The following is a 132323-nucleotide window of genomic DNA, read 5'->3' on the forward strand; positions in this document are numbered from 1 at the left end:
GCTGCAGACAAATTATTAATCGAACCACAATAACGACAAATGAATTCATACTGTAGTGACGTAATTTAGTTTAATAAATATTTGTCGTATCTTTATTATTACAGATAAGGGTTAATTCAGTAAATCCAACCTTTGTTATAACAAACATGACAAAAGGACAAGAGCATACAGTGACGAGTTTACTCGAAAGAACACCGATGGGTAAATTACCAGGTTAGTATAATGGCCATAATTAAGCTTAAAGGCGACTGTAGTTTACCAATGATAAATTGTCGTTAAACGATTCGAACGACACGAATCATGGTAGAAAGCAAAATCCGAGGGACTCGCATGATCTTAATAACCGAAACCGAACTGCTATGTGTTCATCACCGGCCATGTGAATTCACTTACTCGAAATATAACTACCAGAAATAAGATACAATTCGTGCAAATACCGAGCAGATGACTTCACCGTTATTTAAAGATCTAAATAAAGGCAACAGTAGTATAACGCTGGTCAAAACTCGTATTTAAAATCGTTTAAGCATGTCGCTAGAGAATAGTTACTCCAACACATTGTATCGGTCAATCAATCCGTGATGGTAGATTTAATATGAAAGGCATTTTCTTATCATTTTATTCTCCTTTCTTGGCTATATTCTTAAATATTTTTTTTAAAAGGGAGAAAAAGTAAGCTGAAGAAAGGATCAACTCTTTGTTTACCCATTTTTCTTTTTTGCCAATTTGCTTGAAAGCTATAGCGAAATCTTTTGAAACTTGTATGCAATATCCATACAATATCATCTCGAATTCATTGATTTGAATGTACTGTTAAAAGAGATTTCCTTATGGTTACCTTCAAAATTTGTGTTTTCATATTATAATTTAAGTATCTTAAGAAACAGTTTAAACAGTTTCTTGTGTGAGTGTGTGTGTGTGTGTGTGGGGGGGGGGTTGCTTTTTTAAGCCACTTTGAAAAACTAGTATGACAGTAGGCACTTGTAAACATTGCAAAAGACATGAACAATAAAGTTTAAATTAGATAAAAGATTATTTTTGAGTTCGTATACAGTAGTATCTTCAGTATTAATTTTTACTGTTTGAAATTTTGAGATTTGAACACCGGTCAACTGCTATTGCCTCTAATTTACACATTGAATGTGTTTTGTGGATTTATCTTGATTTAATATAGAGAAACTGTTATTAGCACAATGGTTAGCAGTCGTAGATCTTCAACAGGTTAGCATTATCGAAATGTTAAGTTGACTCCTTGTATGTTAAAAGACTTACTGCCTTTATGTAATCATTTTTGTTTTTGGAGGGATTTTCAACTATTGTTAATATTGATGACGTTTGACTATTTGTGTTAGAGGTTTATCGACTTGTAGACATGACATAATACCACATGTAATTTAGTAATATTTTTTTGTAAAGTGGCTTCATGAATACTATCTATTTTTTTCTTTTATATTGGTATAAGAAGATGTGGTATGAGTGCCAATGTGACAAATCTCCATGTTTGCATTAATAAATATTTTCTGTTATTGAATCTATAAATATGTGTATCATTTAGGGAATATTCTTATTGCAGAAATTAAGATGTAATGGACGCTGTAGTATTCCTACTGAGTGACGAGAGTGGCATGATAAGTGGCGAATCTCTTCGTGTCGAAGGAGGATTAGGAGTGTTCTGAGCCAGAGTGATGAGAGTGGCATGATAAGTGGCGAATCTCTTCGTGTCGAAGGAGGATTAGGAGTGTTCTGAACCAGAGTGATGAGAGTGACATGATAAGTGGCGAATCTCTTCGTGTCGAAGGAGGATTAGGAGTGTACTGAACCAGAGTGATGAGAGTGGCATGATAAGTGGCGAATCTCTTCGTGTTGATGGAGGATTAGGAGTGTTCTGAACCAGAGTGATGAGAGTGGCATGATAAGTGGCGAATCTCTTCGTGTCGAAGGAGGATTAGGAGTGTTCTGAACCAGAGTGATGAGAGTGGCATGACATGGGCGAATCTCGTTGTGTCGATGGAGGAGTAGGAGTATACTGAACCTAGGCTTTTCTTCCTGTATTGCCTTAGAATATCTATGAATAAAGATTTAACTTTCAGTTTTACTTAAATTTTAGTAGCTCCATCATTATACCCAAAATTAAGCACATGATCATGTTTTGAAAGGGTTATTCAACTAGTTATCATATGTACCAGACTGGTTATTTAATACGCCAATCACACGTTTCGTCTACATAAGACTCATCAGGTAAGCTCAGATCAAAATAGTTCGAGAGCCAAACAAGTACAAAGTTGAAGAGCATGGATGACCCAAAATTCCCAAAAGTTGTTCCAAATACTGCTAAGGTTATCTATCCTGAGATAAGAAAATCCTTAGTATTTAAATTAATTCATACCGCTTTTTTCAGTGATGGAGACTCTATAAATATCACCAACGAACATACAGCCGGTATCCTAAAGCTACGTGTCAATCATGCCAATGGTCAGAGGGGTAGATTGATCTGATTTTCCATCGGGAAAAATGCATGATACAACATCCACCATCAGTGTGATGGGAAGGAAACCAGAATCAGGACTATTTCCCCTAGTAGCACGTGAAGATAATATTATCCCTTGTAGTAACGTCCGCGACGTCAGATGGAAAATGTGTATTCATGATCATATCCATTCTCCTTCGTTACTCTTGGTATGTGCTATGTGACTTTCTGTATAAAAACGAGGAGATGTGTAACAATTGCCAATGAGGTAACAAACTACCAGATTTCCACGAAAGTGGTGGTTAGCAATTTTAGGCAGCCGTAAGGTCTTCAACAGCAAGAAAACACCCACTCCACATAGTCGGCTATGAATGTAATCCGAACTGGGAAACAGATCATTTAAGCAGTCCAGAGTTCATATTTTAAGAACATCCGGAAAATTTTATGCAATAGATGGCCGTGTAATGTTGCTTTATATATATATAGGGCGATGGATCATGTAATAGGATTACAGGGCGATGGATCATGTAATAGGATTCTGTACACTACAAAATATAATATATAACAAGTCAAAAAGGGTACAACATCACCATTAAATAACTATAAAATGAACAAATATTAGATATTTCGGATAACAGATATCCTTCTTCAATAATAGCACGATGTTAAATGAATCATGTCAATATATTCAAACTGAGAAACTTTTTCAAAATCTTGAATTTATACAATTTAAGCGAACACCAGACGCTGATACAATTATAAAATTTCCAAACACGGCGCAAAGATTACAAAGATATGCCAAATGAAAATAGTTATTATCGATGTGAACTGGCAAAACTCTAAATTTCCAAAGGTTGTGACAGTTTAGATGTTATAACTGCATTGAGGGCAGTCCTCAAACGAAAAAATCAGAAATGTCCTAACCGATCCAAGTTGGTATAATATTTCAAATTTGACAACGGTAGGGCAATTGCAACAGAAACTGCATATTTAAGCCTCCCAAATGAATAGCAGTCTAATAATGATAAGAAAAATAATGTTTTATCTAATGAGGTAAAATTAAAGAACCTTAGTGAGCACGCTCACATACCCCACGTCCCCACATTGTCATTGGAGAAATTAAATAAGTATAAGAAAAAAAAATTGTATAAGAAAAAATACTGAATAATAATTTCCTGTCAATATACACATCTACATAGTATGTCCTTATTATCTACAAAATTTCATGAAATTCTGTTGTGTGTTTTCAGAGGAGTTGAGATGACAAACTGTTGCAGAAGTACATTGAAGCAAATAAGTTCAAAGGGGCATAACTCCTAGAAAAAAATTGAATCGTAATTTCCTGTTGATATGCACATCTACGTAGTATGTCCTTATTATCTGAAACGGTTTCGTGAAATTCTGTTGTGTGGTTTGAGAGGAGTTGCGATGACAAACTGTTGCAGTAGTACATTAAAGTAAATAAGTTCAAAGGGGCGTAACTCCTAGAAAAAAAATGAATCGCAATTTCCCGTCGATATGCACAACTACATAGTACGTCCTTATTATCTGAAACGGTTTCGTGAAATTCTGTTGTGTGGTTTGAGAGGAGTTGCGATGACAAACTGTTGCAGTAGTACATTCAAGTAAATAAGTTCAAAGGGGCGTAACTCCTAGAAAAAAATTGAATCGCAATTTCCCGTCGATATGCACAACTACATAGTATGTCCTTATTATCTGAAAAGGTTTCGTGAAATTCTGTTGTGTGGTTTGAAAGGAGTTGCGATGACAAACTGTTGCAGTAGTACATTAAAGGAAATAAGTTCAAAGGGGCGTAACTCCTAGAAAAAAAATGAATCGCAATTTCCCGTCGATATGCACAACTACATAGTATGTCCTTATTATCTGAAAAGGTTTCGTGAAATTCTGTTGTGTGGTTAGAGAGGAGTTGCGATGACAAGAAACAGGGCTGACGGACTGACGGACGGACGGACGGGTCAAAAACATTATACCCTCCGCAACTTCGTTGCGTGGGGTATAATAATTGAACGTGGCTACGTACTTATAAATCCATCCCGAATGAATAGAGCCCTGCAATTTAAACTGTTATTTTTAAAAAATAATTTCGAACCTGTTTCCAATAACTCCGGCTTTAGTACTGGCTTTACAGTTCGAAATTATTTTTTAAAAATAACAGTTTAAATTGCAGGGCTTGTTAATATATATATAAGGAAATCAATACTGTTGGGGAACTATGGATATGGGATATAAATTGTATCAATTCATGTGTACATGTATTACTCATTGTTCAAATTCGTTGGCATTCAGTAGAGAGTTTCAATATAATTTTTCCAGCCCGAAATAATTAAATTCATTAGAGAGAGTAAAATATTCATAAATGAACGATATCGTGAGTTAGTCTGATCAAGAAGATATGAATGTAACCTATAATAATCGTCTCATTGGCTAGTTATCTTAACTATTTGTCTTTTATGCAATACTTTCCTTTCATAGTTCTTTATTTGTTACCATCAGAATGGAAAATTTTACCTGCTAGGTAACCCTTTTTATCATATTACTAATATTTGCGTTACAATGTATAGAAACTTCTGGTATAATGTTGTTATGAAGCTGGTGTTCGGTGTCAAGATTTTTTTCAAGTTGTTTATGCTAAATGATATCAGTGATATTGACCTTAACAGACTTAACTAATTAATGGGAACCTATGAAACTAAAGTTATAAAAGAGGATGTTATGCAAGTGATTATTGTCTACAAACCTTTAGAATAAATCTGACAGTAAATGTCCTACCTTGCCATAGGCTTTGTCATTTCCTAAGTTGAATTAAATTTGTTAGCTTTTAAAATGAGACGAATCAAAGAGAGGCTTTATAACTTTTCTACCGAATGTTTTCATATTGCTTATATTTGACCTTGACTGTTACATTTATTATGAATGAAATTCGTCTTTTCTACACGAACAACATGCAAATGTGTGAATTTCTGTGTTTTCCTTACCCTTATTTTGCTTTAAACTCACTTAAGGGAGTTCGCTTCTCAGTTTCAAAGCAATTAACTTTTCAAAACACTAGTTTATATTGATAGGGGATTAATAAAGGAATACAAAGAGCTAAAAAAAATATGTCACCGTGCTTGTTTTCGATATATTGGCCATTGAAATTTTGCGGCGGGAAAATGTTCTCTCTTGACATTCTATAGCTTTATCATTGACAAGTTTAAGTCCTCAAAAACTATTAAAAAATAATAAAATTTCTATAAGACTTTATCAGACAGCTTATCATTATACATTTAAAAGTATTATAAAAAGAATTATAAACCAATTCTTCAGAGAACAATTGAAGGTCTTTCCACCTCGATAATAAGAATGAAATTTAACAAACGATGTTAGAAAATGTCATTAAGTGTTGATGAAATGTGGTAAATCAAACTGATATAAAAAATAAGATTAATAGGTTTATGCAGAAGACTTAATTGTTTTATAATGAACCAGAAAGAATTTTTAGCAAAGGTCAAAATCTAGAACGTCAAATTGACCTTTGACCTTGACCTCAATGTTGAGGTCATAGGTCAGTGATCTCAAATCAAAAGACCCCAGGTTAATCACTTGTATGGTTGTGGAGAAATACTGATTTCAAATACAAAAGGGGAGAAAACTCCTATAAGGGTTAACCAAAACTCTTCGACTTAAATAGGTTGAAGTTGCGCCTTTTTGTAAACAGTTATTTGGCAAACACATCATATCATTTACTGTCACAGTTTCATTGGAATAATGATAACAAGCAAAATTTAAAATTTATTACATGACCTTGACCTCAATTTCCTTCAAATGGACAAAGAACTTCATATCAAAAGACTGTAGGCCTCTACGACTTATAACGTATGAATTTATCCAACAAATCGCCTATCTTAAATTTTCAAAGGGAAATAACTCCCATAAGATGTCTTTCGATCACTCAACTCAAAAATAATCAAATCATTCTGAAGAGTAGATGAACAATATGGTAAAAACAGTTTTCTAAAATCTTTTACGGTCTAGAGATATAGCGATAACAAGAAAAGGGGGACGCGGGGAGATAACTCCTATAAGAATAAGTGTTCCGTCACACAGGGTGAGTTTTGAAACCCCCATTACTGTACAACATCATTGGCCAAAAATCCATTCGATATATTGTAAGACAAAAAAGCATCTCAGATGGCAAAGAAAAAAAAATAATCATAAGAAAAACAAAAGGTCTTTCCATGAAAAGTGGAAAGACCTAATAATCAGAAGAAAAACAAAAGGTCTTTCCACGGAAATGGAAAGACCTAAAAATGGGGGTCACCGGGCAAAAATTTGTTAAGGCATTAAAATGGATAAAACCAGAGGATTCCGAAAATCTGACCAAAATTCCAAAACATGCCAAGCTTCCTTAAAACATCAAATATTCGCTTTGGTGGTCTTTTGCCAGTGAGCATTAAATGCCCAGGTTATGTCAAACCTAGTTGTAAAGCTGTCATATTTTTTGTTATTCTACTAATCATGCAGCATTTTGAGAACAAGAACAAATGCTGGAGGTGTATTCCAATATAGTGACATGATTTGTCACAGACTGTAACTGTGTCAGTAGCAGTTATAATTATCATACTTTTTTTATGATATTTGCTCTAAGTCAAAGTTATTTATGTAATTCATGTTATCTAGAAAAATAAAGAGATGTGGTTATGGGACATCTTTCAAAATGATGTGAATTTAAGCAACTTCATGTCACTCTGTAGAATTGAAAAAAGAGCGAACCCTAACTGTATAGTCCACTATTAATGGCCCTAATATGACACAATGTGGAACAATTAAAATGATAAAAACAATAAAAACCTGTTTCTGATAAAACGATAAATGAAATGCAAATATTACAGTCAGCAACTAACAAACACTATAGTACAGGTTCATAAATAACAATTCACATCAAAAGACTTTAAATTAGACAAAAGCAACAGTAGTATGCCGATGTTCAAAATTAATAAATCGATTGAGAGTAAACAAATCTGTGTAACAAACTAAAACCGAGAAAAACACATCAATTTTTTTTCAAAGTTTAAACAACAGAAACACAGAAGTTAAGTGCTGATCTTAGAGTATTATTTGCAATGTCCTTATAAAGTTGCTCATTTCTCGCTTAACATTAACACATGACACGACAGAAAATCAATGGAGAATAACGTATTTTTCTATGGAATATACATCTCTTTAGATATGAGAAGAAAAGGCGAAGAGATTTAACGATTTTTAACAAACTATATGCTGTGTAACTGTATATGTTCAAAGTACACGAAGTGATAACGTTCATATGATGGTCATATGTACAAACGAAGAACATTATGTGTAAAATGAAATATGAAGTAAGTACATGCTGTGTTAATGATAATATGTACAAACAAAGTACATGCTGTGTTAATGGTTATATATATATAAACATACAACATGATATGTTACTGTATAGGTAAAAACAAAGTGTATGCTATGTTAATGATTATGTACAAACAAAGTACATACTGTGTTAATGGTTGTATATGCAAACAAAGTACATGATATGTTACTGTATAGGTACAAACAAAGTGTATGCGAATAATGATTATGTACAGACAAAGTACATGCTGTGTTTATGTTATATATAAAACAAGGAAAATGATGTGTTTATGCTATATGTACAAACATGGAAAATACTGTGTCTATATCATATAGATGTAAGAAGATTTAGTATGAGCGCCTAAAACCATTCAAACGGGAAAACCACCAACGGGCTAATGTATATAAAAACGAAAAACGAGAAACACTTATGAACCACACCAACAAATGTCAACTACTGAACGTCAGGTACCTAATATGTGTACAAACAAAGTACATGGTCATTTGTGAATTTCTGAAATAGAGACTCGAAGAGTACAGTTTTGATTTTCTAACAGAAATTTAGATACTTTATCTCCGTAAAATATTTCACACCGGGTATTCCGATACGAAATCCGTAGAGCGATTTGATTCCCGAGGAGCAATTAATAAAAAGTGTTTAACGGTTGGTAGGTTAAATCTGGAAACGTTTCTCACCGAGCATAATTGCATAATTCATTCGTGGGAATAGGATCCAGAGTTATCTTGAATAAAACAGTTTCGGACAATTGCACCATATTAGGGACGCTTTTCATACGCTTATCTGTTTGACTTGCAAATTGACAGGTTAGATAAAATAAAGTAGATAGTTACATCATATAATGATGTTAAATAATAGTATGATAATAGTTTTGTCCTCATATGACATTTAAATATTCTATATTTAAAAAATGTCGTTCCCCTTAACATTTCAAGTATACAGATAAAATATAATGGAATTCCCAACTATGTTTAGTTGTGATTAGAAATTGTCTGAATAAGATAGTAAAAGATTCAAACATTGTGCAACAGTAGACCAGTTATATGGTATGTATAAAAAAAAGAAGATGTGGTATTATTGCCAATGAGACAACATTAACAACTATGGGTCAACGTATGACCTTCAACAATGAGCAAAGCCCATACCGCATAGTCAGCTATGAAAAGCCCCAATAAGAAAATGTAAAACAATTCAAACGAGAAAACTAACGGCCTTATTTATATAAAAAATGGCTTTGCTCATTGTTGAAGGTCGTACGGTGATCTATAGTTGTTAATGTATGTGTCATTTTGGTCTTATGTGGAGAGTTGTCTCATTGGCAATCATACCACATCTTCTTTTTTATATTAAATCCATAGTAATTCTAGTCGAAATATTTTTGGCCTCGAGCATCACTAGGAAGACATGTATTGTCGAAATGCAAAATAGAGCTCTGGTTCCTTGCCCGGCTTTGTCTAAACTTATGTACCTTTTTGGATTATAGTCCTTCCTCTTTTTTATTAAGCTTTTGATTTTCAAATAAATTTTCCACGAGCATCAATGAAAAGACATTTACTGTCGAAATATGCATCTGATACAGAACAATTGGTACTGTTAATGTTATTGACAGATGTGGAGCAAGGATATACCTAACCCCCTCCTGAATAAATGTTCTGAGATTACTGTCGGCTTGTGATGTGGTTCGTGATGCTTGGTGTTTAGTTTTCTATGTTCTGGTTTGAATAATTTTCTTTCTATTTTTTTGTCGTATTTGAATTTTGTGCAATGATGTTTTCAGTTTTTCTTCGGTTTGTGAGTCTGAATATTAATTTGCTTTCTTCCGCCTTTCTATACGTAATGATTTAATACAAAGTAGATTGAACAATATTAGTTTACACTAATCTAAGTGACCCAAATGTTAGACTTTGGACGTAAGTTATCCTAATTCACAGATTATAATTTTTTTTTACCTTAATGTTGACTTTTATCAGTTTGATAAAATATTGACTTTAAAAGCAGTAGTTTGCATCAAGAAAATATCGCTCATATCAGTTAGATTCTATTCTTTTGATAAAGTTTTTATAGGTGTTGAGTTCTTTTAATATGTTATACCAGTTACATTAAAACTTGTTTGTGACAATTCCTATTTTTTTCTATAACAACTATATAAATAACCAGATAAAAATTTAGAATAAACATACTTATATAATTTAACTCAGGCACTTTTTTACGTCTTATGAATTATGTTTTTGGCTGCCATGATTGTGGAGCATGCGTGTGACTGAAACATATAATTCGCTGTGTTTACCAGTTGAACTTCGATATTTCATCACAATGGAGGTCAAACTTAATGGCAAAAGAGCTCTCGTTACAGGGGCTGGTAAAGGTTTGTGAATACACTACTTAGTTTTGGAATATGATTATATATTATGTATTTTTGGTCCTCAATGCTTTTCAACTTCGCCATCACTTTTGTAGACGAAACGCCCGTCTGGCGCATATACAAAATTTCAATCCTAGTAGAATCCTAGTAGCTATGGTGAGTTTATTTACAGGAACATAAAGACAGGGAAATGTATGTGTATATAAAATATTCGACTGCTTATCATACTGAAATACAACGGGAATCCAAAAAAGTTTATGAAGAGTTCTAAAGGGTTATGAGATATGAACAATTGTTTAATCCCAGGCATAACACATTTGCTGGTTCCTGGGTATGGTAAATATTTTTAGAATTTTACTTGCTTTGAACTAGCTTTTAGTAACTGCGGGTACTCTTAAATGGGATTTTTGTTTTGTGTTTTTTTTTGTTGTTACCTTTTATTTGTTCTTACTGTTGCATCGTTTTTACATTGTGATGAAGGATTTGACGTTTTTACATTGTGGTGAAGGATTTGACGTTTTTAAATTGTTGTGGAGGAATTTACGTTTTTACATTGTGGGGTGGAAGATTTGACGTTTTTATATTGTGGTGGAGGATTAGACGGTTGCATTGTGGTGGAGGATTTGACGCTTGCAAGCATGTTTAGCTCCGGTGCATTATTTGGGTGACTGTTCCGGGTCGGAAACCCACAGTTCTTTGGATGTTAAAAGGTGCTGTCTGTCATATATTTTATCGTTTATAGTTTTGTCATAGGGTAGGACTTTGGTTCTATCGTATGGGTTGTTTTACATTTGTCGTGTCGGGACCTTTTGATGTTGTGAAAGAAAATGTCAAATTGACCATTCCTTAGGTTATTTATCAATTTTATTGATAATACAAGTATTTACTTTTTTTAGGAATCGGTCGAGGAATCGTCAAAAGAATAGCTGAATGTGGTGCTGAAACATTCGCGCTAAGTAGGACACAACAAGACCTTGATAGTCTTAAAGCAGAGGTAAATACATAATCATAAATATTCATTTTAAGTAGGACACAATTAGTATATGACAGTAACTGTTGTTGCCATTTCGTTTGGTATGTTTGAGCTTATGATTTTGCCATTTGTTTTGGGACTTTTCATGTTGAGTTTTTACTCGGAGTTCATTACTTTTAAAAGCAGATGTCTGAAAACAGCGTTGAAAACTTACACACTCAGAAACATTTATTCTAAGTAGGACACACGAAGACCTTGATAGTCTGAATGCAGAGGTGATATTCATAAATATTCACACTAAGTTGTACACTAGAAGACCTTGATAATCTGAATACAGAGGTGATATTCATAAATATTCACACTAAGTTGTACACGAAAAGACCTTGATAGTCTGAATGTAGAGGTAATATTCATAAATATTCACACTAAGTTGTACACGAAAAGACCTTGATAGTCTGAATGTAGAGGTAATATTCATAAATATTCACACTAAGTTATACACTAGAAGACCTTGATAGTCTGAATGTAGAGGTAATATTCATAGATATTCACACTAAGTTATACACTAGAAGACCTTGATAGTCTGAATGTAGAGGTAATATTCATAAATATTCACACTAAGTTGTACATTAGAAGATCTTGATAGTCTGAATGTAGAGGTAATATTCATAAATATTCACACTAAGTTGTACACGAAAAGACCTTGATAGTCTGAATGTAGAGGTAATATTCATAAATATTCACACTAAGTTGTACACGAAAAGACCTTGATAGTCTGAATGTAGAGGTAATATTCATAGATATTCACACTAAGTTATACACTAGAAGACCTTGATAGTCTGAATGTAGAGGTAATATTCATAGATATTCACACTAAGTTATACACTAGAAGACCTTGATAGTCTGAATGTAGAGGTAATATTCATAAATATTCACACTAAGTTGTACATTAGAAGACCTTGATAGTCTGAATGAAGAGGTAATATTCATAAATATTCACACTTAGTTGTACACGAAAAGACCTTGATAGTCTGAATGTAGAGGTAATATTCATAAATATTCACACTAAGTTGTACACGAGAAGACCTTGATAGTCTGAATGTAGAGGTGATATTCATAAATATTCACACTAAGTTGTACACTAGAAGACCTTGATAGTCTGAATGTAGAGGTAATATTCATAGATATTCACACTAAGTTATGCACTAGAAGATTTAGAGGGAGAGTTGTCTCATTGGTTTCCACTCCACATCTTCTTATATCTACTTGATAGTTTGATAGCAAAAACAAATACATTCAGATTAGGTAGGACACAAGATGACCTGCGTATTCTGAAGGCAGAATTAATATGAGGCAGGCATTACCTGTAAATGGGGACGAAGTTTGTATGAATTATTTTTTTGTAACTTAAATATTTGTTAAAAAAAAGAAACGGAAATACCGTAACGTTTCCGATTTTGGTTCTGTTGTTAGGGATTTTAGTTGTGATGTTATTTAAGTTATGACGTCATATGCAATGTTAACAAAGATACGCTATCATTAGGTAACATTTTTTCATATCAAGGAATTATTAAAAATGAAATTGGTAATGCGTTCCTTCCTATTTTATACTAGACTGATACATATATATTTCACTCAAACTTTCATACAAACGAGACCGGAAAAAGGAAATACATTGTATATTTCTGCGCAGATGCGGGAATTCAAAACATGACCTCAAAAAAATTAAACGATTTTGAGTTCATTAGTACAATGAAAATTTCGGGGGAATTTTCCAGATTTTTTTTTTGTTTTTTTAGTTTTTTATTGATTTTCCTTCTGTTATTGGGGACTTCGTCCCCATAATATACATAAAAATGCACACTTAATAGGACACAAGAAGACGTTGATAAAATAAAAAGCAGTTTCATACTCAGAGATAAATAGTTATCAAAGGTACCAGGCTTATAATATTCAAAGATATCTCAGATGTAATACAGATAGTTTGGAATAAAGGCTAATGTTTATAGCTTGAAATAAGGGCTAATGTACAAAAAGCCTTAAATCAGAGATAATACATAACAGTCTCTCATTACAAGAGGGTCACTCTCACGTCAAATTTTAGATGCTAAGTAACCTATCATTATACAACTCGGTGCAAGGAGAACTTAAAATTCAATTATACTGATTTTTGATACTTAGTGCACTTTCATTGTACAAAATGGTGCAGATAGAGATATCATGCGACTCATATCAGCCTCCCGTAAACACACACACACACACCAATCTAGGTTATATTTCATCATTACTGACTTGTCCGAATCTTGGATACAAAGTGACTTAAAGTTGTATCAAGTGGTGTAAGGATAAATCTCATAAAGAGTACATACATTTCAGATCATCAATTAGACGTGTCTCTTTCCAATTACAGGGGGAATGTCAAGTAGCAAATTGCAATGAAAGTAAAAACATAACTAAAATTAGACCACAAAAGATGAAAAATGGCATTTAAAATTAGTAAAAGCACACACCATGAGTTTCACCCTCAATCGATTTCATACTTCAAAACTGTGCTTGGTTCATCAATGCTCTATTGATTACAGGTACCAAATATCAACATAATTAACATAGACTTGCAAGACTGGGATAAAACAAGAGAAGAAGTTAGTAAGATCGGACACATAGACTTACTGGTCAATAATGCTGGTGTTGGCTGTGCATTTCCATTCCTTGACACACCAAAAGAAGAGATAGATAGGTGAAAATATATACAGAAATAATTTTGATTACTTTACAGTCTTCATACAGATATTTGTTCTGTCTGTTTTGTAACAATCATTGAAGACGACTTCATTCATCAGATTGATACAAAGTAGAAAAACATCTAACAAAAAAAAACAGTCCTTACATTTGAAAGGTATTTATACATTCCTAACAAGACACAGTATCCATGTTAAATTTTTGTTTAGCTATATTAAACACATTGTCCTAAATGTTATAAACGTTGTAGTACACACATTATTCGTATATAAGACAAACTGTTGCATATCCCTGAAAACCGAGCAACATGAATCACCACAAACTGGGAGTGATATCAGGTACTCCGTGAGGGACAGCAGAACCTGCTCAATATGTAATCTTTACAAAATAAAACAAAACAAAACAAAACAAACATAAGAAATTATGAATTGAACCTACAAATTTCCCAATCATTGTCATTCTTAAATAAGGGGTAGGATAAGACGCCCCCAACTCCACCTTTATTTTCCCTTACTTCTAAACGAAAATCAATAAATGTTCCCAAAAATATCCCAATTACTACCCCTCTTAGCTCAGTTTCCGCCCCTAACTTCCCCATTACTAAGGCTTCCCTCAAACTGATTCCAGCTTCCCTTATGACCCCATCCTAAAGATACTGATATTTTAAGGTAAAATGTTATAGACTACTTTATCTACAATCCTTTATATTCTGTCATTGATATCGATATTGATTCTCAGTAAACATTCATTTTCGCATTGTTTCAGGTTCTATGATGTCAACGTTAAAGCAGTGTTCAATGTTTCGCAGGTAATTATTATGACCCGCAAACGATAATTTTCATTTCCAGGGCTATCCGTAAGTTTATTTGGCTGTACCGTATCAGATTAAAGTTTGAATTGAAACTTAATGTGCATTATGTTTTGAATACTACCAGGACTCGGTAGGGGATACGTTATTATCATTACATATTATGTTGTTGTCTTATATCTGTGAATTTCATTTACTTACTAAGGAAAGTATTATGTATTATGCTTACTAACGAGATACGGCACACGGCGTATACAACACATTCTGACGTGGACAATCATGACAGCACACGGCGTATACAAAACACTCTGACGTGGACAATCATGACAGCACACGGCATACACTAAACAATACTGTGTGGATGTGGCTAACGCCATACACCAACCAATAATATGTAAACGAAGCACACACCGTACACCAAACAATACTGTGTGGACGTGGTTCACGCTGTACACCAACCAATACTATGTGAACGAAGCACACACCTTACACCAAACAATACTGTGTGTGCGTGTATTACACGACGTACACCAAACAATCATTTGTGGACGTAGATAGAAGATATAATTTTCGTACATTTCATCCACCTTTTTTCATTTATATACATATTTTCTTTTTCTTTCAATGAATAAGAGTTATCATTTAACTTATTTCAAATTATTTTTATTACTTAGTCCATGTTAGTGACAGTTATAAATAATAGCAGGATTTGGGTGTTCGTCAATTAGGCAGCAATCAAACAACAAAAACAACTTATGAGTTGTATGGGTCAACATTAAGACTTTGACAATTGACATATGACTGTATATACACATTATACAAGAAAGTAGTATTTATAACTTGCTGTTGTATTCTATACATAGGCGGCAAATTAGAATAAACAATGTTATAAAAATCAAATGTGTCATGATTGCCAATGAGACAATTACAATAACGGTAAAGCGATTGATCACTGTACGGTCTACAACAATGATGAAAATCCATAACATATAGTCATCAACAAAGGTCAAGCTACTTCCCTGTACAGCCAAAATTTATGATAGATTTACGTTTTAAATTTCTATACTCGACAACATCTTCGAAAAGCACAAAACTCCCGTCCACTTCCTTCAAAAAAAGTCCACCGATTGTATGTCTTGTTTTACATCTTTTACTTGCTCTTACTTGAACGAGTACCAGGATGTCCTACCACAGAGCGGTAACCATGGTAACCTATCGAAAAATCATAAATACCGGAGTCGAAAGTTGGTATTATGAAAACAGTATATAATTTAAGCAAAACAAAATGTGTTTATATCAACGAAAAAATGTATCGACCAATGGCTAAATTATAGGATGGGGGCTAATATCTTATTCCTGTTGAAGGTAATCGCCAAGCGCATGATAGAAAAGGGGGAAGGCGGCTCTATAGTGAATATTTCCAGTATACTATCAAGGACAGCTCAGCCTAATACCAGCGCTTATTCTTCTACAAAAGGTGCCGTCGATAATATGACCAGATGTATGGCTTTAGAACTTGGACCCCATAATGTAAGCTCAATAAATTTAGAACTGCACATTTATTTCATACAGCAAAAAAAATATTGAATAGATCCAATAGAAATTAGGTTTTAGAAGGTTTTACATCGGACAGGGCACATTGAGTTGGGTTTTTTTTTCCTAGGCTAAGGGTAATATATATATTTGAAAACAAGGGTTACATGAAAACAACATGTTTTCAAGGGAGTCAATTTGTTGATTCCTTAGATTTTCTGTAATCTTAGTATTCAATAATCATTCATTCCAGCTAAATAAAGATATACTTTTGTAACCCATTTCTGAATTGAAACGGAAAATTTTCCCATCAATGCGTTAGTGTTTTAGTTGGTTCGATTTACTTTTTAAGCAATGGCCGATATTTGCAGACTAAAATATAGATTATAGTAGAGTAATATGCTTTAAGTAGATTTTATGATATACGAAATATTGAACTCTTTCATCAAAAGGATGAGATCGGGATTCTGTATAATATATATTAACATGCTTTGTATTTCTCTCCCTACTCTTTAATTTTTCGACCCAAATGGTTTGACAAAACAATTATTTTATTAAATAGTAAATAGTAACGAGAGCCTTAGCAAACATTTGATTTGGGCAAACTTTTGTAAGAGAATGGAATCGAAAAGTGAAGCATAAAATTGAGAAAGGAAATGGGGAATGTGTCAAAGCGACATCAACCCGATTATAGAGCAGACAATAGTCGTACGCCACCAATGGGTCTTCAATGTAGCGAAAAACTCCCGCCCCCGGAGTCGTCCTTCAGTTGGCCCGTTAAAAATATGTATACTAGTTCAGTGATAATGGACGTCATACTAAACTCCGAATTATACACAAGAAACTAAAATTAAAAATTATACTAGACTAACAAAGGCCAGAGGCTCCTGACTTGGGACAGGCACAAAATTGCGGCGGGGTTAAACATGTTTATGAGATCTCAACCCTCCCCCTATACCTCTAGCCATTGTAGAAAAGTAAACGCATAACTATACGCACATTAAAATTCAGTTCAAGTGAAGACCGAGTCCGATGTCCGAAGATGTAACAAAAGAAAGCAAACAAAATGACAATAATACATAATTAACAACAGACTACTAGCAGTTTCCTGACATGCAAGCTCCAGACCTCAATTAAACTGATTGAAAAATTTTGTCTTCATCATATGAATATCAGGCCCATTCCCTCCCGTTAGGGGTTTAGTATCATACTATCATATAATGTATGAGAAGAACATAACCCGGGTCATGCCAACACCTGTTTTTTTTTTTTAAATAAATGTGTTTAGGTCCGATGCAGAGACCTTATAAGTGAATCAATATTAAAGCCAAAATATGCAATCTTTAATGACCTGACAACAGTATCGTAACTATACCCCTTCTAAATAAGTCTGTATAAAGGTTTTGTAAGCTTTTGAGGTGAATGCTGACATTTCTGTGCTTTGTAAAGAATATCACCATAAAAGATTGGATGTAAAATACCTGAACGAATAAGATGTCTGCATGTTGAGTTATACTTATGAATTATTTACTTATACCGATGATAAAATTTAGTAAATGTTTTGACTAGTTTGTGATATCGAAAACCCTGGTGTAATAATTTTTCAGTTATACATAAATTTCTCTCGCTAAAATCTAATACGTTGTTACATACACGAGCGAATCGTACAAGTTGAAATATTATATAAACACCATAAGATGGTGACAAGGGAACTATCCGCACCCCCAAAAAAACATACATTGAGAACGAAAACCAGTCTTTCTTTTGGTAAATTGCATTAAGGTATTTCAATTTCAGTTTTAAATTACAAAAAAAAAAACATATCTAATTACTTAAACAAGAATAATAAATTACTTCATACTTTAGTATTGTATTTTCTTGCATTTTTTATTTACGATTCACTGTATTTTTATCACCATAGATACGGGTCAATTCAGTAAACCCAACTGTCGTAATGACAAAGATGACGGAAGGACACGAGCATTCAGTGACAAACTTACTGAAGAGAACACCAATGGGGAGGTTTGCTGGTAGGTAGACTAGAGTTTATACTTTATGGGGAGGTTTGCTGGTAAGTTTACTAGACAGAATACCTCATGGGAAGTTTTGCTGGTTAGTATACTAGACCGATTACCTCATAAGGTTTGCTGGTAATTAAACTAGACCGAATACCTTACGAAAAGGTTTGCTGGTAAGTAGCTAGACCGAATACCTCATGGGAAGGTTTGCTGGTAAGTGTACAAGACTGAATACCTCATGAGAAGGTTAGCTAGTAAGTATAATAGACAGAATACCTCATGAGAAGGTTTGCTGGTAAGTAGACTAGACCTAACACCTCATGGGAAGGTTGCCGGTAAGAAGCTAGACCGAATACCTCATGGGAAGGTTTGCTGGTAAGTGTACAAGACTGAATACCCGATTGGAAGGTTTGCTGGTAAGTAGACAAGACATAATACATCATGAGAAGGTTTGCTAGTAAGTAGACTAGACCGAATACCTGATGAGAAGGTTTGCTGGTAAGTATACTAGACTATAATCTCATGGGAAGGTTTGCTGGTGAGTAGACTAGACCGAATACCTCATGAGAAGGTTTGCTGGTAAGTATAATAGACTGTAATATCATGAGAAGGTTTGCTGGTAAGTATACTAGACTGTAATCTCATGGGAAGGTTTGCTGGTAAGTAGACTAGACCGAATACCTCATGAGAAGGTTTGCTGGTAAGTGTACTAGACCGAATACCTCATGAGAAAGTTTGCCGGTAAGTATACTAGACTATAATCTCATGGAAAGGTTTGCTGGTAAGTAGACTAGACCGAATACCTCATGAGAAGGTTTGCTGGTAAGTATAATAGACTGTAATCTCATGAGAAGGTTTGCTGGTAAGTATACTAGACTGTAATCTCATGGGAGGGTTTGCTGGTAAGTAGACTAGACCGAATCTCTCACGAGAAGGTTTACTGGTAAGTATACTAGACAGAATACCTCATGAGAAGGATGCTGGTAAGTAGCTAGACTAAATATCTCATGTGAAGGTGTGCTGGTAAGTATACTAGAAAGAATACCTCATGAGAAGGTTTGCTGGTAAGTAGATCAGACATAATACCTCATGAGAAGGTTTGCTGGTAAGTATATTAGACAGAATACTACATTAGAAGGTTTGCTGGTAAGTATACTAGACTGTAATCTCATGAGAAGGTTTGCTGGTAAGTAGACTAGACCGAACACCTCATGGGAAGGTTGCTGGTAAGTAGACTAGACCGAATACCTCATGGGAAGGATGCTTGTAAGTAGCTAGACCGAATACCTCATGGGAAGGTTTGTTGGTAAGTAGACTAGACCGAATACCTCATGGGAAGGATGCTGGTAAGTAGCTAGACTATATACCTCATAAGAAGGTTTACTGATAAGTATACTAGACTGTAATCTCATGGGAAGGTTTGCTGGTAAGTTTACTAGACAGAATACCTCATGAGAAGGTTTGCTGGTAAGTAAACTAGACTGTAATCTCATGGGAAGGTTTGCTGGTAAGAAGACTAGACCGAATACCTCATGAGAAGGTTTGCTGGTAAGTATACTAGACTGTAATCTCATGGGAAGGTTTGTTGGTAAGTAGACTAGACCGAATATCTCATGAGAAGGTTTGCTGGTAAGTATACTAGACTATAATCTCATGGGAAGGTTTGCTGGTAAGTAGACTAGACCGAATATCTCATGAGAAGGTTTGCTGGTAAGTATACTAGACTATAATCTCATGGGAAGGTTTGCTGGTAAGTAGACTAGACCGAATATCTCATGAGAAGGTTTGCTGGTAAGTAGACTAGACCAAACACCTCATTGGAAGGTTGCTGGTAAGTAGACTAGACCGAATACCTCATGGGAAGGATGCTGGTAAGTAGCTAGACTAAATACCTCATATGAAGGTTTGCTGGTAAGTATAATAGACTGTCATCTTATGGAAAGGTTTGCTGGTAAGTTGACTAGACAGAATATCTCATGAGAAGGTTTGCTGGTAAGTATACTAGACTGTAATTTCATGGGACGGTTTGCTGGTAAGTAGCTAGACTAAATACCTCATGTGAAGGTTTGCTGGTAGGTAGACTAGACCGAATACCTCATGAGAAGGTTTGCTGGTAAGTAGACAAGACATAATACCTCATGAGAAGGTTTGCTGGTAAGTATAATAGACAGAATACCTCATGAGAAGGTTTGCTGGTAAGTATACTAGACTGTAATCTCATGGGAAGGTTTGCTGGTAAGTAGACTAGACAGAATACCTCATGAGAAGGTTTGCTGATAAGTATACTAGACTGTAATCTCATGGGAAGGTTTGCTGGTAAGTAGACTAGACCGAATATCTCATGAGAAGGTTTGCTGGTAAGTATACTAGACTATAATCTCATGGGAAGGTTTGCTGGTAAGTAGACTAGACAGAATACCTCATGAGAAGGTTTGCTGATAAGTATACTAGACTGTAATCTCATGGGAAGGTTGCTGGTAAGTAGACTAGACCGAATACCTCATGGGAAGGATGCTGGTAAGTAGCTAGACCGAATACCTCATGGGAAGGTTTGTTGGTAAGTAGACTAGACCGAATACCTCATGGGAAGGATGCTGGTAAGTAGCTAGACTATATACCTCATGGGAAGGTTTGCTGGTAAGTATACTAGACTGTAATCTCATGGGAAGGTTTGCTGGTAAGTAGACTAGACCGAATATCTCATGAGAAGGTTTGCTGGTAAGTATACTAGACCGAACACCTCATGGGAAGGTTTGCTGGTAAGTAGACTAGACCGAATACCTAATGGGAAGGTTTGCTGGTAAGTGAATCAGACAGAATACTGAAAACTGTTTAACATAAAGATTCGAAACTATACGTAGCACACATGGTTAGTATGTTTATATCTTCAATAAGGCAGCATAACCGAAACTTTAAATTAACATTTTTTGTAGAGGTTGCCTTTAAGTAATGAATTTTCTCCTTTTTTATTTGTGGTTTAAGACCATCTTTGATAGATAACTTAACTATTTGTGTGGTTCAGTTGGCGACTTTTCGACATATGTTCACATTTAATTTAGTAATATTTTCTGATAATGAAGCTTCTGAAAAATCCCACATAATGTTTGTTTTCTTTTTTATGCACGAAACAAAATATTCTGTAATAAAAAAAACTATGAATTAAGCTAATATTAATATTGTAGACATAAAAGATGTTGTGAATGCCGTAGTATTCCTACTGAGTGACGAAAGTGGCATGATAAGTGGCGAATCTCTTCGTGTCGATGGAGGATTAGGAGTTTACTGAACCTATGCTATTCGTACTGTATTGACTTAGAATAACTATGAATAAAGATATAACTTCAGTTTTACTAATGGTGTTTGTTTTGTTTTGAAGTGGAGATCTTATTTTTAGAATCAAATCAAATATGTGTAGCTCTTAAATGACAAAAACAAAATTTAGGTAAAATGAAAATTCGTAAAATCGTATTTGAGTTATTATACGAACTGTTGACATGAATATCAATTATATGGTCATTTTTATAACAGGTTAAAAAAACAAAAAATCAAATCAATCAATCTTTTTAGGTAATGGGTTACCATCGGGTTTAGTTTGTAACCCGGTTTTGTTTTCTCAAAATCGATTTATGACTTTCGAACAGAGGTATAGTACTGTTGCCTTTATTTACACTAGTCATTTTAGGACCCTTTATAGCTTGCTGTTAGGTGTGAGCCAAGACTCCGTGTTGAAGACCTTACTTTGATCTACATGTATAATGGTTTCCTTTTACAAATTGTGACTTGAATGGAGAGTTGTATCATTGCCACTCATACCCTATCTTTCTATATCTAAGACTTACAAAGGTCAGAAGTCCTGACTTGAAATAATCGGCTTGGTTTGACATCGTTTGTAAGATCTCAACCCTCCCCCTACACCGATAGTCAAAGTGAAATGAACAAACAGACAGTAAAACCAGGTTTAAAAGAAGTCCGAGTCCGATGTTGGAAAAAGTAAGAAGGAAACTAAGAAAAACGCCAATGATACATAGATTAACGAAGAACTACCAGTGAGTTACTAACATGCCAACTCCAGACCTCAATTAAACGGATTGAAAGAATATATCTTCATCATATGAATATCGAGCACAATATCTCCCGTTATAGGGGTTTAGTGTCACACCTTTCTGTGTTATCTTCAACCTCTATTTTTTTCACAAGGAAGATGGACAATTGATCTCATCGAAAAATATCAATGGGATGATGAGACAGAGAACATATATCTGATTTACCTCCCTTTATAAGTTCTAACACTTCTGATGGAGGGTCAAGTAATAGTTTGTGTTTTGTGTACTATTGTTTGGTTTTTTGTGTTTTAGCCATGCATGTGAAAGGTGATCCGACTGATCGACCTTTCAATAGAAGAAACTGTATCATACATTTTAAGAAAAGAAAAGATTTGATTGATTTACAAACAGGAATGTGAAGTCGTGAAGATTGATTGTACCTGTAGAAAGACTTCGAAAATATCGGGATTTCCGTAAATAACCATTCCAGGAGTGACTGAATTTCTTTACTTTTCTAGTTGCACCTTAATAAAGCATATATTCAATTGTGACACAGTATTCCGTGTCTCCGAAGAACGAGTAAGAACAAAAATTACAAGGAGGTAAACCTGCATGGCAGATGACGTGTCTCTAAAACTCCATGCGAGATCGTCAAGACATAGTGTTCTAACAAATAAAAAAGCAGTCCTGTTGGCAGATGTCATCACATAAATTTGGTGACCCTGTATACACCATTCCCCATGGGAAATCGAAAAATTGCCTGAAAGAAATAATCCACAATGCCTTTCAACAAAAAAATGGTAGCATACGCTTTAAATGTATTCCTTTGGGATATCAAAAGGCATATTATGTTAACTTAATAGTGAAAAACAAAAGGTTAAAACATGCTACACAGAAGAACAAGTGATCAATATATTGGAGTTTCTTATCGACAACATATTTGTTGAATTTGGAGGTAGACTCTTTCAACAAATTGTCGGCATTCCTATGGGAACGAACTGTGTGCCTCTCCTTGCCGACCTCTTTTTATTTTCACATGAATCGGGGTTCCTTCAGACACCTGTCAAAAACACGAAGATCAAAGAAACCAGATTATTTAATTTCACTTTCAGATATATTAATGATGTTCTTTCCATAAACAATTCGAACTTTTCTGATTGGGTTCCATTAATATATCCCCCAGAACTAGAAATTAAAGAAACAACAGACACGGCTTCTTCCGCCTCATTTTTAGACTTATATCTCGAATTTGATATACACAGTCATCTCAGTACCAGAATCTATGACAAAAAAGACGATTTTAATTTTCAAATTATAGATTTCCCCCTTGGTTTTGATGTATAGATTCTGCGTACTGACGTTGTTTATCATCTTAACATCGTGTTATATTGTTCTTTCATTTGTCTTTGTTCTATTATTAATATTACTTTTACTGTTTGTCATTAGGTTATAGTTCTATTATAAATTAGAAAATACTTTGAACGAAAAACGACAAAATTATTTTAATTGCGAAGTAGTATTAACCATTTGTAGATTCTTAAAAATTCTAAAGAACTTCTTGACAATTTTAAATCTCGGTCTATTTCTGAAATTAATTTTAACATACTTTTGATTTTTTAACCCTGTATGCCAATATTCCCAATGTGAAATTATAAAATTGTTTTGTATAAACATTGAACGATAAAATGTCTTCCTATGTGACGTATATTTTTTTTCTGACGTCAGACACACTAAGCAATGAATGTGTTTTTAATTTAATAGATGCTTTTGTGCTTTCTTGAAAAATTGTTTGTTTTAAGATTGTAACACAGTGATGACTGCTGTACCCATAGTTTGACTATTTTATTTATTATGTCTGGTTTTTTCACGCATCGTTGTAAGTATAACGGAATTTGATGAGACTGTCGTATAAGTGACAGGTTTAGCGCTATAAAACCAGGTTCAATCCACTATCCTCTACATTTGAAAATGCCTGAACCAAGTCAGGAATATGACAGTTGTTGTCCATTCGTTTGATGTGTTTTGTCATTTGATTTTTCCATTTGATTAACTTTAAAGGACTTTCCGATTGAATTTTCCTCGGAGTTGAGTATTTTTGTGATTTTACTTTTTTTTAAGGACTGAATAAATATACCAGTCAGAAAATAAGCAGGCAATATTGTGGCGGTTTATTTGTGAGTAAAAGACTGTTGACTTATATATTATACTGACCGCAAACAGTAAGAAAGACTAGCATTTATTTTTTTCATGACACATTCCCTATTTGCTGGGATTCTGACTTTTGTTGCCGAACTTCGCTAGGAGATATAAACTGTGTAACTTTCCTCCAAAGGAATCATGTACTTTTTGTATACCCTGATATATGTCAATTTAATCACTCTCTGATCCATCATAACTTGCGTCCCAACTATCACTGTCTGTGGTCACTTCATTACACTGATTTTCACCGTAACTCACCCATACAAATTTCAAACACGTAATTCCAAGATAACCCTGGGCCATAACGACCTTTCCATCGAAGGAATGTAAATAACTTATTCCATCATTATTCGATGATGCAGTAATTTCTGATCCACCAGAGCCCCCAAATGGACCATACTCTCGTCCAAAATTTGTGAAAAATTTTAAGCTGTCAATCATCCACCCACTACGAACATTTATTTTAGTGATAACTTCATTTTCTTCCAGTGAAAATTCATGTTCTGACACAAATATTGATTCTAACTTTGGTTTTTCACCGTAAATTAAAAGTTTCCCACTTCGATACTGTACATAAATTCCTCCTAGTACTGGTCGACCATCCCACCTCCTTATCCACAGCTTGAAGTTTATAGGTCTGTCATTTATATCCTTGCCATCTTCCCAAGCTTCAGAAAACTTTTCAAGAACATGATGCTCCTGACCACCACAAGCAAAACCTTTTCTTCCAGTTTGAAGCGTTTTACGACAGTTTGCAAACTTGCGATCCAATAGATCTGATTTCGTGTTGGATTCAGCAGTTATGGCATTCTGAATCAAATCACAATTTAGAATCGGATAAAGATCGGTAACTGATTTCAAATCTTCGGGGTTGTGTATATCACTGAAACGGATTTCACCAAGCAACTCATGTACGGTTGATGCTTTGAAATCAAAATGACTAACACTTGTAATACTAAGGTACATACCAACTAATTTCAAAATTTCCAGTTCAGGATTTTCTACAGGAACATTATGATCAAAAACAGTCAGAATATCATTGTGTAGCACTGTTTTAAAGTCGTCTTTCGATAACTTCAAAAATGCTCCATTATTAATAAGGTCTTTAAAATCTTTCGAAATAAAACTGCATACTGCGTCCAATAAACGTTTCAAATTAAACAGATTACTGAAAGAAACTAAGGCAATCACATTGTCAGTTTCGATATTATGAGTCATGAACTTTTCACATTCGGTTAGAACAAATTTTATTTGCAGAAAACTTGCTGCCATAAGTAATTCTTGAACAAATCCAACTTCTATTTCAATTCTTCCGGTGTAACCATATTCGATAATTTGATTTAAAGTGTCCTCTTTGAACATACTAGGATCTAAATCATACTCTTCAATGTGAGTGTCACTTTGTTTATTATGATATTTAAAAAGATTTTTGAAATAGTCAGATAATGACGCCAGAACAATCTTATGTGCTGTGATTTGTTTTGTTCCAAATTTTAATGTAACATCACAATACAATCCTTCTTCCCATGCTTCTAGCATGTTCTGTACTGTGCTATCAGAATGGTTGTCGTCAACCACCTCTGTCATCTTGTATAGAAGTCTTGTTCTCTGAAATATAAGCAATTATAAAATTAGGGTATGTTGCATGATGTGTGTATAAATAGGAACAGAACTTTCTTGTTTTAACCCTTCTATACACTTGAATTGGTGGGGTTAGTTCATGCTCTATCTTTCGTTTTCTATGTTGAGTGTTGTTTAGCTATTGTTCATAATTTTTCGTTTTTTTTTATTGAGTTTTATTTCGCCATGGCGTTGCCAGTTTGTTTTTGACTAATGAGTTAGAGTGTCCCTTTGGTATCTTTCGCCTCTACTCTACATCATTTGGTCTCATCATTGCCATTACAATCATACCACATCTTTGAGAGTATTGCATCACAATACATACATGTAGTACACTACCGGTTAAAAAGTCAGTGTACTGGAACAAACAGAACAATAATAGGATCTTAGTGCATTACAGCATACACATTGGTGTTCTCTGAGGCTCTTCATACCCCACATCTTCCTTTTATTTATACTTACCACACTACATTCTATATACCAATATCAAGTCAATATCTTCACACATGACAAAAAAAAGTGTGGAAAACTTAATATTTAAATTTCATTTTTTTAATTAGTCCAAACACCATTACTCTTCACAAAATCATCAAACCGGAACAAAATTCAAACTTAATCTTAACTTCGTCTAAAAACGGGAACAAAATTCAAACTTAATCTTAACTTCGTCTAAAAACGGGGCTAAACAAATATTAATTGTTTATAGTTATACAGAATGATGTAATGTCTACAGTACAGTGCCATTTGATACCCAGGCAAATATGTGATGATAATGGCAAAATAATTGTAGACAAGTTGCTGTCAAAAGAAATGCAACACATGGAACTCTATAGGCGGTTTTGTTTGAAAGATCAGAAAATTTTAATATATAGATGCGTAATTTAACCTCATTTGTAAATGCATAGTGATTTCTATTATATTCTATATTTCTAAGGGCATATATGTTGTTAATTTTTTTTTGTCAAATTTAATTTTCGAAAATATCCAATCATTGCTAATATAAACCTTTGGTTGTAAGTTTTATGAATTTTGGCAAGAATTGTACACATGAGCATGATGAGAGCACTAACAATGCTGATATAAACCTATGATATAAGGTTCATGAATTCTGGCAAGAAGAATACACATGAGCATGATGAGATGAACAATTTCAGAGAGATCCTTACACTTAAACACAAGTTATTTTTTGGAAACTACAAAAATGCTGTTTTTGGCCCCCTTTTTACCCTTATTCCTTCATTTTTGGAAAATTACCCAAGCTCAAATCTAAAGTTCCCTGTGTGACATAGAACCTTGGTGTATAATTTCAGAGAGATTCATACACTAACACAAGTAATGGTCCAGAAACTACAACAATGCATGTTTTTGGTCCCTTTTAGGCTCCTAGTTCCTAAACTGTTGGTACCATAACCCCCAAGATTTATCCAAACCTTCCTTTTGTGGTATTGACTTTAACTTAAGTTATTGTCTGGAAACCAAATGTGTCTTCGGACATGGAATATTCAGAAGATGACGACATCATAGCATTATAATATATAAACCCTAAAACATTTTTGCAGTCGTATAAAAAATATAAAATATAACCAAAAGTCATCATTTAAGGGCAATACAATTTTGACTCCATCAGGCCCAGCCCCACCTCACATGTAGGTGAGTTAGTGCCGCCCTCTTTTATGAAAAGTTCTGGATCCGCCACTGTATCTGATAATATTGGTGTAAACAATAAGTAGGTAGATTTTCACATTTAATTTTTAGGCTTATGACGAAAACAGAACCAACAAGAGGGAAAACACTATCGACCTTATGTTCACATCTCATCCTGGTCATCTTGAGAGATGTAAGACACTTCCTCCAATCGGAAACAGTGACCACGACATCGTACTATTAGACTTAGCAGCAAAAGTAACAAGACCAAAACCAACCAGTAGAACCATCAACCTCTGGAAAAAAACCAATAAGGAGGGAATTAAGAAAAGCCTTACTAATAACTTCAATTTCAAATTTCAAATTTTGAATTTCAAACCACCAACTTCAGTGATATCAACGCAATGTGGAATAAATTCATGAACATCATCATAAATGCAATGACCACATACGTACCAGATAAACTAACCAAGGAGAGATACAGCCACCCTTGAATGAACACATAGTTACGTAAAATTAGAAACAGAAAACAGCGTGCATACACCAAGTCTAAAAGATCTCAAAACACTCAAGATTGGAACAAATTTCTGAAGGCAAAGCTACAGAAAGAATCCAGGATTGCTCATGGAAAATACATGGAAGACATCATCAGCACAGAACATAAGGAGCAACCAAAACGAATTTGGTCCTACATTAAGAGCAGGAAACAAGAATCCACAGGCACTGTTACACTCAAAGACAAAGCCGGACTTCTCCACAGCGATACACAAACTAAAGTTCAATTTTAAACCACCAGTTTCAATCTGTCTACACCAAAGAAGACATACATAACATGCCACATATGGGACCAAGTCCATTCCCGACTACGGACAGCATCAGAGTCAGCAAGGCCAGAGTTTACAAGCTACTTCGTGGACTAAGACCATTCGAAGCCACTGGGCCTGATGAAATTCCAGCCTATACACTCAAAGAAGCAGCTGAATACATATCACCATACCTGACCATACTTTACCAGAAATCTGTGGACACTGGAATTATCCCTGATAACTGGCGGGCTGCCAACATTGTCCCAGTCTTCAAAAAAAGAAGAAAAACACAAAGCCTAAAACTATCGACCAGTCTCATTGATTTCAATCTGCTGCAAACTATTGGAACATATTGTTCACAGCACCATCATGGATCACTTTGACCGCCAGCAGATCCTTTGTGACCATCAACACGGTTTCAGATCCAAAAGATCTTGTGAAACCCAACTCCTGATAACACTAGATGAAATTGGCAAGAATTTAGACCATGGAGAACAGAGAGACATCGTCCTGCTTGATTTCTCCAAAGCTTTTGACAAAGTGCCCCACACAAAGTGACTCCTCCAAAAAATGGACTACTAGGGAATACGTGGAGTAACACTCAAATGGATTCAAGACTTCCTAAGCAAGATAACACAATACGTATTGCATGAAGGGCATAAATCCAACCCCCTAGACGTCATCTCAGGGGTGCCTCATGGAACAGTCATCGGACCCCTATTATTCCTGAATTATATTAATGACCTGCCACAATCAACAACTTCTGAGGCAAGGTTATTTGCAGACGATTGCCTAGTTTATAGAAATATAAAGAACGTAAAGGATAGCGAGACACTACAAGACGACCTCAACAAACTCCAAGAGTTGGAATTACGATGGCAGATGAATTTCCATCCTGAGAAGTGCATCGTGATACGGATAACCAACAAAAGAAACCCACTGATAAGGAACTACCAACTGCATGGTCACACCCTAGATGCACTTGAGCATGAGAAATATCTGGAAGTCAACATAAATCATGACCTACAGTGGAAGACACATATCAACCAGACGGTAGGCAAAGCAAGATTTGTCATATCGAAAACAAAGAGTGATAGTAGAAGGCTCTACCTCAGAGAATCTAGATGTTCTTCTGGAGTTCCTCAATGCACTGTCCTAGGTCCACTCTTGTTTCGGGTATACATTTACGACCTGCCTGATACAGTTTCATCTTCTGCGGTTCGCCTTTTTGCCCATGACAGCTTGTTATATAAGCACATCAGGAGTCAAGCAGATGCAAATAACCTTCAACAAGACCTGACTGCCCTAGAGCAATGGGAACATGTACATGTATGGCAGATGAGCTTTCATCCTTCTAAATGCACAGTCATCAGAATAGGCACCAACCGAAAAAAATCATTTTGGAGACACAGTACCACCTACATAGATACCAACTCGAAGTTGTGGACAGCAGCAAATAACTTGGTGTTACTCTTAGCGAAGACCTAATTTGGAAAAAGCATGCAGAGATAACAGCAGCCAAAGCATCAAGAACTCTAAAATTCTTGCGCAACTTCAGGGACTGTAACAAAACTGTCCAAGAAACAACCTACAGATCCATGGTCCGACCATCATTGAAGTATGAGTCTGCTGTATGGGACCCCTACAAAGTGGAAGACATGAACCGACTCGACAAAGTGCAAAGAAGGGGAGCCCATTATAACCACCATTTGATGAAGATAGTTTTAACTGTAAATACCAGCTTTTTATTTGTACATATTAAACCTGTGTGGAGAGTGGCTCCCTCAGACCTACACCTGGTCAATATTGACAGTCCTCCACGACTCCTGACCATTATTGGAAGATGAAGCATCAAGGACACTAGAGTTCCTGAGAAGGAACCTAGGACGGTGTAAAACAGAAGTCAAAGCTAATGCCTACATCACCTTGGTCAGACTCACCCTTGACTACGCTTCCTCTGTATGGGACCCTTACGAACAAAACCTTGAAAAAGATCTAGAACAAGTACAGAGAAGGGCAGCTAGGTTCGTGTTCAATGAATACCAAGACGTATCCCCAGGTTGTGTCAGCTCTTTAATGGAGAGACTGAGATGGGAGCCTCTTAAAGATCGCCTCACCATGTCCTACAAGATCCACAATAGATTGGTAGATATTGACCCCTCAAACTATTACAAACCCGGAGATTCACGGACCAGAGGAGGCCACCGCATACACCAACAGCGTACTCTGAAAGACCAATTCAGGTACTCCTTCTTCCCAAGATCAACCGGGGAATGGAACACTCTAGATACCGGAAAAAGCAACAAAAGCAGCTACACTAGAAGAGTTCAAGGCCAGCCTTACCATCCTGCCAGAGGCCTTGACAGGAGCTTCTCATACCTAGAACTCTTTAGATCCCAGATGTACATTGTTTTAATTTGTAAATAATATTCCTGTAAATACTAGTTACTGCTGTTTTTATTAATTGAGGAGGGAAGGCCTCATGATTTCACGAGCAAGAGTCATTTTTATATCGTCAAGAAGAGTCCAACTCTGTACTGAAAGAAGAAGAGAACCCATGTCATTGTGATAGCTATCCCTCACTTTGCCCTATGGACCAGGTAAGCTAAAACACAAAAGGGGGACGGTTCAATTGTAGGGAGGTAAGATATTGTTTTACATAGACATTAGACATTAGACATTATTTTATTAAACCAAATATGGGCCCTTGTCGGGCAAGATACAAAAACATCATACAATGATTATATAAACATTAGTGAAATACACAATATTATAAGTAATACATAAATAATAAATTGATGATATGAGCAATGTAGGATATAATTAAGGTAAGAGGCATTGAGTGCAATGAGGTATTGAGTGCATAAGAAGTATTGTATAAATATCTTTTTTAACATTTTTGTTCATTCAAGATAATAACTAGAGCATTTTAATTAGATTAATAAGTCTAAATTTAAGATAATTATTATGAATTGAAATTCTTATACCAGGGGGAGGGGGTAACTAAGGCCGTAACCATAGTAACGGGGCGTGGCATTTAATGACCATAAAAGGGGCATTTTACAATGGTTAAGGTTCATCATAACAAATGGACAAATTATTGAAATATGGCCGTATTTTCACCTCAAAAACTACTCTGTGTACAGACTTACCTCTGCTGTTTGGAAAGTTTTAATGCCTAGCATCCACTAGATATATAAAAGTTAAATGCATTTTGTGTTAAAGAAAGATAAAATCTTTTTTGGTTTTTGCTGGGCATTTTTTTTCCTTTCTGCAGAAGGTGTAAAAATAAACAAACACCTGAATTACTTTGATACTGTCCACTCACTGACTCAGATGAACTCTTTAACTCACCTGTAGTTGTAACGATACCTCTTGTCCATGTCAATTAAGGACAATCAAAACAATACACCTTATCGCTATTCCCGGCTGACCCGTCCGCTTGAACTTTTGACGTCATACAACAATCACTTTTCCATTGTGGCGTCAGACATTTTGTTTTATGACGTCAAAATTTTACGGGAACCTGTGTGATTTCCAGCAATGGCGGACAAATAGCGATAAGGTGTATACAAACCGGTTTTTTACCTGAGGGAGCATCTCATAGTTGTACCACAACTTAGTTAATTTTCAGACCTTTTGCATGAAGGAAAAAAAATGCCCATCAAAATCTAAAAGAGATTTTATCTTTCTGAAACACAAAATGCATTTAACTTTATTATATCTAGTGGATGCCAGGCATTAAAACTTTTCCAACTTCACAGGTAAGTCTGTACTCAGAGTAATTTTTGGCATTTAAATGCAGCCATATTTGTCCGTTTGTTATGATGAACCTTAAATATCAGTGTGATTTGTCTTTCCATGTTATATGAGAGATAACGCAATAGCAAAACTAACAAAACTAGTATTTACTATCCTATAACCATAACTTACCTGTCCTTCACATGATTTCCAAATATTGCGCAATGCCGGATATCTTGCAATAATTTTTATATTGCTAAAATACGGAAACGAATACGTACTTGAAAAATGTAAACTGGTTTATAATCGTTGTGTCTATTTTTTTGATTTTTTTATGTATCAACATTTCTCAATTCAGTGAATAAAGTACTGGTGCTAAAATAATGTAATTTAAGGTACCGTTAGGCATCAGACATTATTCTTCTTTCTACTATAACGGCCTCCAATACAGTTGGAGTACACCTACCTTATTAGGTATTAAACATGTATTAAATGATCTGTTAATATTATATTGTGTTTTATATCAAATATTTTAAAGAGGTGAGACTCTAATAAATTTTTTGTCGTTGTTGTTGTTGTTGTTAAAGGTGCAGGGTTAAACCGTAAATGAATATATTGGTAAAAAAAAATTATACAGTTAAATCCTCGTTAAATCACTGCAACAAAAATAACTACAAATTCCTAATCATCAAGATATGAGAAACGCCGGATTTCTTTAAGCTTTATCAAAAAAACTTCAAGAAAGTTATATTACATTTAAGAACATTTTCCTTTTTAATGATGACAGTTCAAAAAAACAAACTTAGAAAATTTTAGAAAATTTAAAGTAAACTATACAAAATATCTTATCTTGTCATATAAACAAATACAAAACAATACCATAATTCCAGGAATGGTCAGGAATGGTCAGGAATCAGTCGTCTAATAAAGCATAAATTACAGTTGCCTTATTCACCACCATTTGCAAACAGGGAGTATTTGATTTGCATGTGTAACCGGAGGGGTTTTTACGTTGTGTATTTTCCGTGTCAACTTTAACATATTTTACCCCAGACCGTGTAAAGAGTAGGTATAGGAATCCTGAGTCTCTGATCCTTCATATTTGGCTTTGCAAAACTTAACACTAGCAAGTTTTCATAGTTTATTAGCAAACTACATAATTCAACAAATATCAACAATTTGTAAAGATAAAAACATGAAACATGAATATAAAAAGCAAGTTAAAATTCACATAAAAGTGACATAGCTTAATCTGTCATTTTAACCTTTGATGCATTATAATGCTAGACACAATAGCGACATTGTGTCTAGATGCCGTGAAATGCATTACACCTTTCGTGTAGACTGAGTTAGGTCTGTGCAAGACCAGTGAGTCGGTGAAGTCTGTGCTAGACCTTTCGTGTGGACAGTGACTGAGGTCTGTGCAAGACCAACTAGACATTGAAGTCTGTGCCAGACCTTACGTGTAGACAGTGACTGAGGTCTGTGCAAGACCAGTTAGGCAGTGAGGTGTGCAACACCAGTAAGCTCTTACTAAAAAGCTAAAATAAGCGGTTGTTTTATCAACCAAATGGCTTATGAAAACAAGCCCAGTACAATTATTTAAATCATCAGTTATTTAACAAATACTATTCAAATATAAACACTCTATAACTAAATTATAAGTTGCAAATTCAACAAAATATGAGAATAAATTCAATGAATTATAGCACCATAATGTAACTAAATATATAAACATGTTAAACAACAATTTTTATCAATAATTCATATTAACAATAGTAATTAAATGTTAATTTTACAACAGTCCATTTTAAAGGGACATAATACTGTTCCAAAACATAGGGTCGCCGTTACATTCCTCCCTCCTTAAAAAAAACTGAAGCCATGAAGTTTAAAAACAAGGCTGGTATGAATCTCCATTATATACAAACAGTATATTCATCCATATATATTGCACACGGAACACATTCCAATTCCTTTATCAATTGAACACTAGAAATGCTGGCCATATCATCTCCAATATCAGTTATAACACTCGTATATATTATCTCATATCATCACCATCACTGAAAACAAGTGCTGAAAAATTTAATAACAAAATTAAACAAATAGTTAAACTGAATCGTCACCCAGTAAACTGTTGTGTCAAATGCTATGGAAATAATGTAACTGTCTAAAATGTACTAGATATTCTGTATGTGTTTAAGAGATATTTACTATAGAATAAAACAATCATGCAACAACCAGCACTTTATTATAAAAGGCCAAAAGCGATTACGTGAATCAGAGGCTCACATTAGCGATTAAAACACGTCAATCGGGCAGAAACAATTATGTTGGCATCCAAGCTTATATCCACATAAACATGATAATTTTGAAGCAAGTTAGCATAAAATAAAATGATGTAAGCGACAGCCCTTTTCATGGGTCTAAAGGATACAACAATGAGGTACTTTACAATGCTGTTCCTGTCGATTCATACACATTCATCTTGAGCTATGTGTAATTACTGAATGTGTTAAGTAAGACAAATATGATCAAAATATACCATTCTATCTAAACAATCTAAGTTAAGCTTTCTTTAAACCATTTGAATTTTTTCATCTATGCAATTAATTGCTTATACATTCTATAACTATCAATACATACTTTATCTCTGTGCCAATCTAAAATCAGTCTTTGTAAAGTTAAACTGAAATGATTACTCATCATTATTACATACATATACATGGCAATATCTTTTAAAATCAAAATTAACATCAAGCAAGCATAATGACATTTATTTCACAATATTAAAATTTGACAATTTTTCTTAACATATTTAACTGTATCAATAGCATTGCCGCCTAATGAGAAGATCAGATGTTTCACCTCAGGATCCCACCGCTGCCACCAAAATGTAACCGGAGGGGTTTTTACGTTGTGTATTTTCCGTGTCAACTTTAACATATTTTACCCCAGACCGTGTAAAGAGTAGGTATAGGAATCCTGAGTCTCTGATCCTTCATATTTGGCTTTGCAAAACTTAACACTAGCAAGTTTTCATAGTTTATTAGCAAACTACATAATTCAACAAATATCAACAATTTGTAAAGATAAAAACATGAAACATGAATATAAAAAGCAAGTTAAAATTCACATAAAAGTGACATAGCTTAATCTGTCATTTTAACCTTTGATGCATTATAATGCTAGACACAATAGCGACATTGTGTCTAGATGCCGTGAAATGCATTACACCTTTCGTGTAGACTGAGTTAGGTCTGTGCAAGACCAGTGAGTTCGTGTGGACAGTGACTGAGGTCTGTGCAAGACCAACTAGACATTGAAGTCTGTGCCAGACCTTACGTGTAGACAGTGACTGAGGTCTGTGCAAGACCAGTTAGGCAGTGAGGTGTGCAACACCAGTAAGCTCTTACTAAAAAGCTAAAATAAGCGGTTGTTTTATCAACCAAATGGCTTATGAAAACAAGCCCAGTACAATTATTTAAATCATCAGTTATTTAACAAATACTATTCAAATATAAACACTCTATAACTAAATTATAAGTTGCAAATTCAACAAAATATGAGAATAAATTCAATGAATTATAGCACCATAATGTAACTAAATATATAAACATGTTAAACAACAATTTTTATCAATAATTCATATTAACAATAGTAATTAAATGTTAATTTTACAACAGTCCATTTTAAAGGGACATAATACTGTTCCAAAACATAGGGTCGCCGTTACACATGCATTGTTTTGTTAAACACATCGATAGTTGTCCTTATGATATCAAGAGAAAATAATAAACCATATTTGAAAAAGAGATATTAAAAGTGCTCAAGGAATATACAGGGTATATACTGTATTAAGATGTGCTCTTCGATGTTGTATAATTGAGTATTATTAATTGTAGTAGATTGATACGTCACCGATTTTGTGTTACTGTAGTTTTCGTACATTTCAATGTAGTGGTTTTTTTTCATTGTAGTGTTTTTATTTCATTGTAGTGTTTTTATTTCATTGTATTTTTTTTTTATTTTGAAGTACACATCTAGATATTATGTGAACAAAACAAAGATCAACAAAGATTTTCGTTACCGTGTAAGATCAAAATCGCTCACGCCCGCTTGGTAAGTACCTATATCCGCTGTACGATGATACACGGTGATTCTATTAAAAAATACATAAATGGTGTAACATTATTCAAGGTACTAACCAAGCGGGCGTGAGCGATTTTTATCTTACACGGTAACGAAAATCTTTGTTTTGTTCACATAATATCATATAACATATGCATCTATGTGTACTTCAATCTAAACATAATTGCTGTTTTAAGAAATGATTTGGTCGTAGGTTGATGATTAGAGATGTCTCATTATTTTCCCAAAACAAGAGGGATTACTAAAACATTTTAAAAGCATGTGCAAATACTTGTCAAAGAAAGTAGCCCTCGTCTCATCCGATATAAATCTATATTCATTGCAACTCTTTTTCTGATAAAAGGTCAATGTGTGTGTGTAATAAATATAGCTGTTTCAATAATTGGCATTGAAATCTTTCATACATATGTTATTTTTCGATATTTTATCCCTAAAGAAGAGTTGTGTACGGTGTTTAGCTGACCACATAAATCCTTATGTACGGTGCATAGTTAAGTTGTTGTACACCGTACACAAAAACTTTATTTTCCTACTCGTTTATTACCCAAAAAGTTTTAAGGAATAAGTAATCACAGGTAGGTTTGTGATTGGTAACTATTACTTTTGCCCTGTATTAGGTTTCTTTCAGATAAAACATGTAAATGTCTCAACAACTGTATCGAAATTGAAAGTGGGTGTTGACTTTCACAACTATTTGCGCATGTACAAGTAAATTGTTCTTATTAGAATATCAAAGTTGTTTTATGAATAGAAAAAAATCGATGCGAAAATTATTTGGGAGCAGGAATTTCAAATGTTGAGAAATGTACATTGAATAATGATAAAGCAAAACAAAGATTTTCGTTACCGTTTAAGGTCAAAATCGACCATGTCCGCTTGGTTAGTACCTATATCCGGTGTACTGATGATACACGGTGTGGTTATAGTATCGAAGCAGGTCCAATTGACATAGTTCATTGTAGGTTTGGTACTAAAACTGACCTTAAAAAGTTTCAACATGTATATATTCGCATTCTGACTTTTTAAATGACCGTGTAAAGGGCTGTCAAATTCATGTTCACCGATTTGACTTTTAAAAATTCTCAATTTGATTTATAACATACTAGCACTTCTAAATAATAGAAAGTCTAAAAACAAACAATTTACAAGCATGAGGTCGATACTCATGATACTATCATATACTATGTATCATCGTTCCGTGTGTATTTTAATACACACACTATCTAATCAACTATCGAGTTGACCACCGAAGACTGTTGAAGGTCATATAAAATTTAACGATATAAAAATTGTCCGAAAATCGTTGTCCGTTTTTCAGTCATTTTCGGTAGGAGCCGCAATTTTGTCTCAGTTTTAAAAAATATTATATTTGTTATAAAAATATAATTTACGGGTACATTTCTTCCATTTCAGCCATCCTTTGAAGTTTTTACACCTCAAAATCCTTAAACGGCGAAATTGTGTCCCCGGCGAAAATGAGCACCCCACTCTAGTTCGTTTGTATTGTAGTCATTTAATTGGTATAAATATGTGACACTCCGACTTGATAAATTTAGATTTGATATACTTGGAATCATTCAAGAACGTCGGGACTGCAGGGGACCTATCATTTTAGGTGTACCCATATTATTTTACATTTCAAAACTTCCGGTTATCTTACGGGATTCCCCAAAAAATGCATTTTCATACTTATTATGGACAGTTTTGATTTCCATGCGGTTCCTGAGGTTAAAGATAATGTAAGACTTTAAACCATTCATCTTTTGATTGCGATTTTAGTGCAGACGAAACGGATAAAAGCGCACCTGTTAAAATTAAGTGGAAAAGTGGACTTAAACTGGCAAAACAGCTAAAGGCTTGATTAAGCCTCTTTACATTTGCACCTGTTGTTTATGTTTACTTATAAGAAGATACTTATTAACTAGAAACGACTTCCACATTCGTGTATTTTCCCCACATTCACATGGATCTATCTGTATTCTATAAAATGATTATAGGTCGTCTATTAAATTTTATGTACATGTGTAATGAAGAGTTGAGACTCTCAATACACCTTATCGCTATTGTTTGCCTTTACTGGGTATCACACAGGTTCCCTTAAAATTTTGACTTCTTAAAGCAAAAATATCTGATGCCACAATGAAAAGTGATTGTCATTGTTGTATGCGTCAAAAATTCAAGCGGCCGGGTCAGCTAGAATTAGAGATAAGGTGTACATTTGTGTATTTGGCTCAATAGGACTTAGGTCATTTCTAGAAATATGTCTCTCACTGGAAAAGATCGTCAATTTGGCATGCTTTATGACTTCATTTACCAGATAGAAGGACTGCGCCTGTTTCCCTGTTCTATTAAAAGTTTCCAGTACTTTCATAATCGTCATTCTGTAGGGTAGCATAGAAATAATTTACAAATGTATGTTCTGTAAGTACATACATCTTGATTCATGTACGACTGAGGGAGGGTGACCTTCTTATTAGATTTAATTTCCCAAATATTTTGTGCAGTATAAAAACAAACTTTTTCACCCCTTTGCTCAACATGTGTTGGAAAGTTCTATGCATACATTTTTGTCACGTGGTGATGGAAGTCACATAACAAATTCGTCTAAAAACCGAATCCTGAAACTGGCCTATTGGGGATTTTATAGTCTTGTAAATACTGTTTTATTTATCGACACATATTGGTCGATTTAACATGTTTAACTAGGTGCCAATATGACTAAATTTGACGTCATACTGTAATACAAAATATCTGACACCCCAATTTCTAAATAGCAATAAGGTATATGGCTCCAATCTTTAAATTAATTCATTCAATCAGACTTCCCATGATAAAAATTTACACTACATGCATAATTGCATTTAGATAAGATATTATGCACAGTAAGAGCTAATAAAATCAACGGTACCAATTTTGTTGCACCAGATGCGCATTTCGACAATATATGTCTCTTCAGTGATGCTCGTGGCCAAAATATTTGAAATCCAAAGCTTATATAAAAGATGAAGAGCTATAATCCAAAAGGTCAAAAAAGTATAGCCAAATTCGTGAAAGGAATCAGAGCTTTGCACGAGGGAGATACATTCCTTAATTTATAATAATTTCTAATATTTTGTAACAGCAAATTTTAATAACACAAAACATCCGTATTTTCATTCCAGTAATGGCATAACCATGATACATCATGAAAGTTTCCAGCAGCCTGAGCAGGATTCAAACCCTACATGTATATGTTAGACTCAGATCGACGTCCGGCCTCTAATGGATGTCCGTTCCTCAAATCGACGGCTGTTTCTCAAATAGACGTCCAAATCGGACGTTACATTCTCAAATCGACGTCCAATATTTTGATACTCTAATCGACGTCCAGTATTTTGATACTCTAATCGACGTCCAATGTGACGGCATGTATTGACAAAACTACGTCTGATTGGTTTTAGTCGTTTTTAATCAATGTCCAATATCAATAATTAATAATTAAAAGTACTGGAAATAATTGCTTACACTTATACATGTACATGTTTGTATGGTTTAGTCATTTATACGTATTTACATATAGATTTTTTCAACCCGAAACAGGTATCATGCATATTAAACTTTATCAAATCGATCTACAAAGTAGTGTGTCATTCCTAATCATGTTAAAATGATATCCATGGAAGTGTATGTCAAGGAGAAAACAACATCACAACAAAGAAAACCGAACGACATCTACGGGGCATTATTCAATCTTTAACCAATTGACAAAATAAAGAAGTACAGCCATTTTTTTGTGTCACACTACTTTTCCAGGTAAAGTACTCAAACAAATGTTTAACCCGACATATTCTTTATGGCCTATAGTGAAGTGGTTTCCGATGGTCACGATGGTTCGTGTCTGTCATATTTTTTTTTGTTTTTTTTTGTTATAAATAAGATCGTCAATTTCATAATTTGAACTGTTTACATTATTCAAGTCATACTACATCTCCTTATTTTTCATGTAACCTCTAAAATAAATAAAAAAAAATTGATATCACAACCTGTTAACATATAAAAGTCTAGTATGACAATGTTTATATAAATCTTTAAAAAAAAAATTTTGAAAATAGATTCATTTGTTGCACAGAATATGTTCAAAGGTCTAAAGATTTCAGCTGCTGTCGGTTCTGGTCACTTTTCAATTTTCTGTGTCCGAAACGGACGTTGATTAGAGGACTTACAAATTGGACGTCGATTAGAGAAGCCAAAACATGGACGTTGATTAGGTAGACATATAGCATTGGCCGTCGATTTGGAATGTATTTTATTGTGACGTCAGATTTGAACATCGATTTGAGGAACGGACGTTGATAAGGGACTGGACGTCGATTAGGTAGACATATAGCATTGGCCGTCGATTTGGAATGTATTTTATTGTGACGTCAGATTTGAACATCGATTTGAGGAACGGACGTTGATAAGGGACTGGACGTCGATTAGGTAGACATATAGCATTGGCCGTCGATTTGGAATGTATTTTATTGTGACGTCAGATTTGGAAGTCGATTTGAGGAACGGACGTCGATAAGGGACTGGACGTCGAACTGAGTCTTGCATATATATCTCAGATTCTAAAGGCTGATCAAGGCTTCACAAAGATATTTTCAAACACTATATATCACAGTCATTAAATGCCTCTCAAATTATCATTATTATACAAGTTAACATTTCTGAGATGGTTAGAACATCACAATATTACAAACACTAAATTATATATATATCTATATATAAATGTATAAAATTGTCATACCTCAATGTTTTTTTTTTTATTTTTTGCTTCAGGTTTTTGTAGAGACAACATTTGGTGCTAATAAACCTGTGACAACAGTTAAAGTTGTAGGTTTGTATTAATTAAAATCTTATCAGAAACAACAAATAGGTAAATAATATGTTACTGTAGATGATGTAATTTACATATTACTCTTAAAAGTATTTATTAAATCTGAAGGGCATTTATTTAGGTAGACAAACTTTAATCATAAAATCACAACACACACAGGTACATCATGTACATAATAAAAATCAGTTTAAACCTAAATATTATTTGTCACTAAGGTGTATCCATATCTACAAATGTACATATATTTATATACATGATATACGGGTATCATGTATTATACCAACAATTCTTTATATTCATGTACATGTACTTCATTCATTGTCATTATTTACAGAAAACTTCTGATCTACCAGAAAAAGGGTTAACAAACTGATATTTTTCTTCCTTTATTATTGCAGACATCAGGACTGCATTTACAACATGTAGATATATAAACAATGTTACATTATACTAATATGATCTATTATGTATGTCAACAATGAACAATATACTTGTATAATTTATTTTTAGAGCCAGGAACTAGAGAAGTACAGATACCATCCCAAGTTAACAGTTTAACTCTTTCTTCCTTAAATTCATTAGAAATAAAGGTAATTCATTGTAATTAAGTCTGGTACAAGTTGCTATTAGAGTGTAAAAAGTAAATGTGCCAGCTATCCAGCATTTACATAAAAGCAACTACACAAGTGTTTATCACGAAAAAGAAATGTACATGTCTGAATGACAACTGTTGGCATTTACTAATCTTGAAAGTGAAGAATTCACTATCATTGAATCTGTGATTTCAATTTAACCCAGTAGCTAGGGTTTCACATGAATTGGGCGTGTTCAATTGTTCAAAAGAACTGATTAAACATTTGATTGATTTGATCCACAAAAACTCATTCTTATACCAGTCAGATATATAACTCTATAGGGTTATTACAGAAAAATAACATACATATTTTACTGTGGACCTGAAAATGAAAGAACTGTGATAACATATGTATGTTACATGTTTCAAAGGGGCAATATACATCATTAGTTTAGTAAAAATGTATACAAGTTCAATTGATATTACTATTGTTTTTATTTATACTTAACTACAGAAAGATATAACAGTTCATAGTTTGTAAATTATGCATAGTACACCTATGTTATTACAGAAAAAATATGCCTGTAATAACTAAAGGGTGTTATCACAGCTTCTCTATATCACTTCAAAGCATTTGCTCAGACATAGATCATGCTTAATTACAATGTATTTTAATTCATTGTAAGAAATAATGACCAGAGCATGTAATGAGGTTCTGTGCAAGCTTCCCAGTAATTCCCAAGTATCTCATATAATAAGTTACATTCCTTTAATAACTAAGCCATGTTATTACAGCTAAGTCTATCCCTTAATAGCCTTGTCTCATTGATTTACCATGGTTAATCAAAAATGTATTAAACTCATTTAAAAATTAGTTATCAAGGCTATGCATTTAGTTTCTGCGCAAAGTCTCAAGAGTTCCATAGAGCCCACAATAGATTAGAATATTTTACAAATAACAAACATATGTTATTACAGATTTAGAAAATTAAAGGAATAAAGAGTAGACAACTCATAAAAATATCTGTAATAACACATGCAAGTTATTTTCTGTAATAACCCTATAGAGTTATATCCCTGACGTATACTATGATATTATTATGTAAGTATTTCTGTATTGGCCTTGTTATTGGTCCGAGGCTTGCTGTATTGGCCTGAGGCGAAAACCCTATAGAGTTATATCCCTGACGTATACTATGATATTATTACGTAAGTATTTCTGTATTGGCCTTGTTATTGGTCCGAGGCTTGCTGTATTGGCCTGAGGTGAAGCCGAAGGCCAATACAGCTGGCCGAGGACCAATAACAAGGCCAATACAGAAATACACGTAATAATATCTTTATTAATTAACTACAGTGTTACAATATTTTTTTAATTTCTTTTCAAAAGAGATAAATATTTTTACCTTGAAGTGGAACTATCCAAATCTCAGTTTGTTTCTTTTTATTAGATGCAATACATAATGATCTCGTGCTGTTTCCAGGTGTCTTCAGCATTTTCTCATCAGATGAATTTTTCTACCCTTTTCAGTCACTATAAAGTGTTACAACTTAAATTTAGACGCAACACATAAATAGTAATTGGAAAGGTACTGCCATTGCATGTGTTATGCAGAAACTGATTTAAAATCGATGTGAAATTATGAGGTCGTCAAGAAATGAACGTTGTGATAATCTACTCGTTCCCCAAACCTGAAATAGTTCTATCGTCTGCTTTCAAAGTACTTTTTAAATTGATGTGACCGTCTTTCGCCTGAAATGTATGCCATACTGACATTTTCAGCATGTTTAAGATAACTAAATGACAACTGCGTCTTCAAAACAACTGTTTACTTTCAGTTTGTGTTTATCGTGTCTTTCGATGTAAAATCTAGAGACGTTCCGAAATCCTGCACTTGTGTCAACTCGGCCAATATAGAATTACTCGGCCAATACAGGAAAAAATCTGTATTGGCCGAGTTATTCTGTATTGGCCCAGTTTACACATTATATTGCATTGGCAGTTTTCATCATATTAAGTCCAATTACAGTGTAGTTAGTTAATAAAGGTAAAAACGATGATTAACATATTTTCAATCTATATTTATATGAAATCAAACAACACTAAAAAAAATCCAATTGGACAGGTTCATTATCTATAAATATGTTTATAGCAGGTTATGTGATTGTTGGCAGTCATCAAAGGTCACCTTAAAAGTGAGGTAGATTAAAATATACATAAAACAATGATACATATCATCTAGCCCATTCATTATAAATTGTTTATGTTAGACTTTAGAATTTGGATATACATTTGAGTATGTTATAAAGCAAATATGAGCATTTGAGTAAAATCAGTGAAAACAAATTTGACAGCTAATACCTCTTTAAAACATACGATTAAAGCTGTCAGTGACTTAAGTCTTATCTACTAATGCCTCTATAAAACATATGATTAAAGCTGTCAGTGAATTAAGTCTTATAAAACATATGATTAAAGCTGTCAGTGACTTAAGTCTTATCTACTAATGCCCCTTTAAAACATATGATTAAAGCAATAACTGTCAGTGACTTAAGTCTTATCTACTAATGCCCCTTTAAAACATATGATTAAAGCAATAACTGTCAGTGACTTAAGTCTTATCTACTAATGCCCCTTTAAAACATATGATTAAAGCAATAACTGTCAGTGACTTAAGTCTTATCTACTAATGCCCCTTTAAAACATATGATTAAAGCAATAACTGTCAGTGACTTAAGTCTTATCTACTAATGCCTCTTTAAAACATATGATTAAAGCAATAACTGTCAGTGACTTAAGTCTTATCTACTAATGCCCCTTTAAAACATATGATTAAAGCAATAACTGTCAGTGACTTAAGTCTTATCTACTAATGCCCCTTTAAAACATATGATTAAAGCAATAACTGTCAGTGACTTAAGTCTTATCTACTAATGCCCCTTTAAAACATATGATTAAAGCAATAACTGTCAGTGACTTAAGTCTTATCTACTAATGCCTCTTTAAAACATATGATTAAAGCAATAACTGTCAGTGACTTAAGTCTTATCTACTAATGCCTCTTTAAAACATATGATTAAAGCAATAACTGTCAGTGACTTAAGTCTTATAAAACATATGATTAAAGCTGTCAGTGACTTAAGTCTTATCTACATACATGTAGTTTGTCAGAACAATCATTGTAAAATAATTTATATACTGTCATTGACTGTCAGAACTCAGAAGTAGTAATTAGGTTATGATTTCTTTATGATTTCACTTCTAATTTTGTTATTTATGTTTAAAATTTTCCTATTTCATTTGATTTGAAGAAGCAGATAATGATCATTTTCACATTAGATATATATGAAGATGTGGTATGAGTGCCAATGAGACAATTCTAAATCCAAGTCACAATTTATAAAAGTAAACCATTATAGGTCAAAGTACAGTCTTCAACACGGAGCCTTGGCTCACACCAAACAGCAATGTCTTCTTAGTTGCTATGTAATAAAGCATTAAACACAAGTTTATGGATTAAATTGAATTTTCTTATTATCCAGGCACCCAGTACATCGACTACTAGTTCTTTATCAGTACCTACTAACAGTGCATCTCATCCATCACATACAAGGTCCTTATCAAATGATTCAAGTGAATTCACAGCCTGGAAATTCATGTCAGCCGAAGATAAAGAGGTATGTGTTATATACAATTAACTAGTAAGATATAAAATGTTAAAATATTTTAGGCACACTTCTAAATCTCCACAACAAGTGTGTTCATAAAAAATAACATGTACATCTGAACTAATAAAGTGTATTAAGATGTCTGAGCAATAAGTATCTAAAACCTAATGCTAATTGGGATGAGCTGTTGAGCTCTAAAAGTAGCAAAAGTAAAGCCAACCCAGCTGAGAAGTCTTGTACCAGCCCATTTAACTGAGGTTTTTTTTATCAGTCACAAGCTGAGCCTTTGTGTACTAAACTGTAACATTATTTATTTCATCTTTTTTTTTATTTTAGGATATCTGTGTTTTTGTTGATGAACCTAACAAGAAGTTATTTTGTAAACTATGTAATCAAGTATTCAGAGATCCAGTGATAGTATCATGTGGGGTATGTATATCAGGTCATGTGATCCAGTGACAGTATCATGTGGGGTATGTATATCAGGTCATGTGATCCAGTGATTGTATCATGTGGGGTGTGTATATCAGGTCATGTGATCCAGTGACAGTATCATGTGGGGTATGTATATCAGGTCATGTGATCCAGTGACAGTATCATGTGGGTTATGTATGTCAGGTCATGTGATCCAGTAATAGTATCATGTGGGGTATGTATAACAGGTCGTGTGATCCAGTGACAGTATCATGTGGGTTATGTATATCAGGTCATGTGATCCAGTGACAGTATCATGTGGGGTATGGATGTCAGGTCATGTGATCCAGTGACAGTATCATGTGGGGTATGGATACCAGTTCATGTGATCCAGTGACAGTATCATGTGGGTTATGTATATCAGGTCATGTGATCCAGTGACAGTATCATGTGGGGTATGTATATCAGGTCATGTGATCCAGTGACAGTATCATGTGGGGTATGTATATCAGGTCATGTGATCCAGTGACAGTATCATGTGGGGTATGTATATCGGATCATGTGATCCAGTGACAGTATCATGTGGAGTATGTTTGTCAGGTCATGTGATCCAGTGACAGTATCATGTGGGGTATGGATGTGAGGTCGTGTGATCCAGTGACAGTATCATGTGGGGTATGTATATCAGGTCATGTGATCCAGTGACAGTATCATGTGGGGTATGTATATCAGGTCATGTGATCCAGTGACAGTATCATGTGGGGTATGTTTGTCAGGTCATGTGATCCAGTGACAGTATCATGTGGGGTATGTTTGTCAGGTCATGTGATCCAGTGACAGTATCATGTGGGGTATGTATATCAGGTCATGTGATCCAGTGACAGTATCATGTGGGGTATGTATATCAGATCATGTGATCCAGTGACAGTATCATGTGGGGTATGTATATCAGGTCATGTGATCCAGTGACAGTATCATGTGGGGTATGTATATCGGATCATGTGATCCAGTGACAGTATCATGTGGGGTATGGATATCAGGTCATGTGATCCAGTGACAGTATCATGTGGGGTATGTATATCAAGTCATGTGATCCAGTGACAGTATCATGTTGGGTATGTATGTCAGGTCATGTGATCCAGTGACAGTATCATGTGGGGTATGTATATCAGGTCATGTGATCCAGTGACAGTATCATGTGGGGTATGTATATCAGGTCATGTGATCCAGTGACAGTATCATGTGGGGTATGGATATCAGGTCATGTGATCCAGTGACAGTATCATGTGGGGTATGTATATCAAGTCATGTGATCCAGTGACAGTATCATGTTGGGTATGTATGTCAGGTCATGTGATCCAGTGATAGTATCATGTGGGGTATGTAAAACAATCATGACTGTAATAGGGTATTCCAAGGTCTAGTGATTGTATGATATGGTGAAAGTATAAGGTTATGCAACCATGTTCACAGATTATTACTGTGATGAAAGGTAATATCACAGTACCCAAATGCACCTCTGTTGTTAGAAATTGACAGAATTCCTATAGATTATCTCAGTTAATAAACTTTTGTACTTTTATCATTTGTTATTATGAACATTTTACAACATAGTTAAAAGATTGGAATACAGTTACCAATACAGTTACCGATGAAAAAACAGGTATCCATTTCCTTAATAATGCATAATAACATGAATAAGCAAGGACTTATGTCAAATTGTTTACAAAATATGGAGAATTTAAACAAAACATCATTTATTTATGTTTATTGAGGCGTAGTTAATCATGTGTGCAATTGAGATGCTTTTTATATTGGACATTCATAGTTAGGGACTATTATCTTAACTTTTATCAGTAGCAATAATGACATAAATAAAACCTACATTTATATATATATATATTTCAGCACACTTACTGCAGGCAGTGTGTGGCATCACATGATGATGGTAAGTCTCTCTAGCTATATATAGAGAATAAGTAATTAATAAAAGCAGATTTGGGGGCAAATTTCTATGAAACAACAACCAAATAGCTTCTTTAAACACAAAAATTGAAATGTATAGGCTGTCTATGGTCCATACTAGTGTAATTTTATGTTTTGGGAGATGGAGGAAATTCTCATGTATATGTTATATCCTCAGAACACTTAATTTTTAATTGTGTTTATTTCTATAAAGGTTAAAATTTAATATTTTCCCCTAATTTTATAACCATGACTAACAGTACCTTAAAAATATCATTGTATGATGTACAAATTATATGCATGATGTTTTTAGATGTAAATTTTGTGTCATTGAAAGTTTTGAAATATAATATCTAAGATCATGAAGATTTGCAACTAAAACATATGGACATTTATCCTGAAATAAGATGTTATTGGTGAAACTGCAATATGCTATTTACTGTAAATTCAGATATTATTGGATGCATTTATTATTGCAATTTTGTCATTTTGAAATGCGAGTTTAAATTATTCTTATTATAACCATGATAACCCAGTCACATTTTTCGCAATAATGAAAACTGCAATAATTTCAGAATTTACAGTATATAACTAACTAAACTGTTTGTTTCTAGAATCACAGTGATTTAATTGTCCTTATTTACAGGTGTTTGTCCCGTTGACAACTCTAATATGCAGGTAGTTGTGGCCAACATAGCTGTATCTGAACAGATTGGTGAGATGTTTATACACTGTAAATATGGCTGCCAACTAGCAGACGACGGACAATCTTATGTTGTGGATACAGCCACCTGTCCTGTTACGCTCAAAATAAGTCATAGAAAGTAGGTCAAACTTTTATAAGGAAATATCAATCAATCTATCAATCAAAACATGATTCTTTAATTATGTCATTGGTTATTAGTTTAAGAAATAAATTATAGTTCACCATCTATTAATAATTCTGAATCTTTATAATTTCTCATTTTAATATAAGTGTGTTCCAATTTTTATTTCAGAGAACATGAAGATATGTGTGATTTTATGAAAGTAAAGTGTCCCAATGGTGCAGGCTGTGCTCCTGTTTTAAGGAAGGTAAGATCCTGTGTGAGATTTTCCAAAAGACCAAAAATCAACACACCACTTATACATTTAATGAAAAAGATACATACACTAGAGTGTATAGTGTATTCATTGTATAGACACAAGAGCATCACCTTTGAAAATAAGATAGGAGGAAACTATTTTAAAATGATTTTTGATAACATGAAGCAAAACTTTTAAAGTTTATTTTTAAATGAGGTAAACCATATGTTTCCTGTTTTGGGAAATACAATTTAATTATATACAGCAGAACTAATTTATTTTTTAATTCTTCGTTAATAATAGGACATAGAAGATCACCTAAGAAGTTGTAACAATGTCAGATGTCCACATCATAAACACAGGTACACATTTTGCATTATTTTATGGACAGCAAAGTTAGGGCAAATAAACATTTCTAATTTTCAGCATAATTTTGTTGCCCGCCTGGAAAACTTCACATTTAGACATCCACGTTACATTTAGTGAATCCTGAACTCCTTGAAAATGGCTTACAGAATCAAATCAAACTGTCACTGATCCTTTATAGGAAATTTAGTTTGTGATCAGAGTGAAGTTTGGGTTTCCCTACACTTTGCCACTTCTACTACACATGAGGTGCTTTATACACTCACACATATTATGCTTTGCAATTAAAGAAAAAGGAAAAAAAAAAACAGCTTTTACCATCATTGACTATACTAATCTTAGTTCAGTACAAATTAATGCAACTACTTGAACTACTTCACTGATCTATTTGTACATTTTTGGACTACTGTGCTATTTAAAAAAAAATGACAATGACAAAGGCTATTTGTTAAGCTGAAATATTTGTCAACACAATAACCACGTTATATTAGTACCATTGCTCAAATCTTTAGACTTAAATAATTTTTCTTTATTTGCGCAGTGTCACCTATTCATTCTATTTAAAGACATCTAGTTATGGTTCCTTACTTTGACTTAAGGGAGTTCGCTTCTTAGTTTCAAAGTAATTAACTTTTCAAATCACTAGTTTATATTGGTCAGGAATTAATAAAGGAATCCAAAGAGCAAAAAAAATATATAGGTCACCGTGCTTGTTTTCGAGATTTGAGCCATTGAAATTTTGGGGGGAAAATATTCTCTCGACTTTTCATAGCTTTATCACTGACAAGTTAAAGTTCTCAAAAACTGTTAAAAAGTAATTAAAATTTTATAAGACTTTTACAGATGGCTTATCATTATACATCTTACAGAATTTCAAATAGAAAAATGGGGGTCACTGGGCAAATTTGTTCAAGGCATTCAAATGGATAAAACCAGAGGATTCCGAAAATCTGACAAAAAATCCAAAACATGACAAGCCAGCTTCCTTAAGTTTTCATAAATTTATTACAATAATGATAAATAGTTCTGTTTTATAGTTGTGAGTTTGTGGGCACATCAGATGAGTTAGAAGACCACCTCAGATCATGTAGATTTGAAGGAATGAAAGAATTTCTGGTCAGAATGGATGAGAAAATGACAGACATGCAATTTTCTCTCAACCAGAAAGATCAGGAAATACAGTTCTTACGATCAATGTTAGGCAAATTAGCTGAAAGGTTGGAGGCATTAGAAAAGTCATCAGATATGAAAATCGGTATGTTATAATGTCAAATTCTCTTTATTTGTAATTCTAACTGTGAAATATAAAATTTAATATTTCAGCAATTGCTACATTTGCCAGAAACCAGTTTGATGTTTAGGACTTTTTGGAATCCTAAAAGAAAATTCAATTTTGATAAAACAAATATTTTTGATAAAAAAAAGTCATTTTATGTTTATTTAAATCTTATGTGGCAAAATATGGATTTGTCTTTCCAATGATTTAAACCATAAAATATTTTACCATTTCTATCACATCTTATAATAGCTGAAGATTGCTTTTTTATATTGGCAAGTGAATTCTTTACACAATGTCAGGTTCCATAAATTAAAGATAAAGAAAGAAATCTCTCTTTCAATCAATATTCAAGTTCTCATCCTTTTATAGTTTGTTGTCGAGCCTACAACTTTAGTTGCAGAAAGCTTGACATAGAGATAGTGATCCGGCGGCTACGACGGAGGTGGCGGCATTAGCTCACTTCTTAAAAGCTTTATATTTTAGAAGGTTGAAGACCTGGATGCTTCATACTTTGTATATAGATGCCTCATGTTACGAAATTTCCGTCAGTAGCATGTCCAATATCCTTGACCTCATTTTCATGGTTCAGTGACTACTTGAAAAAAAGTTAAGATTTTTTATAATATTAAATATTTGTTTTATCAAAATTGAATTTTCTTTTAGGATTACAAAAAATTCCTAAACATCAAACTGGTTTCTGGCAAACGTAGCAATTGCTGAAATATTATTGTGTTGACAAATATTTCAGCTGAACAAATAGCCTTTGTCATTGTCAATTTTTTTTAAATATAAGTAATAGGATAACTATATTTGGTATGTGCATACCTTGCAAGGTCCTCATGCCCGTCAGACAGTTTTCACTTGACCTCGACCTCACTTCATGGATTAGTGAACCAGGTAAAGTTTTGGTGGTCAAGTCCATAACTCAGATACTATAAGCAATAGGTCTTGTACATTCGGTGTATGGAAGGACTTTAAGGTGTACATGTCCAACTGGCAGGTGTCATCTGACCTTGATCTCATTTTCATGGTTCAGTGGTTATAGTTAATTTTTTGTGTTTTGGTCTGTTTTTCTTATACTGTATGCAATAGGTTAACTATATTTGGTGTATGGAATGATTGTAAGGTGTACATGTCTAGCTGGCAGATGTCATCTGACCTTGACCTCATTTTCATGGTTCAGTGGTCAAAGTTAAGTTTTTGAGTTTTGGTCTTTTTTTCCAATTCTATATGCAAAAGGTCAACTATATTTGTTGTATGGAAGAATTGTTAGCTATTCATGTCTGCCTGGCATTGTCCGTCTTACCTTGACCTCATTTTCATATGGTTCATTGGTCAAAGAGGGGGGGGTAAGAGGGGTCCTGATCCCGAAATCCTGGGCTAAAAACACGAAATCCTGAAATCCCAGGCTTAAAAACACAAATTCCTGAGGTCCCGAAATTCGAAAAAAGAATTCCCTGATCCCGAAAGGGTCAATCCCGAAATCCCAAGCTTAAAAACACCCGATCCCAGAGTCCCCATAAAGGTCCTACTCCCACCCCGTCAATGTTTAGTTTTCTTGGGTAATGTTAAGTTTATGTGACAGTTGTAATAAAGCTTTATATTCAGGACTATCAACATAATATCAATGATTAGTAAAGAAGGCGAGACATTTCAGCGTGTGCACTCTTGTGATTTTACTTATAAAGACAAGTTTTGGTATGTCCTTTATAAAGCCAAGATACTGTTGTATGGAGTTATGTCTTCAACAATATTCTCCAATGGACAACTAAAACATGATTTGAAATCATGCACATACCTTGTCAAATCTTTAATACATTCAAAACTATCCTTATTTAAATAGTGACAACATTAGAAACTTCTAACATCTTTCAGACTATGCACTATATTATATATATATATATATACATCAAATTTTGAAAGTTTTCTTTCAACCAAGTATTCTTACGTTTTTCATTTTCTTTATAGATTTATTGGAACATAATCAAAATAAAATAATGACCACTATCATGGATTGTCAGAGAGATTACGCTGTTATACATGTAAGTTCAAAGTAGTTTCAATCAATTGTTAATTTATTGTTATTCTTTTTTTTTTAATATTTCTTATACAGATTTTCAATTAAAAAGTTAGATAGTATGATGTGTGTTCTATTATGCAGTTATTTTAAGTTTTTCTTTTAAATGAAGATTCTGGGTGATAGTTTAAGTAGACATTTTTGTGTCTATGTTAAAATTCTGACAGAAGAAAGTATAGTTATCTCACCATTTCTGAATTCTTGTAACAAAACTGTGTTTTATTTATTTCAGGATGATTTAGCACATCTCAACAGTATTGTAAATGGCCGTAATGTTACCATCGGAAGTAAGTGTGAACAGATAACTGTATATGTATACATTTATAAGTAAAATGAAGCTTGTCTAAAATTTGTCTTTTACAAAATCTGATTAGATAATTAACAGTTACTCAAACCACAACATGTAAACTGATTTGTTGATATGGACATATCTTAAATATTCCTTCCTTATTTTCAGTTAAACAGTGAGTACCTTTCTCATATGCATCCAAATTAAACATTAAGAAATATTTGAACTATTTATAAGTTTTGTATTAGAATATGTATAACAGACTGTAAATAAAGAGTTGCAAATCTCAATTAGAAAATTGGCTGCTGCAAAATCTGTTTTACTAAATTTCGTGTAAGATTTCAATGAGACATTTTTCAAGTGAAAAAAAGAACATCTGCCAATAATATTGACATGTAAGTAATGTTATAAAGCTGAACATAATACAAGATGTTTTATTTAGTAAAATATAACCTAAATATATAATGTAAATTTCAGCGTATGACCCACAACAGGTGATCAGATGTAGAGGTACCTTTGTAGGACACCAGGTAAATAATCTTAACAAGAAATATATTCCATTTTAAATCCAATAAATTTATACGATATCAGTTTTAGAATAGATGCTATTTGATTAAAATATAATCATGATAATAAGACCAAAAGATAAATCATTTTCAAACCAATTTTCAAAATCAAAAGACAGAGCTGTTAAAATTTTGCAACAATAAATAAAACACATTTACACATTTCAAAAATACTTTTGATTTTCTGCTATTTACTTTTTTTTTAAGTACAAAAAGCTGTAGGATTCTGCAAAATTTTAGAAAAAGAATTAAATTATGATTTATGGTGTGTTTTCTATTACAGGGTCCAGTATGGTGTCTGTGTATGTCTGGTGATTTGTTGTTTAGTGGGTCTTCAGATAAAACTGTCAAGGTAAGATAAGTTACATACATTTGTATTGAGCTTTTTAATCCTCTGAACTTTATTCTTTTTTTGTGTAATAACATTCAAAATTACTTCACTTTATTGACATGGATACATATTCAGGTCAGTAACATGTTTTTAATGCCATGAGTATATAAAATGCTTTGTACTAGACCAACATGCCGAGTCAAATTTTTAATGTGCTAATTGTCAAGTATGATATTGTATCTTCTATTTTAGGTTTGGGATACTGGCAATAATTACAAATGTTTGAAGACTCTCGAGGCTCACACAGGAATTGTCCTGGCATTATGTACATATGGTAACAAATTATTCAGTGGCTCACAGGATTGTAAAATTATAGTAAGTAATGTTTTTGCATAGATGTTTCGTAAGTTGTTCACATGATAAAAGTATAGTTGAAATAACTGAGAACCAATGTCTGAATCTCAAAATGTAGTCAGAGGTCAGTAAATTTAAAATAATCACTTAAAACTAACACAACTTTATATGCTGATGAATTTAGGAGGGTATGTCTTCAAGACTTTTTATGGCGCTTCATGTCAGCATACACCATGTGATATGTTTTTATAGCTTATCAACTTCCTGATTACCAAATTATTAAAGCAGGGGTATCATAAGGGTGCAGAAGCTCACAGTATTTTTTATATATTAAAAGGATCATTTTTTTTTTCCAGATTTGGAATATTGATACACTGGAAAAGGTTGCTGAAATTGAAGCTCATGAAAATCCTGTTTGTACTCTAACTGCTGCCAAAAATATGATCTTCAGTGGATCACTAAAAGTTATTAAGGTATGTAATGTGGTTGTTGATTGGATACTGTCACTCTGAAGAAAACAAAACAACCAGAAACAACAAATCCAACAAGTTTTATTGAATACTCATTATTAAAATCAATCGAAATCAGCTGTATTTGTGAGAGGCCACTTAGTATTATAACCTTGATATGTTAAAAATTAATAATGCTTCACATTATAATATGCTATGTTTTGTTTTATCTAGCTGTGTTTTTTATATTGTACATAACTATCTGATTCATTGGCAAATATGAGTTGTTGATTTGGCCAAAATAAACAGTATTTTTGTGCATATGTTGGTTCATTTAATACACAAGATTAATTGATGCGGCCACAGAACACAAGAATATATATCCCTTATATTTTGGTTTGTTACACAAAAAGGTATATAGTGTTTTTCATCCCAGTACAACATGATTACCACAGTCTATATTATATTTCAGATATGGGATGTACATACATTGAAGTTAAAGTCTATACTATATTTTAGATATGGGATGTACATTCATTGAAGATAAAGTCTGTATTATATTTTAGATATGGGATGTACATACATTGAAGTTAAAGTCTGTATTATATTTTAGATATGGGATGTACATACATTGAAGTTAAAGTCTGTATTATATTTTAGATATGGGATGTACATACATTGAAGTTAAAGTCTGTATTATATTTTAGATATGGGATGTACATACATTGAAGTTAAAGTCTGTATTATATTTCAGATATGGGATGTACATACATTGAAGTTAAAGTGTGAACTGACAGGTTTGAACCATTGGGTGAGAGCACTTGTAGCCACACAGAACCATCTATACAGTGGATCATACCAGACAGTCAAGGTAAGCTCATACATTGTAGCCACACAGAACCATTTATACAGTGGATCATACCAGACCGTCAAGGTAAGCTCATACATTGTAGCCACACAGAACCATCTATACAGTGGATCATACCAGACAGTCAAGGTAAGCTCATACATTGTAGAACATCTGTATTTATAGATTATGGTTGATCATCTCAACGAGATTGATTTTCTCGCTTGGGCTGGTACAGCGAAAGTGAGAAAAACAATCGAGTTGAGATGACCAATGATAATCTGTTTATCTCTATTGTACCTATGACGACGTTGTCAATTTCAATGTCAATTTCGTTAGCAACGCCACATGTCCTCCTTAGTTTCTAGCGATAATTTTTCCATCTCAAGCGAGAAGCATGATATGAAATTTATCACAAAAAAAGATCAAAAGAAAAATGCACAAAATAGCGATAATTATTTTTATCGCTATTTTACGAATTTTTCCTTTTGATCTTACTGACTGATAATTTCCTTTCTCAGTGGAGTCAAGTGATATGATAAATTATCCCTAGAAATTAAGGGAACATGTGCTGTTGTCAATGAAATTAACAACGTCTTCTTAGGTAAAATAGTGATAAACAGATTATCATTAGTCATCTCAAGTAGATTGCTTTTCTCACATTCGCCATACTAGCTCAAGCAAGAAAATCAATCTTGTTGAGATAATCAACTATAATTTATAATTTTCATATATTTATAAGTTGTTACATTTAATTCTAACTGCAGATATGAGAAGTTTCAATGTTGAAGCCCGCCTTGGGATGTGGGATTTTCTCGCTGTTTTAAAGACCCATTGCTGGCCATAGGCTTTTTTCTGCTCTTTTCCTCAGATTGTTATTTCTTTGACACATTCCCTTATTTCCATTCTCAATTTTATGACATATATATATATATATATATATATATATATATATATATATATATCTTTAGTTTTGTGTGTACATGCATTCCATTTTAGTGAATTTTTTTTCTCCATATTTCTTAAAATTGCGGTTATCACCACTACTAATTTTTCATTGGAATTTTATTATAGATATGGGATTTGGAGAAATTAGAGTGTGTTGATATCCTAGAGACTTCTGGTGGCAGTGTGTATAGTATAGCCATTACACCTCATCACATACTGTGTGGAACATATGAAAATGTCATACATGTAAGTTTTTCACACTGTTATATCTACCGGTAGTAAGTATTCAATACTCTGTTATATTATTGAGATTGAATAACATACTGATATTCATGTAAATAATTGCTTTGTAAAACCTGTCACTTTTGCAATTCTTAACATGTTTTGGTAAAATTTATATCAAAGATTTAAATTAATTACATTCTGATCAAGTTAAAAAAAACTGAGGTAACTCTATAATTCAAATGTGTATAGGAAGAGTTGAAATTGGCCCTGACATTCTAATAATTTTTTAAACAAGCCAAAAAAGTACACATTTTCGAAAAAATAGTTTGATGGAACTCAGTAGCACCTTTTTGGTCTCAGCTACAGGTTGAGGCGAACATTTTTCTTGAATTTATTTTTAGCACAAAATCAAGATTTTTCTATGCCACTTTCCAAATGCGATGACTATGAAGCCTACAATATAGAATTATGAAATGATAAGTTTAACTAAGCAATGAGGCTTCTGAAATGATTAATTTAAGGTGAATTATCAGTATATATTTTGTCAGATAGAATTTTATTTAAACTTTTCCAGAATGTAGATTTAACCATGCTGTTTTTCAAAAATATAATAAAAAATATGGGTCACTGTGCTATTTTTTAAGAAACAAATTGTACAAAATTGCCAAATTCTGCATAGATGATTCACAAAAAAATACTATTGTAAATTAAAATTTTGTAAAAAATGGAGAAGATAGGATTTAAAAGTATGCTTTATGCTTTATAGAGTTTTTACTTTAGAGTTATCTCCCTTTAAATGGTTAAAATGAAAAATTGATTTGAAAAAAAACCCAAATTGTTGGTATTTATTAAAACAGTGTGAACAATGCAATTAACCACTTTTTTTTTGTTTATTGAAGTAAACAATCTTTCACCACATTAATTGCCAATCGTTCTCAAAATCTGCAGATTTAAGACCTAGACTGATTGTTTACTGCTATTTTTCAATCTATGATGGCAGTATACAGTTAGTCTACCTAATGAAAGAAATTGTGACCTCTTTTTGAAAATTTATGATAAAGTTGAAATTAAAGGCCATATTTGACATAGTTATGTAGTATAATAACACACTCATTTCTTTATTGATTATACCCCCGCTTTAAAAAAGGGGGGTATACTGTTTTACCTCTGTCTGTCAGTCTGTCCGTCCATCAGTCCGTCAGTCAGTCCGTCCCATGAAACTTTCGTCACATTTTTCTCAGGAACTACACATCCACCCTTTCTGTAATTTGGTATCAACATTTATATATGTCAGCCATACAGTGTGATGCGTTTTCAGATTCATCACTTGACAACTTCCTGTTTACCGAACACTTGTCTGATTTTACACATGATAGCCAAGTTGAAATTTTTCGTCACATTTTTCTCAGGAACTACAATACAAGGATTTCTGAAATTTGGTTTCAGGATTTATATAAGTCAGCTATACCGTGGGATGCGTTTTCAGATTCATCACTCGACAACTTCCTGTTTACCGAACACTTGCATATTTTTACACTATTAATATTATCCACTTGCGGCGGGGGTATCATCAGTGAGCAGTAGCTCGCAGTTTCACTTGTTTGAATCAAGTTTGATTATTCTATTTTTAGCTCACCTGACCTGAAAGGTCAAGTGAGCTTTTCTCATCACTTGGCGTCCGGCGTCTGTCGTTCGTAAACTTTTACGAAAATCTTCTCCTCTGAAACTACTGGACCAAATTTAACCAAACTTAGCCACAATCATCCTTGGGGTATCTAGTTTAAAAATGTGTCCGATGACTTGGTCATCCAACCAAGATGGCTGCCATGGCTAAAAATAGAACACGGAGGTAAAATGTATATTTTGGCTTATATCTTTGAAACCAAAGCATTTAGAGCAAATCTGACATGGGGGTAAAATTGTGATCAGGTGTTTGGTTATTATCTTGAATACTATTATAGAGATAAACTGTAAACTGCAATAATGTTCAGCAAAGTAAGATCTACAAATAAGTCAACATGCCCAAAATTGTTAGAGGACCCCTTAAGGAGTTATTGCCCTTTATAGTCAATATTGAACAACTTTCCGTCATTTTTTGTAACTTGTACAAAAATCTTCTTTTCTGAAACTACTGGGCCAAATTTAACCAAACTTGGCCACAATCATCATTGTGGTATAAAGTTGAAAAATGTGTCCCATGACCCTGCCTACCAAACAAAATGGCTGACTTGGCTAAAATTAGAACATAGTGGTAAAATGCAGTTTTTGCTTTATATCTTTAAAACTAAGACATTTAGAGCAAATCTTTCAAGATTTAAACATCCATCAGAATAAGATTCATCCCCTAACAAATTTTCAGATAAATCGGACAACCCATTGTTGGGTTGCTGCCCTAAAATTGGCAATTTAAGGAAATTTTGCAGTTTTTGGTTATTATCTTGAATACTATTATAGATAGAGATAAATTGTAAACAGCAATAATGTTCAGCAAAGTAAGATCTACAAATAAGTCAACATGACCAAAATTGTCAGAGGACCCCTTAAGGAGTTATTGCCCTTTATAGTCAATATTGAACAACTTTTTGTCATTTTTGTAACTTGTACAAAAATCTTCTTTTCTAAAACTATGGGCCAAATTTAACCAAACTTGGCCACAATCATAACTAGGGTATCCATTTAAAAAAGTGTCTAATGACACCGCCTACCAACCAAGATGGCCGACATCAGTAAATACAGTAACAGGTGAGTGACACAGGCTCTTGAGAGCCTCTAGTTTAGTAAACCATTTCAAAATAAAAAAAAATGTTTTGACCTTATACTTAATGTTAATTAAAGATATTTGGACAAAGTTCAAAAGCCAGAGCCTAACATTTTAATTAGATTTTATGGATCTATGGCAAGCATAGAGTAAATAAAAGTTTGGATCACAATTGCCTCTGAAACAATCTTTAGTTAAGTTAACAATTTTCGGTAAGATATGCAATGTTTATATTCACACTGAGTTCAAAAACCAATGCATATTGGATATATTTATACTGGTATTTGAAGTGTAAATTATATTCCAAGTTGTGAATGTTATGTGTAAATGATAGGACAAATCGTCTAATTAAATGAACTAAATAATGTACATTCTTTCGGTTAATAATAGATGAATAAAACAATTTCAGGTCACTTTATGACCTTGAGAGATAATATTTAAGCTAAGCATTTTATAATGAGTTGAAAGATACTGCATGAGTTGTCTTTTGGAGGAAGAGTATATTAAAAGGATACAATTTTAATAATATAACAAGCAAAGCTAGAATTTACAAATAAATATAAATAAATTGATCATTTAAAGAAAATAAAAATCTGTTATTCAGCCATGAGATTTCTATGTTTTTATGCTCCATGTATGGGAATTATGTTTTCTGGTCTGTGCATCCGTCTGTGGGTCCATCCGTCTGTTCATTCGTCTGTCTGTCTGTATGTCCTGCTTCAGCCAGGTGAAAGTATTTGGTTGAGGTAGTTTTTGAAGAAGTTGAAGTCCAATCAACTTGAAACTTAGTAAACATGTTCCCTATGATATGATCTTTTCAATTTTAATGCCAAATCAGAGATCATACCCCATTTTCACGGTCCACTGATCATAGAAAATGATGGTGCAGATGGGGCATCCATGTACTTGGGACACATTTTTGTTACACCTGTATTTATATTTTAGGTATGGGAGATAGATAGCAAAGAGAATGCCAAGACATTGAAAGGCCACAGTGGCACAGTGTATGCCTTAGCCACGTTACAATCTCCTACGGGTATTAAAGTCTTCAGTGCATCATATGACAGATCTTTAAGGGTAGGTAACTCTGTTGTAAATGTATTTCTGTGCTATACCTGGAATATGTTCCCAGTTACAGGTTACCAGCTGTAGTCCAGTATCCATGAATGAAGTCCTTGGTATATCTGAAATCTTATATGGGATGTTGTAGCACGATGAAAATTATGTAGAGATGTTTTGATATGTAGTATATACAATATTATTCAACTTCTTTTAAATTTAATGTGATACTGAAATGTATAGGGTGAATGACTCTCTTAAATGCTGGTCATAGCTTTTCAAGAACTCTCTGAGAAATTATGAGTGGGCTTTTAGTTGATGAAATTAATGGAAATTTGGCTGTCAAATATAGGGAATAAAAAATCTTCCCTTCAATTATTATAACGTTTCATTTAAGTAATGGGGGAAATGGTTGGGTCCCTATTCTATCTTCATGTTAAAAGTATGGTTGATCTTCGATTGTAAGAGTTTATGATTGACCTTATCATATTAGTCTCAATAAAATTCATATATAACATTTCTCTATCGTACTTGCCGCCCTCTGAAGTCGACAGTATAAAGTGATAGTGGAGATTTTCTCTTTGCTTTTAATGTACTGTGTATTACCATGTTATAATTGTTTCCTGTTCATTCATATGCCATCTTTTCCTTAAAACTAGTTATTATTCATTTAATACTTTATCCAATACTTTATCCATTACATTACCCATTACATTAGCGCTTTTTTACGTCATTTGGTCTCATTCAGCAAGCATACCACATCTTATTTTAATACTGTAGAAAAGAATCTCATTGATAAGAAACTTGACAATAGAAATTGGTGTAGATCTGTGAACAATAATTGCTAAAGCTGTACTTAATTTACCATTTTTACAATAAAAAGATTTGATAAAAATAACATTTTCAGAGACAACAATTTGTATTAACAATTTATTGTTTATATCAGATAATAATGTTATCGTTTCTTTCCGATGTCCGCCAATAAGTAGACTAACTTATGCATGTAGTTATCAATGTAGTTATCTTGTTGGCTCTGTAGGAAAGGATTGAACTTAACTGAAATAAAAAAAAAAAAAATATTAACTATAGTAACATCAATTAATGTACTTTTCGTATTCTGAGAAAGAAAGAGGTAACGTTTTCCCCATTAGCAATAAGATTAGTTTTGTCTTTAATACAATGTTCAGCTATAGGTGGTAAAAAATATAAAACACAATATAACAACAAAACAAAAAGGAATTTCAGATTGCTGTCCCTTATCCATTGTGGCTTGTAATTTATTGGTGGCTTGGTTGTCAAAAGCCACTAGTGTCCTATTGAATTATGGAAGTATGACACATAAAAGACTGAACCCTATCAGGCAGAAACAAATGCTCCCATTGTTTACTCTGAGTTACAAATTCTCCCTTTAACTAAAGCAATCTTATGTGGACAATATTGAAACCTAAAGATAAAAAGAACACAGTCTAAATGTTAAAAAAACCTGTTTGACAGATTAGAATTTACCTAACTTCCATGTTTTTATGCCCCACATACAATAGTAGAGGGCATTGTGTTTTCTGATCTGTGTGCCTGTCCATCTGTTCGTTTGTTCGTCTGTTTGTTCATTTGTTCGTCTATTTTTCTGTCTGTCCTGCTTCTGGTTAAAGTTCTTGGTCAAGGTAGTTTTTAAAGGCAGTGCTTTAAGGCCTGACTTTCAAGTCATGAGGTTCATCTTTCCTTACGCAAATCTTTGCTGGGGGTCATTTTGCAAGAAATAGATCCGGAAATGTTTAAATTTCTCCTCTACTTTTTGTGGTATGTATTGGTTTTTGTTCTTTTCATTTACATTGGGAAATAAAGAAACGATCAGTGTGTATTGTTCGTTTTAAAAATCTGTTTATTAATGTGTCTTTTGCATTATAAGCAGTCAATCTGATTACAAACTATCATTATTCGAATTCCGTGTGGAAAGAGGTCCGTTCAATTTCGAGTACTATTTGCGATCTAAAGATAATTTAAAATCATTTCACTCGTTGATATAACATGATATTATAATTAAAAGTCGACTGACCGTGAATTATATTGCATAATATACAATTTAAAGTATTTCTGTGAAGCCGTATATGACGTTATAGTTATTTCGGTCTCAGTTATGTAAAATATGAAATTATCGTTCCTGAATAGGGTTCCACTAATTAAAGACAAGAAGCGTCAAAAAGTGATAAGAAGCGACAATAAAATTATAATAGCGAGATGAAGCGACAATATAATTAATTTAGCGAGAAGAAGCGTCAAGAAGACTATATAGCGACTATACATAAATAAAAAAAATGTCATTGCAACAACTTATTCCCCATAGATATTAAAAAAAAACATGCATTATTTTTTATTATAGGGGCGGTTATAAAACATTTTTTATATTACTGTACATTGATAGATAAAATATGATTTTATTAAGAAGAAAGGGATTAGTTTTTATTAGATATAAAAAAAATATATTTTATGCACACGCTAAAAATTGGCCATCAAAACAAAAAAATTTCAATTTCCTTTTAAAGAATATATTGAATCAAAACCATGCAATATCATTTCCTTTCTAACAGTGAAATTCTTCTTTTTCATAGGGACATATTTGATAGGTGTAGCTTCACCCTATCACATCAAATGAGAATAGCCTCGTGAGAGAATTACGATTCGCTTGTCCCTTGTTAGTTATTGTCGCTTCGTCACTAAATTAAACTTCTTGTCGCTGTTTGTCTCTAAAATTCTTCTTGTCTCTTATTAGTGAGACCAGTCAGTTCCGTCCTTAACTTCCGTTTTTGCACTGCAAAACAATCACACAATTAACGATGCCTAGTCCTTGTTGGTGTGTACCTGAGTGTCATTTAAGAGGAGGACTTGCATTTCTTAATGACTTAATAAGAAGGAAAAGTTGGATCAACGCCATGGCTCAAACGTAGATTGTCATGTGCGATGCAATCGTAGAACCCATATCAATCAGCTGTTGTTTGCAAGGCACATTTTACTGAAAACGACTACGTTCAGGAAACTATTCATGGTAAAACTTTATTTTCTTTAAGAAATATATACTGTTATTTATATAATCGCCATGCAAGTAAACCAAAGTCTGTTTGCAACCGCAATTATCGTTTTAGAATAAAAAGGGGGGTGAATTCAAGACGTCATAACTTTTGGGATTACGATTCAATATCATCTGTTTGACATTTTTTGGTTAATACTACAATTGTATGGTTTTTCTACAAGAGATATATTATACTGATAATTATTTTAGCAGTAATTATGTAAATTTCGGTTGTAATGACAAGAATTCATGAGCTATGCCTCGGGCTTTCTTGAAAAATACCAATGACAATGTAAACAGGAACAAAACATTGACATGAATGATGCTCTCCACCTATGTTATAGTTATTTAGGTATGTGTGTTGCACAAGTCTTTCACAAGTTTCAAAAAAGCTAATGTTATAAAACTTTTTTCAGGGCACATACCCACTTTATAGAGACTTGTCTACTGCCATGCATTCCCATCCTATTTTCATGCACCATTTGTAAGCAAGAGACTGAATGGTTTACAAAATTAAAAATCAGGACGGTGTCCCGTTAAACCAAAAGAACTAAACTGGATGAATATTGTAGGAGAAATCTAGAGGAAAGTTTTGATTTGTGAAATTGGTTTTCCTGAACAGATGTACATTCATCCTGCAGGAAAGATTTATAACTGTCCACCACCAACTGACGAGCTAATGTTGAGCTTCACAGATGGAATTACTCAAACACCATAAATGCCTATGTTTTCAGCACAGATTTCACAAATCATGACACAGCTGTGCATTTTTATGCCCCACCTACGATAGTAGGGGGGCATTATGTTTTCTGGTCTGTGCGTCCGTTCGTCTGTTCGTCCATTCGTCCGTCTGTCTGTCCCTCTTCAGGTTAAAGTTTTTGGTCAAGGTAGTTTTTGATGAAGTTGAAGTCCAATCGACTTCAAACTTGGTACACATGTTCCCTATGATATGATTTTTTTAATTTTAATGCCAAATTAGAGTTTTTACCCCCAATGTCACGGTCCACTGAACATGGAAAATGATAGTGCGGTGCGAGTGGGGCATTCGTGTACTGGGGACACATTCTTGTTTATACCTGTTAAGAGTCGAAAACTAAATATTATTTTTATGTAAATAAACATATATTGTGTCATTTTAGAACTTATATTTTTCCAAAGGATGCATGAATGAAAGTAGTGAAATTCATTTTGCTTTGATATATAGATTTGAATTACAATTGTTCATGTTATTGTAATGCATATAAAAATAAGGATATGTGGCACAATGTAAATATATGATATTCTGTGAGTTTATCAAACAAAAGGGGATAAGAAATGGGTATAAGCAGTTACAGGACTGTACTACTGTACAATCTCCAACAATGAGAAAAACTCATACTGTAAAGAGAATTTCATATTTACAAGTAAGTTTTGTTTTTGCATTGAATAATTTTCTTCTATTGTCTTAAAAGCAAATATGGGAAGTGGTTAAAATGCTAATAAGACAGCTTTTATGGCCACCAGATGTCATTGTTACCTTGATTAAAAACTCCTTTTTAGCTCACCTGACCTGACTCATCATTTGGTTTCGTCGTCCATAAACTTTTACAAAAAATCTTCTCTGAAACTACTGTGCCAAATTTAACCAAACTTATCCAAAATCATCATTGCGGTATCTAATTTTAAAAATGTGTGGTTAGACCCGGTCAACCAACCGAGATGGCTACTATGGCCAAAAATAGAACATACAGGTAAAATGTAGATTTTGGCTTATAACTCTGAAACCAAAGCATTTAGAGCAAATCTGACATATGGTGAAATTGTCTCTTCAGTGAAGATCTATCTGCCCAGGAATTTTCAGACAAATCTGACAACCCGTTGATGGATTGCTGCCCCCAAATTAGTAATTTGAAGGAAATTTTGCGAATTTGGTTATTATCTTAAATATTATTATAGATAGAGATAAACTGTAAACAGCAATAATGTTCTGCAAAGTAAGATCTACAAATAAGTCAATATGACCAAAATTTTAAGTTGACCCCTTAAAGAGTTATTGCCCTTTATAGTCAATTTTTAACAATTTTCATAAATTTTTGTATTTTTTTGTTAATTTTTAAAAAATATTTTCAACTGTAAATACTGGGCCATGTTTATTATAGATAGAGATAATTGTAGCACCAAGAATGTTCAGTAAAGAAAGATCTACAAACACATCCCCATCATCAAAAACACAATTTTGTCATTTTATATGTGTCCGTTGTTTAATATGCACATAGACCGTCCAAGGTGAGCGACACAGGCTCTTGAGAGTCTCTAGGTCATTAATACAGGTAGATAACTTTATCATGTTTATACTGAAAAATAATTTTGCTTGGAGGGAGAATTTTAAAAAAGTTCTGTCTTCAAAAGAGTTGACATGTTACTATGTACATTAACCATTATGTTACTTGATGTTCTAGCAATACACACAGAACGGAGACAAGTCAATCTTTGTGAATTATTTTTCATAGGATAGGAGTAATTGAATATGTGTATATAATCAATAATTAAAAATAGTTTTATTTACATTAAAAAGGAAAAGTTCTTATGTCTTAAAAATGCATTTCATGGCGAGGTACAGAAAATATACTGTAAACAGTAGACTATAGATATAGGTGAACTAGGTACAAGAGAACTCTAAATCTTAAATACTACAAACCACCTCTGTTCTATGGAAGATAATGATATAACTGGACTAGAAATACACACAACCTGTAATTAACTGCCTTTACAGCGCTTTCGCGCTTTGATTGATGAAGCTGAAGTCCAATCAACTTGACACTTAGTACACATTTTTAGCTCACCTGGCCCGAAGGGCCAAGTGAGCTTTTCTCATCACTTGGCGTCCGTCGTCCGTCGTCCGTCGTCCGTCGTCCGTCGTCGTCGTCGTCCGTCGTTAACTTTTACAAAAATCTTCTCCTCTGAAACTACTGGACCAAATTAAACCAAATTTGGCCACAATCATTATTGGGGTATCTAGTTTAAAAATTGTGTCCGGTGACCCGCCCAACCAACCAAGATGGCCGCCATGGCTAAAAATAGAACATAGGGGTAAAATGCAGTTTTTGGCTTATAACTCAAAAACCAAAGCATTTAGAGCAAATCTGACGGGGGTAAAATTGTTTATCAGGTCAAGATCTATCTGCCCTGAAATTTTCAGATGAATCGGACAACCCGTTGATAGGTTGCTGCCCCTGAATTGGTAATTTTGAGAAAATTTTGCTGTTTTTGGTTATTATCTTGAATATTATTATAGATAGAGATAAACTGTGAACAACAAAAATGTTCAACAAAGTAAGATCTACAAATAAGTCAACATGACCAAAATGGTCTGTTGACCCCTTTAGAAGTTATTGCCCTTTATAGTCAATTTTTAACCATTTTTCGTAAATCTTAATTATCTTTTACAAAAATCTTCTCCTCTGAAACTACTGGACCAAATTAAACCAAACTTGGCCACAATCATCATTGGGGTATCTAGTTCAAAAATTGTGTCCGGTGATCCGGCCAACCAACCAAGATGGCCTCCATGGCTAAAAATAGAACATAGGGGTAAAATGCAGTTTTTGGCTTATCACTCAAAAACCGAAGCATTTAGAGCAAATCTGACATGTAGTAAAATTGTTTATCAGGTCAAGATCTATCTGCCCTGAAATTTTGAGATGAATCGGACAACTCGTTGATAGGTTGCTGCCCCTGAATTGGTAATTTTAAGGAAATTTTGCTGTTTTTGATTATTATCTTGAATATTATTATAGATAGAGATAAACTGTAAACAGCAAAAATGTTCAGCTAAGTAAGATCTACAAATAAGTCAACATGACCAAAATGGTCTGTTGACCCCTTTAGGAGTTATTGCCCTTTATAGTCAATTTTTAACCATTTTTCGTAAGTCTTAGTTATCTTTTACAAAAATCTTCTCCTCTGAAACTACTGGACCAAATTAAACCAAACTTGGCCACAATCATCATTGGGGTATCTAGTTTAAAAATTGTGTCCGGTGACCCGGCCAACCAATCAAGATGGCCGCCATGGCTAAAAATAGAACATAGGGGTAAAATGCAGTTTTTGGCTTATCACTCAAAAACCAAAGCATTTAGAGCAAATCTGACATGTGGTAGAATTGCTTATCAGGTCAAGATCTATCTGCAACAACAAAAGAAAGAGAGTTTTTAACGACCTCAGCTGACTATACAACCCTTGCACAATCAACTGAATTTTGCAGAAATCATTAATAGGATAGATTGCCCTTATATGATAATTTTTTATTACCTTTTTGGTTTTTTTGGCAAAGTGGGGGGGGGGGGGGGGTTGCGCAAAAACAAAACTACTTCACAACTTTCTCATTACTTTGCATTTCTTGTTAGATAAATTTTACAAAAATTCTCCCCTGAAACAACTGTTGAATTTAAACAAACTTGGTTTAAATCACCACTAGGATATCCAGGGACCACTGTGTATGATGACCCTGCCTGCCCACATGGCTGAAATTAAACATAGGTTTCAAATGCACTTTTTAGTATTATATCTCTGAAACTAAACGACAGTACAACAGTTGCATTTATCATGCAACAATTGTAAATAAAAATATCAGGTGAGCGACACAGGGTCCTTGGACCCTCTAGTTTTTATTATATGACCTTTCTAATTTTAAAGCCAAATTAGACTTTTGACTCCAATTTCACAGTCCACAGTCCACTGAACATAGCGCAAGTTTCAAGTTAAAGTTTTTGGTCAAGGTAGTTTTTGATGAAGTTGAATTCCAATCAACTTGAAACTTAGTATCATGTTCCCTATCATGCCTATGGTATGACCTTTCTAATTTTAATTCCAAATTAGATTGTTTACCCAATTTCACGGTCATATGAACATGGAAAATGATAGTGCAAGTGGGGCATCCATGTGCTTTGGACACATTCTGTTCTAGAAGAGCTAATAAATAGGTTTGGATATGACGTTACTGGAGAGAAGTTATTTCCCTTGGGCTCCATTTTAGAATTTGACTAACTAGATTGAAACATACTGTACCACCAAGTCCTTAATAGAAAATATATTGATGAATCAAGCAAAGCTAAAGGAAATTAAATTGTTCAGAAAACAACTTTTTCTAAAGTCTGGTGGTCAGTATAGCAAGTTGAATTTGGTTGATTAATGAAGGAATTATGCACATATATACTATTAAACATTGCAACAAATTGCTATCAAAATCTATCTATTGCTTCTGGTAATTATAAATTTATAGAGCTATCACTGCCTAATGACCATGTCTGAAAGAGTAACCTTATTGGAAATGTTTTGTAAGCATTTCTAAATTATTCCTGTTAAACCATTAACACTCTATTTATTCTAGTTTTGGTGTTGAAACATGACTTAGAATAATTACAATATTGGTTTCTAGCTTCCCACGTGGCAAATATTTACAATATAGGTTTCTAGCTTCCGAAGTGGCAAATTATGAATATGTTCTATTACTAGCTATACCCTGACCTGAACATCCACTGATCTGTACTATATTATGATAGAGAAGGAGCAATTTACTAGACTAAACGATATAAAAATAGTTTAAAAACAATTTGATTTGTAAATCTTCAAGGATGTTATAAGGTATTACCTAAAGTCACAATCAGATAAATTAGATATGAGCAAACTTTAAAGGAGTATTAGCTGACATTTAGATGAAAAATTTAAACAAAAAAAGTGGAATAATGAAATAGTATTTCGCTATTAGCAGTCACATTTGCAACTTGTAAGCCAATAATTAAACCTCATTTGAATCCATGATCATGTAACCCTCACTTGACCTTACACTGAAGATGGGATATGTATGCCTTTATCATGTTCATTTATCTGGAGCCCATGCAATGTTTATTGTTTCTTTTGTAATTCGGATTTACATTTTAGTAAGATGTGAATCAAATATGAGAATTTAAGTCAAATCAGTGATCATGAACTTGACAGCTAGTGCCCCTTATGATTTATCATCTCCAAATGTGTTTTTGAGAACAAGACTGAAATATGTAGCTTAAATACGGTTACACAGTTAGTTGTTTAAGACCCCAAGGTACTTGTTTACAATGGTCAAAGCATTGAATTGATAGTATTTCTTATTTATTAACCGTAGTATTCTTGTTGGGAACATTACTTTTGAGCTAAAGTGTATTTCTCTTTTTACAAAAAAATATTACAATAAAAATTGATCGTAAGTAATAATCAAATGAGACACAGATATTTCCAGACTTAGCTTTATGAAGAAAAAAAAACTCTTATAAGGTTAAATTTAAAAGGGGCATCAAACTCCAAAGATCTTTTTAGCTTTTATATAATATGAAAAGTTCTTATTACATTTTTCTATGCCAGGAATATTTTTTTCCATTCTCATAGCCCAGTATAAGTTGATAACAATGAAGAAACTGATATATCCACCTGAGACGTCATTTTATATTATAACAAAAGACGCAAATTGATTTCAAATAATTGTTATAATATGAAACTGATTTCTAATAATTGTTAGTATGAAATTGAATTCAATAATAGTAATAGGTTCAGTAGCAGTCATCCAATTTTATTGACAACATTTATGTCTTCAAAGGAGAGTACAGAAGATTGTATTGGTCTTTCTTGAGAAATTTAACAGTCAATATATAATTCATATGCCTTTGTAATTCTGTTCATAATTACTTCTCAATGTCTAAATTAATAAATTATTGTTATTTGGGAGAACTATTGGAATTTATATCAATGAACAGAAATAATCCCTATCCATCTTGCAGTCTGTCAGTTTTATTTAAAAATACCAACTCTACACTTTGGATAGTGTCAACAGTATTTGATTGATTGATCATGATGTCACTTATTAATGTCCCCTAAGCCTATTGCAGCTGTTTCCTGGGTTTTCAGTGCCTATATTATTTACATGCTGATAATGTAAGGTCTGTGTTGGGAGCATTTGGTTTGAATATAAGAAGTTGTGGGTGTTACTCACGGGACAGCTGTCCAACCACACAAAACAACCAAGAAACATCTGGGGAAAAACTAGATTGGGAACTGTAGCTCTTATGGTCCTTATGATATATTTTTTATACGACCGCAAATTTTGAAAAAATTTTCGTCGTATATTGCTATCACGTTGGCGTCTGCGTCGTCGTCGTCGTCGTCGTCGTCGTCGTCGTCCGGCGTCCGAATACTTTTAGTTTTCGCACTCTAACTTTAGTAAAAGTGAATAGAAATCTATGAAATTTTAACACAAGGTTTATGACCATAAAAGGAAGGTTGGTATTGATTTTGGGAGTTTTGGTCCCAACATTTTAGGAATAAGGGGCCAAAAAGGGCCCAAATAAGCATTTTCTTGGTTTTCGCACCATAACTTTAGTTTAAGTTAATAGAAATCTATGAAATTTTGACACAAGGTTTATGACCACAAAAGAAAGATTGGGATTGATTTTGGGAGTTTTGGTTTCAATAGTTTAGGAATAAGGGGCCAATAAAGGGCCCAAATAAGCATTTTTCTTGGTTTTTGCACAATAACCTTAGGTTAAGTAAATGGAAATCTATGAAATTTAAACACAATGTTTATGACCACAAAAGGAAGGTTGGTATTTATTTTGGGAGTTTAGGACCCAACAGATTAGGAATTAGGGGCCAAAAAGGGACCCAAATAAGCATTTTTCTTGGTTTTCGCACTATAATGTTAGTATAAGTAAATACAAATCTATGAAATTTAAACACAAGGCTTATGACCATAAAAGGAAGGTTGGTATTGATTTTGGGAGTTTTGGTCCCAACAGTTTAGGAAAAAGGGGCCCAAAGGGTCCAAAATTAAACTTTGTTTGATTTCATCAAAATTGAATAATTGGGGTTCTTTGATATGCCGAATCTAACTGTATATGTAGATTCTCAACTTTTGGTCCCGTTTTCAAATTGGTCTACATTAAGGTCCAAAGGGTCCAAAATTAAACTTAGTTTGATTTTGACAAAAAATGAATCGGTTGGGTTCTTTGATATGTTGAATCTAAAAATGTACTTAGATTCTTGATTATTGAAGTTTTTTTGGTCCAGTTTTCAAATTGGTCTACATTAAGGTCCAAAGGGTCCAAAATTAAACTTTGTTTGATTTCATCAAAAATTGAATCCTTGGGGTTCTTTGATATGCCAAATCTAACTGTGTATGTAGATTCTTCATTTTTGGTCCTGTTTTCAAATTTCAAATTCTACATTAAAGTCCAAGGGTCCAAAATTAAACTAAGTTTGATTTTAACAAAAATTGAATTCTTGGGCCTCTTTGATATGCTAAATCTAAACATGTACTTAGATTTTTTATTATGGGCCCAGTTTTCAAGTTGGTCCAAATCAGGATCTAAAATTATTATATTAAGTATTGTGCAATAGCAAGTCTTTTCAATTGCACAGTATTGTGCAATGGCAAGAAATATCTAATTGCACAATATTGTGAAATAGCAATTTTTTTTTTAATTAGAGTTATCTTTCTTTGTCCAGAATAGTAAGCAAGAAATATCCTATTTGTGCAATAGCAAGAATTTTTTTTAATTGGAGTTATCTTTCTTTGTCCAGAATCAACTTAAATCTTTGTTATATACAATATACAATGTATATACACTTTTTACTACCAACTGATAAATTTAAATAATCTTTACCATTCAGTGATAACAAGCAGTTTTTTTACATCTTAATATTTTATTATGTATTTAAATGAGTAGTTATTGTTGCAAACTCCATTAGAAATTTGAATTGATATCAGTTTTGAAAAAGGGAAACGGGGATGTGAAAAAAAAGGGGGGGGGGGTTAAATTTTTCTCATTTCAGATTTCATAAATAAAAAGAAAATTTCTTCAAACATTTTTTTGAGAGGATTAATATTCAACAGCATAGTGATTTGCTCAAAGGCAAAAAAAACCTTTTAAGTTCATTAGACCACATTCATTCTGTGTCAGAAACCTATGCTGTGTCAACTATTTAATTTTAGATTTAAAAAGTTTGAAGAAGAAATCTTTAATTGATTTGTAAAATCTTGGCATTTGTTTTGTGTAAAAAAAACCATGTAATGTCAAAAATTTGATCACAATCCAAATTCAGAGCTGTATCATGCTTGAATGTTTTGTCCATACTTGCCCCAACTGTTCAGGGTTCGACCTCTGCGGTCGTATAAAGCTGCGCCCTGCGGAGCACCTGGTTTACGATAATTTTATAAGGACCATGAGAGCTACTGTTCCACAGCTCACTAGAGATTTAAAATTTGCAAGGCCATAATTTGCTAATGTGAATTATTCAAAGTATAATACTGAGGTTATTATATATAGACCACACACAAGAAATAAATTGTTTGTTACATTCAAGGTATTGTCTTTCAAGCAGTGCCACCTACATTGAATTAGTATTATATTGGATGTGAAAAACACTGCTTTTAATGACTGCTCCAGAGTCCAGAATCCTGTATTAAACATTATGTAATATCATCATAGAACCTTCATAACAGCTATGATGTCATAACAAACATTATAAATGTATATTATCTATAGAAATGTTAAACATGACAGTTATATAATTAAGTATTTATTGAAATACATTATGATACCAGCAGTACCGTGAGAAATTCATTATTATATTGTATACCGTTGTAATGATAGTGGGAATATGGCCATGACAGTTTTACAATTTTATCAATTAAATGGTTGAAAGGATCTACTATCACGTCAATGGGGTGATTTTGGTAGGATAGATTTGTTGTATAGCTAATGAAGTCTTCAATAATTTATCATGCTGAGTTATACATTAATATTCTTCCCATAGTTTATGAATAACCTGTGGTCATAGCTATATATATAGTTTGGACAGTCCAGTCTTGAATTCAAACTTTGTATGCATTGTTACGTCCACTTATCTTAAAACAAAAATATAGTTTAACTTAGGGTCATTGTGTTTGCTATTGTTTTTTTCTAATGAAGAATTGTGTTGACCCGCTGTGGGTCTAACTAGTAGTCACTTGAACCATTTCATCAACTGTTCTTAGAATTAATCAAAATCATTTTAAATAAATTCTTTTAAGACTGTAGTTCTGATTATTTCCTTAGATTATAATAAGGCATGTAATGAAAAAAATAATAATTTTAAACTATAATATACCACTAAACTTCTTTAGATCATAGAATGTTTATTTATCATGGAAAGCTATGGCTTAAAACTAATCTAATGAAAATTCCTTAGATCAGAGAAAGTGGAGAGTACTGGAAAGCTATTTGGTCTAAAGCTAATCAAATGAAAGTTCCTTAGATCAGAGAAAGTCAAGAGTATTGGAAAGCTTATTTGGTTTAAAGCTAATCAAATGAAAGTTCCTTAGATCAGAGAAAGTCAAGAGTATTGGAAAGCTTATTTGGTTTAAAGCTAATCAAATGAAATTTCCTTAGATCAGAGAAAGTCAAGAGTATTGAAAAGCTTATTTGGTTTAAAGCTAATCAAATGAAATTTCCTTAGATCAGAGAAAGTCAAGAGTATTGGAAAGCTTATTTGGTTTAAAGCTAATCAAATGAAAGTTCCTTAGATCAGAGAAAGTCAAGAGTATTGGAAAGCTTATTTGGTTCAAAGCTAATCAAATGAAAGTTCCTTAGATCAGAGAAAGTCAAGAGTATTGGAAAGCTTATTTGGTTTAAAGCTAATCAAATGAAAATTCCTTAGATCAGAGAAAGACAGTGTATTGTGGAAAGCTATGCTTTATATAAAGCTAATCAAATGAAAATTCCTTAGATCAGAGAAAGACAGTGTATTGTGGAAAGCTATGCTTTATATAAAGCTAATCAAATGAAAATTCCTTAGATCAGAGAAAGACAGTGTATTGTGGAAAGCTATGCTTTATATAAAGCTAATCAAATAAAACTTCCTTGTATCAGAGAAAGTCAGTATATATATGAAAGAAAGCTATGGTTTAAGGCTAATCAAATATGTGTTCTCTATATCAGAGAAAGTCAGTGTATTATTTTAAAAGCTATGGTGTAAAGCTTATCAAATAAAACATTTTTAGATAGAGAATTTAGTGTATTATTAAAAGCTATGGTTTAAAGCTAATCAAATATAAGTTCTCTATATCAGAGAAAGTCTGTGTATTATTAAAATCTATGGTTTAAAGGTTATAAAATAATACTTCCCTAGACCAGAGAAAGCCAGTGTATCTGGAAAAGCTATGGTTTTAAGCCATCAAAAGAAGCTTTAAAGAGTTAAGAGAAAGTCTGACAAATGTTGATTGGTATTGAATTTAAGACAATTTTATGTTTATGAATCTTATAATTTTGGAATTATAGATAATATAAAATAGAAGATGTGGTATAATTGCCAATGAAACAATTCTCCACAAGAGATCAAATGACACAGACACTAACAACTATAGGTCACACATTATAGGCCCTCAACAATGAGCAAAGCCCATACCTTATAGTCAATGTCCACTTTATCAGATCACTATTATAAAGCCATAATGTATACACAAAGAAAGATATTTATTATCACATTCTCTACGTTTTTGCAATGTTATTAAATTTTAAATTCATTGAAAATTGTGTATTGTCGGCATGATCTTTTGTCATTATTGTCATTTATTGTTGTTTGACAGTCATCCTAGGGGGGTTTATTAATAACAGGATTAAGGATGTCTGCTGCTCAGTTTCAAAATAAATAACTAGTATATACTGATAGGGATTCAATTGAGGAATCAAAAAAGCAAAAAAAATATAGGGGTCAATATGCTTGTTTTAAAGATATTAGCCATTGGAATTATGGCGGGAAAATGTTCTCTCTTGATTTTTCATAGCTTTATCATTGGCCAGTTAAAGCTCTCAAAAACTATTAAAAAATAAATAAGATTTTATAACACTTTTACAAATGACTTATGATTATACATGTAAAAGATAAATAAAAAGAAAAATGGGGGTTCATGGGCAATTTTTTTTAAGGCATTCAAATGGATAAATCCAGATCTAGAGGATTTCAAAAATCTGACAAAAATTCCAAAACATGATAAGCAAACATCCTTAAGTGGGTGATGAATAGAAAAGAATTTTAAGGCTTCCAACATATATTGTTAAAAAAAAATAATAGCAGGCTTTTAGCATAAACTAAAGTATCAATTTAATTTATTTAAATTCTCATAAATAATGGAATTCATCATAATAACATTTGTGTTACATGGAGTACTAAGAATATTATTTCTTTTACATTACTCTTGCCTTTGAGTGGTATAATTTTGAAAAACAGCCTTTTGATGCCCCACCTACGGTAGTAGAGGGACATTATGTTTTCTGGTCTGTGCATCCATTTGTCAGTTCCTCTATCCAGCTTCAGGTTAAAGTTTTTGGTCAAGGTATTTTTTGACGGAAGTTGAAGTCCAATCAACTTGGAACTCAGTACACATGTTCCTATGATATGATCTTTCTAATTTAAATGTCAAATTAGAATTTTAACCCAAATTTCACAGTCCGCTGAACATAGAAAATGAGAGTGAGGCATCTGTGTACAGTTGACACATACTTGGTATTTTGCTGTTTAAAGGTATAAATTGAGTACGACACATACTTGGTATTTTGCTGTTTAAAGTTATGATATTAACTTACTTTTATCTGAACTTTTTATTTTTCTGTTAAAAGGTAAAGTTTGAGCAAACATATCTCCTGGTCCACCATACAGTCGAAAACCTGGAATTTATAATATATAAGTAATAACATGTGACTTGTGAAGTGTTTAAGGAAGATTAAGAAAACCTGGAATTTATTACGGTATATAATAGTAATTACATGTCATTGTGAAGTGTTCAAGGAAGCTTCAGAAAACCTGGAATATAATTATAATATATATATATATAATAACTTGTCATTGTGAAGTGTTCAAGGAAGCTTCATGATATCTAATCTTATTATATCGAAATCATGCCGGCATAAATATATTTTTATACAGGCTGCTTAACTTTGGGGTGTTCAGTTTTTAGTTTAGTTTTCTGTGCTGTGTTTCGTGTTCTGTTGTTTGTCTTTTGGTCTTTCTTATGCCCCCACTATTGTGGAGGGTGCTTTTTAGTTTTACTCTTGTTATTTTATACCATTGCCTTGTAGATTTGTCTTTGACTTATAACTTTAAATGGCCTTTTGCTATCCCTCTCCTTTGTCTGTTTTTCCCAAAGAGACTTTATTAAGCAAAATTTATAAATTTGGTAGGAAAACATGGTCTCACATTTCTGTTCAAAATAAATTTTAGTACAGAACTCTGATACAGAAAAGAAAGACAGATGAAACATGCAAGTTTCAAACTTAACACCATAATCATGATAATTTTCAATTAATAAAGTGTGAAGAAAAGGGAATGTTATTTGTACATCATTAAGGTTAGCAACACAGCACTATAGTTAAATGCCAGAATATTTTATTTTTTAATCGTATTTCAATTAACAACATTTGAATACCTGTAGAGGGTAATATATCTGTCTCAATGAAATCAATTAAATTTCTACTCAGAAAGCTTTTCTTTAGGATTATGTTTAGAACAGCTTTTGGACTAAGTTTTAAAGTCGCAGAATAAACTACCGTTTAGATAATTTCATATTAAGTGCAGCATTTTTATAAAGTACTGCAATTACTGCCAAATGATGTCATTACACATCTAAATTGCAGTAAATAGATAATTTGTAGATTCTGTTTGTCATTTCAATCTCCATCTTTGTATTTTAATGTCCACATAATCAAATAGAATTTGATATAATCTAACAAATATAATTTTGTATTTGGAAGTTTTTATTTTATTTCAGAATTTAAAGTATGAAAAAAAATAGTATGATCTGAAATTCAGAAATCCCAAAATTTTCGATGTTGTTTCTTTCATACTTTATTCTTATTTCTTATTTAGTCTTTTAACATGTAATATGAGAAGTTTTTTAGAATTAAAGTCCTTAAAAAGTGTATCAGGAATCACCATAAATACTGCACAGTATAACTGACCATATTAATAAATATAATCAACATTTTTCCCACCCCACAATTTTGAATGAAAAACTACATTTTTTAATAGTCAATGCTTAACAAAATTAAGTATATTATAATCATTTATTTATTCTCAATATTTCTGGGGGAACTCTTACTTTAGTACAATCATTTAAAGTATTTTATGAGTGTATATATATATATATATATATATATATATGCATCTAAGAATTTGCTTTCTTTTTGTACTTAATTTATTCTATTATAATTTCTTTAATATGAATTGACAGTGTTATGTACATAACATTAAAAAGACATCAACCTGGCAATAATGCATTGGAAAAATTCTTAATCTTAGAAAACACTTTTGAAAAAACTAAAAATTTAAGAAGATAATTTTTTGTACTTTTTTATCTGAATTTAAAATTTAAATTTAAGATATTTAAACAATGTCTTACCTTGTATTACAATACAAAGTGAAAGAAATGCTCCAATAACAACGTAATTCTTCATAATAATAGCGGGTATAATTTCTCCTGCAGGATGACCATGTGATTCTGTCGTTGACAACAATCAAGTTATTTATATACCATGTGTGGTTCTAACTTAATTAACCTTAAGATTGTATCATGTAGGATGGAGGAACAATCGTTCCATTTATATCTCTAATTTTAATTGAAGCAGAGTTAATTTGTAATTAATCCCACAATATTCAAAGACAGATACCATAATATTTGATAATAGAAAATTTGTAAGCAGAAAAAAAAGCAAAATTTATTTTTAAAAAGTCAGAGTAAATGATTTACATTTGGTTGGTCTCAGAAGAAGCAATCATTTTTTTTACAGCCAATGTGATTTAAGTGATAAAGAATTTCATTAAGTCCAGTAAAAAATAATTTTCCAATTTTGTAAGATTATAGAAGAATTTACTCTTGTACATGATCCCCTTCCCCTATTGAATACATTTTAATGTAAAGATTAAACACAAAATGATTATTTAAGAGTATAGTTTAAATAGCAAAATTGATTGGCAAAACAAGATCTACAAATAAGTCAACATGACTGGAATCATTAGGTGACTCCTTATTGGAGTTATTTCTCTTTAATATCATTTCACTCTCATTTTGAGTTCTTGTCACATATCATAAATACTAAGTTAGATAGAATGATACTTTAAATCACACAATTTTTTTAGAAGGGCAAGGTCTATACATATAATAGAAAAATATAAGGCAATATGGCTAAAACCATCATACCTATTGGGTTTCTTGCTCTTTAGTTAAAATTTTTATACGACTGCAAAAAAAATTTTGCATCGTATAATGGTATCATGTCGTCATCTGCGTCGTCATCCTAAGACACATTTAGTTTCTGAACAATTACTTTAGATTAAGTGAATGGATCTCTAAAAAATTTTACCAGAAGGTTTAATACCACTAAAGGAAGGTTAGGATTGATTTCGGGGATTTTTATATGCAATTTATGTCAATGACGTAGATTTTGAGTTAATTATACAAGGAATAGAACCATATGAAGTAAAATTGTTTTCTTTATCTTTTTATGTATGCTGATGATACAGTTCTCTTCAGCGAAAGTATTTCTGAATTACAAAAAATGATAGTCACAATATATGATAGTTCATACAAGAATCCGCCAGGTCTTGACATTAATTTAAGAAAAACCAAAATAGTTGTTTTTCGTAACAAAGGTGTACTGAAAGAGAAAGAAAAATGGTATTTGAATGGTAAAATGATAGAAATGTGTGATCAGTTTGTATATCTTGGTTTGTTATTAAACTATAACGGTACTTTTACTGTATCACAGAAAACACTATCTGAACAGGGTAGAAAGGCTACATTTAGTTTATTGAGTAAGATTTATGATGATTGTTATAACACTGAGACTTTATTATCCTTATTTGATGCATATGTAACAAGTATTGTGAATTATGGTTGTGAAATATGGGGTTTCCATATAAAGGAGCTGATTTAGAAACGCTTATTAATCATTTGTATTATTTAAAAAGAATTTTCAAAGTTAGAAAAACGACTGTAAACCATTTTGTGTATTTTGAACTTGGGCGTTTACCATTGCATGTAAATAGATATGTAAGAATGGTACTTTACTGGTTGAAGTTATTAGAATCTAATAATTGAATAGTATTTATGAAGATATGTAGGAATCTAGTTTTGTCAAACTGAATGATAAACTCGATTGGAGTTGTAAAATAAGAGACATACTAAACAGGTATGGATTTAATGATATATGGTTAGCACAAAGTGTTGGAAATAATCAATTTTTTTTGCATGAATTTAAAAAAAGAATTGTTGATAATTATATAGCTGAAGCCTTGTCATTTTTTACTTCAAAATGTAATTTATATCAATATATACATAATGGACATACTTTGCAATTTTATTTGAATCGACCATTGAACAGTTTATACCAGTCATATGTAACTAAATATAAAATCAATTCACATTCACTTAATGTAGAAACTGGAAGATACTTTAATATTTCCAGAAATGAACGTGTTTGTAATATGTGTAATAAGAAAAAGACGAAAATCATTTTTATATTAGAGTGTGATAAATATGTAAATGTCAGAAGTAAGTATATCAAGATATATTATTATAGAAACCCATCTACCTTCAAATTAGTTCAATTACTATCTGTAAGAAATATTAAAGAATTAAATAATATGGGTAAATAAATACCTGTATCAGGCAGAGAAAATTCGTAACACTTGATTTTTGTTATGTACCTTTATTGCAAAACTTCGCTATATATTAATGCTGTATATGTTTATGTAAACTGTGTATAATTTGTGTAAGTATTTAATCCTATGAGCTGTATATTTCCTTAGGGAATAAAGAATTATTATTAAAGGGACATAAACTGTCAAATTAATCTTCACACATTTGACTCAGATTCTCACTTAATTTGATTTATAAACTACTATAAATTACAAAAAAAAATAATTTTCCTAAGAATTCTGTATTTGTGTTATTTTACTTTTTAAACAATTAATGATGCATCGAACTCAAAAATATGTATCATCATTTAGTTATTGAAATATTCTCATTGCATCATATGAGTTTAATGCCAATTTGACAAGTGAGTGATGCAGGATACATGACACCTTTAGTTTAGTGTAGTTCAGATTTTTGTTGCATTACCAACATTCTAATGAAAGCTTACTTTAGTATACCATTCCATTCAAAGGAAATCAAAACAGATCAACAAATATTTTGATGATATCCAGTGACATTTATTTGTGACAATTTTTGAGTCAGAGAATCTTCCTTATTGATAGCTTAAATGACAATGTGTTATGTTTATTTTCGTCTTCTTATTCATAATTAAAAAATATAACACATAATCATGATAATGATGTACTGATTACTAGTTAATTGTATCATTTACTGGCTGAATCTATAAGTGATGGTATTAACTTCCTGGTCCACATACTAATATAATATTGTATATCATCACACCTATAATCACTTAAAAGTAAGGTGCTAAAATAAACTTTTGTATACATTCATCACACCTATAATCACTTAAAAGTAAGGTGCTAAAATAAACTTTTGGCAAACCTTCATATGTTACAATGATATTTCCAAATTAAATTCTTGTCAGACAATATAATATAAAAAAAAATCTAAAATTATATTGGTAACTGGTAGTATGGAGTGGTGTGGATAAGTTTTGATTGAAATTCTTTGAAATTTAGAAGGAAATAAGGTTTCAACTCCTTCAGGCAAAGTTAACCTAAGATGAATTTTGTTATTGTTTTGGTCATTTTTGGTAACATATTCAGTTCTTATACATCCTTGGCTTGCATATATTCAGCTTTGAGCATTCCCCATGAAAGTAAATCCACAAAATTGCTTTTAAAACACAAAATTTATAAAGTGTTTTTTTTATTTTTTTTAAACGACTAAAATAATAGGTTGAAATACTTTTGAGTGGAATTCTTAGTAATTGCTTAAAGTATAGTATAAAACAGCTATTTAATGTCACCATTTGAATAAGATGTAATTCTATATAGCAATGTTTGCTGCAACATTCTGTTTATTTTATCAGTGTGAAAAACAATGAACTTTTTGTATTACTGTTTACCCACCCACTGTTTAACAAGATTTATTGGACAGTCTTTAATGACATTACTCCTTTCCATCAAAAACCAATCGCTCTTTTTCACTAACTAATTAATGGTCATCAATAGGCAATCATTGTAAGCCAGAGGGTATGATGATAGGACAGTCACTTCTCCTGAACGTTTAAATCAGTAAATGTTGCCGATTTACTCCATCAATAGGATTTCACAAATCACTTTATCATCTAATTTGGTTAAATTTTAAATTCAGATGCATATGAATCAGCAAAGGGGCATGTTTTCTTGTGTCAAGTTAAAGTACATGTGTTAGCATTGCTGTTTCCGCAGTGAGAATAATATTACCAGATAATTACACATTCAATAATTGCTGGTTTCAATATAAACCAGTGAGAATAAAGTTCATGTTGACATAGTCAATATAGATATTTTTTACATTTATAAATTGTTATTTGGATGGAGAGTTGTCTCATTGTCACTCATACCAAATCTTCCTACATTTTTTCCCTGTTTCGATTCTCGATTTTATATATATATATACTAGTATAAAAACTATAACACAAATTGCCATACATTTCAGCCATTACGGCCTTCTTCATTATATGTAAATATGATAGTGTAAAGAAAACAACGAAGCAACAAATTTAATAGGTAATAGGCTGTCTAGAGTTGATGATATTGACACTAATAGCAGATATTATACAAGTCTAAAGATTGCACATTGATAAAGATTTTCATTTTCTGAAAGATCTTTTCCAATTCTTATATGTTTGTTAAATTTGATGGAGAATAAGGACAAAAATTGAAGTTAGCTAATCCCACACAACCCATTGGATGTTTAGACAAATTCTTTTTTTACAAGATCCAAAAAGGCTTGCTCAAGCAATTACAGAAATTCCATCTTGTTTAATCTAAATAATATGTGTTGATATATTAATTAATTCTTTTAAAAAAGGAAAAATGATATTGAATCTAAAATGAAATAAGTTTTACATTGGACAAGGGCAATTATGTCACCTTTCAAGGTACCTTGGCTTTACTGGACAATGGGCCATCATGTATAATTTTGGGATACCAAACACAGGGTAATTTTTTACCTTTGACAGTATGTAATTACCGACTAAAGTAAAAGGGCCATTATGTTGCCTATTGGACTTCCTTGTAGAATTAGAAAAGTTGTGAAATTTAACCTTTAAAAGTATACTAACCACAAGACAAAGAGCCTGTGTTTCACTTATTAACCTTCTTTTGTCATTAGATAGAAGTTATTTTGTTGATTTACAAGTGAGGCTTTCAAGAAAACGGGCATTCTAATATATTTCATAATATTTTTCAACTACTTAATTACTTTTTAAATTTCAAAGCTATTTTGAATTCAATATTCAATAATTTACCTTGTATTTAAAATTATGGCCAATCATTTTAATGTTCTTAAAGAGGTATACCTGAATAAAGACCAACATATTCCACTGTTATCTAATATGGAAAATAAAATTACAGCACGTCTGACCATATCTTATGACATATATTTATTACTCAAATTTGTTGATTATTTGAATATAAACACATCTCTACACTTGCATTATAAGAACTAAATAATTGAATGGCATTAATACCTCTGATACAACACATACCTGAAATCAGCAACTGAAACAAGTGTTTGTTATTGTAGGTATGGAGTATGGATAATATGATTTGTACACAGACGCTAATCAGACATCAAGGAAGTGTGGCATGCCTAGCCACATCAAGGGGCAGGGTATTCTCAGGAGCTGTAGACAATACTGTTAAGGTAAGGAAGTTATGTGCATATTCTAATGCTTTACTATGTATTATACATACATCAACATCTAGGGCGGGATTCTTTAAGAATCAGTACTAAGAAAGTGTGGCTTGTCTAGCAACTGTCGGTATAATCCAATCCTATTTCGTTTACAAAATATTACATACTAGCAATACATGCACATTAGATTAGCTGAACTAACTGAAGTTTAAAAAATACACAATGACAGGGACATTTTATGGGGTTAATTGTTTTACTCCTTTAGGAGTAAGAAATCTTTTATACAGGTAAATAAACTTCATAAATATATGAGGAATGAAATTTCATATTTGGGCCAGACACATGCTTCCTCGACAAAAGACTCGTCAGTGACTCAAATCAAAAAATGTTTAATAGGCCAAATAAAAAACAAAGTGGAAGAGCATTGAAGACCACAAATTCCTAAAAGTTTTGCCAAATACAGCTAAGGCAATCTAAAGATAATTACAATAACTGAACAGTCTGAAAATAAAATGAACAGATCTCAACTGACTGCAAATGAAATGTCTGAACAGAACTTAATTTACTGTTATGGATTTGTCTGAAAATTGACTGTAAGACAGAACATGCCTTAATTATTTATGGTTCACTATTTAAACAGCTTTTCAAATGATAATTACCCATTCAGTTCAAAATCTGTATATAAAATTAGCTACATATACCGGTACATATAATTTTTTAAAAGATTTTTGAAAAATGTTTTCATAATATTGGGAGAAAGTTCCTCAACATCTTATTTTATACAGCTTTTCAAATGATAATTACCCATTCAGTTCAAAATCTGTATATAAAATTAGATACATATACATATAAATTTCAAAAAGATTTTTGAAAAATGTTTTTCATATGTTTGGGAGAATTTCCTCAACATCTTATTTTATACATTTACATTTGATTATACTTTAAGTTTGTTTGTCAAATTTCATTAAATAACCATGTTATCGTCTGCATCTTAATATTGATTTGATTTAGTTCAAAATATGGTTAGACTGCGAAATAAGAATTTGTAAAAACTATAAATGAAAAGTTCTTTGATGGCCTGTTTACATAGAAAATCTTGAATAGTATCAAATTACATTTCGTTAGCTTAAATTTGTCGCTATCTGAACTGTTGTAAGGATTCATACACACTATATGATATTACTTTGCAATCCATGTTTTGTGGTTTCCTAAAAATGATATAAAATTTGGAATTTTGTTGTTTTCATCAACTTTATTGACGCAAGCAGGGATATATTTTATATCTTAAAGGAGATTCTATGATCAGAAAAGATCAACTGAAACTGGAAAAACCTTTAGAACTAAATCACCAAATTGACTTTAAATCAAAATAAACCTGAAATTGAGCCTTATATTGAAATTTGTAAAAGATCGTCTTTGTTAAATCTCACACTGGCATTAAATGATCAACTTATTTTTACAATTATACAGGTTGAATAACCATCATTCAACTGAAAATAGAATTTCTAGATAAATATGTACTGGTTTGAATGAATGTGTAAAATGCCATTCTACATTCAACGTATTGATACATTAATTGATGTTAGAATTGTTGAATTTGAAAGGGTATTTTTTTATATTTTTTATTTTCTTCATTTTGTAGGTCTGGCAGTAAAAAGAGGAAGAAGACATATTGAACAAAAATAATGACATCCTACCGGAAAATGAAAATCTAATCAAAACATCATTAGTCTTCACAACATTGTTATATTGCCATTATAGACTGAGTTCTCATAGAATCAGGAATTCAGATCATTTTTAGATGTAAATTTACAAAGATTGTTAGTATACTGTTTTGTAAAATGTTAAAGTCTTGAAATATATCTTTTATATAATGTTGATTAAAAAAAACAGATTTTGGAATTAAGGTACCAAGTTTTGTTAAATTGAGAATTTTCTTCTTAGCGCTGCAAAGTTCATTTTAGTTAAAGTAAAAATACAAACTGAAATAGAGAGTTTTTCCTAAGGTTTTAAAGATGTGAATGACATCTGTACACAAATGTATAGTCAGTCACAGATGATTTGAGAAACTGATAGGATTTTTGAAACCCTTCTATTTCCCAAAAAAGGCAACAGTTACGTATACTGCTGTTCATAAATTGATTAAATGAAAACAAATCTGAGTCACAATCTAAAACCAAATCTTCCACTATTGTAACAAAATACTTACCAATTACACATGTACATTTAGTCCAATAAAAGATGCAATTCGTAAGTAAACCTAATTTTATAGCGCTCATTCTTACATCATCATTAATTTTCTTCATCTTTTCATACTATTGTAATACTCATATAAGATTATCTATAAAGCCAGTAATAAATATTTTATTATTGATGAAAACCTAAAGAGCAGCCGTATCTGAACGCCAAAGGGAGTTCCCCCAATGGGGTTCACAGATTAACAGTTGAGCATTACAAAAATGTAAAAAATTAGTTCATTTTTAGGCAAACCATTACAAGCAATTAAAGTAAACATACTAGTCTATGTTCATAAAGACCAATGCACAATATTTTTACTTTTATTATCAATTTTGTAAACATTTTTTTAAGAAATTCCTTGCGCCAAAAATGTCTTAAATTTTTATCATAATGAAATTTTAAATATTTAAGCAAATATAAAATTTAAACTAAAGAAATAAATATAAATCATGTTTCATCATGGCTAGTGAATATATTATTTTATAGAAACTGATATATACAATTGTGATTGAAAGTTATGTTTTTATATACTTTTAATGACTATACCACATGTAAATATGATTTAGCTATGCAGGCATAGCATGTTATCTATCAATATTTTATCTGAATAAAACAAAATATTTCACACTTTGTGAATTTGTATTTTTTAGCTGATTGACCTCAATTGGTTCTCCTTTTGCTTTTCTGAATGCCTCTGGTGTAATGAGTGTTATCAACTTGGAGTGTAAAGGGGTTGTGAGCTTAAACCTCAAAGTAATCCTCTTCATTGTCAAACCAAAGACTTTTCCTTATTTGATGCGTCTCCACTCTGAGGTTAATAAAAGCTCGATGTTGATCAGAGGTACTATTGAAATGGGATGAATATACTTCAGCAATAGGTCGGTTTGTAACTTAGTGTCATTCCTCAGTTAAAAATAAAAGCAACAGTATTACATATGTGAGCTGTGTATTACCCAATGTGAAAGGTCAGGCATGTAAAGCAGAATAAACTTACACTCATGCAGCTACTAATTGGATATAAGCTGTGTATTACACACCTTGATAGGTTTGCCATGTAAAGTAGAATAAACCTACACTCATGCAGCTACTAATTGGATATAAGCTGTGTATTACACACCGTGATAGGTTTGCCATGTAAAGCAGAATAAACCTACACTCATGCAGCTACTAATTGGATATAAGCTGTGTATTACACACCGTGATAGGTTTGCCATGTAAAGCAGATTAAACTTACACTCATGCAGCTAATAATTGGATATAAGCTGTGTATTACACACCGTGATAGGTTTGCCATGTAAAGCAGAATAAACCTACACTCATGCAGCTACTAATTGGATATAAGCTGTGTATTACACACCGTGATAGGTTTGCCATGTAAAGCAGAATAAACTTACACTCATGCAGCTACTAATTGGATATAAGCTGTGTATTACACACCTTGATAGGTTTGCCATGTAAAGTAGAATAAACCTACACTGATGCAGCTACGAATTGGATATAAGCTGTGTATTACACACCGTGATAGGTTTGCCATGTAAAGCAGAATAAACCTATACTCATGCAGCTACTAATTGGATATAAGCTGTGTATTACACACCGTGATAGGTTTGCCATGTAAAGCAGATTAAACTTACACTCATGCAGCTAATAATTGGATATAAGCTGTGTATTACACACCGTGATAGGTTTGCCATGTAAAGCAGAATAAACCTACACTCATGCAGCTACTAATTGGATATAAGCTGTGTATTACACACCGTGATAGGTTTGCCATGTAAAGCAGAATAAACCTACACTCATGCAGCTACGAATTGGATATAAGCTGTGTATTACACACCGTGATAGGTTTGCCATGTAAAGCAGAATAAACCTACACTCATGCAGCTACGAATTGGATATAAGCTGTGTATTACACACCGTGATAGGTTTGCCATGTAAAGCAGAATAAACTTACACTCATGCAGCTACTAATTGGATATAAGCTGTGTATTACACACCGTGATAGGTTTGCCATGTAAAGCAGAATAAACCTACACTCATGCAGCTACTAATTGGATATAAGCTGTGTATTACACACCGTGATAGGTTTGCCATGTAAAGCAGAATAAACCTACACTCATGCAGCTACTAATTGGATATAAGCTGTGTATTACACACCGTGATAGGTTTGCCATGTAAAGCAGAATAAACCTACACTCATGCAGCTAATAATTGGATATAAGCTGTGTATTACACACCGTGATAGGTTTGCCATGTAAAGCAGAATAAACCTACACTCATGCAGCTACTAATGGGATATAAGCTGTGTATTACACACCGTGATAGGTTTGCCATGTAAAGCAAAATAAACACCCTTAAGAGCACTAGACTGATCTCAGTTATGAGTTACTTAAAGTCACGGATTTGGCATTTATGTATGTACTTCGAGATTCCGCCAATTTAGACGCACCCCTTGATTGACTGCAACGGTACAGCGGATCCATGTACACTCCATAAGGATTAATGGAGATGTGTCTGTTACAATATTATCCCACCACCAGAACAATCCCAACCCAACACAACCAAAGGGAACATATAGGACACCGAGAAGTCTGTTATTATGGTGGAGGAAGCCGAAGTACTCAAAGAGAACCACCGGGACACTCGATGGAAACAGACAAACTAGAGAGATATCAGAAAATTGATCTCCAGGTCAAAGTAGGGGACAACTTTGACCAACCGAGGCCCCCAAAGTACCCATTCTAGTTTAAACTCCGGTCTGGGAACCAGAGATGTGTGTGAGAGGGTGAAAATTACCCTTCTGATGTACTGATATTTTTAGCACCCCGAGTAAGAATCGAACTCTGGACCTTCAGCACTGTAGCCATCGGTCTTAACCACTAGACCACGAACTCACAGTAATGCATGATATATATCATCCTTCTAGAGCACCTGATTTGATGTGAGTATGATTTCATGCTAAAGCTCCAGATATATGAGCTGTTATATTAATGGCACAGGGGTGACACACAATGAAGGATATTTTAAGCATCTAAGTTGAAGTAAAATGTGTGTTCCTCAATACCACAGATGTAAAGCAGGATAAACCTACCTATCTAGATTACTTCATTCGATACGAGTTGTGTGTTAACCCATGTCAAAGGTGTGATATCGTTGGGTTATACTATGTCAGAGTTGTGAATGTTGTGAGATTCCATTCTAAAGCACTTGCTTGGATGTGAGTTGTGTATAACCAAATGTCGAAGGTTTTTCCATATAAAGCAGAATTAACTTAACCATTAGAACACCTGATTGGATTTAAGTTATAAATAACCCATGTCACAGGTGCTACATGTAACACAAGATAAAAATCATTTAGAGCACTTGATTTGAAGTGGTTTATGTATTACCCAATGTCACGGATTTTTGCCTAAAAAGGAAAATGTATGTTACCACCCTTCTAAAGCACCTGATTTGATGTGATATGTGTATTACCCAATGCCTTGGATTTGGCACGAAAGGGAAGATACACATTGCACTTCAAGAGCCCCTTATTTGGTGTGAGTCATGCACAACCCAATGTCTCGGATATTTCATGAAAAGGAAGATATAAGATACCCTTTTAGAGCCCCTGATTTGATGGGATTTATGTATTACCCAACATACCCAATTTTGCATGATAAGGTAGATATTTGTAATCTTTCTAGAGCTCTTTATTCAATATTTTTTATGTATTACCCAATGTCTCGGAAATTCAATAAAACGGAAGATATATGACCCTTCTAGAGCCCTTGTTTGATGTGAGTTGTGTATTTCCAAATGTCTCTAGAGCCGCTTGTTTGATGGGATTTGTGTATTACCAAATGTCTCGGATTTGACATGAAAAACAGGATAACTATACGAATTTGAATGTGCTGTTGTTATCCTCTTTTTCTATGTCACCTGATTTGATGTGAGGTAGGCAATAACAATGTTATAAGGAGGAATGTAGAGCAGGATATGTTACCCAACTAAGGCACTTGATTTGATATGAGTTCGTAATACCCAATGATAGTATCAGAAGTGTGATATGCTCAGTGGGCTCTGGACTCCCTTCTATAGCTCCTGGCTGCATGTCACTGACATAAAATAAAATTGAGAATGGTTATGGGAAATATGTGAAAGAGGCAACAACCTGACAAAAGAGCAGTAAACAGCCGAAGGACACCAATGGGTCTACAATACAGCTCGAAATCCCGCACCAAGAGGCATGCTTCAGCTGGCCCCTAAACAAAAATGTGAACTAGTTTAGTGATTTAGTGGATTATTAAACTCAGAAATATATAAATGAGCTAAAATTTAAAATCATACAAGACTAACAAAGGTTAGAGGCTCATGACTTGGGACAGGCAGGGTAAAAACATGTTTTTGTGATCTCAACCCTCCCCTATACCTCTAGCCAATCAAATACATGTATGATAAACTTATTTCAGTCTTTATGCCTTTTTGTGTTTCTTTGTTACGTGTGTCTATATTTAAACAATCCGTCATTGTGCCATGGTAATTTTTTTTTTTACATAATTGTTTGTTTTTAACTTTTTGCATTCCCTTATATATAAAATGGTGAATTTTACCTGGTTTTATAGCTAGCTATACCTCTCTCTTGTATGAAAGTCGCATAAAATTACATTAAATTGACAAAAATGTGAGAACAAAACAGACACAATAGGTAAACGAGGTAAAAACTGTCAAAAATTGGGGTATAGCAGTCAACACTGTGTTATAATCTTAATCACTATAACAACAAACAACCAATTGTATGTCAACCAAGAAAAAAATACTTGAAGACACTATATTAACAAAACACATAAGCAAAAAAAAAAGAGAATACAAAAAAATGACCATAGCACAATAACCCAATGGCAGGATGTATGAATAATGAGCCACGCCAAAGGATATTGCCAAACAAAGACTTAACAGTAAAGGTTAAACATATACAAAGACGAATATAAATAACACTTAAACAGGTAAATAAGATGATAAACAACGTCAGTACTTAGAAGCTTTGTCAAAGTCTTGGTATCTTCCAATAAACATTTTTAAAAGGGACGAGATTTTTTTTGACATAACCCTGGTTTACCTACTGATTTCAAGTGAGTTCTTGTATAGCCAAATGTCACTGTTGACATGCAAATCAGCATATGCTAACCCTTCCAGTCAGGAATATGACAGTTGTTGTCCATTCGTTTGATGCGTTTGTGCTTTTGATTTTGCCATTTGATTAGGGACTTTCCGTTTTGAATTTTGCTTAGAGTCCATTTTTTTTTGTTGTGATTTTACTTTTAGGCTTGTAAGCAGGAACAACTAACACTTCTACAGCATCTGATTTTAAATTAGTTATGTTATACCAAAATGTCACAGGTTTTTATACGACCGCAAAAATTTTAATTTTTCGTCGTATATTGCTATCACGTTGGCGTCGTCGTCGTCGTCGTCCGAATACTTTTAGTTTTCGCACTCTAACTTTAGTAAAAGTGAATAGAAATCTATGAAATTTTAACACAAGGTTTATAACCACAAAAGGAAGGTTGGGATTGATTTTGGGAGGTTTGGTCCCAAAATTTTAGGAATTAGGGGCCAAAAAGGGCCCAAATAAGCATTTTCTTGGTTTTCGCGCTATAACTTTAGTTTAAGTAAATAGAAATCTATGAAATTTTGACACAAGGTTTATGACCACAAAAGGAAGGTTGGGATTGATTTTGGGAGTTTTAATTCAAACAGTTTAGGAATTAGGGGCCAAAAAAGGGCCCAAATAAGCATTATTCTTGGTTTTCGCACAATAACTTTAGTATAAGTAAATAGAAATCAATGAAATTTAAACACAAGATTTATGACCACAAAAGGAAGGTTGGGATTGATTTTGGGAGTTGAGGTCTGAACAGTTTAGGAATTAGGGGCCAAAAAGGGGCCCAAGTAAGCATTCTTGGTTTTCGCACCATAACTTTAGTATATATAAATAGAAATCTTTGAAATTTAAACACAAGGTTTATGACCATAAAAGGAAGGTTGGGTTTGATTTTGGGAGTTTTGGTCCCAACAGGTTTTTAGGAATAAGGGGCCCAAAGGGTCCAAAATTGAACTTTGATTTCATCAAAAATTGAATAATTGAGGTTCTTTGATAAGCCGGATCTAACTGTGTATGTAGATTCTTAATTTTTGGTCCCGTTTTCCAATTGGTCTACATTAAGGTCCAAAGGGTCCAAAATTAAACTTAGTTTGATTTTAAAAAAAATTGAATGCTTGGGGTTCTTTGATATGCTGAGTCTAAAAATGTACTTAGATTTTTGATTATTGGCCCAGTTTTCAAGTTGGTCCAAATCGGTGTCCAAAATTAAACTTTGTTTGATTTCATCAGAATTTGAATAATTGGGGTTCTTTGATATGCCAAATCTAACTGTGTATGTAGATTCTTAATTTTTAGTCCCGTTTTCAAATTGGTCTACATTAAATACCAAAGGGTCCAAAATTAAACTAAGTTTGATTTTAATAAAAATTGAATTCTTGATTATGGGCCCAGTTTTCAAGTTGGTTCAAATCAGGATCCAAAATTATTATATTAAGTATTGTGCAATAGCAAGAAATTTTCAATTGCACAGTATTCAGCAATAGCAAGAAATCTTTAATTGCACAGTATTGTGCAATAGCAAGAAATTTTCAATTGCACAGTATTGCGCAATAGCAAGAAATCTTCAATTGCACAGTATTGTGCAATAGCAAATATTTTCAATTGCACAGTATTGGGCAATAGCAAGAAATATCTAATTGTACAATATTGTGCAATAGCAAGAAATTTTCAATTGATTGGAGTTATCTTTCTTTGTCCAGAATAGTAGTTGAATCAACTTAAATCATTGTTTTATGCAATACACAATGTATATTCACTTTTACTACCAACTGATAAATTAAAACAATCTTTACCATTCAGTGATAACAAGCACTTTATTTTACATTTTAATATTTTATGATGTATTTAAATGAGTAGTTATTGTTGCAATTAGAAATTTGAATTGAGATCAGTTTTGAAAAAAAGGGAAAGGGGGATGTGAAAAAAAAATGGTGGGGGGTGGGGTTAAATTTTTCTCATTTCAGATTTCATAAATAAAAAGAAAATTTCTTCAAACATTTTTTTGAGAGGATTAATATTCAACAGCATAGTGATTGCTCAAAGACAAAAAAAATATTTTTAGTTCATTAGACCACATTCATTCTGTGTCCAAAACCTATGCTGTGTCAACTATTTAATCACAATCCAAATTTAGAGCTTGCCCCAACTGTTCAGGGTTCAACCTCTGCGGTCGTATAAAGCTGCGCCCTGCGGAGCATCTGGTTAACATGTAAAGCAGGAAAAACTAAATCTGTCATCTTTTTGTGGGGTTTGTGTTTCTCAGTCTTTAGTTTTCTATGATGTTTTGTGTACTGTTGTTTTGTCTTTTTTTAAGCCATGGCCTTGTCAGTTTATCCTGTTTAACATTGTCATGTATGCGGGAGGTTTGGCTTGCCATAAAACCAGGTTCAACCACATCAAACAAATGAATTATATATAACCGTCATATTCCATAAAATTTTAAGTTGGATATGCATTCTCTTCTAGAGCAAGGAATTGGGTGTGAGTTGTGCATTGCTCAATGCAACAGTTTTTTTAAATGGTAGTTTTGTTTGCAAACATATGTAATTGGCCATTTTATACTGTCATTTTCAATTGACCATTTTTTTATAGTATAAATGGGACTTCAACTTTTAGTATTGTAATAATTGCAATTTTACAATGAAATGATAAGAAACATGAAATATGATGTATTCATTAAATTTTGTGGTGCAAAATACCAACAAACACTTTACAAAGCCCTCAGTTAAGGACCAATACTTTTATTACTTTCTTTTCTTAATTTCCCTGTGATGCCCTCAATATTGGGACAAAAGTTTAAGACACCTGTTATGACCTTTAACATTTTACTCTATTAAAGTCGTCTCTATACATGGAATTATGTGTATGTACTACACATCCTGTATTAAATAACAATAAAAGGCAGACAATTTTATTATTTTATTATGTTATAAAAAAGATTAACACAAAATCAAATTTGTTTCTTTTTTACAAATTTGATTGCAGTATCAGCTGTTTTGATGATTAAGATGTCAATAACATCAATAAGTAAAGCCGTTAATGATAAAAAATATTGATAGATCATAACATAAAAGGAAGATTTTTCTACCAGACATTTTAAAAGACATTATTATACTGTCAATTTCAGTACCTATAAGACTTTATTGTATACAAAGTTTTATAAAAATTATTAAGCAAAACATAAAAATATTAAAAAAAAGAGAAATGATACTTTTTTAATTGTTCCTTCTTTATGATAATCAGATAACATGCAGATCAAATATAATTCAAGTATATTACAGACAGAATGTTATATATGTGAAAGTTTGTATGTATCATAATCAAAGAATTGCAATGGCAAAGAAAAGCTGATATGGATTATTACTTCACATAATACAAAATCCTCACATGCACTGATCAAGCACACAAAAAGGAACACAAATTTTATTGCTGTTCTTCATCTCAAACTCACAGAGACACCTTTAGATATCTCAGATGAGATATGAATAACTACATCTAGAACATTGATGAGATCTTTCTAAATCATACTAACTGGATCTCTATCTTTTTCAAGTTTCCTTTATGTTACCAACATGAAATTAAATGAATAAAATATAAAACAAATTATAATTCAAATTGTCTTGTCTAGATCTATTTTGTAAAATATTCAATAAAAAAATAATCAAACCAGAAAGAATGTCACATTAATAAGCAGCTACTCTCAGGTTCAAAATCCGAAATGATATCTTTCTCTATCTTAAAGTTACATCAAAATATAGGAATGTATTAAAGGAGTATAGAGGCTTGTAAGTTATATGGTTCCCTACTGACCCCTACAGATCCATAGAGGGTTAGTAAAATCCATAGGGGATGAGGCAGAGGCCAAATCTCCTATGGATTTTATTCACCCTCTATTGTTTGTAGGGGGGTCAGTAGTTATAACGAATTTATAACCGTATAAGGAATTCATTGCCCCCTGGATTTTTTCTGATGTGTTTTGTAGAAAAATAAACAATGAAACCCAACAACATTAATAGATGACCTCTCCATTATCAGAAGATGCGACGTCATGAACCCCCTATGAAATTAACTACCCCTCTACGGATCCATAGGGGGTCACCATGTGACGATGTAAAACCAATCACAATGTGATAATTTACCCGCGGTGTGACAATAATACATAACATATAGTAATAACAATTTCCTGAAAGACTTAACTTATTTTCAATTATACATTAACAAGAGTAAGAGTAAACAAATCATTCTGATTCATTCAAAGAGAATTTTAAGTTTTTTTGGGGGGACATTATTTAAAACTATTGCTTTCAGAACTACACAGGAAATAAAGTTTACTGATTCCTGTTTTCTTGTCATTCATTAACCTAGAATGTGTGAACTTGAAGTTACACCTAATTGAATTAACTACCTCTGAATTGAGCACATTTTATGCAACAGTTTTCTCCCCTGGTTAACTGTTGCTTCTTTGATCATTTGTCAACAATTATATATTTCTTTAAATGCTTCTTTAAATCTAAGATGGTTATCCATTTCTGCAGTTCTAAATTCCCAAATTTGTCCTGTATTGGTTTCAAATTTTCAAAGTTACAATGATTTGTATTTTTATCCATGATAGCCATAGAAAACTATCCAGAAGATAAAATTATAAATTATGAAAACTAAAAATAGGTAAAATAATAAAACAGAAGATCTATTATAAATTATGAAAACTAAACATAGGTAAAATAATAAAACAAGATCTGAGTTTGCAGGGCAGGCAGAGATTCACGGATAACTATTTTCATCTGTCTAGTATGGAGTTTTCTTATAAACACCAAAAAAACTATGAATTACAATATTTTTGCAGTCTAGTTCTTGAGACCCTCAATCTTTAATACCCATGCATCAGTACAAGGTAGTTGATTAGATGGAATAACTGGTACACTAATGTCAATGCCTCCTTTGGTACCAGGCTTCCAATTTAACTTTGTACTGTATCCCAGCATTGAGACCACAGTTGTAGTTGATGGTAATGGTGCCCCTAGAGTCAACACTTTTCCTTCTGGCCAGGAAAGTAGAATAGCATACACATCTAAACTATCACTGGATTTCTGTGAAGTATACCTATAATTACAAGTTTTATAACTTGTTAATTACGAAATACTTAATAAACACAACAAATCATTATCATGGATAGTTTTATTAGCAATTAAATCTTTTCAACATTGATATTTCATTTCAGATGATCTTCTCTGAGCATCTGGCAGTCTGGGCATGTTGAAAAAATGTTTTACTAAGAATCATTCAAAATACAACAAAAACATATAAATCTTGAATTCTTAGATTAATGTATTAAAAAGAATTAGTGGCGTTAATACTCAGGAAAAAATCCTTTGAAAATCAAGGGCAGATAATTATACTGAATTGTGATGGTGCCGCATTGTATTCATAAATGTCTGCCAAGGGTGGAAAGGAGGGGACTGGATTGTAACCCTTTGACAGGGAATATTCTAAATGTTCAGTTGAGAAGTTTCATATTTTATAAACATCTGCTTATTGTTAAAGTCTGTGTATTTTCTTCATGATATCTTTTGTTTTTGTGTCATTGATATGCTGACTTTTCGTGTTTCTTTGGTTCTTATAACGTGACTCTGTACTTTAAAAGATCCTGTCAGTATGTTATAGTTCTATAAAATGTCATTTTGATATATTTCTATTATGAATTAGAAAATACATAGAACCACAAACGTTAAAATTATTCAATCGCATAGTGGAATGAACTATTAGTGGATTCTTATAAATTCTATAGAACTTTTGGACTATTTTAAATCTCAGTCTATTTCTAAAATTAATTCTCACATAATTTTGATTTTTTTACCATTTATGCTAACATTGCCCATGTGAAATTTCAAAATTGTTCATAAACATTGAACGACAAAAATATGTGATATATAAAATTTTCTGACGCCAGACACACGAATGAATCAATGAATGTGTTTGTAGATGTTTTTGTGTTCTGTTAAATTGTTCCTTTTTAAATTGTTACATGATGATGACTGTTGTACCCACATTTTGAATATTGTATTTATCATGTCATGCATCATTGTAAATAAAACGGAATTTGATGAGACTGAATACAAAGTTAGAGGTTTAGTGTTATAAAACCAGATTTAATCCACCATTTTATACATTTGAAAATGCCTGTACCAAGTCATGTCCATTCGTTTTTGATGTGTTTTGTCATTTGATTTTGCCATGCAATTATGGACTTTCCAATTTGATTTTCCTCTGAGTTCAGTATTTTTGTGATTTTACTTTTTGATGCATACCCATACATCCCTTTAATCATTTTGAAATTTTTAATCACTTTTTATGTAGGTTAAACATTATTTTCCATGTTATATAGTTTACTTGAACATATTATAACTTGTAATGTGGTCAAATTCATGGTTAATATCCTATAATTACCATATATTTTTAGTAATTGTATCATTCTGATGAGTCCATGGTTTAGATCCATAAATAGATTCTCCATTCACATTTAACCAATCACCAAGCTGTCTTAGTCGTTCCTGGAATATCGGCACTATCATACCATCATGAGTTGGACCTATATTGATTAAGATATTCCCACCACAACTGTAAAACAAAGTTATGATTTGGTTAGACCATTACATAATTATCTCTCCCTTTATTTAATTTAATAACCCTAACTTGGATTCATCATAAAAAAAATAGCATGGAATTTACAAAAAAATACCACAAAAGTATTACTATCTTGAATTGCAAAAATCGGGAAAAATAGCTGATTACATTTTTATATTGTTTATGGAATAAGAAATCAAAAGCAGTATTATTCATTTTAGATGGAACAGATGGAAACAAATCTTACTGAGCATTTACATTTTTACACATTTCTTACTATTTATAATACATGTTACTCTAAGCCAAATTCTATGAATCTGAATTTCCAGAATATTTGATTTATATTATCAGGAAATTCAGGTCTGCCATATTTTACCATGATTTATATTTTATGCTCTCCAGAAGTGACATATTTTGGAAATTCTGGTAAACCATTTGATATCAAAGTAAATATTTGCTCATCTTAAATTCATATCTTATTTCCAAAAGTTGTAAATGACTGTGGAGATTAACTTTACGACTATGAAAGAAGTTTATAATTATTGTCTCACTAGCAACTATCTCATTATTTTATGTTAGGTACACAAATGTATATTTCTTTAAATAATTATATAGGAGAAAACAAGGGAAATATATTAACATAAGAAGATTTCATTTATTATTTAATTAATTTATGTCAATAAAACTGCTATCCACTAGAATCCATATGTCATGAATGTGTAAATTAAAGGTCATGATACATATTTGAGCTTATGTAATCAGCGCACTTCTTGCTGCTTGAATACCTACCTAACAGTGGAAACAATTTCAGATAAAAGATCATGCAAGGTTAGATAATCAGACAGCCTTGCATTACGTCTGTATCCCCAAGAATATCTGTCAATTGTCATGGCATTTTCCCATTTTTTCTTTTGTAACTTTCCTACAATGAACAAATCAAACTCATAAATTAAAATTATTGATATGATACATGGTATAGTATAACCTTCCTCTCCTTATATACTGTAAATTCAGAAATTATTGATAAGTTTCAATCAATGCAAAATATGTGACAGTATTTATGGTTGCAAAAATTTTGTAATTATTTATCATGTTTATGGACTTGCCTTTTTTTATTTACATTGGAGTTTGATATTTTTGTTGGTTTTACAGGTGTAACAGTTTATGTTAATGAAATTGAAAAAACTTTTGGATTGTAAAAGGCACTTAAGGAGGCTCCCGTGTATAAGATTTTCCAAAAAAAATAAAACATTTATTTCTCATTTCAAAGTTTATTAATTACCTTTAGTAGTTGTTACTTTATCATGTGGTACAAAAATCAATCCAAAAAATCAATACGTGTTGGCCCCAGGTGACTTTTAAAAAGTAGATATCATTGAAAAAGCTCCAAATTGTTTCTGTTTGGTGCAAAATTACATTTTTTGGCATTAAAATTGAAATATCTTTTTTAACTAATCGGTGACCTTTATTTTTTATGGTTGTTTTCGAATAAGCTGTACATAAACTAAATAATTGTAAAATTTAAGCGATTTCTGTAATTTAGGTTTTTTTTATTTCGATATTACCGTTATTTCTCCTATTAGTTCAACAGAAAAAAAGGACATTAACAAAAATTTTTTCCTCTTTCGAAGGCAGATTGTGAGTGTAAATGAACGGTGACCCCATTTTTTTAATTCATTTTTCTATTAAGTATAAGATAAAGTTCATTTATAGAAAAATATAGCGAAATCCTATATTAAATAAAAAATTAGTTTTAGACCCGCCCCTTAATAGTTAAATTATTTTTTTTTAAAAGTCTGACTGAGGCTCAGAACTTTAAATTTTATAATTTAACTATCTGGATTAGATAAATTCAATAATCCACTGGTACTACTGTAAGAATCTCTCTATATATACTATACCTGGGTTATATTTATCATTGCAGTTGAGAAATCCTCCATGTTTGCATCTAATGTTTTTACCCCACCTATCATTTACACATACAGTATCCTTCACAGGGCTGTAAAATAATATACTTTAATGTAATAAATGTTGTTTTAGGATAAAATATAGATGTTTTTATTCCAGCTATCATTTACACATACAGTATCCTTCACAGGGCTGTAAAATAATATACTTTAATGTAATGTAGTTAAATAGGATAAAGTATAGATGTTTTTACCCCACCTATCATTTACACATACAGTATCCTTCACAGGGCTGTAAAATAAAATTGAGAATGGAAATGGGGAATGTGTCAAAGAGACAACAACCCGACCAAATAAAAAACAACAGCAGAGGGTCACCAACAGGTCTTCAATGTAGCATGAAATTCCCGCACCCGGAGGCGTCCTTCAGCTGGCCCCCAAACAAATATATACTAGTCCAGTGATAATGAACGCCATACTAATTTCCAAATTGTACGCAAGAAACTAAAATTAAAATAATACAAGACTAACAAAGGCCAGAGGCTCCTGACTTGGGACAGGCGCAAAAATGCGGCGGGGTTAAACATGTTTGTGAGATCTCAACCCTCCCCCTATACCTCTAACCAATGTAGTAAAGTAAACGCATAACAATACGCACATTAAAATTCAGTTCAAGAGAAATCCGAGTCTGATGTCAGAAGATGTAACCAAAGAAAATAAACAAAATGACAATAATATACTTTAATGTAATGTAGTTAAATAGGATAAAATATAGATGTTTTTATTCCAGCTATCATTAACACATACAGTATCCTTCACAGAGCTGAAAATAATATACTTTAATGTAATAAATGTTGTTTTAGGGTAAAGTATAGATGTTTGTTTTTAGTTTTTGACATACTAAACATGTTCATTCATGGCACAATCTGTATGTGCCAGTCCCAAGCCAGGGATCTGTCATTCAGTGGTTGTTGTTTGTTGATGAATATTATATTTGTTTTAAATTAAACTCTGTGTGGTGAACCAACAACTATGTGAATCATTACAATAGAGTCCCTGAAGTGGATACCGTGGTATGCAGGGTTGTCAAATTATGCAAATGAATGCAACATTAAAATAATACTCCAAATTGACAACAACACTTCAAATGGTCTGCAATTTTATTTGCTATGGTCTACATGTTTCGCTTGCAAGGCAGGCTTCATCAGGACAATTTTTGTAAGGAAATTGATCCCTGAAGTACTCAAAGTGGTACATTGAATTTGATGTTGTCATGGTGAGAGAAACAATGAAAAGTGAAAGTAGCAATACAGAGTTACAAATAGATAGAATAAATATAGAAAAATAAAGTTTGTTTACAATGTAACTTGAGTTTGTGTTACTTTTATATGCGTGTAGCAAGGCAGTTTATTTCGGATGCATAAACATATAAAAGTAAAACCAACTCAAATTAAGTATGAACAAACTTTATTTTTCTATATTTATCTTATCTATTTATAACTCTGTATTGCTACTTTCACTTTTTATTGTTTCGATCACCATGACAATGGTAAATTCAATGTACCACTTTGAGTACTTCAGGGATCAACTTCTGTATAAAAACTGTCCTGATGAAGCCTGTCGTGCAGGCGAAACATGTAGACCATAGCAAAAAAATTGCAATTATTGGTAATATTAATTATTTGGAAAACAAAAGGTCCCGGAATGGAGTATTTTTTAATCAACAGCATTGTCCTATATTAGTTATAAATAAAGTTGAATTCTTTGATTCGTCGTTTTTACGTGATGATGGCTGACAAATTGGACCTCGTAATTTTAGTATTATAGATGGTTTTTGTCTAAAATGAAAGTGACCATCCTTGTTCAGTCTCAACATTTATATATGTTATGTACTATCATCAAATACACTTGCATTTAAGTATTAAGAATGAATACAAATGTGGCAACTTCCATTTAAGACGGGAACAGTCTGAAGATTAACTCAAAAACTGAAATTTTACTTGATACATGTGCATCGCATTCTCAAAAACAGCCCTTATTTATGTAACAGAAGTATTCTTCTTTCCAATAAATAACTAAAAGTTTACATTTTAACAATTTTTTAAAATAGCTATATTTTTGCGGCCAAAAAGGGGTCTTACTGGGCCTACTATTTTAAAGAGATGTGGTATGACTGACAATCATATAACTATCACCACCAGTGCCCAAATCATAACAATGTAAGCAGAGTGTTTGATTTAGAAGTGTGCTATAACCTTGAGGGTGCCACTTCCTATAAACAAGGTGATAGGATGTGCTGCTGGAATATGTCACCTTTTCAAACTTGAAAATATGTGAATATATCCTTAGAGAAAACTATCTCCCCCTCGAGGCTATAACTCTCTATATACAACAAGGTTACAAAGTGAGTGAGATTCCATTACCTATCATTATAAAGCCAGGCTAAGAATTCTGTGGCGTTCCAGTAAACATCAGTGGTTTCCCAGTCTCCATCAGACCATATCACGTCAGGTTTGTAAGTATTCACTAACTCATACAGCTCTGGCATGGTTTTACTCTAAATTGGAAAATAATAATGACTTAAGAACTTCTGGATCTTGTCAGACAAAGTCAACCTAAAAAAGCTAACAATCTCTTCAGGTATTCATACAGTCATCTTTTTACCTCATTATAGGACCATATGTAGCTTATCAATTAATATGACGTACATACATTTCACACAGAGAGGATGTAATCTCATACTCCCAAGTTCCCAACACTGATTCTGGTGTAACACAGTGTCACACTGTGGAACACAGATTTCCCTCCCAAAAAACACCGAGTAATTACTCCCATCTGGGAAGGTTTTATGACCTGTTGATTGCAGGTAAAAGTAATAAAAATCAACAAAGCACAACTACATGGTCTGACAGTAACATATAATTACATGTCAACTTCTTCCCATTTCAATCATTTCCTATTTAGTTTCTATTTCTGAAAGCTATAAAAAAAGGTTGATGAAATGATTTTTTAAAATTATATACAAAAATTAGTTTTAGATTGGAAAATTATTTACATTCTTTCATAATCTCATAATTAAGAATGGCAACTTGATATTTACAATAAGTTGTATTTATATTCAGTTTAAACATATAGATATTAATATATACATGGTTTAAAAAATAATAGTAATGATACAAAAAAAATGAATAAAATACAATAATGTAGATAAATTTCATACATATTATATAATCTTCATTTATTACTAAATTTATAAAAAAAAATGAATAAATTCAATTAAAATATATATGTCTTTATTTTCTATTAATTATACTACACTTACAGGTGATGTTTTGTTTGTTTTAATTATGTTTCTTAGGTATGAAAAACCAACACTGTCAGAACAAATGCTGAATATATTTTTAATAAACAAAGTTGTGCAGGATTCTTTAATAAAAATCAGATTATGATATATCTCTGATTAAATTTAATAACAAATCTCACACTTTTCATCATTTTTGTGACTGTCATTTAAGGACAGGAAACACAAGAAATGTTTATTGTAGTCATCAACTACTGGCACACTTCAAAGGTAAACATAGCAATAAAAATCATGGTGTTGGGAGAAACCACACCAAGGTAATAAACAATAAAGGAGTTTCAGGGAGGAATTACTCCAAGTTTCTCCCAATTTCCTCCCAAGATTTGGAGAGTGTTGCTGGAGTTTCCTGGTGTGACACCAAGTTTTTACACAGTGTAGGGAGTATGAGATTACATCCTCTCTGTGTGTACTGTATGACATATAATTACAAATAATTCACAAAATCAATAATAGAAAACAGTTTATTAAATATTTATATTGATTTGTTATGATTTGTAATAACATTAAACCTGTTTCCCCCTCTATCAGATTGTACTTCTCACATATAAACATATTATGTGGTGTCAAATTGTGTCATTTTAAATTTCTCTTCCATGATTATTATCTATGTCATTGTCTGTACAATTTATGTTATGGTAGCATTTAACAATAATAATTGGCAATTTATAAGTTATGTTTTTTTCTTTTCATAATGCTCTGCTCCTCTATGCTCTTTTATTGGTCAATAATCAAGTTTTTTTTGTCTTAAACATGTGAAACTGTTGATTATCTCACAAGTTATCACTAAGGAGTATACATATTAATTATTTTTTTGTCTTTGATTGCCCCCTGAATATGCCTGCTGTTAGTATTCTATGAAATCTAATTAAACCTTTCAGTTTCCAAGATCAAGGGACACCAAATGAGACTTACTTTCACAAAATCCTGAGTTTTAAATCCACTGGCTTTATCTGCCATATATAGTGGATTAAACCATTCCAGTAAAGAATGGTACAGTCCTAAATGTAAATCTGTTTTACTCTTTATAGCTGTGGCTAGTTCACCTGTAATATAATGATAGATAGAAGGTTCATAGATCATAATAAATATCAGTTCTTTTCAAAATTGAACTAAGTTTAGTTTAGCCATTTATTGTATTTGAAAAGTAAATGCAGCTTACGTACATTTTTGTACTACATGTCCGTAAATTGTGCATACATGAATCCCTGATATGTGTAGGGCCTTTTGGTCTACAGTATCAACTGTCAGCTAAAAAACGAAAGAAGGTTAACTTGTCAATAGAACAGGACTTATATAAACAACTGTCATACAAGTGAAAGGTTTTATCTAGCTATAAAACCAGATTAAACCCATCATTTTCTGAGGAAAATGGCTGTAAAGGCATATGGTACAATGTAGCTATATTCCAATTTCTGTGGGTTTGGTATGACTTGAGTGTTTGATCTTGTCAGGTTTTTTTGAACTCCCTCTTGTGGAATTTACCTTGGACTAAATACTTCTTTCAGTTAACTTATTTCTTTCCAGCTTCAGTAGTCCAATAAATCTAATATACAATTTGTACTTCTGTATGTCTACATATAAATTACAATTTTATGATTTGAGCACTGATTAATAAAAAATATTGTTGTGTTCCAATTTATAGAAATACAAAGCATATCCTGAGCTCATATCTAAATAAAACAATTTAAAACTATCTAATCAATAGAATGTATATATATAATAAAGAAGGCATACCAACGAGATCTCTCTTTGGACCAACATCCATGGAATTCCAGTTCCAGGAATAATTAGATGGCCAATTTGTAAAACCTTCATGGTGCTTGGTTACCAGTACAATATATCTACAAACCAGTTAAATGGAAACTACATGTAGGTAAGATTTAAATGAGGAAAACATAAATATGTTACATTTTCAAGTCTATGTCTATGTTCCTTAAAAAAAAGTTTAATTCTTTTGTTGTTGAATTCTCAACCTTAACAAATACCTAACAAATAAGTTTTGATAAGTCATAACTATGCATTATAACTATGGTATCCAAATAAGATTCTATCTGATACACTCATGAGAATTATTAACAAAAAAAAAATCTTTTTTTTTTTAAATTGGACCTTTACAAGAATTTATGGATTTCAACTTCACCACTTGGAACTCTTGGTTTATTAGATTCCTTGTGAGCAGCAACCCTCTATCAAGGAAATAATGATAGGAAATACAAGTCAAGGAATATCTCATCAACTTGGAGATAAATTCTCCATATGTTGCACTGCAAGAATGTTGCAACATAGAAATGGAAAGCTAACAATTAGTAAGCTGAAAACATTTCTTTTGTCATAAAGTTTTGTTTTAAACAGATATGGATCAACCCTCATTGTCAATTTCTAGATGCAGGTCAAAAGGTGCTTCAAGTCAAAATAACAGGCAGACTTAACTGTATCTGTTATAGCTTCCATCTTAAATTTGATGGGATAGCTATATATATATGATGGTAATGTTACAAGTTTGTGTTTGTTGATGAAATTGTAAAAATAAATAAATTTTGTATGTGTTAGACAAAATGATAGTTATGAATATGTGATGTTTTGTTGATTTTAGGGAAGCACTAATGACAGGACGATTGCCCGGATAGTGACAGGACAGTTGACCGGACGAGATATAAATAGTCATAACTTTTTTGTTATTCAGTAGATTTGTTTAATATTTGTAGACATTAAAGATATTAAAATATATTTTATGAAAATCAAACAAAATAAGTGAAAACAAATATTTTTGAGTATATAAAGTTGACCGGACGGTATTCACACTCGCCGTTAAACGCTATACATATATTCAACTGGTCGGCAACAAGTGTTAATATCTCTTTTGTTTTACAATATTTGTCAACAAAATTCCGGAATCTGTGAGAATAATAAATATTAGATACGAAAATATAAATTTCAAAGTAAAAAAAAATGTTTTCTCCATAAAAAGTTGACCGGACGGTATTCACATTCGCCGATGTATGCGTTAACTATATTGAACTGATAAAAAAAAAGTGTTAATATCTTATTTGTTTTACAATATTTTTACACGAAACTAAGAAATCTACGAGATTAATAAATACTTGATCGATATGAAAATATAAACTTTATAGTAGGTTACATAAAAATGTTTTTCTTCAAAAAAAGTTGACCGGACGGAATTCACATTCGCCGATATATATGCTTTAAATATATTGAAATGATCGACACAAATGTTAATTGAATATATCTTTTATTTTACCATATTTGTCCATAAAATTAAGAAATTTTGGAGATTTATAAATATGTTATACGAAAATATTAAATTTATAGTAAAAAAAAATATTTTTGAGCAAATAAAGTTGACCGGACGGAATTCACATTTGCCCATATATGCTTTAAATATATTGTACTGATCGACACATGTTAAATATCTATCCATGAAATTAAGGAATCTATGAGCTCTATAAATATACACTTTATAATAAAAACTTTGAGCCCAAAATGTTGACCTGAGTAAGTTCACCAGGACACTAGAAGACCTGATATTTAAAATATTTATTATTTAATTGAGATTACTATCTAATTTTGACACCTGTCGTAATCACCAATCAAGCCAATAATCATGTCATTTAAGTTTTCATACACACCTGAGACATTAATTGAATTACAGTGCTTATCCAGTGACCTTTGGGATATCACAATAGCCATGGCCAAAACAGTTTACCAAATTGCAGTTAGATTTCTTCTCCAACTAACTGATCAACTGGTAAAATGTTTTAGCAGATTGCTCAAGTGAAATGTTGTTAGTATGAAGTGAGTGCTGTGAAATCAAAAGTAATACTTGCCATCCAGATCCAGTTAGTTCATATCTTTGTCATTTGTTTCAAACACAAAAATGACTTACTATAGTATGAGTCACTGAATAAGAAGGTCTAATTTTGACATGGAAACTTCTATCATAAATAGATTTTATAAATAAATAGTTCAAACCATTGTTTTGTAGATGTATATTTTATAGCTTTGTCTTCTAAGACAAAGTTATTGTGTAATCATGATTCGTATAATATTTTCTATACAAATTACTGATCTGCTGGCATTAAAGGGAAATAATTTTTATTGAGTTATTGTACACTAAAAAATTAATCAATGATACCTGGCTTCTGATTTTGCCTACAATTTTTTTCAAAATTTTAATCATCTTAAAAATAAATTTCATTGTTTCTTTTCAAAACAGAGGATAAAAGTTTAATAATCATAAAAGTAATGTTACAAACAAATTAAATGAGGAAAGTTGATATTTGTCAGACAAAAATTGTGACAACATTTTGCTGATTTTCAGTAATATAAATTATTTCCCTTTAATGGTAGCAGATAAGTAATTGCTTTAGAAAAAAAAATCCAAATTACTATTATGCACTAACTTGTTGTTGGAAAACGGAGCTATAAATTATAGACTTACAAAACAATGTTTTCAACTATTTATTTATAAATTCTATTTATGATAGAAGTTTCCATGTCAAAATTAAACTTCTTATTCAGTGACTCATACTATAGTAAGTCATTTTTGTGTTTGAAACAAATGACAAAGATGTGAACTAACTGGATCTGGATGGCAAGTATTACTTTTGATTTTAGAGCACTCACTTCATACTAACAACATTTCACTTGAGCAATCTGCTAAAATATTTTACCAGTTGATCAGTTAGTTGGAGAAGAAATCTAACTGCAATTTGGTAAACTGTTTTGGCCATTGCTATTGTGATACCCCAAAGGTCACTGGATAAGCACAGTAACTTATATAATCAAGTTGGCAATTAGAATCCAATCAAAGATTACAGTGAATTGCATGCACATTTTATTAAACAATACAAAATCTCAGATAAAACTAGATAGCTGACATGGATTAAATTAAAGTGAGATCACCAATCTCCTGGTATCAAATCATTTGAAAAATAACAACAATGTATTGCAATATGACCTATAACATTGAAGGAGTAAACTTGTATTAAGTCGTGTTCTGACCCTTTATAATAGAAAATAAAGGAACATGGATTACCTTGCACGGGCATCGAACACAAAGTTACTTTAGTATAATACTGCACTGTCACTAACTAGTCTGTCACTATATTTAAATTCAGTTATAATAAAAAAAAATCACCTTATAGTCTTTCATTTTCTCTTCGAAAGCATTCGAAATTTGATTACTATAGAATTCGTTTCTACTGTATCCAGGGGCTTAACTAGATTCTTTTAAAAGTGAGGCAAGATATATTCGCCATTTGGTGAGGGATCTGGCGGCCGTTCAAGACCCCGACCCAGAAGCTATGAACAAATATTACGCAAAATCGTGAATCCTGAGAGTTTCGCGGACTCTTAGGAGGCACAATTATTTGAATGTCCCTACCCTTGGAACCTCAGTCCGGTCAATTTTTTTTTCAAGAAAGTTTATATTTACATATGATATCATATATTTATTGATGTCGCAGATTTCTCAATTAAGTTTCATGACTTTAATCAGCTGCTTAAATATTGTTAATCCATAATTTTTTTTTATTAACATACATGTATAATCAACGTGTACATCGGCGAATGTCACACACAACACCGTCCGGTTAATTGTTTTGGCAGAAAAACATTTTTGTTTATCTTAAAGTTTATATTTTCGTATAAAATATTTATAAATCTCATAGATTCCAGAATTTCATGGACGAATATTGTAAAACAAAAGAGATATTAACATTTGTGTTGATCATTTCAATATATTTAAAGCATATATCGGCCAATGTAAATACCGTCCGGTCAACTTTTTTAGCAGAAACACTTTTTTTTTAATATAAATTTATATTTTCGTATCTAATATTTATTATTCTCACAAATTCCAGAATTTTGTTGACAAATATTGTAAAACAAAAGAGATATTAACACTTGTTGCCGACCAGTTGAATATATGTATAGCGTTTAACAGCGAGTGTGAATACCGTCCGGTCAACTTTATTTGCTTATAAATATTTTTTTTCACTTATTTTCTTTGATTTTCCTAAAATATATTTTAATATCTTTAAGGTCTACAAATATTAAACAAATCTACTGATTAACAAAAAAGTTATGACTATTTATATGTCGTCCAGTCAACCGTCCTGTCACTATCCGGGCAGTCGTCCTGTCATTAGTGCAACCCTTGATTTTATATGCATAAATGTTTATGAAAATTGTAGCCAAATAAAGTTCGTAATGTTACAAAATAACTGTTGTAATTCATGATATTACCTTGCACCAGACGCCTTAAATATATTTGCCCATTCATCAGCATTGTAAAATTCAGTTGTAAACTTAGGAGCAAAATCTGCATATGTAAAGCCTGGCCTATAATTTTTGTTCATGAAGTCAACTATTCCTGCCTCTTTGGAAGTTTCCCATCTATACCAGAACCATTCGCTTCCAAATGATGGTACAGAAAACACTCCCCAGTGAATAAAGATACCAATTTTTGCTTCGTCATACCAACTTGGGAGTGGTCTTGAATCTAAAGACTTCCAATCTGGTTCATATCTAACACTGACAACAATTAGAACGCTCGATATCAATAAAGTTAGCAGAGTATTTACACCGAATTTGGAAACCATTTTTGTTTGTTAGGGGAGAGTCACATGACAAGTCATATGATTAACAGTGAAGGTTGTGCTAAATTAATGATGTACACTTCTGAGTGTGTACCCAATGACGGATTTAAATAAAAATCAAATCAAAAGCTTCATTCATTTAAAGTCAGGATGTCACAAAACAAAATGACATATAAATCTCTTTGAGATTATATTTACCTTATCAATTATTTTGTCAACGGCATGCTGTTTTTAATATTCAAATATTTTGGAAAATGCAAGAATTTGTATAGTTCCTTGGAGAATGAAAGCACAATTGAACAAACAATTAATGACCACTGTTTGCAAGTTCAAAATGCAAATATATTTGAATAAAAAAGTTATACTTTTTCAAGAGTGTCTACATAATGGGCAGTAGACCACTCTATGTTGATATCTTAAAAGTCAGTTCTAAGTGACAGCGCTGTAAGATCCGTACAAGCGCTAATATACTGATGATTGAAAGAGGGAGACATTTAAATATTCCCAGAAATGAGAGATACTGCTCTGTATGTAATTCGGGTCAAATTGAAAATGAAAAACATTTTCTTTTATATTGTGAAAAATACTCAACTAAAAGGGCCATATTTTACCAAAAAGTTTCAAATATAATCGTTGATCCTACAAAATTTCAAAAACATGAAAATAATTTAATCTTTTTATTAAATAATAATTCATACACAATCTTAGAATTGACTTCCTCTTTCATTTCAAACAGTCTGAATCTGCGTAAAGCAGAACAAACTCTATAAAATTGTCAATATGTCAATATTGTCAATATGTCTAATTCATAATGATCATTGTTTATAATATTACATATTATTAATATAGTCATTATTCGAATATTTATTATGTATGATCAAAACTATGTAATTAATATACCATGAGCCTGAACCATTTATTGTTGATGAGTTTGTGCTAATAAAATATTTATTTATTATTTATTTTTTTTAAAGTAAAACTGAAAAATGATGACACTAGCAAAGGCATCGAATTCAAAGTGCTTAAATTGCTTAGACATTTTTTTAAATATAATACGAAGATTATAAAGCACATGAATCAGAAATACATTTTGAAGTCAGTGGCAGTAGAGGTTGTCTTGGCCTGTCTGTTCAGTTTGAGCTTCCAGCAATATGCATAATGAAACGGTTCAGGCACATCAATAATCGAGATGTTCTTTGATATATTATTTTTTTATGGTATTTCACGAGATTTTTGTGTAATGACAATCGTATCTTTTATTTCCAAGTTATGGATAGAGTGTGTCCAATAAACTGCATCAATCATAGAAACATGCATCCGTTCATGCTACGTCAATCTTTAAAGACCCTAATGTTGCAAAACACTTATCCTACCTTCATGAAAAATATGTTGTTGTCCCCGCAGATAAAGCCCCAAACAATATCGTTTTTGTGTGTAAAACTTAATACATTAACTGCTTGATAAACGAATTAGGTATTGACAATTCACTTGGAAACCCAACATATACCCTCACGACACTTACGATTTCAAGAGGAAATCCTGGATAAGGTCTGTTCTATGTTCCTTTGGAATTTCAACCAAAGATGATGAACTGTATTGGATACATAAACTGCACAAGTGTCCTTACGAACAACGGTATATTGCTGGGTCTTCCAAGTGCTCCACGAAACCCCTTTCTAAATTATTAACATATATTTTATCAGCAACCAAAGCCGGGTTATAAAGTTATTGTGAAACTGCCTATTCGAGAGGTGGTATGAATCAATTGTGGATACTTAAAAATTCCTAAGATCTTTTAGAGTACATACAATCTAACTCATCTTGTAATAGTATTAAAACATTTGAATTTTCTACACTTTATACAAGTATTCCACATTCCAAACTAAAAGACAAATTGAAAGAGTTGGTATTGCTTTGTTTCATAAAAAAGAATGGCCAACGAAGATACAAGTAACTTGTCTTAGGAAGGGATAAATCCTACTTTGTAAAGGATCACTCTGATTCAAACAAAAAATTCTCTGAATTCACCTCAGAAGCTTACAAAACCTTTAAATAGACTTATTAAGAAGGGATACAGTTACCATACTGTTGTCAGGTCATTAAATATTGCATATTTTGGCGTTAATATTGATTCACTTATAGGGTCTTTACATCGGAACTAAACACATTTATTTAAAAACCAGTTGTTGGCATGACACGGGTTATATTCTTCTCATATATATGTTATGATGGTATGATACTAAACCCCTCACGGGGAGGATTGTGCCTGATACTCATATGATGAAGACATAATTTTTCAATCAGTTTAATTGAAGTCTGGAGCTGGCATGTCAGTTAACTGCTAGTAGTCTGATGTTATTTATGTATTATTGTCATTTTGTTTATTTTCTTTGGTTAAATCTTCTGACATCAGACTCGGACTTCTCTTGAACTGAATTTCAATGTGCGTATTGTTATGCGTTTACTTTTCTGCATTGGTTAGAGGTTTAGGGGAGGGTTGAGATCTCACAAACATGTTTAACCCCGCTGCATTTTTGTGGCTGTCCCAAGTCAGGAGCCTCTGGCCTTTGTTAGTCTTGTTTTATTTAAACTTTTAGTTTCTTGTGTATAATTTGGAGTTTAGAATGGCGTTCATTATCACTAAACTAGTATATATTTGTTTAGGGGCCAGCAAAATGACGCCTCCAGGTGCGGGAATTTTTCGTTACATTGACCTGTTGGTGACCTTCTGCTGTTGTCTGCTCTATGGTCGGGTTGTTGTCTCTTTGTCACATTCCCCATTTCCATTCTCAATTTTATCTGAAACTGACATTATCAAGATGCTTGATTTCTTGATTGACAAAACATTTATTACGTTCGGAGGACTTGTTTTTCAACAGACTATGGGCATTACAATTGGAACGAATTGTGCCCCTCTTCTTGCCGACTTGTTTCTTTATTATTATGAGGCTGACTTCAAACAGGAACTTCTTAGGAAGAAAGATTAGAAGTTAGCAATATCCTTTAACTCTACTTTCCGCTATATAGATGATTTTCTTTCAAAATTTGGTGACTATGTCGAATGCATCTATCCCATTGAACTAGAGATAAAGTATACAACAGACACAGTTAAGTCGGCCTCATATCTTGACTTACATCTAGAAATTGACAATGAGGGTCGATTCAAAATAAAAAAATACGACAAAAGAGATGATTTTAGCTTTCCAATTGTGAACTTTCCATTTCTAAGAAGCAAGATTCCAGCAGCCTGCATACGGTGTATATATCTCCCAATTAATACGATATTCCCGTGATTGTATTTCCTATCATGATTTTCTTGATAGAGGGTTGTTGCTCACAAAGAAGCTTTAAATCAAGAGTCCCAAATGGTGAAGTTGAAATCATCTCTTCGTTATTTTTACGGACGCTATCACGAGTTGGTTGACTGTTATGGAATAACCGTTTCCCAAATGATATCGGATATGTTCCTTACGTTGTAACTACAATCCCCTTCGCTTTCATGAATGTGACCTACTGAATTAGACTATTTACCGGATTTGTTATCTTATAATCAACACGAGGGGTGCCACATGTGGAGCAGGATCTGCTTACCCTTCTGGAGCACCTGAGATCACCCCTAGTTTTCTATGTTGTGTCATATGTACTATTGTCTGTCTGTTTGTCCTTTTCATTTTTAGCCATGGCGTTGTCAATATAAAAAAGAAGATGTGGTATGATTGCCAATGAGACAACTATCCACAAAAGACCGAAATGACACAGACAAATATAGTATAAGAAATAGATCATTAATCATGATAATAGAATAAGTAGACAGCTCTCTCACAAGCAAAAAAAAAACCCCAACTGTAAAAATATAAGGGCATACACTACAGGCACGGGGACACATTCTACTGAAGCCACACAGCACGAGTAACAAACCCTGCAGAAAATATAAAAGAGAAGATGTGGTATGATTGCCAATGAGACTACTATCCACAAAAAACCAAAATGACACTGACAAATATCACTACAAACCATTAAAGTCTGAAATGGCCTATATCTGTACTCAACTGTACTGATTTTTACTCGACCAGTCTGAATTGGTCTGACTTTTACTTGACATTACTCGACCCCAGTCTGAACCATACTTGACTGTACTGAATCGTACTTGACCCTTATCTTTGCCGTTGAAAATAGTCTGAACTATTACTCGACCAGTCTGAAACAGTCTTAACCCATTCTCGACATGTACTCGACCTTTTTTTCCAGTCTAAACCATACTTAATCAAAGGTCTGAACAATACTCGACCAGTCTGAACCATACTAAACCAAAAAACCTCTACTTTTGTAACTGTTAAAATAAATTTCTTTTTAACTGACATATATAACAACAGCCAACAAAATTTATAAAAAAATTTAATCTTATAAAAGAAATATATCTCTGATTATATTCAAGATAAAAAAAAATATATTATATATAACTTATATCAAAAAGAGATACAATTAAATGAATAAATAAATTAAAATTGTTTTTCTGATTAGTGGTGAAATATAAAGTATAACCTCTGCTTGGGGGCAAACTCATAAAGAAGATCATACCTGGTCAGAGGTATTAAATTCTAAATAACATTGATTCAAAATTGCAACATCCTGTTTAAATTAAATAACAAGGCCTTTCGAATATACATGTATGTACTAGATAAGTAATACACGAGTTTAACAAAATAGGGCTTTCTTTTTACCTGTAAAACACACATGTACTGAGGTAATTAGAACATATTAAAGTGCTTTATGTATGCCATGTTAATTTGACAAAAAAATACTTAAATTAATTGAAATTTTTTTTACTGTTACTTTGGAATACATTCCTTTTTTAAAAGGTTATCAAGGATTGCTATGAAAATTCTATTATCATGATTATATTAAATTCTTGGTTTAATAAAACAAAACAATTAAGCTCTCATTTCTTAAAAATTTATTAAGTTGTTTTATATACTATTTTATATATATCTTAATAAAAAAAACATTCACTGCATTATTACCTGAACTCAACTGACACCATAAATCTATACTATAGTCCAGTTACCATAAAATACTTCCGAAATATTCATAACATTTTGAATAATATTGAAAATATTAGTCTCAATTCATTTTTTTAGATTATTTGATCAGCTTGTTTTATTTATATTTTAATAGTTGATATATATTATTATGTAAGTGTTGATTAATATTGAGTTGAAGTTATATTATGATTGATTATTGTGAAATTTTAATTTCAATACTGTATTGAATAGATTTTTAATTTCAAGTTGTTGTTCAAATTTCATTTTTATTAAAAAAAATTCCTAAATTGATAAAATTCAGTTGATAGATACAAAGAATAGGTCTAGGTTGGTTAAGACTTGGTCGAGTATGGTTCAGACTGGGCCGAGTAGGGTTCAGACTAGGTCGAGTACGGTTCAGACTAGGTCGAGTACGGTTCAGACTCGTATAAAATGGTTAAGTACTGGTCAAGTACACATTCAGACTGTAAAGACTACAGTCGAGTATTATCAAGTAAATATTTTCTGTAATGATCCAGTTTGATTAGTCACAACTCTGTTTCAGACAATGTCATTGTTTCAGCCAAGATTTTGCCAGTTATTTTATGTGTTACTGACTATTCCTACATACACATCTTCAAAAGCATTTATTTGGGACTAATATCGATGAATATCAAAAGGTATTATACATGTTATACAGGGGAAAACCTATTACAGATCATTTTGATGCTTGGAGTGTAGAAAACAGTTTAGCTCGTCTTGAATCACATTTTTCTCTTCTAGTTTATTAATTTCTTTTTTTACACTATCTCATCGTGTATCCTAGAACGGATTAACAGTTCAAGTATATTGAGGCAAACTTAGAGTTAAAGGTTAAACATTTTATTGACGTTTTACATTCTCATCTCATATTAGCCTGTCACTACTTGTTACTTGCCTATAAAATCGAACTATTCAACAGATTACAAACGAAGTATATGAAAATATCTATGTCACGGCCTTTTTATTACCATACATGAACAAAGGTTAGACCGCCATCAGTTGTAAGAAGATAGAAGGCATACATCAGGCTGTTGATTTTTTTATTTTTCTTCTGAATTATTTCACACTTTGTTTTTTTCTTTGGCCTTTTAAGGCTTTTTATAAGGAATGGGTTCTGCTAATTATAATAGGCCTTAGAGTGAATAAACTCATCATAGATACCAGGATTAAATTTGGTATATACGCCAGACGCGCATTTCGTATACAAAAGACTCATCAGTGACGCTCGAATCCAAAAAAGTTAAAAAGGTCAAATAAAGTACGAAGTTGAAGAGCATGGAAAACCAAAATTCCCAAACGTCCTGCCAAATACAGCTAAGGTGATCTATACCTGAAGTAGAAAAGCCTTAGTATTTCAAAAAATTCAAAAATTAGTTAACAGTAAATTTATTAATATAACCATATCAATGACAATTCATGTCAGCACAAAAAGTGCTGACTGCTGGTCTTGTGATACCCTCGGGGAAATGAATCTCCACCAGCAGTGGCATCGACCCAGTGGTTGTAAATAAACTCATCATAGATACCAGGACTAAATTTAGTATATACGCCAGACGCGCGTTTCGTCTACAAAAGACTCATCAGTGACGCTCGAATCCAAAAAAGTTAAAAAGGTCAAATAAAGTACGAAGTTGAAGAGCATGGAAAACCAAAATTCCCAAACGTCCTGCCAAATACAGCTAAGGTGATCTATACCTGAGGTAGAAAAGCCTTAGTATTTCAAAAAATTCTAAAATTAGTTAACAGTAAATTTATTAATATAACCATAATAATGACAATTAATGTCAGCACAAAAAGTGCTGACTACTGGGCTTGTGATACCCTCGGGGAAATGAATCTCCACCAGCAGTGTCATCGACCCAGTGGTTGTGCATATGAAGTAACATACAAAACACAACATGACAAAAGATCAGTTCAACCCACATATATTTACCATGTGACATAGTAATACTGTTTTGTACATATATTTACCATGTGACATAGTTATACTGTTTTGTACATATATTTACCATGTGACATAGTAATACTGTTTTGTACACATATTTACCAGGTGACATAGTAATACTGTTTTGTACACACATATACCATGTGACATAGTAATACTGTTTTGTACACATATTTACCAGGTGACATAGTAATACTGTTTTGTACATATATTTACCATGTGACATAGTAATACTGTTTTGTACATATATTTACTAGGTGACATAGTAATACTGTTTTGTAAAAAAGATTAAAAAAACAAAGTCATCAATAAGCTGTTAGGTGGACTGGCCCATATGCAATTACAGACCTTGAACCACCAGACTGTAATATCGTTAGAAGAGAGATAACAAGCTTTTAAAGAAATTAGTAAAGCAAAGTCGTATTAAAGTGTTTAACAGTAGAACTCTGTGATGACATATATATGATCCATTTATCGAAGATAACGTTGATGTTGATTTTGATTCACAGCCCGATATAACACAAAAAATAAACATGAGACAAATGTTTAACTGCGACCTCTAAGCAGAAATGCATTAAACAGTAATCAAAACAGAAATGTTCCAACTTATAAAATTGAGAATGGAAATGAGGAATGTGTCAAAGAGACAACAACTCGATCATAGAACAAACAACAACAGAAGGTCACCAATAGGTCTTCAATGTAGCGAGAAACTCCCGCACCCGGAGGTGTTCTTCAGCTGTCCCCTAAACAAATATTTATACTAGTTCAGTGATAATGGACGTCACCAAAAAATAAGTAATACATATAACTGTAAACACTACGACAGAATAATATTTCGACTAAAGATGTCAAAAAGATTTTATCATGTGCACAGGTAAATAAAATACTGTGATACAAATAAACAAGAAACACTTGTCAAAAACTGAATGGATGCACCAATATAAAATCCCAGAAAAAATATGAAGAGAATATCATGAAATTAAAACACAAACGTGCAAACGACCAAGTCAGAAATTGGCATAATACCGGCCTCGGTTATATAATGTTTGACAGTCCACACTGTGCTTGCAAATGTACAACAAATTCTGCAATTAACAAATGGGACATAATCCGAGAAGGACGAAGTTGACAACGCATAAATTTGATGATGATATGTGTACAAGTTTCATAACATTTGAGGCAAACCAACTTGGTAGCAATCTTGAATCTAAAGATAGTGTCAATAATTAGAAAGCTTGATATCAATAAAATTAACAAACTGTTTAGGCAGAATTGTGTATTTTTTTATTTTTATTTTCCAGGGAGTCACTTGTCAAATAAAATGAACAAGAGTAAACCGTTGTTATGAAGGTAAGAATATTCATCAATCGATAGAGCGAAAACAAATCCGGGTCACAAACCAAAAACGCGGAAATACATCAACTTTAAGAGGAAAACAATGGAGCAACAGAAGCACTGAACTGTTACAAAAATATACGCTAACATACATAGAAACGGACTATTTGATAATAACTGCCACATTCCTGACTTGGTATATGACATTTTAGAAAAAAAAACTGTATTGAACCTGGTTTTGGCTAGCCAAACCTCCTGCTTATACGCTAATAGACATATAACTAGAATGACAATATTAGTTGACAGGAATACAGTACGTCAAGTAAACGCAAGAACACTCAGGACAGAGACATACATAAATAATATAATATAATAGTACATTACAACATGTAAACCAAAGAATAACAACGGACACCTTCCACATACAGTACAAAGAACACCTCAATACAATTATTAACTGTGCTTCACACGAATGGATCAACGCCACAGAATGTGACGTTACATATCAATCAAAGTCATGTGATTTACAATTAATGTGTAACGAAAAGCGATACTTAGATTGTTGTCCGTGCAATTACTCAACAGGTTGTTCTATTTAATATATATATAAAAAATAAATGCAATCGAAAACCTAAATGCTTGTTTGGTATACTATATCAGACAATTGTTATATAAAGATGCCTGATTTTACCTTATTTTCTATAAGATGTTAAGAAAAAAATGATAATGATTCTTGAAACTGGCTGTTCAATGTTCGTCATACTTTTTAAAATAAAGAAATCATTGCTTTGTCTCACATCACTTTCTAATCCGATAAATAACATTCCAAAATTATAAATATGAGGAAAACACTTTATGTTCCATTCTTATGTGTTGTTTTGGTAATTGTAGGTTGCTTCCTAGCTAAAATACCGAAATCCAAGGCAGTCCTTAATTAAATGGCGAATTCAAAAGCTCAAACACATCAAACGAATGGATAAAAACTGTCATATTCCTGACTTGGTACAGTTATTCTCTAATGTAGAGAATGTAGAAAATGGTGAATTGAACCTGTATTTATAGCTAGCTTAACCTCTTACATGTATGACAGTCGCATCAAATTCCGTTATATTGACAACAATGTGTGAACAAACTGGAACTAGGCATAAAATGTATTGTACCAAGTCAGGAATATTGAAGTTGTTATAAAAAAAGCTCGTTTCTGTGTATGTTGGCGTTTTAACTGAAAACGGAACACCACGCTTTACCGCGATTTTACAACTACAATAAAAACAACAAAAATTCACCATTGGAAAACTCTACAACAGGGCTGATATGACAGTATAATATATATTCTATCATCATGTGGATTTCAGCCATGAGGTATGTCGGTCCATTTTTAAGTTCTTCTGGATTTGTCTCTTTACAATCATCTTCTAATGCAAATAGATCATAAAACATCATGTATTTGCATGTTTATTCCTAATAACACGGTTTTACAATTAAATTATATAAATATATTTAAAAAAAACTTTTAATAAATATAACATCAACTGCATTGTTTTATGATCGATTTTCTCGACTCTTTAGTAAAATGAGAAATTTTTCAATTGTTCCAACTCAGTAGATTTTCCACTGTTCTATCAATATTTCATTTACTAGTAACTAATATAGATTTTTCATTTGAATTCTGCAATTGTTTTACAAGTTAGTAGTCGATGCAATCTAAAATAATAAATGTCATCATTTATTTCTAGAGTTCACTGTGAACTAGGTATCTCGATCGTTTAAAACAGTATTTCGGTCAAATGACCACCGATGCAATTCTCCTACAGACATTCTGACGCATAATCAACAGCATCAATGATGTCAGTAAAGATCTTGGAATATTATAAGACTGAAGTTTAGTATATAAATATATATGTATGGACTTAGGCAATGTACTTTCATCATTTATCGTCAGTTGTAGCACAACTGTGGGTTTTGATATTTGTAACACATGCGGAAATTTTTGCGACAGAAATGTATGTCAACCATGTAACTCTACGCCAAACATTACTGAAGCATTACGATCCACTTGTGATCCCGACTAAAACCGGAAGTGGAACTGTTTCAGTAACCATGACAATGTACATACAGAATGTTCAAAGATTTGACGAATCCGCTCATACCCTGTCCAGTATAGTGACATGGGATATTTATTGGATGGACTCACACCTGTCTTGGAATAAAACTGAATATGATGGAGTTAACAGTATATATATGAAAGCATCTACCGTGTGGATTCCGGATATTTTTATAACAAATGCCGTGGAAGACCAAAGGCTCCAACAGGAAGACGATATATTACAAGTGTGGGCAAGTGGAGAAGTCATGTGGATTCCCATGAGAAAACTTGACACCGTATGCGAGTTGAATGTACAGGCGTATCCATTCGATACACAGAAATGCCACATTGAACTAGAAGGGTGGATTCATGATATATACAATATTATGTTAAAACCAGAAGGGAAAGGTTACTCTTTTAGCTACTATACACCTAATTCTGCATGGGAATTAAAGTCTGTTTCAATTTTCTCATACAATAAAACAGCCTCAAGAGTTGGATATTCGCGTCTACGTTGGACCATTATTCTGGAACGTCGTTGGCCGTACCACATGTTGATAGTGTTTTTCCCTGTTTTAGTGGTAATGATTTTGAATATGATGTCAATAATCATTCCAGACGATTCTGGTGAAAAACTGGGATATAGTGTAAACTTATTTTTAACATTAATAGTATGTCTCTCCTTTATTTCAGGAATTATGCCATCGACTTCTGAGAATATTCCGTATATATCAATTCTCGTCTCTTATCAGGTATTTACAAGCTCTTTAGTTGTGGCTTGTTCCTGTCTTGTCGCCTACTTAAACAAAATAGGAGAAAGGAACGATACATTCGGCAATAGATTTCTATATCGACTCTGTTTTTTAAGATATGACGATCGAGACCACAACGTTAAAATGTATTTATTGCTCGGACAACGATTGAAAAGAATTACTGCACTTTTCTGCATTTTCACTAATTGTATAGCTTTAGTGATTTATTTCTGTTTTGCACTGACACACGTCCATTAAGAATGTCTAGTGAACTTGCAACATAATTAAACTTATTTTGATTAGATGTAGCAATTAAAACTACAAATAGGCTAAAATAACTGGCATGAAAGCTAATTCATGAATACTGCGTAGAGGCTGTACTTATTTTCATGAACTTTATAAATTTCTAATGCTTGTGTTAGTAAAAACATTTTTGTAAATTTTCATGTACATATTTTTGATATACAAGTTGTGTGTTTCGACATACATTTGTCTATATCTAAAAGGGATAATGGTACCATATGTTTTTTATTGACGAATTCTTTCAATGGTTCATTGGTTTAGATATTAAATAAAATTAACTATAGAAACAGGAAGAACATATTTTAAAAGATAAATTTCAACATTTTTACATACGTCAAAAATAGGAAATCTAAAATCTCAAAAATAAATATATACATAATAATACACTGAAAATCTAAGAGGAAAATAATTAAACCGGCGTTTCAAGATTGTAACTTTAATTTTGTTTGTTATCTATTTAATTTCATTTTTGTTGTGCTATTCTGTAAATAGTTATCAAAAGTACCAGGATTATAATTTTATACGCCAGACGCGCGTTTCGTCTTCATAAGACTCATCAGTGACGCTCAGATCAAAATAGTTAAAAAAGCCAAATAAATACAAAGTTGAAGAGCATTGAGGATCAATAATTCCTAAAAGTTGTGCCAAATATGGCTAAGGTAATCTACTCCAGGGGTAAGAAAATCCTTAGTTTTTCGAAAAATTCAAAGTTTTGTAAACAGAAAATTTATAACATGACAATATAATTGATATTCATGTCAACACCGAAGTGCTGACTACTGGGCTGGTGATACCCTCGGGGACGAAACGTCCACCAGCAGTGGCATCGACCCAGTGGTGTAAATAGTTATCAAAAGTACCAGGATTATAATTTTATACGCCAGACGCGCGTTTCGTCTTCATAAGACTCATCAGTGACGCTCAGATCAAAATAGTTAAAAAAAGCCAAATAAATACAAAGTTGAAGAGCATTGAGGATCAATAATTCCTAAAAGTTGTGCCAAATATGGCTAAGGTAATGTACTCCTGGGGTAAGAAAATTCTTAGTTTTTCGAAAAATTCAAAGTTTTGTAAACAGAAAATTTATAAAAATATATGAACACAATTTATTTGATTAAAATGACTATATTCTGTTATTTCTATTAATATTCAAAGTATTTTAAACCACATCAGTCACACTCTGTATAATTATATTAGTGACTGCCGTGTAACGTAAATAGTTATTAAAGGTACCAGGATTACAATTTATTACACCAGGCGCGCCTTTTGTCTACAAAAGACTCATCAGTGACCCAAAATTCCAAAATGTTGTGCCAAATACGGCCAACTTAAAGGTAATCTCTTCCCGGTATAAGAAAATCCTTAGTTTTTCAAACAATTCAAAGTTTTGTAACAAGAAATTTTTAAACAAATGACCATATAATTGATATTCATGTCAACACGGAAGTGCTGACTACTAGGCTGGTGATACCCTCGGGGACGAAACGTCCATCAGCAGTGGCATCGAACCAGTGGTTTATATAGTTATCAAAGGTACCATGAGTATAATCTAGTACGCCAGACGCGCGTTTCATGTACATAAGACACATTAGTGACGCTCAGATCAAAATAGTTATAAAGGCAGACAAATACAAAGTTAAAGAGCATTGCGGACCAAAAATTCCAAAACGTTGTGCCAAATACGGCTAAGGTAATCTATTCCTCGGTTAAGAAAATCCTTAGTTTTTCAAAAAATTAAAAAGTTTAGTAACAGGAAATTTCTAAACAAATGACCATATAATTGATATTTTTGTCAACACCGAAGTGCTGACTACTAGGCTGGTGATACCCTCGGGGACGAAACGTCCACCAGCAGTGGCATCGACCCAGTGGTTTATATAGTTATCAAAGGTACCATGAGTATAATTAGTACGCCAGACGCGCGTTTCGTCTACATATGACTCATCAGTGACGCTCAGATCAAAACAGTCATAAAGCCAAACAAATACAAAGTTGAAGAGCATTGAGGACCCAAAATTCCAAAATGTTGTGCCAAATACGGCTAAGGTAATCTATTCCTTGGATAAGAAAATCCTTAGTTATTAAAAAAATTCAAAGTTTTGTAACAGGAATTTTTTAAACAAATGACCATATAATTGATATTCATGTCAACATCGTAGTGCTGATTACTGAGCTGGTGATAACCTCGGGTACGAAACTTCCACCAGCTGTGGCATCGACCTAGTGGTTTAAATAGTTCTCAAAGGTAACAGCATTATAATTTAGTAAACTTGGAATTAAAAACATTGGACGAAAGAAATGTTTTTTAACATTGCCAATAATCGAAAGGTTTGCCTAGCCATACAACCAGGTTCAACCCACCATTTGTTCTTGCAAAATATCCTGTACCAAACCAAGAATATGCAGTTGTTCTCCAATAGTTTGTTTCTATGTATTTTGGTGTTTGTTTTTGTTGCACTTGTTTTCAGTTGTTTTCCCCTTATAGTTGATGTGTTACCCTCGGTTTTAATTTGTAACCGGATTTGTTTTCTCATAATCGATTTATGATTTTTAAACAGTGGAAGACTACTGTTGTTTTTATTAAGCACTCACGTTACAACACTTATTTACTCAAGCAGATTAACAGAAGATACACAATAACATATGCAGGCATCGACTCGATAATATCGACATTACAAAAAAACAAATGAAGCGAACAAAAACCCTAAATGATGGTGACAACATTTATTGAAAGCAGGTTAGATGTGCCTAAAGTGCTATGTAAGTAATTGAAGTATCATACCAAGCATATGAGCATCTAAAATCGGCTATGACAAAATTTTGTGCTTTTTTTTTGAGCTACAAAATACAGGAAAAAGACAAAAAAGACAAACATGCACTAGAACTTTATACTCTGTAGTAAGCATCCACACACTCTTTATCACACAACATTAAAATTAAAAGGATATTTTACAGCAAGCAGATTTTATTATTGAAAAAAATCTGAATAAATTTGTATTTCATCAAACCTTTAAATTGAATTCGAGTTGGTTAGTTTTTCATAAATACATGTATTTCTCATCACACCTGTAATTTTGTAAAAGAACAAGTAGTAGTGTAATTGACTACGCGTTTATTGTTGTCTAGTGTATCACTGCTGTACTGTAGACCATAAAATGAATACACGATGTTCCTTTTACCTGATAGTTTTTAATTAAAAGTTTCAAATCACCGGCCGGGTACACTGATCAATAATTTCAGCGGTAAAGCGATGCATAGATTTGCATCACGTAATTGTGAAATACTAGTAAGAGTTTTTAAGCTTGACATTCACCTTACAATACCTCTAGCAAAAAGTAAAATAAGACAAATACTAAATCCCGAGGAAATTTTAAAACGGAAGATCCCAATATCAAAATCAAAAGCTCAAACACATCAAACGAAGGAAGTTCATTTGGATTCGCTGAAGGATAAAATTTGGAAGACAGAATTTAATAAATTTATAACAATAAAAAGGTAATGAAGAAAAAAGGATTTTTGAAAATATTTTTACACGACCAAAGCTAGTTAATTATGACTATAAACAATTAGGAAATCTATAAAACAAATAGCTCTAAACTTATTCGGCTTTATTTACTTATTTCAAAATCCTAGTGAAAGAAACTTTATAACCGACAGACAGAAAATTGAGAATGGAAATGGAGAATATGTCAAAGAGACAACAACCCCGACCAAACAGCAGACAACATGAGAAGTCCAAGTTTAATGCAGCAAGAAAATACCGCACCGGAGGTGATCCTCATCTGGCCCCTAAATAAAGTTGTGTACTATTTCAGTGAAAAGTGCATAGTTATCTAAAATAAAATAGATTTCCAATTGTCGGAAATTACTGACTGTTAACCCTTTCTTATAAAGCTATTTGACGTTAATGGTAGAGGTTGTCTTGGCCTTTCTGTTTAGTTTCAGCTTTCAAATTCATCGTAAACACTCAAACATTATATAAGGAAATAGAAGAAACATCAGTAATCGAGATTTTTTGGAATTATATTTCTATGATATTTCACGAGACTGTTGCTTATGTCTTTCTATCCTATTCTATATTTCCAAGTTATGGACTGAGTGTGTGTACACTGCAAGAATACAGCCTCGATATTTTGGTGTTCATGCTGCTAAGCCTTATTTTTCTATGCTGTGTTATGTATACTGTTTATCTATCACTCATCCTATTTATCGTTGTTTTTATTTTTGCCATGGTGACCGCTAATTTCATGATCGACTTATTAGTTTAAATATTTCATTTTTATCTTGTGCCTCTGTTTCCTTACTAGTATAAATTAAAGCGCCTTTTTGCCATGATCTATTTAAGAAACAATGGTGTTTTAATCAATTCTAGTATAACATAAATGTTTTGCCAGTAACTTTATATGTTTAAGTGATTATTTTACAGACACATTCCAAAAACAATTTGTTTCAGAAGATTATCAAAATTAATGAATATAAAAGAGAATTTTCTATCCTAGTAAAACTAAATAGACGCAGTTTTTGCCTGGAAATTTTCAAAACAGTTAAACTCATCGTAACAGACATATATCATTTACATATAATAAGAACCTATTGAACCATACAATTTTCCACTACCTTATCGTGATTTTTATTACATTAAATACCTCACCTTCATAAATTTAGATATCAGTCCACTCGCTGCATTATTCAACCGGAAACCAGCCAGAAAAAGAAACCATGACCCCGTGACAACCTCTCCCACCTGACACCTGTGTGTCCTAAACCTTCATCATTTTTTCCGGTTCTACAACGCATGCTGCACGTTTTTTTGTGGAGGAGGAAAAAGTTTATTTTTTCACAAACAGTTTAACAAGTTGATAATTTATATATTTAGTAATTTATATTGATATTTTTGTTTATAATTATAGTATATTTGGATAATTTTATATTAATTTTATCTGAATATTATGGATAAAATTCCAGCTTCAGGTACCCAAGAGGTAAGTGACAGTCAAATTCACACATCCAATGGTAATTTGTTGTCCCCTTGGCGTTCGGCCACCCATTCAGATGAATTTTGGGATAGAAGTTTGGAGTTTATTCCAGGTGTTTCTGGTGTCGGTCTGGAACAGGACTCGGAACCTGTTCCTGTCAGGACTTTGCCTTTCACTCCTGGTGCTAGTCAGTTGAGGTTATCTAGGCCTAGCAGGGTATCACATACCGTAACTAGGCCTGCAGAGATACCAACGTCTCCTGTGGCTTGCACGACAAGCAGGCAGGAGACACTACCAGCTGGCATCAGGAGTGACCCCTTTTCTCGGACTAGGTGGCCCATGAATTTTGCATACCCTCCCATGCCTATGGGAATGCCCAACTTGCCGCCTTATCCCCAGCCTTTTGATCCTTATTCGGCTCAATCAGTTTGGTCTGGTCAGGGGTTTGGTGGTAGATCCTCTTCAGAGTCATCCTCCTTTAAGGATGAGATGAGGAGTCTTACCACCTCCATTCACAAGATACAAGCTACTGTTAATGCTAAGTTTTTGGAATTTGGTAACAGGCTTGATCTTATGGAGTCTAGGGGTCTGTCTCAGGATCCTGCACAGGATCCTCCCAGACCTCCTAGACAGTTGTTGGAAGACGACTCAGTTTCTTTGGCCCCTAGAAGTCAGGAAGGTAACTTTTTGGAGGACCAAGATGGTATTTCTGATGTTGATAGTGTAGTAAGCACAGAGGGAGATGCTTTCGCTCCTAAGGATCCTGCTTCAGGCAACCCAGAATGCCTTAGGAGTCTGGTCTATTCTATTCGTAGGAATATGTCGGATATGCCCATGTCGTCTCCACCTAGGGTTTCTTCTACTCCTTCAGATTTCATGGCTTGCTCAGGTATAGTCAAGCCAGAGTCTAAGGGGTATTATTCTTTTCCAGAGTCTGGGCACTTTACAACTGCGTTGTCTTTTGTAAACTCTTCTCTGGCTGAGAATCTTGCTAACACTAGCAAAACTGGTGGTAGTAAGTTCTCTGGTTTCGGACCTGCCTCTTACCCAGGGAGATGTAGATCTAAGGACTTTGAGATCCATGGATCTTCCTTGGGTATGTCGGCTCCTGCTTGTGACCGGGCTTTTTCTAGTTTGCTTGGTTCGAAACCTTTGGATGGCCTCAGACTTTCTCAAGCTTCTTATGTCAAGTCAGAGAATAATCTGAGGTGTTTGACTTTTGTTCTTGAGACAGCTGAGCACTTTTTGTCAGCAGCTGGGTCTCTGTTAAAGGACAAAGGGGAGGAATTTTCAGATTTGAGGTCTATGCTGCTTCAGGTAGACAAGAGTCTTGGAATGTCTCAATTCCTTCTTCTTGGTACTGTGGCCAACTTTACTCTTGCTAAGAGACAGGAGATTCTTGAAAAATCAACTGTCTCTGAAGCTCTTCAGCAGAGACTTGTCAGTTCTCCTTTGTCTAAGGACAAGTTGTTCTCTGTTTCCTTAGAGCAGTTACAGGAGGAGGTGAATAAGGCCCCTCCTGTAGTCAAGGTGGATGTGAAGGTCACTGATGGGAAAAGATTTGTCAAAACTACTCAGATGAATAATCCTTCTTCTTCTTCGTCTTCTCATCAACCCAAGGCTTCTACCTCTTCTTCTTCTTCACAGTCTACGAAGAGGCCAGCTTTTTCTCGTCCCAACTATTCAAGTGGGAAGAAAGCTAAAGTGGTTAAGGGAAAGAAGCAGGGTAAGTGATGTGTTGTCCCCTCCGTTGAATCGTTCCCCACTGGAAAAGGAAAATTATACTTCTCCTCTTCCTCATCTTCCAGTGGGGGGCAGGCTGTCCCACTTTCTAGATCAATGGGCTCTGATAACTTCAGACAAGTGGGTACTTTCGATTTTACGGAGGGGATTGGAACTTCAGTTTCTGGAACAGCCTCCTCTTTCTCCTGTTCCAATCAATCTGTCAGTGACAAAGGATTCTCAAAAGAATCAGTTGTTACAAAACGAAGTGAACATTCTGATTCAGAAGGGTGTTTTGGAGGAGGTAAATCCTCCTTTTCATCTAGGGTTTTATTCCCGGCTGTTCTTGGTACCCAAGAAGAACGGGAAAATGAGACCGGTTCTAGATCTTTCTGTTCTCAATCAGTATCTGGTGGTCCCACATTTCAAAATGGAGACCAACAGGTCTATCAGGTCGACAATTCATTTAGGAACTTGGACAACCTCTCTAGATTTGATGGACGCCTATTTTCACATCCCTATTTCTCACAAGTTTCGTCATTTCCTGAGACTGGTGTGGGCAGACAAGGTTTACAGTTTTAAGGCTATTCCTTTTGGCCTGGCTATTGCACCCCTAGTTTTTACCAGGATTTTTCAGACGGTGGTGTCGTATCTTCATACTCGGGCAGTTCTCATTCATTCCTACCTAGACGATTCTCTCATCAAGAATCATTGCCGTTCTCTTTTGGAGGAACACACCAATTTGTCTATCCTTTTACTCCTGAGACTGGGTTTTTTGATTTCATGGGAAAAATCAGAGATAATTCCCAGTCAGAGTTTCAATTTCCTGGGAGAACATTTTCGGACAGATTTGGGTCTAGTGCTTCCTCCAGAAGAGAAGGTAGTCAAGGTATGTCAGTTAGTCAATGCTCTGACTCAGTTTTCATCTGTCCCAGCTCGTCAATTGCTTCAGCTGGTGGGTTTCTTGATTTCGATCATGGACGTCATTCCACTAGGACGTCTACACATTCGTCCAATCCAGTGGTATCTGATGGAGTTTTGGCATCCAATTTCTCAGTTGTGGGAGGCACCTGTTCCCATCCTTCCTCGGTTGTTACCTCATCTTCAATGGTGGCTTCAGGAAAAACATCTTCGGAAGGGAGTTTTGTTGGATCCTCCAGACCCCAGCCTAACTTTGTTCACAGATGCGAGTCTGATGGGTTGGGGAGCTTATCTGGAGGGCAGGACAGCATCAGGCCTTTGGTCAGGTGCTCAGTTGGAGGAACACATCAATCTTCTAGAGATGAGAGCTGTGTTTCTTTCTCTCCGTCAGTTTCAGGCTGTGATTCAGGGTCAGTCACTACTGGTTGCCACGGACAACTCCACAGTAGTGGCTTATCTTCAGAATCAAGGAGGGACCCATTCCTTTTCTCTGTATCATCTGAGCAAGGAAATTCTTCTTCTGTGTCACAGTCTCAATATTTTTCTGTCAGTGAGACATGTTCCAGGCAGTCAAAATCTTCTGGCGGATGCTCTCTCCCGTTCCCGTGTTCCAGTGAACACAGAATGGGAAATTCATCCATCAGTGTTTCAGGAGATCATTCTTCGTTGGGATCGTCCTCATATAGATCTTTTTGCCACCAGTCTGAATCACAAATTGGAGACTTACGTTTCTCCCATTCCAGACGAGAAAGCTTGGGCAGTAGATGCTATGACCCTATCTTGGAAGGGAATGTTCAGTTACATGTTCCCTCCTTTTCGTCTTCTTCCAAAGATCTTGCACAAGATTCAGAGGGATCTTTGCAAGACCATTCTTATTGCTCCGGCTTGGTTAAGACAGTCTTGGTTCCCAGAACTACTACTTCTGTGTTGTGCGAAGCCCCTTTGTTTGCCTCTAAGAGAGGATCTACTGTCTCAATTCAAAGGAAGAAAACTGCATCAAGGTCTGGAGAATCTCCATCTGCACGCTTGGTTGTTGTCAGGGATTCCCTCAGAAAGGGAGGCTTTTCTGAGGGAGCAACCAAGCGTATCTCAGGATCAGTCAGACAATCTACAGGAGCAGTTTATGACTCCAAATGGGCTATCTTCTGTACTTGGTGTCTGTCGAAGCAGATTAATCCACTCTCTGTCACTGTACAACAGTTAGCGGATTTCTTCCTTTACCTTTTTGAGGAGAAAGGTTATTCTCCTTCTACTATAAAGGGATATAGATCTGCCATAGCCAGAACAATATCACTTTCAGGAGGCTCTGATTTTGGGGATAATGAGTTTTTGTCATTATTGATAAAAAACTTTTGCCTTAATAGACCACGTCAAAGGCGTTTGGTTCCTTCTTGGGACTTAGGTTTAGTTTTGAAGGTTCTTCAGTTTTCACCTTTTGAACCTTTACATTCAGCCTCCTTCAAATTTTTATCTTATAAATGTTGTTTTCTGATAGCTTTGGCTACTGGTCGCAGAAGGAGTGAGATTCATGCTCTGTCAATTTCTGAGTCTTGTCTCCGCTTTGCATCTGATAAGTCTTCAGTTACTCTTCTCACTGATCCATCTTTTTTAGCAAAGAACCAGTTACCTGATAAAGGTTCTGGTATTATTACTATTCCTGCTTTACCTCCCACATCGGATAATCAGGTTTTGTGTCCAGTGAGAGCCTTGCTTGTTTACCTAGCTTCTTCAGCGAAATTAAGATCTGCTGGTTCTTCTAGGTTGTTTATTCCTATTAAAAAAGGAATTTCTGACATTTCTGCCAAAACCATTTCTACTTGGATTTGCAATACTGTCATTTTGGCCTATAAATCTGCTTCTTCTGAAGTTTTAGTTAAACATCAAGTTAAAGCACATGAAGTAAGAGCCTTAGCCTCTTCTTGGAACATTTTTAATTCCTCCTCTATGTCGGAAATCATGTCAGCTGGTTTTTGGAGGTCTGATAGTGCCTTTTATAACCATTATTTACGGTCCATGCCTCTTCATTGTGACAACCTCTATTCTTTAGGGCCTTTGGTTGCTGCTCAACAGGTTGTTTTTCCTCCTCCTAGTGATGGGGATTCAGCCCTTCGTTAAATTCTGTTATCTAAATTTATGAAGGTGAGGTATTTAATGTAATAAAAATTAAATTTTTAGAATTAAAATTTAGTTTTGTAAATTAAATACTCACCTTCATAAATCAGAGGTCCCTCCCTCCTCCCCTTCATCCCCCTTTTAGTGCCTAGCATTTTAAGGAATAAATGATGAAGGTTTAGGACACACAGGTGTCAGGTGGGAGAGGTTGTCACGGGGTCATGGTTTCTTTTTCTGGCTGGTTTCCGGTTGAATAATGCAGCGAGTGGACTGATATCTAAATTTATGAAGGTGAGTATTTAATTTACAAAACTAAATTTTAATTCTAAAAATTTAATTTTAAGAAAGCATGACCGTTTTAATTATTGTGATAATAGGGAAATTGAATATTGAAGCGGATTCAGGTTTCAAAATGGTTACAATTAACGTTCACATTCTCATCTCATGTCAGGTTATTTCGTGTCATATGAAATGATACAACAATCCACTAAAGTCACAATGGCGTAGATATAAGCAATAATATATCATCGTATAACATCAAATATTAAAAAAAAACACCATGCACCCCATGGTAACCTCCAAAATAGCCAAGTTATTAAATAAACAGCTGCACCATGAGCGCATGATACGCCCGACGTCTTGTGTGGAAGTTTTATGCAATAATTATTAATAGTTTCTGAGAAAATTTTAAGCAATAACCATTTATTGTTTTTGAGACACGGCGGGACATGAGAACTCCCAATGTTTTTTTTTTACAAAAAACTAAATATCACTTAAATAAAATTTTGAATCAAAACAAAAAGTATACAGATCTTTAGATTAATATAACAAAGAAGTGTGTAAAGTTTCAAGCAATAATCATAAATTGTTTTTGAGATACGGGGCGACATGTAAAAAAAACATCCCTTTTTTACAAAATACTCAATAACTCAAAAATAAAACTTTGAGTCATCACCAAAAAGCATGCAGATCTTTAGATTAATATAACAAAGAAGTGTGTAAAGTTTTAAGCAATAATCATAAATCGTTTATGAGATACGGCACGACATGTAAAAACTCCCTCCCCCTTTTTTACAAAATACTCAATAACTCAAAAATGAAATTTTGAATCATCACCAAAAAGTATACAGATCTTAAGATTTATAGAACAAAGAAGTGTGTAAAGTTTTAAGCAATAATCATAAATTGTTTTTGAGATACAGCGCGACATGTAAAAAAAACCTCCCCCCTATTTTACAAAATACTCAACAACTTAAAAATGAAATTTTGAGTCATCACCAAAAAGTATACAGATATTAAGATTAATATAACTAAGAAATGTGTAAAGTTTTAAGCAATAATCAAGAATTGTTTTTGAGATACGGGGCGACATGTGAAAAAAAAAACACCCCTGTTTTATTTACAAAGTGCCGTAACTCAAAAAGTTTAAATCTTATTTTCACCAAAAAGTATACAGATCATTTGACCATCATAAAAAACAACTATATTAAGTTTAATGAAATTTGGATAAGTCGTTCTCAAGTTACAGTGCGACATGTTTACGCCGGACAGACAGACGGACGGACACCGGACATTTGTATACCATAATACGTCCCGTCAAAATTTTGACGGGCGTATAAAAATGGGAAACAATTTAGTCTTGAGAAAAAAGCCTGCGTTTT

At 32.9% G+C, this 132323-nt stretch overlaps 4 protein-coding genes and 2 long non-coding RNA genes across 7 annotated transcripts; 2 read left to right on the plus strand and 4 right to left on the minus strand.

The window, feature by feature from the left end:
* Positions 1–10074: 10074 nt before the first annotated feature.
* LOC143046317 (L-xylulose reductase-like) lies at positions 10075–21651 on the plus strand. The gene is made up of 7 exons (XM_076219421.1): positions 10075–10233; positions 11127–11224; positions 13786–13940; positions 14708–14750; positions 16116–16280; positions 18205–18313; positions 21484–21651. The coding sequence occupies exons 1-7, from the start codon at positions 10119–10121 to the stop codon at positions 21585–21587; spliced, it is 789 nt and encodes a 262-aa protein (XP_076075536.1). The 5' UTR covers positions 10075–10118; the 3' UTR covers positions 21588–21651.
* Positions 21652–24564: 2913 nt separating this feature from the next.
* LOC143046319 (kelch-like protein 12) lies at positions 24565–32598 on the minus strand. Its single transcript, XM_076219424.1, has 2 exons — positions 32547–32598; positions 24565–26151 (listed from the first exon to the last, which is right to left on the minus strand). Exon 2 carries the CDS (start codon positions 26128–26130, stop codon positions 24715–24717), a length of 1416 nt encoding a protein of 471 aa, XP_076075539.1. The 5' UTR covers positions 26131–26151; positions 32547–32598; the 3' UTR covers positions 24565–24714.
* An 884-nt stretch (positions 32599–33482) lies between these two features.
* LOC143046320 (uncharacterized) lies at positions 33483–35522 on the minus strand. Its single transcript, XR_012969124.1, has 2 exons — positions 35004–35522; positions 33483–34433 (listed from the first exon to the last, which is right to left on the minus strand). It is a non-coding gene; the product is annotated as an uncharacterized LOC143046320 (long non-coding RNA).
* A 2594-nt stretch (positions 35523–38116) lies between these two features.
* On the plus strand, positions 38117–86424 carry LOC143046321 (E3 ubiquitin-protein ligase TRAF7-like). 2 transcript variants are annotated; one of them, XM_076219425.1, is made up of 21 exons: positions 38117–38248; positions 41313–41370; positions 41881–41960; positions 45488–45622; positions 45950–46042; positions 47936–47975; positions 48639–48816; positions 48991–49066; positions 49361–49419; positions 50461–50678; positions 52671–52744; positions 53012–53066; positions 53546–53598; positions 53918–53986; positions 54218–54340; positions 54676–54792; positions 55523–55639; positions 56690–56809; positions 60492–60623; positions 83444–83563; positions 85197–86424. In XM_076219425.1, exons 1-21 carry the CDS (start codon positions 38204–38206, stop codon positions 85206–85208), a joined length of 1974 nt encoding a protein of 657 aa, XP_076075540.1. In that variant the 5' UTR covers positions 38117–38203; the 3' UTR covers positions 85209–86424. The 2 variants fall into 2 exon arrangements, with proteins under 2 accessions (XP_076075540.1, XP_076075541.1); XM_076219426.1 differs by lacking the exons at positions 38117–38248; positions 41313–41370; positions 41881–41960; positions 45488–45622; positions 45950–46042 and adding an exon at positions 47350–47406.
* LOC143046322 (uncharacterized) lies at positions 61522–78355 on the minus strand. The gene is made up of 3 exons (XR_012969125.1): positions 78110–78355; positions 76299–76379; positions 61522–61661 (listed from the first exon to the last, which is right to left on the minus strand). It is a non-coding gene; the product is annotated as an uncharacterized LOC143046322 (long non-coding RNA).
* An 8793-nt stretch (positions 86425–95217) lies between the features above and the next one.
* On the minus strand, positions 95218–109483 carry LOC143046323 (alpha-L-fucosidase-like). The gene is made up of 8 exons (XM_076219427.1): positions 109092–109483; positions 104559–104665; positions 103737–103867; positions 101887–102020; positions 99458–99555; positions 98346–98478; positions 97380–97550; positions 95218–96035 (listed from the first exon to the last, which is right to left on the minus strand). Exons 1-8 carry the CDS (start codon positions 109445–109447, stop codon positions 95780–95782), a joined length of 1386 nt encoding a protein of 461 aa, XP_076075542.1. The 5' UTR covers positions 109448–109483; the 3' UTR covers positions 95218–95779.
* Positions 109484–132323: the final 22840 nt, after the last annotated feature.

Source organism: Mytilus galloprovincialis, chromosome 9, assembly GCF_965363235.1.
Source record: "Mytilus galloprovincialis chromosome 9, xbMytGall1.hap1.1, whole genome shotgun sequence".
In the NCBI taxonomy this organism is placed as follows: domain Eukaryota; kingdom Metazoa; phylum Mollusca; class Bivalvia; order Mytilida; family Mytilidae; genus Mytilus; species Mytilus galloprovincialis.

Bases quoted from the DNA above. Each gene is read 5' to 3' on its own strand.
- LOC143046323 (XM_076219427.1), bottom strand. From the start codon at position 109,447: ATGGTTTCCAAATTCGGTGTAAATACTCTGCTAACTTTATTGATATCG. The intron at 104,666-109,091 runs GTAATATCATGA...ACTGGTTTGTAG, and splicing joins TTTAAGGCGTCTGGTGCAAG to ATATATTGTACTGGTAACCA. The intron at 98,479-99,457 runs GTATAGTATATA...TGTTCATTGTAG, and splicing joins CAATGATAAATATAACCCAG to GAAAGTTACAAAAGAAAAAA.
- LOC143046317 (XM_076219421.1), top strand. From the start codon at position 10,119: ATGCGTGTGACTGAAACATATAATTCGCTGTGTTTACCAGTTGAACTT. The intron at 10,234-11,126 runs GTTTGTGAATAC...TACTTTTTTTAG, and splicing joins CGTTACAGGGGCTGGTAAAG to GAATCGGTCGAGGAATCGTC. The intron at 14,751-16,115 runs GTAATTATTATG...TTCCTGTTGAAG, and splicing joins CAGTGTTCAATGTTTCGCAG to GTAATCGCCAAGCGCATGAT.
- LOC143046321 (XM_076219425.1), top strand. From the start codon at position 38,204: ATGGACAGTTTTGATTTCCATGCGGTTCCTGAGGTTAAAGATAAT. The intron at 49,067-49,360 runs GTAAGATCCTGT...CGTTAATAATAG, and splicing joins GTGCTCCTGTTTTAAGGAAG to GACATAGAAGATCACCTAAG. The intron at 60,624-83,443 runs GTAGGTAACTCT...TTGTTATTGTAG, and splicing joins CATATGACAGATCTTTAAGG to GTATGGAGTATGGATAATAT.
- LOC143046319 (XM_076219424.1), bottom strand. From the start codon at position 26,130: ATGACAGAGGTGGTTGACGACAACCATTCTGATAGCACAGTACAGAAC.